The 130323-nt window shown below is 44.9% G+C and overlaps 11 protein-coding genes across 24 annotated transcripts; 5 read left to right on the top strand and 6 right to left on the bottom strand.

The window, feature by feature from the left end:
• Positions 1-33646: 33646 nt before the first annotated feature.
• Positions 33647-34663, bottom strand: hamp (hepcidin antimicrobial peptide). The gene is made up of 3 exons (XM_040164697.2): positions 34390-34663; positions 34212-34292; positions 33647-34080 (listed from the first exon to the last, which is right to left on the bottom strand). Exons 1-3 carry the CDS (start codon positions 34474-34476, stop codon positions 33973-33975), a joined length of 276 nt encoding a protein of 91 aa, XP_040020631.1. The 5' UTR covers positions 34477-34663; the 3' UTR covers positions 33647-33972.
• Positions 34664-39349: 4686 nt separating this feature from the next.
• On the bottom strand, positions 39350-49441 carry usf2l (upstream transcription factor 2, c-fos interacting-like). 5 transcript variants are annotated; one of them, XM_078094740.1, is made up of 12 exons: positions 48994-49177; positions 48500-48540; positions 48201-48307; positions 47443-47482; positions 46780-46845; positions 45952-46105; positions 45622-45709; positions 44185-44223; positions 42489-42547; positions 42083-42177; positions 41867-41995; positions 39350-41047 (listed from the first exon to the last, which is right to left on the bottom strand). In XM_078094740.1, exons 4-12 carry the CDS (start codon positions 47467-47469, stop codon positions 40958-40960), a joined length of 747 nt encoding a protein of 248 aa, XP_077950866.1. In that variant the 5' UTR covers positions 47470-47482; positions 48201-48307; positions 48500-48540; positions 48994-49177; the 3' UTR covers positions 39350-40957. The 5 variants fall into 5 exon arrangements, with proteins under 5 accessions (XP_077950866.1, XP_040020627.1, XP_040020628.1 ...); XM_040164693.2 differs by lacking the exon at positions 47443-47482 and having other exon boundaries at positions 48994-49441; XM_040164694.2 differs by lacking the exons at positions 44185-44223; positions 47443-47482 and having other exon boundaries at positions 48994-49441.
• Positions 49442-50396: 955 nt separating this feature from the next.
• On the top strand, positions 50397-55157 carry etfb (electron transfer flavoprotein subunit beta). Its single transcript, XM_040164696.2, has 7 exons — positions 50397-50803; positions 51873-52031; positions 52433-52591; positions 52801-52863; positions 53355-53513; positions 53601-53816; positions 54598-55157. The coding sequence occupies exons 1-6, from the start codon at positions 50750-50752 to the stop codon at positions 53769-53771; spliced, it is 765 nt and encodes a 254-aa protein (XP_040020630.1). The 5' UTR covers positions 50397-50749; the 3' UTR covers positions 53772-53816; positions 54598-55157.
• A 594-nt stretch (positions 55158-55751) lies between these two features.
• vsig10l (V-set and immunoglobulin domain containing 10 like) lies at positions 55752-59782 on the top strand. Its single transcript, XM_040164692.2, has 10 exons — positions 55752-55999; positions 56235-56564; positions 56823-57065; positions 57164-57442; positions 58236-58328; positions 58657-58881; positions 58972-59091; positions 59178-59218; positions 59365-59451; positions 59539-59782. The coding sequence occupies exons 1-10, from the start codon at positions 55927-55929 to the stop codon at positions 59611-59613; spliced, it is 1566 nt and encodes a 521-aa protein (XP_040020626.2). The 5' UTR covers positions 55752-55926; the 3' UTR covers positions 59614-59782.
• A 2606-nt stretch (positions 59783-62388) lies between these two features.
• Positions 62389-65043, top strand: lim2.5 (lens intrinsic membrane protein 2.5). The gene is made up of 5 exons (XM_040164139.2): positions 62389-62642; positions 63393-63604; positions 64149-64298; positions 64541-64675; positions 64887-65043. The coding sequence occupies exons 2-5, from the start codon at positions 63427-63429 to the stop codon at positions 64946-64948; spliced, it is 525 nt and encodes a 174-aa protein (XP_040020073.1). The 5' UTR covers positions 62389-62642; positions 63393-63426; the 3' UTR covers positions 64949-65043.
• Positions 65044-66101: 1058 nt separating this feature from the next.
• Positions 66102-78549, bottom strand: LOC120810612 (sialic acid-binding Ig-like lectin 14). Of its 6 annotated transcripts, none has more exons than XM_078094731.1 (9): positions 78461-78549; positions 77109-77181; positions 76424-76780; positions 75974-76276; positions 69751-70014; positions 69242-69556; positions 68264-68342; positions 68009-68105; positions 66102-67922 (listed from the first exon to the last, which is right to left on the bottom strand). In XM_078094731.1, exons 2-9 carry the CDS (start codon positions 77152-77154, stop codon positions 67602-67604), a joined length of 1782 nt encoding a protein of 593 aa, XP_077950857.1. In that variant the 5' UTR covers positions 77155-77181; positions 78461-78549; the 3' UTR covers positions 66102-67601. The 6 variants fall into 6 exon arrangements, with proteins under 6 accessions (XP_077950857.1, XP_077950855.1, XP_077950856.1 ...); XM_078094729.1 differs by lacking the exons at positions 75974-76276; positions 76424-76780; positions 77109-77181; positions 78461-78549 and adding exons at positions 70662-70967; positions 71115-71468; positions 71797-71869; positions 73150-73234 and having other exon boundaries at positions 68009-68126; XM_078094730.1 differs by lacking the exons at positions 75974-76276; positions 76424-76780; positions 77109-77181; positions 78461-78549 and adding exons at positions 70662-70967; positions 71115-71468; positions 71797-71869; positions 73150-73234.
• A 7767-nt stretch (positions 78550-86316) lies between these two features.
• On the bottom strand, positions 86317-93088 carry LOC120810613 (uncharacterized). 2 transcript variants are annotated; one of them, XM_078094737.1, is made up of 7 exons: positions 92969-93088; positions 90277-90349; positions 88964-89950; positions 88455-88769; positions 87487-87565; positions 87230-87326; positions 86317-87143 (listed from the first exon to the last, which is right to left on the bottom strand). In XM_078094737.1, exons 5-7 carry the CDS (start codon positions 87555-87557, stop codon positions 86823-86825), a joined length of 489 nt encoding a protein of 162 aa, XP_077950863.1. In that variant the 5' UTR covers positions 87558-87565; positions 88455-88769; positions 88964-89950; positions 90277-90349; positions 92969-93088; the 3' UTR covers positions 86317-86822. The 2 variants fall into 2 exon arrangements, with proteins under 2 accessions (XP_077950863.1, XP_077950862.1); XM_078094736.1 differs by lacking the exons at positions 88455-88769; positions 88964-89950; positions 90277-90349; positions 92969-93088 and having other exon boundaries at positions 87487-87722.
• A 4228-nt stretch (positions 93089-97316) lies between these two features.
• LOC120810399 (myelin-associated glycoprotein-like) lies at positions 97317-104332 on the bottom strand. 2 transcript variants are annotated; one of them, XM_078094727.1, is made up of 10 exons: positions 104253-104332; positions 101786-101858; positions 101052-101405; positions 100599-100904; positions 99800-100063; positions 99429-99692; positions 98920-99234; positions 98085-98163; positions 97833-97929; positions 97317-97746 (listed from the first exon to the last, which is right to left on the bottom strand). In XM_078094727.1, the coding sequence occupies exons 2-10, from the start codon at positions 101829-101831 to the stop codon at positions 97426-97428; spliced, it is 2046 nt and encodes a 681-aa protein (XP_077950853.1). In that variant the 5' UTR covers positions 101832-101858; positions 104253-104332; the 3' UTR covers positions 97317-97425. The 2 variants fall into 2 exon arrangements, with proteins under 2 accessions (XP_077950853.1, XP_077950854.1); XM_078094728.1 differs by lacking the exons at positions 99429-99692; positions 99800-100063.
• A 235-nt stretch (positions 104333-104567) lies between these two features.
• LOC120810615 (sialic acid-binding Ig-like lectin 14) lies at positions 104568-110695 on the bottom strand. 2 transcript variants are annotated; one of them, XM_078094735.1, is made up of 9 exons: positions 110581-110695; positions 108979-109051; positions 108380-108727; positions 107944-108249; positions 107655-107744; positions 106554-106868; positions 106276-106354; positions 105548-105650; positions 104568-105461 (listed from the first exon to the last, which is right to left on the bottom strand). In XM_078094735.1, exons 2-9 carry the CDS (start codon positions 109022-109024, stop codon positions 105093-105095), a joined length of 1656 nt encoding a protein of 551 aa, XP_077950861.1. In that variant the 5' UTR covers positions 109025-109051; positions 110581-110695; the 3' UTR covers positions 104568-105092. The 2 variants fall into 2 exon arrangements, with proteins under 2 accessions (XP_077950861.1, XP_040021256.2); XM_040165322.2 differs by lacking the exon at positions 107655-107744.
• Positions 110696-112781: 2086 nt separating this feature from the next.
• On the top strand, positions 112782-116423 carry LOC120810923 (sialic acid-binding Ig-like lectin 5). Of its 2 annotated transcripts, none has more exons than XM_040165935.2 (8): positions 112782-112885; positions 113527-113925; positions 114274-114585; positions 114668-114931; positions 115178-115447; positions 115598-115700; positions 115789-115954; positions 116054-116423. In XM_040165935.2, the coding sequence occupies exons 1-8, from the start codon at positions 112843-112845 to the stop codon at positions 116207-116209; spliced, it is 1713 nt and encodes a 570-aa protein (XP_040021869.2). In that variant the 5' UTR covers positions 112782-112842; the 3' UTR covers positions 116210-116423. The 2 variants fall into 2 exon arrangements, with proteins under 2 accessions (XP_040021869.2, XP_040021870.2); XM_040165936.2 differs by having other exon boundaries at positions 112802-112885; positions 113530-113925.
• Positions 116424-117208: 785 nt separating this feature from the next.
• On the top strand, positions 117209-128537 carry xrcc1 (X-ray repair complementing defective repair in Chinese hamster cells 1). The gene is made up of 17 exons (XM_040165934.2): positions 117209-117706; positions 117802-117894; positions 118523-118630; positions 118735-118893; positions 119378-119455; positions 119860-119983; positions 120202-120317; positions 121004-121166; positions 121250-121472; positions 122288-122404; positions 124973-125054; positions 125141-125231; positions 126319-126367; positions 126752-126876; positions 127076-127166; positions 127238-127313; positions 127664-128537. The coding sequence occupies exons 1-17, from the start codon at positions 117656-117658 to the stop codon at positions 127769-127771; spliced, it is 1854 nt and encodes a 617-aa protein (XP_040021868.2). The 5' UTR covers positions 117209-117655; the 3' UTR covers positions 127772-128537.
• Positions 128538-130323: the final 1786 nt, after the last annotated feature.

Raw genomic sequence — 130323 nt, 5'->3', positions numbered from 1 at the left:
GATGAACCATGAACCCAACCACGTCTTCACCTCAGCCTCTTACAGGAACTCTGATCGAGCTGCGGGATGTTATAGAGGTCGGACGTGATTCTCCTAAAATCTCAAATACTTCTCAATCATAATATCAGACACTTTCAGCCTGAGGAGCACAGACCTGTGAGCTAATGGACACAGTCCTTAAGGCACGTGAGGAGACTTCCTTTGCTTCCATGAAGATACAGAAAAAAAAAACTTTTTTGCGTTGTTTTTATCTGTTTTGTCCAAGACGTGAAGGTGAGTGTTGCTAAAACCTTCCTAAAAAAACTATAAAGCATCCAGAAGCGTTCAGAGAGGCATGCTGAGAGAGGTTTGTTGGGCAAATTAATTAATCGTTATCTTGAGGCTTTTATAAATATTTATGGAGAATTTAGTTTAACACTATATAGCAGAATAAAACAAATGGTTACTGGAGGTCAGGGGAAGGAAAAAAGCTTGTGTAGCCTTAATTAACTTTAAACTCCAATGGGCCAAGCTCAATCCACAGAAAAGATTCATGAAGGAAGTTGAATTAAGTATTCATTGGTTATAATTTCTTTCTCTCTAAACGTGACCAAATTTTACCAGAAATATACCCCAAAGTTTTCCCCCAATGTTGTGCCAAAGATGCTTTGTGTGGAATCCTTTTCCAAAATTCCTGTGGCTAGTTACTAAACTAAAATAAATATGTATTTTACCATTGGAGCTGTGGAATTGGATATGAGCAAGTTATTATCTCTTCATATCTTCTGGCTGCTCAGTTTAGGGTAATCTTGGCTGTTAAGTTGGCTGTGATGTTCTCCAATGTTCATTGATTTATTATATTCAATTATATTTGGGATCTAAAAGAATTATTGTCTCAGATCTCATCCCTCAAGGCAATGCTGCAAAGAGGAACATGAACAATTGTATTAATCCTGCATCCATGTGCAGGATTAACATGAGCATCCAGCTGGACTTGAGAGCTCCAAGAGACTTGGAAGACCCTCAGAGACTCACTGAGACTCATAACGAATCACAGCTTCCAGCTTCCGGCAGGAGTAAGACACTGCTATAGAAGTAAACAATTCAATGATGAGGATGGTGATTTAACAGACAGCGTATGTTTAAGGTTAAACGTGTCTTTGCTTCTTCAGTTGTTACTAAAGGGAGAGAGTGCTGAGGGTACCTCTTTAAACATGAGGCAGCACAATGATCTTCTTTAGTCTGGCAAAACTAAAATGGTGCAGTAGTACGAGTGGACGTTCGGCTTCTCCCAGGCCCTCCTCCTCACGGAGAAGTGCTTTTCTGGAGAGGAAGACCTCATCTTCTTTGACTAATTAGAGAAGTCATCTCGGCCCTCTGACCTTTTGTCAATCTTCTGTTTTCACCGGCAGTCTTTAATTTATTTTTGAGGGGAATGTTCTCATAGCGGCGGCGGGAGGTTGTGATAACTGCGTTTTGACTTAATAATCCCGTCCTAATAATCTATCCTGCAAAAACGCTACACTCATGATCTGCATTTCTCATCTCCTCGGTGACTGACTGTTTTCATGGAGGCCGCCTGGTACTGAGATAAGAAGCTGTCATGGTGCAGTTATAGCATCGTTGAATCATTCTTTAATTCCCTGGGCTTCTTTGGGCACGAGGGGAAGTCTCGGAGCTGTGGTAATCGGGGTCGCTTGATGCCTGATGGGGTCACGATGCAGAGTGTGATTGACTGTCCACGAAGCCACTGAGTGCATCATAACTTATCGGGGGGGGGGGGGTCGTTTGAGGTACAGCAACTTAGCCACACTTTGCCGCGAGCTATTTAGTAATCCTGCAAGATACATTGTGCCGTACTGTGAGCAGATGTTTGTCTTTACGAGCTCATAATCGGGACTCTGAGGTCTTCGCACAAGCTTTCCGTCTGCGAAATCATCCATTGGAAAATATCCCTTTTGGTTTCTAAAGCACCTAGTGGTTTATTTCTGATCTCGATTATGAGCTGCTCTCTGTCCCCAGAGTCCAAACTAAATGAGGAGAAGCGGCGTTCAGGTTCTGCACAGCGTGGAACTACAGCAAACATGTCGGCTGCATCTCTCACTGCTTTGAATCACTTTGTCTACTGAAAAAATGTCTATTTTAAACATGTTTTCTTCTATTTTTGTTGTTTTTATTACTCCACAATAATCGGCTGAGTGTTTCTTTTGTCCCTTGCCTCGATGCTTTAAATAAAGAACTTTCTATCGCCTTGTTGCCAAAATATGCTATTTAAGTAAACTCTGGCAGCTTATTCACATATCACCCAAAGTCAGAGTCACTGAAACGCCCGGAGCTGAGATGACATGTCATTTCACACCCAATTAATATAGAAAAGAGCAGACTGGTGCTCTGATGTCAGCTGTTGGCATTTTGACGGTAAGGACAAACACGGAAGGACACTGGAATCGTGTTTCAGGAGCGCCGCAGTTTATGCAAACACGTCGGACTTGGAATGCGTCTGCGAGGGGAAACATGCCCCTGAAGTGTCTGCGGTTGGGACGAGACGCCCCCCGCCAGCCTGTTTGGTATGCTAATGTATGGAGATGCGGGCGGGGGCACTCCCCCTCTCCCCCCCCCCTGCTCCGTCGTCACGCCCCACTCATTAATTGGCATGGAAGTGACTGGGTTGTAATCATTGTCCCCCAGAGAACCTCAGTGAGGAGGAGATTGGGACGGAGCGAAAGCGAACCAGAGCCTTTGGTCTCTAAGGGCTCGTCCTCTGAGCTAAGTTATCCCTCCAGATGCGAGGAAGACCGGGAGGAAAATATCAGGAGGTGAGAGAAAGGGAGAGGCTGGAGAGGAAATTGTGATATAAGCTCCATGTGCTCCCAGAGAAATGGAGGAGTGCGGACGGAGGGGAGGATTGGATTGGAGATTCATGTAGGGGATTACGGATGGAGATTGATAGCTGGATCAGTGGGCCAAGGGGCAGGGAGATGGAGCTCAGGATGTTTGAGTGACACGAAGCTGATGAGAAGGAGAAATAAGGGAGTAGTGGGTCAGGGGAAGATGACAGAGGTCGATTGACATTAAAGCTCGACCTGTTGTACTTAAATTGGTTCATATCCACCGTGAGCGTTCTAAACTGACTGAAAAAAAAGCAATTGAGGAAAATTGATTTATCGACCGTGACATATTAATTTGCCTCATTTCCACTGCTGATTCAACCCTTGCTGTTGTTATTCTTGCATCCACTTTAGGCAAACACTTGTTTTTCACCCCGTAAATGCTGCCGTTGCAACTCGCAGGCTTGTAAAAGTACCTTCAAATTGAGGAGCTGCGTGTGAATCTGAGAAGGAGATGACAAACGCAGCCTGGCAAGATGTGGTGGAAGCGGAGAGATGAGAAATTAGAAAAATGGAAAAGGTGAAGATTTCTTCCTCTCGGTCCAAAGCTGTTAATTACCAAACAACAAGTGTGTGGGTGAGGTGCATGTGTGGGCATACGCAGGCATACGAGAACATGCATGGACACGTTTTCCCAAAAGCAGACTACGGAGAGCAGCAAATGGATAGAACACCTTTTAAGAAGAGAATGCAGTGCGGCCTTGGAGCTCGCTCTCTCGCTCTGTTATCTTTTATGGCTTTCAAAATGCAACTGCCACTTTCCATTCCCTTTTTCATTCGCTACTCCATCAAACCGTTTCCATCACTGCTCTCAGACTTCGTAGATGCAGGTCACTTACCTGAGTTCTTGAAATGCAACGATACGGGGGGGTGGGGGGGGGAAGAAAAGCCCATCAATGTCATAAGCTTATTAGAGTAGGCTCATCGGCCGGCGCCTCAGCAGGCGGGCCGCTGGTCACGAGGCCATCAGGCCTTTGCTGCTGAGCGCTGCGGTTTCGGCAATAACTGCTGCGTCTCACTATACATGCGTCCCCTGCTAATTAAAAACTCCCTAATGACAGTACTTCAGGAGCAATCCTAGTTCCATTTATCATCTTGATATCTCATGGATCTCGAAACGAATGGAATGAATTGCGCACTGGCTGGTGGTACAAAAAAAAAAAAAGAATGCGTTTCATTATAATCAAGAGTTTTTTTTAAACTCATTTGCAACCCCAACTGTTGCACTTAAGCAGCGACTCATTAATCAATGATGCGTTTGAGGGGGGTTATTGAGCTCTGACTCACAAAGCGGCAGCCGAAGTCGGATCGGTCCGGTCAGAATCCTTGCAGGAGGGAACCTGCAACACTTTGCTCCGAGTCTCAATTGGTAGTCTTGCAGGCAACAGAAAGGTGGCATTGATGAATAACTGGTACCTGGAGGTAGATATCTATCACGGCAAAGCATGCCAAGTGCCACGGTTCTTAAGCTCTGAGCATGTCTGCTTATGACTGGCTCACACATCATCTTAGCCACTCCCGAGCTCACTAATGGATTCTCTGCCCCTGTCGTCCGTCTCTCTCCGTCTCCTTTGTCCTTTTTTCTTTTTCTTCCTTTAACCACACTGAAAGCGAATCACTCCTTATCTCTACCTTTCTTTGATTTTTTTGTTCCCCAGTTGTTGTCTCCCTCCTCTTTTTCTTTTAAAACTTCCATCTCTGTCCCTCCATTACGACGGCGTTCGCTATTTAGCAGGACTTTTGTCCGTCCCCCCCCCCCTTGTCCCCCGTCTCCCTGGCTTGATTCAGTGGTAATGAGTGCGGCTTAAGGTGCGGCCGGCCTGAGGTGAGCGGGAGACGGACATGGAGGTTAATGAGGATAGCAACCTCGCTTTTTAGCCCTGAGGCGTAAAAAGAGAGTAAATGTAGGAGAGAGAGAGAGACAAGAGACGCGCCGACAGACAGAACGTTTACAGTCATGAGTCTACTGTGACTTCCAGTCCACGAAAGAAAAAAAAAATCAATAGCTGTTTTATAGAAACTCTCCAAGATTCAGAACCAATAAATAAACCAGCTGTTATTAAAATCAACTGTCATCTATTATTGAAAAAAGGATTCATAATTTCAGTATGATAAACTACTTAACCAAGAGGGATCCTCAAGAAAGATTCCATTAATTGCATCGCCAAGGTTCCTGCGGATATGAAAATTAAAAATCAAACAAGGACATGCAGTGAAATACGCAAAGATACGGTTGAGCAGCTCTGCCGAGAGGAGGCGGGTGAGTGATGCTCCTTCTCTTCCATCCAAACAACCACTGGGGACACCTTTTTTTACCGTGAGTTGGAAAGTAGGAGCAGATGAATGAAAAAAATATTAATAGTAGAATCAACAAATGATGGGCTTCAGATCTCAAATATGAAATCGGCCTAATTACAGTTCAGAAGAATTTAGCATTCAAAAGTAAAGTTAGTAAAAAACACGCATTGGTACGCTGTGCAGCTTACGTGACGACACTTTAAATGCACAGAAGGTGTTGACGTGATCATGTCCCTTTGTGACTTGCAGTCATAAGTAACATCTCACCCCCCCCTCACACCTGCCCTCATCATTGTTTTCTTTGTTTCACTCTCAAATCAATCTTTCTCATTTCGTCCAGAATTGATTTCGCCACCTTTTTATCGTCGACGCAATCTGCCCTCACAGCCTCATCCAGTTCTATCCGGCTGCATCTTTCGCTCTTTTTCCTCCTCCTCCTCCTCTATCTCCCTCCCCATCTCTCCCGCTGCGCATCCCACGCTGAGTCATTACAAATGGGGGCTCCTTTGCTCTGCACTCTCCCTTTGTAACCTCTGCAGAGTTGTGGAACAATGTCTTGATTGGTTGTGTCTGGCATTGCTAAGCATTCTGTGCTGCAGACTTGGTGCCGTGCATAATATATTATACTGCCAGCCAGCAGTGCATCATCACCACCACTGATACTACTCGGAAGGTGGATAACCAATCAATCAGGGTGTTTCGGTTGAAGTATAATAATAAAGCCTTTTCATCACCGACATATTTCTTGGCAACACATCCATCTGAAAACATCTGAATACCTCGTATTTTGCCAGCTGCGGTGATGTAATTACATCTCTTAACCACATATGTTTGTAGAAGACAGGGACCCTCGCTGCTTAATTAACATTTGCACAGAAGGCCCACATACTACAGATTGTAATTTTAGTTATACAAACACAGAGCTGCTCTAGCGGCAGGATAATCACATTTGTCGACCGGGCAATGCCAAAGAGACGCGGCCGCGGGGACGAGTGGGCATGTAACACGAGTCTTAGTGCTCCGAGGTGCAAGGAGATTTGTTCCTGTACAGCTGTGAAAATATGATGATTATACGCAGGGCAACAGTTTTTGAGAAAGATCCCTTCACTGTTTTATCCAGACATTTATACTCATTACTGTTTTTTCCCACTTCCGTTTAATTCATTTAATAATGTTACAATATTAATAATTTCCACATTGGAAATGTATCAGTCCAGATGTAATTGAGCTTGCGTTTGTAGCAATAAATAAAGAACATGGTTGAGTCAGCTGACATTTAACCTTCAATTCTCAACAGCTGAAGTGAACATTGGTCTGATATGTGTTGTTGTCCCCTCTCCCTCCCCCTCCCTCCCCCTCCCTCCCTCCACCCCCGTGGTAGTTCCTGGAGACAGGAGCACATTTTGCCGCGATGACAGAAACACAGAATCACAAGGTGAAAGTAATACAAGCTGTCGAGGCTGGTAAAAATGTCTCGTGGCTCGGTTTAATCCGACCAAGGAGATGAAGTCTGCCTCCGGAAGACGCTTGTAGTCCTGAAACTACAGCCTGTAAACATCCACTGCATGATGAATAAGACTTTGACACAATACGCGTGCACTCACCGCGCCGTTGTGTTACAAACAACCCTACAAGCCCGGGAGGGGACTCGCATATCGATCCCTCATCTTAACCCTCAAACCGAAACAGGCAATCTGATTAAAAAAACACAAATGAGTGGTTTGATAGGCAGCTTTTGGATTGACGGCCAGAGATACAAAAACGTAGAGCAGAAAACATGCAGTCAGCTGTGAGTTTGGTTCAATCAGACACATACTGGTAGATTTATCCATTTCCCCCTGTTGCTCAGCGACATCCGCTCTCCAAATGCAGTAGTATAGACCTTATAATCAATCTGTGCCACAATATAATCTCGCCGAAGACTTTTCTCTGCTGTGTCTGTAATGCTTGAAGAGAACAGAAGTGAAGGAAATGAGGGAAGGAATTGAGAGGTGAGGGAAGATCCAGAGAGAGTTTCAGAAATTCAATCATTTTTGTGCACAGTTGAAGTGTTAAGGCTTTCAACGCGATGGCGATAAGTCTTCAGCGCATTAAATGTATCCAAAAACACATTCTGCGCTCCTCGGATTCAACCCGACACCTTTTTTGAAAATTGATTATTTTCTGGCAACCCGAGTCGCTAAATGGAATGTTCAATTAACTGTTTGATTCTTTATGGAGCTGCTCCCCCTTAAACCCGTTGGCCACGGTCCATCAGCACTCATTCGAAACAGTCGCATCACGCCGCCAATGTCACGGGATGATTCCAGGTAAAACCCTTAATCAAAGAAGAGCCACCATCGACATCGCCGTGTGAGTATTACGCGTCGCACCATAATGAATGTATTGATCGTGGACACCGACAATCTCCCCGGCGGGTTTTTGTCACAGTTCCGCCCATTCCCCTTCCGCTTTACCCATGATTAATCCTCTAACATACCCCCCTTGTTTTGCACGTTAATCGAACCTTTCCCCCCCCCCCCCCCGAGCCCCGAGGGGCCGCTTGTCAATATACTTTCAAATCGAACTCCCCGGTGCCGATGCGGGACCCGCGCTGGCTCTATCGGAGCGCCGATCGATGACTTATCAGCTCGTCCGTCCCCGTTGCTCTGCATCTCAATCACTCAGATGATATCGTCTCTCTCTCCCTCCAGCTTCTCCTTCCATCTCTTTTGACCTCCGTCAGAATGTCTCTGCTGGATACAGAACACAACAGAATTCAGTCAAATTCCAGGTCGTTCTTTTGCAAACTGTACGTCGGTACTGGGGGGGGGTGTCCAGGCCTTTGTCTGGTTTTATGATAGAGTCGTCGTGACGGGGCAGCAGCTGCTGCTGGAGCGTAGTTCACTGACATTTATGAAGCAAACAGATTCGCCACTCAGTGTGAATCTCATTATCATACATTTGCCAGTTTGCATCACCTTTTGGATTATCTGTTTTGGCATTAGGACCGTGTCGGTTTTGGCCCAGTGGAAAACAAGGGGCTCCATGGAGAAAAAAATCTATACACTGTATATAAGAATGATGGAGGTGCTGATACGTTTTTGATTGACACCATTTTTCATTGAAAGACGAAAACGCACAATACATTACTACGTCCTTCACTTCCACCATCTCACTCCGTTGTCCCCTGGACCTCCGGTCATCGGGGGAACAGAGGACTGACTGACCCGCTGTGGGCTCATTCGTTTCTAAAAATGGTCCACAAATAACTAGTTCCACTGGTTGTATTTTGTTGTAAAGTCATTTTCTTCAACAGCTGCGCGACTTCGCCGTCACCATCTTGGATTAAGGCCATCGGCTTCTTGCCTTTTTGCACCCGGGGAACACATGTAAGCAGACACACGCTGCGGCAGAACCTGTTAGTCACAGTGAACCTAAATCTCACTCTCCTTTATGGTCTATTTTACTGTCTGTTTTAGTGCTTGAGGAAGACTTCAAACTAGCAATTCAAGCCGTAAACCACTTTTTACTATGTTTACTGAGGTAATAAATCAAGGGGGAAGTAATATAATCTTCTCAGACTACGATCTGACTGCGTTTCGCTGGCCGGTCAGCTGGTCAAATCTTTTGTTAATAATTGCACAGCAATATGGGAAATTGATGATCATGGTAAATGTGTCACTGGCAGCGTTTAGATCAAATCGCCAGAAGGCCTAATTAGAGTCTCACTGATTAACGAGCACGACTCTGAGCTTTGTTGACCAAAGTTATCGGAAATGGAAGGACATCATCTTCAGCTGCAAGTAAATAGACATAAATTCCACTGGCAGGTATTTGCAGCAGCAGGACTGTGTTCAGAAGATATAATCCAAAGAAATAATTAAAAGTGCATGTTCATTGTAATAGAATCACACATCATGGCGCCTTTATGATGCTACATTGTTACATTAGGCCGTTGCTCCACCAGCTTGGTTAGTTGACATTTTCCGTGATATTTCTTGACAACAACACAAGGATAATAGCAACAAGACCAATATGAAGAGCGATGCTTTGACACACTATGTGGTACTCGGTTATTTCTTGTTTTTACATACATCGTCTTCAAGGAGGAAAATCTACCTTGTTGTTACTCTTTCCCCGCCTGTTTTGCACAATTTTCATATTCATGGGCCAACGTGTGTTTTATGTATATATTCAGCCGACTGCGGTGCACATGAAAGTCAAATGTCCAGTATCCTGGGAAAACCAACGAAGGTGCACGGAGGGACAAGCGACACATGTGCCTGCCCAAGCAAAACAGAGGGTGAAACCTGGCCAGAGTCATTACAGCAATTATTCGCTTCACCCCGACTAAACTAGTGAACATAGATACATTAATTAGACAAATAGCCCCAACAGCGAAGAAACACGGGCTGACTGAATACGTGTCAAGTGGAATCTATCGTCCTCCTTTATTCATTTATTTTGTCAGTGCTTTCAAGTGACCGCTGGGATTCACGGGCTGATTCTTTGTGAAATGTGCTGCGCTTTGATCTACATCAAATGCGAGCTAAACTCAGGGAGGGAGAAACGAACGACGTCCAGCGGCACGGAGACACGTGCGTACGTCACCAGAGGCGTGCCGGGGCAGCTCATCGCGGCCGCTGCGTTTCATACGAAAAAAAGGGCCGCTAGCTTCTTCCTGCTGCTGGACTCGGTGGTTGATTTATGGCCGAGTTTCTGGAGAAAACTCCTGGTGCATAAGCAACTGTGCAGAGTGCTGATCAATGCAAACCGGTGTGTGTGTGTGTGTGTGTGTGTGTGTGTGTGTGTGTGTGAATGGACGCAGTGACCTTTGGAAAACTCCTCTCTGAGAAAGTGGAGCGCTCAAAGATCTTATTCTATGTCCTCCTTTCTTTTCTTCTTCTTTTTTAAACATACAGTGGCTTCAGAAAAAAGCCTCGACACAGCAGAAACGCTCCGCCGCCTCGTTCAAGTGACTGAATAATGGCGGCGAATCACACTTCTCCGGGACCTTCTCTTGACTCCTGTCTTTGACGCCCCACAGGACGTGGACGCCCTCAGAACGCTGCTCAGAGTTTGACTCTGTGGCCAAGAGAGGAAGGTGGAAAGTGTGTGACGGCCCTCAGACGCAAGCGCTTAACGCTGACTGAGAAAAGGACAAAGCTCTGCATCAAGATACGTTCTTTTGAAAAGGTGGCGGGTTTTGCACAATGCTTTGCTGATTGCAGTGTGACATACATCTGACTCAAAGGGTTACAGCCGCCTATTCTCAGTTCGCATCATTGATGTCAGTCGAAGTCAATGGAAAGAGTTTCCATGACGTCAGGATTTGTTGAGTTTGAATATTGTCCGTAATGTCCAACGAACTCCTTTGTTGCACCTGTTTTCCTCCTGATGATAGATTAAAAAACACATGTTTTCTCTGTGAGCCCTCAGATGGAAGTATTTATCTTTTTATCCTCTTTTTCATATGTACCTCATTACTACTCATCGGCGTGTGTGACCAATGGAATTCCTCACAACTGAGGTGAGATGCCTTCACTCCCTTCCAGCGTCTGCCCGGTTTCTGGAGGACGGTCAGAGACCTGAAGCGACAACTGTGGTGGGAATGAGCGGATAACGTCCTTGAGAGAAGTCAAACGTATCCTACGCTTGTTTGTGATGAAGTATTTATTAGATGGATTGTTCTTTCTGACGCCTTTTCCTTGTGCACAGAGAAGATTTGAATACGCATCGGAGAGGTCCGCATTGTGCGATCAGCGGGACGGCCGTGTAAGCAGTGGCTGGAAGAATGCACACTCCGCCCGCCTCCTGCTGTAGCCGCAGTTGAGCAAAGGGATGGATGGCGAACACTGAATCCACAGTGAATTTTGTTTCAACATAGGAAAAAGGTCAAAGTTCATGAGAGAGATTAATAAACCCCCCCCCCCCCTGCCCCCCCCTCCTCCAGCAGCAGGTGTCGGATGCTGAGTCTGCTTAAGAAGGACCAACAGTGCTCCTTTTCCCACAGTTCAAATGGACTCTGAGAGCGAGTGGTGTAATTCCAGCTGCAGGCACCACCGCCGGGTCCAGAAGCTTATAGCTGCTGGTTCCTCCGCCCTAGTGGGGTGCTTCTCCCTGCTACGCCCGGTTCACCGGTGATGCTGTGTTCTGTTCATGCACCCTTGGTGCGCTCACAGATGGCTAGTGGGGGTAATCCAGTGTTCCCCCCTTTATTTTCTTTGTGGCTGGTAATCATGTTAAAACAAAATGGGTTATATCCTGAACACTTAATGAAACAAAAGCAAATGTAACTTTGTAAATATCGATTGCAATCACTGAACTATCTGGCTAAATCCAAACTTCATTTAACTTCATTTTCATTTCCACACAATGCAATATAGGGGGGCAAAGAGGTGTGGTAGTTGGCGCTGTCGCCTCACAGCAAGAAGGCCCTGCGGGTTCTAAGGTCAGGGTTAGTTGGTGCCTTTGAATTACCTCATGTTACCTGGGACTGACTTAATGTGACAACACTGCTGCGGCTCAGCAGGACATTCCATTTTAAGGCAAGACGGTGAAACTGTTGTTTGGAAATACTTGTTGTGAGAGCGTTTTCTCAGCCTCGGGCCTCGGTAAGTGTGCGCCTCCCTTGATAGCGGTTTATCGCTTAATATCTGCACTCTGGCAGCTGACTCACTCTGCAGCGGGGCTGCCAACTTTCCCTCAGATGCACTTTTAACACGCTCCTCAGACAGACAAGACAAAGCGTCTTAAAACACTGCCGTCAAGTTACCAGTTAACCACCGCTTTATTTTTGGATATATGTCTATTTATGATGTTAAGTGACGCTGTGAAACATGAATTAATATCAATATACCAGGGTCATCAGTGGTTGGAAGCCAAGTAGCAGCGTTTGAGAGCAACAATGTAGGAGCCACTGTCGTGATATTTTTTGTCTTCAAATTCGTTGCAATAAGTACACTAGTATGGAATATACTCATTTCTTAACAACGTTGTAATGTAATTGTATTAAAAGCAATAATTTCCGGTTGACTTTCGAGCACCGAGGACGTTAAGGAACTGCTCCAAGCATAAGCTGTTTAATATTACTATATTGTAATGAAATATCTGAAAGCAGGACATGCACATCCACAGAGGGACAGAGCTCTGGTGAAGTTGGGAAGCCAAGCGAGTCATCTTGGAATAAGCGCTCGGCTCGTCTAGCGTTTGGCAGACAGATATTTCATTAGATCCCAGGGCAGCTCAAAAAATGACAATTCAGGTGTCCCATATTAACACCTGGTGAGGAATATTTCACCGTGATCTCGTCTTAAAAATGAGTAAAAGTGACCTGATAGACCATTGTGCCTACTCCCCTAAATGTCACACCCTGTGAGCGATACTTCCCCCGCTCCATGACATCCTGAGCCCCGAGGCAAAAGGGAAGCAAGGAAGTTAAATGAAAGGAAAAAAATGGGCAGACGGAGGCGAGAGGCTGAGGCCTGTAGTTGGAACAAAATGTCTCTGAGCGCGGTGATGGAGGTGAGGAGAGGTCTTTAGTTTTGTAAAGTCCTGGGAGACGTGTTAAGTAGTTTATTTGATGGACCGAACTCCCTCAGGAGCCACACGCAGTGGTTAAAACCTGACTTATTGCACCATATTAAGCAACAAATGTACCTCTCTATGCATGTCACACTCGCGTTGACCCGGGAATTCTTTTTTCTACCTTATTGCCGAGCCGTGTCCTTATTTCACCTTGATTACAAAAGGAAGAGAGGGAGTATCGCGGGTTGCACGTCCCTCGGCTACTGTTCACTGTGCTGCTGGATAATAAACTGGAACTCAAGAGGTTATTAAGTGTTATGGGCTGGAAAGAATGTGCGTCATGTGGGGATCCAGCTTTGCAGCTCGTCACCAAAGGAGAAAAAGAAAGGATGGACAATGAAAACACTGCTTGCACGGATTGAGTGATAAGATCCGTAGCTTTCTGCTCTGGTGTGTGAATGTTTTGCTGTGATGTCTGCAGGTTCGCTCTTCTTCTTATCAGCCGGCTTCATTTCTCCACCTGATCACAGAATAATGCATGTGGTGACGAGTTTTGTAACCTCTAGAGAAAGTTGTTGCTTATGGGGTGGAAAGAAATAAAAACGTATACATATTCTTATTGTAATGAGCCAACCCACTACAATCCACCAGGACCAAATCAGGCAAAAATAATCTTGTATACACAGTATTGACAAATTATACCAAACTTTCTATTTCCAAAAGCAAACGATTTTATCCGTCTCACTTTTCTTTTGAATGTATTTCTTGACATTGTTCAACAGCAACCAAATCTTTAGCAAAGCCACATAAACCCAACCCAGTTTAAAGGTATGCAGTAACTATTAATTTCAAGTTAATATTATCAAAATAATATGCCAGCACCAGCTGTCCATCTCACTCTCTTTTTTGCTCTGATTTTGGTCTCCACCGACTCCTGAGGGAAATCCCTCGTAATTTCACTTCCACTCGTCACTCGTTATTTTGTTAATCGCACATTTAGTCGGGCCGCATTAGGCAGAAGAGAGGACATTCAATGATTTAATGCGTATTTACAGCTGAACAGTGTCTCTTGAAACCCTTGAAACACTCTCTTTTTTCCCACTCCTCTGTCCGGGTGCTGAGTTCCAGCTCTGGATCATCAATTATTCCAGTCTACCTACTGTAAGCCAGCACAGCGCTGCTGCTCCTGCCAGGTTTCCTGCCCTCTGCTCTGTCCTCCTCATCCTCCCCTGCAGAGCACCTACACACATGCACGCATACACCACCACACGCGCACACATGGTGACAGATGACACTGAAGGCGGGGGGTCTCTGCCAGTCTCGCCCCTCTAGCTTGGCATATGCCAGCCTCTGCACCGGTGCAGCCGGAGCACCTGCCCGGCCCTCTGTTAATGGCCCCCGGGCAGACAGGCATCCGGCCCCCGGAGTGCTTTGCACTAAACTGTTTGACTTTCCCTCAGTGTCCCAGGGCTGTCCATTTAAGGGATTCAGTCTGCAGCCTCCGTCTTTGTCTCTGTCTGTCTGAGCGCATTTAGGGGAAGCATGGAAGACACGTCCATTGATACAGCCCGCTAGCGCAGCGCGGCGCCGGCCGTCCGGCTATTCTGTCACACGTCGGCGCTTCCTCTCTGCTCGCTACGGCACTAAAGTGCACGGGCTCAATAAAGTGCATAAAGTCTCAGGCTTGGACCAAAGTGAGATTTTCTCTGTGTTATAGACAAAGGAACGTGCTAAAGGAAGAAGGGGATGTTTGCTCGTGGGCTGTTGTGCATGTACTTCCATCCAGTCTGTTCAATGTCAACAAAAGCTGCAAAGGACATTTTTCCATCACTGGCGGGCAGAAATTAGACTCCTAAACAACCCTGCAGGAAGAAACTGTAACGTATCAATTCATCACCGGGCTGACGTGTTAGCAAACATTGCTCGCACACGGAGAAGAGCGGAGCAACATGGGCATTCAGTCCGAGCTCTCCTGCTTCCGTTTGGAGAAGTTTAATATTCACTGGCGCTTTCAACCCAATTTTGCCCGCCAACTCTTGAGAAAAACATCTGGCCCCTCTCCGGCTTCCTGGATGTTCGACTGTGTTCACCAGCCACTCGGTTACTTTGGCTCTCGACCATTTGATGCCGGGCAGGAGGCCTAATCAGTTTGTGTGTGGATGAGAGCTGAGGGCCGCTGCCCACAGTTTCATGCGCAGGGGAAGCTTGAGAGCACGATGTGCCTGAACAATGTGGACCGGCGAAGCAAAACAAGGGAGCTGAAAGGGGCTGTAACCAACCCAGGGTGCAGATGTAAGCGACTACCTGAGGGATCAGAGGCACAGGGAGTCCATTGTTTTAATGTGAATATCAAGAGTATAGCTTGACTGACCTTTCAACATTCACACCTCGTGCGCTGAATATTTAGAATTTGCCATTAATGTTCATTTTCAAAACCCTCCTTTAGATGACGGAGGAAGAGATTAAAGCAATTGTCACAACTCACTTTGTATGCCGAGTGAAATTAGTCCCTTGTTTGTGGACTTCTTCCCTTGCGATACGTCTTTGTTATATTAAACAAATGTTGTCATTAGGGCTCCTTTGTCACAATTATGTCTTGGTTTGGAACATTTGGTTCTTAGCTCTGCATGACTTCCTGCTCCTCTTTAGTCAGTGCTTGAAACAGGAAATACGAGGAATCAATCAATCCAGGGCTCAAAGCCATAATCAAATTGATCTAAATAGAAATGTAATGACAACGCATGACCAACTCAAGCGACCTGTCCTGGGTGACGTCTTCTAAACAGAGGAACGGACCAACAAAAGAGGAAACTCTTACTTCACTAAAGCAAATCAGCACTTGCCGCAGTGGTTTAACCCAACCAGGAGGTTTTGTAGCGTGTTTCTTTTTGTTTTGTTCCAAAAAAGCGACCTCAATCGGGGGTGGGGGGAATACACGTTGTCCTCCAAACGCCATCCAGGGTAAAGTTCGTTGTGTCTGAATGTAAATATGTGACAGGCCGTGTTGTTATAGTCCCGTAACAGCACAGCTAGGACCACCTGAATCCTTGAATTCCTGCAGAACCACCACTTAAACATTCCTGCAGCGTCCCCGTCCCCCCAAACACACACCCGCACACACACACACACACACACACACACACACACTCTCTCCCGTTGATCCCGGTAAGCTACTATTGGGTTAATGGGCCGCGTCCGTTCCTCCAGCCGGTTCTATAGACCCCCTGACCCAATCGCACATCTCCCCACAACACACTCCACTGGGTCCCCCCCTCCCCCACCCGTGGGTCCATAATTTCATTCCCTTCCCTCCACGGGCCACAAATCTCTCTCTCTCAGTCTTTCGCCATTCCTCCCTGCATGTGTGCACCCTATCTAGCTTGATGTGCGCTCTTCCATGCGCCCGTACACCTGTGGTGTCGATTCCTGAGCCCAGTCTCTGTTTGTATCTCCTCCTCCCGTAGCCGTTCTTCTTTTCCTTCTTTCCTGTTCCTTCGGTCCCCCCCCCCTCCCCCGCCGCCCCCTCTGTTTATCCATCGCCCCTCTGTCCAAATCCCCAGATGTGCTCTATTGGTACGGTGCACAGCTCATCGCCAGCCCATTCCTCATGGTTGAGGTGTGGCACCACATTTGAATGTGATGTAGAATCAGTCATGCAGAAACATTACAGGACATACATATTTATTCTCTGCTCTTCATTGCTGCTTTTCTCCATCTTCATTTGTTCCTCTCCCCCGGATTCTCTCTTTCTCTCCCTGGCTCTTTCTCCCCCATAATGTCTTGTGACTGCTCCTGTTCCAACATGCGCTGGGTTACTTCCAAGCTTGTGCGCACGCGGCGAGGAGAAGGCCCTTGGTTATCAAAGAAAAACACTTCTGAAGGAAACGGATCTGCCATTTCAGAGACCCCCCCAAAAAAAATAAATTAATCCATTTCTGTGGTGCATGCGAGAACAAACAACCACCAACTGATGTGGTTTCAGTGACAGGTAGAAACTTCACATGTAAGCCGATAAAAATAATACAGTGTAGGTAAGAATGCAATTACCTTTTTGACTGTATTATTTTACAGATCTCTAATTATCTCCTCTAATTCCTTGTCGCCTTCAGGACTGCATCGCTCGCAGAGGATCTCAATGAAAGTATAATTTCTGCTCGGAAACAATAAAACAGATTGTGTGTCCTTGATTACGTTTTGGCCACTTGCTTCAATTTATAATCGCTGGGAAAAATGAAAACACTTCATTGCTAAACTAAAATTCAGTATCAAGATAATTTGCTCATCAAGCCAGAAAGCCCACAAACAAAGCAACGTGAACAATTAGAGCAGAGACCCACTAGCGAAAGGCTTTGTGTGGCCGGTGTAATTGGAATGCCTATATACTTTATCTAGCTCTCTTTGTGTTAAAGCAATTGACATTTTTTTTCTTTTTTACGACGCTGTTCTTCGATCCTATCTGTTGTACTTTGACAATGTTAAATCCTCACGCTCAATTATTACATTCACAACTTTTGACAAGCGTTCTTAATTAATTCCCCCGACCTTTTCGTGACCTTGACTTCCACGCGCGCGTCACCTCTCGGGCCTCTCCCGTATCTGCTCGACACCGCGTGCCAAGTCACCACTGGGTCCTGAGTGACAGGTGAGCCCGCTACCTGGTAGAAAAAGAAAAATACATAAATGTATAAAACCGGCGTCGCAGCGAGCTGCTTCCCTGATATCGCCCCGGAGCGGACGCGCATCAATCACCGCGCCGCTCTGCGTCAGCCGCTCCCGTCCTGTAAAGTTCTCTGCAGGATCACTGCGCCTCCTGCAAATGAATCAGTGGAGCGACGAATCCCGCAGGACGATGGCGCTCCCGGTCGGACCGGAAGTTGCGCTCTGAGGAGGCTCGACGACGCCACTTAAGTCTGATGCAATGTGGAGAACGTGGCTCAGGACGAATGGCGTCTGTGGTGGGTGGGGTTTTTGTTTTTGGAGTGACACTTCATTCCACCGCGTCGGGCGCGGATGCGTGAGCGTGAAAACGGACGTCGCTCCACGCGCGCGTGACGGCGAGCGCGTCTGTAACAAGGAGCTTTCTCGCTCCGACGCGTCCACGTGTCCCCCCGGGCGTTTCTCCCCTGCCTGTCTCTCGTTTACACGACTGCTGCCTCTAACCTCGCCCCCCACCCCTCACCCACCCACCACCCACCACCCTGCACGTCTGTGCTAATTGGAGTGTTTGATCTCCCCTCCCTCCCCGCAGAGAGACACGCGCGTTGCCCACGTGATCAAAGACTGAGGGAGAAGCGCGAGTCGCAGACTGACAGCGTGGAGATTGAACTAGAGGGTGAGGAGGGGAGAGGGGGGAGAGGGAGGTGGGGGTGGGGGGGGGCAGAGGTGAGGGACAGAATGAGTCGATGTGGTGAAGGCCGACGGGATGAGATGAGGAATGTGCACGTTACAAATCGAGGGTCATGACCGAGGAAGCTAAGCTTTCATTTAAAGTCGAGTAAATGACGTCATTTAGAAAGAGCGTCTGTGTCCTGTTGCATTTTGTTTAATTTTTTCAAACCGCAGTAGCAGCGAAAAAGAAGGGACAACGGCGGCATTCGCAGGCCAAGCTCTCAGTCGAACACATTTTGGTAAAGAAAGCGGTGTTGTTTTTCGTTACCCTTATCGGGCACAAAATTGATTTTTCTGAGCTATACTTACTCAGCCGCAGCCAGTAAGAGATGATCTAGTGGCATTCGTACAGCGCACTCATGAGGCTCACACAAGCACGCTGGCACTGAGAAAACCCACACACACCCCAACCCGTGGGTGTGGAGAGAGTAGCAGCGATAGCCGAGAGCGGGTTCATCGCAATCCACCAAAAACGAACGTCAGGCGTCAGAGGAAAACAGACGTCACCGCACATTCTGCATCTTGTATTTGTTTCTAGAAGAAGACGACAGAAATATCTCCCACGCCTCTCATCGCTGATCACGTCCGGAGCCTTTTGTTTCAGAGGCGTAAAGCTATGACGTAAAGCTTTGGCCTATTCCTTCATCCCCAGATGTACGTCCTCATGGCTAACATGCCAGTCCTAAAACAGCTGATCACACAGGTAAGACCGAACATAGCCTCAGTTAGGAAGGGCCTCATATGCCACCGTTCAATTTCATGGGTGAACGTTGTGTTGTACCTGACACAGGCTCTTTTATTTGCTCTTTTTTTACTATATGTTTTCTTAACCATGAGTTGTACACAAAAAGAAAAACATATTAAATATTGACAAGAAGAGGAGGAGTTGAACACAGGGATATATGAAGTGAGGCTTTGGGAAACAGAATTCAATATGCTGCTCCTTGGACCAGTCCTTTCCTTTGATAAACATTAAATCTATAATTGCAATCACCATCCAGCCGCTTGGTCCTACAAAAAGATTGCTTTCGCTTTGCACTGTGAAATGCCTCAACTGAAGAAGAAGATCCTGGCGGCGGCAATTATGATTCTCTCAAAATGTATTTGGCAAAACAAATAAGAAGAACATCATTTATTGCAGACAGAGCGGCACCGAGCACGCGGCGCATCGTGCTGAGGCGTCTACCGGTTGCTCACAGATGAACCGTCATCACAAAGAATCAGAAGTGCGCACGTGGGACAAACAAGCCCCCTGAGATCTCTCCTCACGCCATCGACTTCCAGTTAGTCGGGTCAAAGCGGGACGTTTTCCCTTGATCTCATTCCACATTGAAAACACACAGGACGCGCAGAGGGCGCCAGAAGACCTGCTCACACCCAGGTCATGCACATGGCTGACATCCGCCCCCCCCACCTCCCACGCTCCCTCTCTCACACACGTATTTCACCCTCTCTCCTTCACCCTTCACCACGACTGCGTGGCGTGCTGACCTTGGAGCGGCGAGGACGGATCAGACACAGGCGAGGCTTGGAGAAGGAGCCCGCAAATCCATCTCGTGTCGGCCAGCGCCGGCTCGGGGGGAAAAAACAATCCCCCAGCGAGGGAGAGAGCGCGCGAGCATCGCCGGCAACCGAGTGGCACGATCCGTCAAATCACCCCGGCTCTGTGGACTGAGGCCCCGGCCACGTCTGCACACACAGACACACACACACACACACACAGGTGTGCGACGACTCCTCAGCAACTTGGGATCAGGATCTTCTCCGTGGCATTTATTTCTTTGGGCGGTGATGCTCCTCTGTGGATTCCTCTACGCCTCCTGGTCTCATGGCAGCGTCCCTCTACCTCTTGTTTATGGCGTCTTCCTTCTTCGCACTACACACTTGTAAATGTCATAACGTGTTAGGGGGGGCTTGGGGGGGGGGGGGATGGGGCTTCACTTCTCATTTCACTTATTTTTCCCAGCTGACCCCGTCATCTTCTGCTCATTTTCTCACCGTGGAACGAGCCATCGCAATCAGGGCAATTGTAGACTTCTTTTTTTTCCCCCGTCCTCACCATCATCCCTCTTTTTTTCCTCCCCCCTCATTCTACTGGCGTGTCCCCCTTTCTGCGTTATTTGCTTCTTTAAAAAAACAGAAAACCTGCCCCTCGTCAGATCCACCGCTGTGTTTTTTTTCTTCTTTTTACATGGTAATCAGTTTGCAAATCAGCGCGGTGTCAGGCAGTGTTGGCAAGTTGTTTGGATCACTCTGCTTTAATCTGCGAGACGGCAGAAGCGTTGCAGACTGCAGAGCGCGATCGTCTGGAGTGGATTTATGTTTCTAGGGAGGCTGAGGAAAAAAAAAAAAAGACACATTCAATTTTAGAAATATGGTGCTCTGCAAAATCCCCCCGCAGGATCGACACTATAAAGAAGCACGGAGTCAGAACGCTGCTGTCGACGAGTCGACGATGAACCATCTGTCAAAGGGGACCGGTTGGATCCATTTACTGGTGACCCACTCGGTCAAAAAGGAAATGTTGTCGAGTTCGATGAGTGTTGGTGCTCTGCATTGAAATTCAACATGGTCAAGTTTGAAATCATGAATACAGATTGTATTATTCTGTTGCTGCTTGGACCAAACAGTCAATGGTAAATCACCAGTGGCCACTACAGGCCAAAGAAAACAGCTAAAGGTCATAACAGTTTACAAGCCTAGAAGTCAATACTTTATCAGTCCCGGTAGAATAAAGGAGAGCGTAAAACTGAAGGAGTACAAGGTGGGTTTTTATACAAGTTCACCCCAGGGACTTTATCTTCCCGCGTTGTTTTAAGAGAAGAGGGGAAAATGGAAAGGTTTCTCTCAATGGAGTTTTTTTTTTACTGCCGGAACCAATAAATACACACATAAAAAAAATTATTCTCAGCATGATAAACATACATGAATAACTTTAATGAATGATACCATATTATATCATTAAATAGCTGCTATTTTAAACATCCAGTAGCTCAGAGCAATTGATAATAGGTCCCTGGACGCGCCCCGTCTCCGCAAGAGCAAAACGTAATTCCTGTGAGAGACACACAACACGATGTAGTTTTGAGTATCCCTGTGATCGACGAAAAATAAATACTTCTTCTTTTTCTCCATGTTCCGTTTTTACTGCGCATAATGTAGGCGGGACTTTCAGGTGGTCGCCGTGGCCACGCCAATGCGAACTACCATGACATAATGCGGTAGACAACAGACTCGTTGACTTGTTCTATTCGCAACCAAGTCGAGGAACATCTGCAAGTTAGTAAATCGAATGGCGTGATTTACGTAAATGTATAAGGTAATGTTATAAATAGATGTTATAGATCAGGGCTCCAACGTGACCTCTGGTTCATTCGCTGGTTCCGCCTCTCGGCCCGGGAGTCGTGCAGGATGCGAAATGCGCGATGCTGGATGGGCACTTGGAGGAGGAGAGGTGTGATGGCAGTGGATTAACACGGTGGACCGACTATAGCCGGGATTGGCACGGTTCCCCAGACAGCTGGACGTATCCGCACTCCCCCCCCCCCACCCCCCCATGCCTAAACTCTTTTCCTCGCCGTTTATTTTGTCACACAGGGGCGAGCACAGATGGGATGTTTTTCGAGGGGAAGTCACATGTGAGGGCCGAGGGGATCCCCCGCCCCCCAAGCTGTGCCCCAACGGTGGGCGTTTTGGCTCCGTGCATGCCATCGCCTTGGAAATGCCCGGGCGAGAGCGACAGAGGACAGCACACGCTGCGCACCCTCAGGGGACCAGGAGAAGGCAGATCTAGAATGGATGTTTGGGGAACAAAGTCTGGGTTTGCAGATTTACGCTCTGTAGAGCTGAATCAGCAGTATGGGAAATGTGGTGCGCGCGTGTGTGTGCGAGTGTGTGTGTGTGTGTCTCATAAATAACTCTTTTTCAAGTCAAGGTCTTCTGGCGATTTCTGCCCAGGGGAGACCGGAGGAACCCGGAGGGGGCCTTTGCCCCCCCCCCGTGTGGAATTTGCATGATCGATTTTTGATGAGAACCTTCCCTTCAGGACAAGACAGCTGTTCTAACAAGTTTATCGATGATTGTAATAGCCACCAAAGTGCCGACTCATCTCACAGACACGTAATGCACAGAACAAAGCTTGGATTAGAGGAAACACAAACACCTTTTTTGAAATCCCTCCAAGGGGACATGAAAAACATATAATTCCATGCTGTTATCATTAACGCGTTGCTTTCAAGAGGTACTTAGAAAATCCCTCTAAGGCCTCCTCTTAGGGAATCAGTACAGAATTACATAAGAGGGTGTGAGGCATTTGGAGGAGTATATGCCTATGACAAAACAACACTGCAAAGAAGCCAGGCGAAGGTTTACTTAATTATGGCTGATTTTCCTCCAGGAGCAGCAGGAAATGCACTTTAGTCCTTGCCCTTAATGCTGCGGTCCGGAGCCTCCTCAGAGCACCACATGAGTCACGAAAATATTCAGCTCGCCGCAAATGAGCTCTCGCACTATTTACTCAAATATTTTCATGCATTTACTTCTTGTCTTCTCTTTCAGACAAAATCGTTTCCAATTCCCCATTTCAGAGATTCCCGATTTACGTTTGTTTTTTCTAACTTCAATTTCAAATCAATTGCATTTTTCACAAAAAGCAAATGGCTTCTGGGAGTTTGTGTAACAGGGAGGGCGGCAGGAACAATGAGGATTGCCCTGAGAGAGAACCTTGCCGGCCGTGGTGGGAGGGAAAAGGGAGGAGGAAGCCCACAGCTCATTTTTAAGTCCAAGTTACTTGTGCATCGGAAACTGGGCAGCAGAAGACACCTCTGCCTTCAGGTGCGATCGCGTCAGCATGGATACGTAGCTCTCCTGGGACTTCAGAGGGCCTGCTAATATCCGTACCCACCGGACCCCCACACGTGACCTTACAAATCACCAGCCCCACAGCGCTCCGCTCGCCAGGCCTCCGTCGCGCATGTACACAGAGGCGGCTAATCGGAACCATCCATTATACGAGGGCAGGCTTGTTTCAGGCCACCGGCCATTCATGGTGATGGATGTGGATGAAGGCTCGGAAGGGGGGGGGGGGGTACAGAGAAAGACCTGTAGAGGGTATTATATTATACACTAAATGCACTGATGCATGATCTCAAAGCGCCATTCGTTCCGTGTATCAGTTTGCGACATAAATGCAGGACTAATGTCGACCGCCTCACTCTGCACACGCTCTCACAGTCTAACAATATGCTTCGCCCCCCCGCCCCCCGCCACGTACGACTCTTTAAGTCCGCACGATAGAGGATTAAGATGCACCAACTCGCACACCTCGTTATCTTATTATTGCATTTTTTAAAGAGATCTCTCACACTAATCTGACCCAGTTACATTTATGCAGAGACACTAAACGACATCCACTCTGGTGTCTCAGCGCTCACTGACCTGTAAGTGATGGAACGTGTGTGAAAGCCTGAGTGACTTGTCCACGCTGTATGATGTCGTTGCACGGTTGCATCGACTGGAGGCACGTAGGGGAGCGTGGTGTGAGCCAGTAAAACAATGACAAGCCCTATCTGCCCGCCCCAGTGTGGCTCCTTCCCAAGTCTGGCATATTAAACTGAGCCCTGAGATAAAGCAGCTTCTTGCACAGTTCAGCCATGGGGAGGGAGGGGGGGGGGACGCTCCCACTCTCCTTAAGTATTCCAGGGCGTTGCTGCATATATTGTTTGATACAATCAACGTGGACCGCGGGGGTATTGCACAGCGCTCAAACACACAGCCCTCCCAAGGGTAATTTAAGTCTGAGTAACACTGACACGATTTATGCAGAATTCAACACGCGGCCGTGTGCCATGTTGTTTGCGAGGGGGCACAATTTTCCACAGGTTTCGGAAAGTAGGGAGGTATAAAAAATTAAAAAAAGGACAGCGTACGATGTAAGAGTGTACAGTATGCACATGGCGATGTGCGTATACGTACGTAGGCAGAGAGCGTTGAAGGTCGGAACTCGAAGCGTGCGTCGCCGTATACCGACGAAGGTGGAAAGTGGGAGCACACGCAGGTTTGCCAATGCGCTCACGTATACAGTTCCACACGTTGGTTGGGACTCACAACGCCTTTGAAAATGGAGAAAAAAAAAAGATCCACATGTCTGAACCAAGATATGACTTTACATACTAATGGGACTGCCAGAGTGTTTCCAAAACATTGGACTTATTCCCCCGCTCAGTTTGGCATACATGCACTTGGGAGATGAGGTAGAGCCTCTTTATAACCTATTCCAGTAGCTTTGTTGAGTGTTTGACACCAAGGGGACCGGAAGATTTGATAGGTAATGTAAATCATGGAATGTGCCTCGGTGGGAGGGAGGGAGGGGGGAGGGAGGGGGGTGGTGTGGGTGGTGTGGCGCGAAGCGATTCTATCGGGAACCAAATCCTTCCAAATGCGGCTTTGAATAAGAATGAAATAGATAAAGCTCGGAGGAGCCATCACAGGGGCTGTAATATTAGACAAACAGGAGATTTGCAGTAGCGTTTTCTGAAATATCACAAGACATTATCAGTTCCTCCGGGCTAATCTCTGGCTCGGGCCTGAACTTGGAGGACAGCGTACTTGCTTTTCCTCAGCCCCAGCTAGCGTGGTGGCTGCGCAGTGCATGGGTGGAGTGACAGGGTTGGTTTTAGGCGACTGCACGTCTTATCAGTGTTGAGAGGTGGGGTCCGACAGAGAGGGTTTGGGGGGGGGGCAGCGTTAGCAGACGTTGAATCTGCCGTCAGCTTTCCGTGTCTGTCCGGAGGTTAATCCCATGAAATATCTGGGGAGAGCTTCCCGCTCGATGAATCACGAGTCATGCTTTGTCACCTTGCTTTACAGCCAACGCTGATTTCCTACAAATGCCTCACAACACAACACCTAGGTCATTGTGGTGACCTAATTGTTTATTTCTCCATCCAAACACCCTGTAACCCTCATGAAGTTAGGGCTACTGATGCCAGTAGTAGTAGCAGTTATTGCCTCTGGGGGGCGCGCTTGCGTTCCGCTCAAGGGAGAAATCCCTTCTTTTTATCCTTCCAGGAGACGTGAAGGAAAGAAGCTCCCGGATTTCGCTACGAAATAATATAAAACATTCAAAATATTAGCATAGCTTACATTTAATTACACTAATAAGACTGTTTTCCAACTAGACATCCAGACAGCCAGTTGAGAGTGTCATTTAATAATCGCGTAATGGAAACTCCGGTGAGTGAACACAGTTAGCTAGTCACTGTTAGCATTACTAGCATCATGCTAGAGAACCTGGGAGAGAAATAATACTGTTTTTAGGTTATTATTTGAAACGTTATGTCTTTGGAACCAATCGGAGTAGCAACAGAGTGGTTGTCTGTGCAGCCTGTTACCATAGTTAACACCGTGTTTCATTTTATAGATGGAAAGAGTCACTGTATCGTGGAGCTAACATCGAGCCTAAAGGCTGATGGTTATAGGGTGCGTTATTTACGGTTCAGCCACGCAGCTTACGTTAAGTAGCGGATGGCAATGGTTTGCCATGCAAGTGCATTGCAGCTGCATAGAGTCTAAATAGCCTGAGCATATCTTAAATTAAGTTCAAGTTATACTTTAAGCTATTCTCATGTTAAGTATGGTGATATGAAATAGTGATGAGCTATCACATATTAATGGAAAAAGATAAATCCGTTTTGAATTGTACATTATTATTAAGTGAAGTTGCAATGTTGGTTTTGCGTATCAAGAAGTCGTCAGACCCCAGTCCTGCCGTCAGGTAGACGGTGGTAAGGTAGTTCAGAGAGACAGTTTACATAAAGACCCGGACCAGAACGGAACTTTCAAGCACACACTATTCACGGACTGAACGGATTATATCCTGGGACTTGTATATATATCTACGCTGGAAAGACTTGAGTTCTTTCACAAGAAGCATACAATTTCCCAACCATCTACTCTTCTTTTCTTCATTTCACACTGTTTTATATTGTGATTGTTCGCCTGACCAATTGTGAAGCAATAAACTGGTCATTCGTTGAACTTGATCTTTGTTTTAAACCTACCTCTCCTTCAAATCTAGGTAGATATTTAGTGCTTTTTCCTAATACTCGTCCACAGACAAGTGCTACACATCCGTTTTGATTTAATACAGTATTGTGATAGAATGAGCCATTCTGGATCCGTTATGTCAATTAAACCCCAACGAGAAACCAAAAAGAGAAAATGTAGCACACTCGAAGGGCGCATCAGTATTCAGTTGCTCTCCACCAGAGGAGACGGGTGGGTGGGTGGTGGTGGGTTGGGTGGAGGAGCTCCTATCACTCCCCTCCGCTAATTAAAACTAACGGCTGCAGGTGGCGCGCGGCGCCGGGCAGGCGAGCGGCCGGGCGGCGTGTTTGTGTTGGTGGTTCGCCTTCATTACCAACACCATCCATTCTCCTTAGCCCACCACAGGATCGACTGGGGCCCCGAACACGCACAATGTGCGAGTCAAGAAAAAAAATAAAAGAGGGGGGGTGATCTAAATGCAAATGGCGCGGTGTGATGCATTACATGGAAGCAGGAAGAAGACCTTTTCTTTCAGCGGAGGTGGTGGAATCTGAATGACGGCCCGCTGGTCAATAGAAGCAGGCTTCTAAATGTCTTCCCACAGCTTGGGTGGGGGGGGGGGCAGTTTCCCAGCAACTATGGACACGATTAACATGCTCTCTCCTCCGCCTTTCAGCAAGATCAATGCAAGGCGGGAAGAGAGGGAGAGAGCAACTGGGTCTATTCCCATCCGTGTCTTTTTAAATCACACCAGGTCTCGGGGGCCATTCGGTCATCCCGGCATTCCTCTGACACACACACACACGCACACACACACACGCACAGTTTAGGGTGCTTTTAGCCAAAGGCAGCGCTGCACGGATCCATAATTATGACAAATGGTTACCTTCATGATACAGCCGCCAAAATCAAAAGTGTAGAATACAACTGAATTGATTCCGGAAAAGGGATTTGACTAGAATGAAGTTTGGAGCGTATGCTCAGCTTTCAGTTTTTCACTGAATCCCCACTGACCTGTTTGATCCCATCCAGCAAAAATATAAAAATAAAAACGTTTAGATTTTTGTACACATTAACTGTCTAAGGATCTTTTCAAAAGTGTGTCACTCTGTGTGATCTAGAAAGAAAGAGAGAGGGGTTGTAGTGTCAAAATAGAGAGTTTATTTTTGGAACCATAAGCAACATTAGAGGGGGAAGTAGACAATTTTAGCAGCTGTAGTAGCAATAAAAAGGTAACCAAACTCTACAGTTCTATTTTACTCTAAATGTAATCACAATTCACCGAACGAACATCGTGCCGTGTTGAAGAGGGCGTTAGACTAGCGACCAGAACCCGCCTGAATGTACCGCGAAAGGGTCGGATGCGCTGAGTATGTTCACCAAATTAGGGCCAGAAGAAGGTCGCAACCTTTCCGGGCAGGACTCTTGTGCGCCGTCCTTTTGGCTGCGACAAAGCTGCAGAGAGCCAGAGGAGAGATTATCTTGCGTGGCGGATTTGACAAGTATCACATGAAAATCCACGTTGTCGGGTCTCAAGTCATAAATTGTGTGTGTGTGTGTGTGTGTGTGTGTGTGTGTGTGTGTGTGTGTGTGTGTGTGTGTGTGTGTGTTAGGTTAACGCAGGTGCTCCAATAGTAGCAGGTGCTTCAGAGCTGTACGAGGTTTCCTCCAAGAGTGAAAAACTGCACTGAATATTTTTTGTGATACAAAAAGGTGTTTTCGCTCTTCTCCCATCTGGCTTTGGCCAGAATTTGATTGACAGATGGCTCAATCCAATCACCTGCCAAGTGTTATTTGAAGTAGCCTGCCCTTTTACAATGACAGCTTCTCAGTTGGTTCTGTGTAATAAACCATCTGGCGTGTCAGGTTAGAGGAGACAGCTCGCACATTTAAAAATGTTTTACAGGTGGCTCAGACGGAACATGGAAGGAAGAAAATAAGACATTCAAAGGCATCAAAATAGCACCAAACTCACTATTTGGCGAGACTTAGCAGGGGCGGCTTTGCATGCTTTTTATTGCATTCACAGCCGCCGCTCTTTGCAGACATTTGACCTCGTCAAGCATGAATGTGATTATTGAAGGCTTTATCCCCATTAGACGTTTCACTTGACAGACATTTTGACTTGTCCCAGCATGACAAGCCAAGGTGAATGAAAGGTATTTTCCATGCAGCATCCCGGTAAACCATGACAGTGAGCCGGCATCTATTATGTTATTAAATAAACCTATGCTTTTTTGTTCTGCTATAAGGCATATTGTCGTGGTTTGTCAGGAACACATCAGGGGGCAGAGGTGGAAACACACTCATTACTCAGGTGGTTGTAATCTGCATAATTAAAATTAATTTCCTCCCAGACTAAACCAATCGACCGTCTCCAAGGAACATATTTTGACTCATCGCGGCAGGAAGTGCACTGACGTAAATAATAGAATGAACAATGTGATCGAGTCCAGCTTTAATTCCAGGTTGGTGCGTGCAGAGTCATCGGCGCTCTCCCTGGGACCCTCGAATAAAGCCGAGCTGTCGTTAACGCCTGTGCTATTTCCAAATGTCTGCGGTGAAAAAGAGGCTTGGAAAGAATCTGGTCAGGGGATGGAGAAGTGTCTCTGCAACCGAGAAGATTAAAATAAAAAGCGTGACGCTTTCTTTTTACTGAATGTGGAGCCCGGGGTTTGTCTCCGCATGATGGATCCTCGTGTTCTCTGTGCAAATGGATGGAAGTGGTGTCTCCACACAGCTTTCCACATGCAGGTCGCTTATACCTCTTTGTTGTTCAATGTTCCTGCCGGGCCCTTCCTGTCCACCTGACACCTTCGGGGGAGTTTCGCCTGACGCCTGATTGGCCACCTGCCTCCGCAGCTGTTTCTCGTTTCGCACATCAGCCCCGGAGTACAAAGAGAGCGAGAGTTCGCCCACGTGTCATTTGCGTTTAGGTTGCAGGTTTATTACTGTCAGCCCCAATGTTACACGAAGCAAAGTGCTCCGTAACCCCTTTGTCTGTTATCAGTTCCCAGCGGCGGCGTCTTCCCCACATTGAATCACGCGCGCAACACCACACTTGATGAGGTAACTTTAATTTGAGTGAATTCCAATAAACAAATTGCCTGAAGTGGGAGCGCTGAGCTATCAAGGATGAGACAACACGGGGATCATTGTGCTAGTTGTGCCCATGGCATTCGTTCTTGTCATTAAAAATTCTCATTGAAGTTGCATTAGCGATGTTGATTTTCTTGTGATGACTCTCTTTCCCCGCTCTGCCGTTTCAGTACGTCGGGCGTTTATCAAGGCCGCGGTCCTGGCTTCGTTACGTTGGATGGACCGTGGCTTGGACCGAGGTCTCGCCCCCCCCTGTTGTTGAGCACTGAGAAGAAGCCCATGATGTGCAGCTGTCTACCACTGGCAGACGCTTTATTTTTAGAACTCGGAATAACTCGGAATAACTCTCGAGGAGAGCGCAGTTCTGCCAGGTTTGAGTAACTCTGAAATAAAAAATGTTTCCCTTTTGAGTCCTTTTTCATTGCACCCGACACTTAAATGAAAGGGCATTTTAAAAGCTTTTTTTCACTTGATGCATTTCCAATAGAAGCTGCAGATGTCTCCAGCGATATAAAAGGGTTATTACTTCCGAATGGGCTCCTCATTTCATGTAATAATCTGCTATTTATTTCATGAGAACAACCTATTTTTTCTTCTCAAGTGCGAGTTAATCAATGCAATAGTGATCCATGGAAGGTTTTTGATGTGTACGAAGCAGATAGAGCTTTTCTGGGAGTTCTGGGTGTTGCGGTTCACATTCACATCACAGTGACGGCCATTTTATCAGCTTAATAGAAAAGGGGGGTATTTACTGTTCATATTTATATGGCTACTGATTGAATGAATCAAATGAGATAAGAAAAATAAATTCACTCTCCACGTTAATCCATCATGTGAAAACAACGAAGGCTGTTGTAAGACGATGATACAGGGTGAAGGATGCCACTTGCAATCTCACGCCGCATCGCAATGCACAGAAGGCATGACATCCACCAAATGATCACCAATCGTTCAGCATGATTATCAGGACGTGATGAGTCGTCCAAACGGACTGATAGCCGATTCCCCCCCATACGTGCTCGTAGGAAGGTGTTTGGGTGCGTGGGCGCTCAACGCAGGCCAATTGGAGACATTTTGGAGGTCCGCTATTTAATGAAATCACGCTGAAAGACGCCAGGAGAAGACGCAGGTGTGTGATGTTGAAGTTTCAACTCAGCACTGCCCCTGCTGGCTGGAGGAGGGATTCTAAATTACATTACAGGTAATTTAGCTGACGCTTTTATCCAAAGCGATGTACATTACATCACATCACATTTTTAACCCATGTCTTTTTTTAAATTTTGGCCCGGGAGCAATTAGGGGTTCTAACTCTAATTCTAGCTCTATAGGTTCTGTGGTTCACACCCTGCAATGGGTGCACGGCCTTCAGCCCCCCAGTCAGGCCGTCACGCTGCAGTGGGGCTATTTGATAGGAAGAATTCTGAAAGAATGAGACTGATTAAAGACGGCTTCTTAGTGTTGGTTTTGAAAAACCAAATTATTTATCTTTTTTTCTTTCTTCTTTTTAGGTTTCATGTCTCACATTGTGTCAGAATAAAAGCGCAACCCAGAAGGCAGAGTAGGGAATGATATTATAAAGTCTAAAAAGAAACCAACTCAAAATACATCCATCGTCTGAATTTTTGTAAATGGTAAACTATATTTTCAATGTACTGCAACAGGGATGCAATTTCTCTGTTGATGCTCATAACATAAAAAGAGTCCACGCTTTAAATGTTCAGTAGAATATCTTCCCCCTTTGCAAGTACAAAATGATTCCAGTTCCCTCTTAGACTTCCCTCTTTTATTAATGGATAACAGGCTGTAAATGGCGTGTGGGAAGGATGCAAACAGTCTGCCGGTGTGATGTTGCATTTAACAAGGCGACGGCACACACACACATTTCCGTACAAAACAACCCCATTTCCAAACACAGTGCATCAGTGGCTCCTTCGGCCGAGCTGTAACATCCCTTAAGTTGAAGGATGGAGATCACACTGAGACGGGAGACCCACGAGGGGCTTAACCATCAGGTCGGAATCTTTTCCACTCATCAGCGAATCTTTGGACCAAAAGCTTTTTTACAGCCATTTTATGTCCTGCTACTACCTCAGTATCCCCCAAAGTAATCTGATAGAAAGGATTTGCTGTTGTTCTCTGGGCTAATAGTCCGATCAGATTATTAAGGGCTGCATTTACACATGGCATTAATTAAAGCAGATTGTAATTACGACGTTCAGATTCAAATGTATCACATTTGTCATGAACATGAATTCTGTGAACTCTTCCCCACCAAAAACGGGCTTCAAGATTAGCAATGCTGTTCATGCCAAATTCTCACCCTTCTTATGCGGGCCTGTGTTATGCATCTTAATAATAGTCATTTCAAACAAGTGCTGCGGTCCTCAGAATGATGTCGACGGCTGGAGAACAATTCAATACAAAATAGGGTGTAGGCTCGGGAATCATGTTCTTCACTATATCGTGTTTTTACCCAAATCATGTGCAGATTTGAAGACTTTCTTGGAGCAAATGGCTCGGAAAATAGTGCATATACATCTGGGTGAAAGTAGCTCTTGCTTCACCTGCACATCACGCGATCCATTTTTTTAAATTTGTTTTGTTAACCCTCCTGTGGAACATATGAAGGCCTGACATGCACAACGCACAAACATCTTGTCTGCTGCTGGGAGGCACGAACAAACAAACAGAAGAATGTGAGTGTCAATCGCACACTGCTATAAGATATTTAGTTTAAAAACACTTCATGTTTACCTCCTTTTGAGTGTCAGTCCCTCAGCCTGAGAGAACTCAGCCTTTCACATTTCTCTCAAGTGTCGCCGTCTGCCTGATATTTTTGGGTGTGAGAAGTCAGAGTTTCTGTATGTGTTGCTCTTTCTTCTCTTTTTATTCCAGAAAGCCCTCCCCCCCCCACCCACACACACACACACACACACACGTACCATGTACACAGCTTAAAACAGCTCCGCCTGCAGCAATTAGCTTATGAAAAGAAAAGCAGGAACGTAAAATAGCCCCAAACACATAATCACAAGTCACATCTTGAGGAATGCAAGTCACATGACAACCTCTTACCGTTAAAGCCGCCGGTTCATGCGAGACGTACACACAGAGGGAATCTAATCTGTTTTTTTGTTGTTGTTTTTTTAAGATTCGCGATGTAACGCGATGTAATTCGTTTCTTTTCTTTCATTGAGGGATCGATTGGGTTTGCCGCGCTTTTCGGCAGCAGATATCACGCTCTCTGAGGTGGAGGAGCGAGAGCTGCACCTCTTTTTTTCCCCGAGTTGGCTGATAATTGTCTCACCAGTAACAGCTGCAATAAGTGGCAGAACAAGCAGAGGGATACCTGTCGATAATGGTAATCTGACGGCTGCAGTGCTGTTGGGATTTTTTACACCACCTGTAATAGATTTGACGCAGATGCTGCTCTCTCGGACCAAACGGGACAAAATGCACGTGGAACTAGATTTTTATTACTTTTGCTTTCCAGCAGTGTCGGTGCCGTGTAACGTTGCAGCTACCAGAGAACACTGTAAATCAAGTTTAGCCGCTTTGTGCAATAAATCCACGTCCAAAGAAGCTCTTCTACTGACGATTCTTCAAATTACTGCTCCCAAAATAAACTGCAGGAAACTAGAACACGAGGGTTTTGAGAGGAACAAACTCATTACACAAAGCTAACGTTTAGAGAACGAACGGGAAGTTATCCAACCGGGGAGAAATTACGACTCCTGGTCATCATTATTCAAATATTTGTATTAAATAAACCTCCATTTAGATTCCCCTGCAGGATCCGACAGTCCTTTCCTGCCTGGTCCTGGATGCGGTTCTCCCGGGTCCAGCAGCATGATCGGATGTCATCCTGGTCCAGAGGCTTTCTAGTGAGCCCCGATGAGACCTACCAACCAAACGATGCCTCGTGTCCCCAGCTGTGGTGACCCCTTGACCTGACTCAAAGCCAACTGTGTCCCTCCCGCAGGGCTCACCGTGAACCCCCCCTCCCCTCCGCTCCCTCCACCTCCCTTTTGTTACCACTTGATGTCTGATCACAGTCTTCCTTTTACCTTTTTACCTCACCGGCGCAGATTCTGTTCTGTAAATCCACCGGTGTGCCGCCATGCTGCAATTAGCATGACATCGCCGCAGCAACCGGACCTGGATGATTCATCTCAACGATCTGCATGGTTTCCTCTGATTTGACGGCACTGATGATAACAGACGGTCGCTGTTCTTCTCGCTGATACTGTTGTTTGATCGTGCGGATTGCTTGTACACATCCGTGTTAAATTGAGACTTTCATAAACCGCTAAAAGTTCCTCATTGCAACTTTAACCTTTAAATTCCGAATCAAACATACAGGTCGTCACGTATAATAGTTAATATATGGCCACGTAGATATGTTACTTTCCCATTAATGACACAAACATCTCAGCAGCTGCTTAAAATGGTCATACTTTATTCAACAGCCTTTTAACTTGTTGGACAGAATTTAAACATCTGGATTATTTCTTCGGAAGACATTTACACATCGCTGACTTAACAAATAGACTCACATGGTGAAAGTATTAAAACATATAAAATAAATAATAAGTACAGCACTGCACTTGTTTTGCACAGCGCTCGTCCACGGATCACACATTTAACATGATACAAAACAGCTTATCTCAGGCGACGCGTAGGAGAAAAAAGGTCAAGAAAAGGTCACGAAAAGGTCAAGAAAAGGTTGTTTCCAAAGATAGGGACATGAATGAATATTCGGTCCTCAGAACTTGCAGCAGTAGCCGCAGCCCTTGTAGGACCTGCAGCACTTGCAGCACCAGCGGCACATGGAGAGGTGGCTCTGCCGCTTCTGCCTGAAGTGATCCGGCATCTGTGAGAAAGACAAAGAGACATGAGCAAACCGTTCCTCTCCGGGGGGGGGGGGGGGGGGGGGGGGACATCCACTTAAATGTGAATTTGCTCACGGTAATTGGCTTAATTCATTCAGTCAATTGAACATACCATCATGGATTCCGTTGACATTTCTTGATACGCCGCAACTGGAGTGTCATTGCTCGCTGCCTCCTCCTGCTCGTGCACCTGCTAATGAAATATGCACATTCGGGAGCCACATTTTAGCATCCTGAGAAAACGTTCACGGCTAATAAGCGCATGTAGTGGGTTAAAGTCAAATCCTTACCCCGGTGAATGGGACAGCAGAGCTCTGCAGAATGCAAATAAAGGCGAGCACGAGTGTCACTGCAACTGCAATGCTGAATGCCTTCATTTTCGCTGGGGGGGGGGGGAGAGGTTTAGTTATTAAATCCTTTTGAAGATTAGAGTCGACGGGTCTTCTTTCTCATGGGTGTCGGACCACTGAGGAGCGCCGCAGTATCTTCAAAGTGTTCGTCTTCAGCTTCAGGTGGGTTCCTTTGGGTTCTTGCCGGCTCCTTTTTAAAGTCCTGCGACTGTCTGATTGTCCACAATGCATTCTGGTATTTATACACGCTTTGCTGTTGCCTCATCGCAACAGGAGGCCCGGCCCATTCCTGGCAGCAGTTAGCTCACTGCGCTGGGGAAGTTTTGACCTCCTCCTCTCTCCCTCCACAGTGCTGCAACACTGGGGTGAGGGAAGGGGGGGGGGGGGGGGGGGGGTACATTGTCCACTCAGGAATATCAAATCAACAATAAAACTATAACATCACTTTCTGCTAACAGAATACATCTTTTTTTTTTCTCGTCAAAGCAAAATGCACTTTGTATTGACGCAGAACTTGAGCTCAAAGCGAGATGGAGCGCCGGAGATCCCTCCAGCAAAGGTCGAGCCCGCGGGGGGGGGGTCAAGGTATCCCGCGGCTTACTGAGCCGCACTCGCTTCGACCCCGGGAAAATCCTTGGCTGAGAGGGAGCCACTTTGGAATATCCACTGCCTCGGTCTAAAGGATGTAATTACAACCTCTCAAATGGAATAATTAGCCCCTCGTTTTCAACACATTCGTTCTTTGGATAATGCACAAGGAACCTGCAGTTGAAACCAAATTAAATCCCTTTGAGAGCGGTCAGAGCGGCAGCCACTCCATGCGAGATGTGTTTCCATATGCATTTGCTAAAGACGAATGTAATGGGATTTATTGAGGTTTATTATGGCGCATTTTACCCCACAACTTATCTGCGTATCATGACTGTGTGAAACAATCAGTTGCAGTAAAGTACATGCCTTCAATAACAGCTGCTTTTGTTCCATTAAAACACAATTAGTACTTTCCCAACACACAGCATGTTAACAATCGTTGATGGGTTCAAAAAAAAAAAAATTCAAACTGTGTGGATTTAATGACAATGTCATAGTAATAATAACCCTGATTGTCAACAACGGGTGGAAAAACCACAACCCTAATAATTGTAGGAATAATTTCACCGCCTAATCCCTGAAGCAGCGATAAAAACCTTAAGATTAATTGGCCTGTCAAAGAGCGAACTATTTCACAACAACATCAGGCTGCAAAAATAAAAAATCAATATGTGTGGAAAAGAAATAACAAAAAGAGGAAAAAATGAAAAAAGGTACAAACTGATAAACGGGAGTGCGAGCAGATAAAATCAGTGGCCATTTGAATTCTCATTACACCTTCAAAGTGTCTCCAAATTGCCCGCCGCCGACTCAATTAGCAGGAACAACATGTGGCGGGACCCCTGCGTCAGTCTGTCTCGTTCACTGATAACCCCGCTGGCCCCCGTGCTTGCTTTGGGTGACCACAACGTCAGTGTCAACAAATACAGCCACGAATGCCTCCACATCTGTTGGAATCCACCCCAGCTCGTCTGGTCAGAGAGAGCGAGCAGGGTGGGACAGTCAGAGGGACCCCCCCCACCCCGCCCCCGCCAAATCTGAATGTGACTCTGGTCGAACACGAATGTGTTATCAGGTTGACTGTGTGAGCGAATGTGAGATGCAGAATGAGGTTAAAGCTTTTTCTTTTTTTGGTTGTGGGTTTTCCCAGAAGTGGTTGTCCCGTGTTGTCCCGTGTTGTCCCGCGTGTCTCCTGTCAGTCACTGAATGCTATCGCTGGGGATCTTCTGGCCAAACAAAGGCCGGCACCAGCGTGGCGGACAGATTCACCTCGGCGGGCGCCGCTCTGCTTTTCCCTCCTGGTCGAGGGCATTGCTCCCGCCGGTCCCTGTTGCATCATCCCTCTCCCCTCTCCTACACCCCCCCCCCCCCCTCCTCTCTGTCCCTGCATGCTTTAATATGGAGCTGCTAGACACCCCACAAGCCCGTCTTACACACAACACCCCCCCCCAATGCAAAACAACCCCCAAAACTAGAAAACAAAGCAACCAGTGTCGGTGTGACACGTGAGCCTGGATTAAGCAAACACGGGAGGTTTTAAACATAAGCAGTGTCCCTCCTGGGCCTTGGGGGGGGGGGGGGGCTCAGCTTTAAGAGCTTCTGCATTCCGAGAATAGTGACTGTGGGGAATTCCCCCCCTCTTGTGCGAGATGTTGGAAGCATGTTGCAAAACACCGCTGGGACTTCCAGCAGTGTCACTCATAATCGCCCTCAAGAATAAGCCGAAATTCCCTGTGGGATAATAATAATAATAATAATAATAATAATAATGGTAAAAAAAATGGTAAGAGGACCGAATGTGTGGTTACTTTTCCTTAAAAAAAAACAATGTAGCCGTTTCACAATGAATCGACTCCAGTATTTTCCTTGGTAAGCGTTCATGGGGCCCGGGGCCCGGTTCAAAGTCTGACAGGCGACCCCTCATTCTTGTCTCGCTCCGCTTTCCCCACTGCCGAAAAAAAAGCACTGAAAAAGTCACAAGGAAGAAAAAACAGTGCCATTTTCTACGATGGAAATAGTGGAAATAATTGATAAAGATGGTAGATAATATTTTTGCTGATGCTCCTTCTTAGCCTCGTGGTCTTGCAGCACAGTGAAGGTTGAGTAAACTAAACTTCCCTAAAAGGTTGTCGGTTCGATCCTTCGCACCAGACAGGTTAAGGATTAAACATCCTGCCAGTCCGATTGTAATGAAGATGAAGTTATCGAAGGCGCCACAAGGCATTTTCTTACGCGATATGAGCCCATTGGACCTTTTGCAACGTCTTAATGCAACGTCACGTGCAAAATCTCATTTTGAGGCTCTGCTCTTAAAAATAATCCAAACCATGACGTCAGAGTGTATTTTCATTTGCTCTGATCTGCTTCACATGACGTTTTACTGCGTGAAAGCGTTGACGTTGGGTCAGAAGCCTTCGATCACTCCCTGTACAAGCCTCACATGGTGCTTTATTAAATAATCACCAGCTGTGACACTTCTGATCGTGGTCAGAAGACTTCAGAAAGGGCGACATGGAAGGACCCTCCTCCTCTGTTGACTTCAGCTGCTCTACGTAAGGTACACAATGAACATAATACATTAGCACATCTCTTTTAGATCCTTGTTTACTGTTGCACAAGGAAATCAAGCATCTGTTGTGCTGAACAGGCCTCACTTGGATTGTGGAGTTTTGCACAAACGGAGGAAACACAAGACCGTAGAAAAACGTAGACCGCTTTTTTTTTTTTTGGATACAATTTAGCAACTGCTTTTCCAACAGAAACTCGCTCTTTGGGTATTTGCTGATGTGACTATTATGAGCGCGACAGATGCTGCGTAGTTATTAGCGCAGGAAGACGAGACAAAGCACGAGCAGCAGTGTATCTTTGATAAAATAACAGCCATATTTCTTTTCTATTTTTTGTTCAGAGGGAAGGAATGAGGACACAATGCAGAGAGCCCGTGTGTGTGTGTGTGTGTGTGTGGGCCAGAAAACACAAAGGTAAGACGAGCGAGACGCAACCCTGAGCCAGAAGGACGCGTCGACCAGTCGGTGGACGGGCCTCGACTATCACGAGGCAGAAGGACTTTCTCAGCAGTCGGCTTGTTCCGACGCTCCTTCGTTACTAAACGGACTCTAACCAGAGCAGCGAGAAGCAACTCCTCCAATTAATACGTTCGTTAATTGTTGGTGAAATATCCACACCGGAGAGGTGAGAAGTGACATGTCACGTTTGATAAGAGAAGGAACCTGCGAGTCCCTCTGGAGCTGTTCGCCAAAGACACACAGAGAGACAGAGACAGACAGACAGAGAGGGACAGAGAGACAGGGAGAGACAGACAGAGACAGACAGACAGAGACAGACAGGCAGAGCAGTATGACCCAATCAGAGAGGTACATGTTATCAGAGATCAGCCACTTCAAACACAGACAGGAACACACTGACGCCTGAATGGCAGCTGACGAGCCTGGAGACCTTTGTTGGAGGGGGGCGGGGGGGCTAGATGTTACAAACAGTTACACACAGCACCGCACAACAGCCATTGAGTCCAGATAGCTAATGGGACCCGTGAGTTATAAGTAGTCTTACTGTTTGGGGCACTTAAGAGATTACCCAACCCCCCCCCCCCCTTTTAAGTGCAGAGCGATGCTCAAAGTCAAACTCAGCCTCAGTGAGGTAGCTTTTATCCCCCATTGATCGTGCTCGACCAAGGCCCCCCCCCCCTCCCCTCATCTCCCCCCTGTGGGCTCTGACTAACTGGTTTCCATTATACCAGTGTGTTGATCAGTGGAAGCACGCGTTATTCCACTAGGACGCCTCGGTGGATGCCGAGCGCTCTCATGGAATACGTCCACAGAGGGTCCAGGAATGCTACAGCTTTATACAGGGGGCGGGGGGGCGGGGGGGGGGGATTTGTGGTTATTATCATATTTCTGTGAGTGAGACCCCCATCGGTCAAGTACACGTGTGGCAGATAATCTCTACAACTGTAGAATATTTGCCTCTATTTTCTCAATCACTTTCATTTCCTTTGGGAAAAGATGACACCTCCAATCAGTATTAGTCAAACTCAATGATCAAGCAGACGATTTTTCATTAATTAACAATAACGGCGTGTTTATAGAGATTTTATAGAGATTTAAAAGGTGCTTTAATGGGCCGTCTACGTACCAACCCTAGTAGACATGTAATGAATATATGTGTTGAATGTGTATCTCATTTCTCTCTAATCCTAATCGATCATCCTGTCAACGATGGACAAAGACGTCAACAACCTGAAGACCCGTCCAAGACCTGCAGAAGGAAAATGAGCCACAACCAAAGTCCATTAAGGTTATTAACTAGTGAAACTTTTATTCACCATTTTACTTAGAAAAGGTGTCTTAAAATCTAACCTGAGAAAAGTGAGGCTGCTACACAAAGGATTGTTTCACTTCATTCTTTTGCCATTCCTCAAAAAAGAAACCACAAAGAAAAACAAAAAAAAATAGCCAAGAGTGACCTTTCTCGTTTGTGAACATCCTTCCTACAAAGTGTTATTCATGTCTTCACATTCGCTCCTCTCACTGGGGGGGGGGGGGGGTTAAAAAAAAAAATACAATTAAAACTAGTGCGACACATGGATCCCTCTGCTTTTGGACCAGGAGTCCCGTTAGATCACTCTCTCTCTACGGGGATCCAACGGTGTGATCTTCTTCTCCCTCAGCGGTCGACTCAGAAGCAAAGCATCACTTGTGTTCATTCACAAAGTCTTCAGCAATAACGTTAATATTGAGGGGGGGTGGGTAGTTATTGGTGACCTCTTTCTCGTCATGGAGGACGAGCCGTGCTTTGCCTAAGAAGCTGGTGAGCGGAGGCTTTGAGTGTGCCCTTCCTCCCCCCCCTCCTCCCTGTGTGCGTCGAGCTGCATTTGAAGTGTTCCGATACCGAAATAGAGCAAACGGCTTGGAATGAACCGCGTGGGGATTATTCGTACGCGGATCGAGACTCCCGACAAATCGCTCGTGAGCGAAAAGAAGTCGGGCGAGAAAAAGCGGCTGTGGACGGTTCCGTCTCCGGCCCACAGAGCACAGAGCGGTACGCCGGGGCCCCCCAGCGGTCTACACGGGGCACCCTCCCAATCTGAGAATGACACCGAATTCGAACCGTTGGATCTTTCTAAGAGTTGTTTTCTGGATGGACAACAATTCCAGCACAGAAGCTTCCGTAGGCAAATACTACGACGTGAACGCATGATTGCCGTTTCTCTCCCCCCCCCCCCCCCCAGAGGTAATGGGCTCGGACGCTGTGGAAGATCTGTATTACAACAGTCTTATTTACACGAACCAGAGTGGAAGCAGGTTGGAAGGTGAGCAGCGTGCGCGCGGCATTCAGATTTCAGTCTGTGGCCTCACAATGTTCTTCTCGCTTTGATGTTTTCTGGCTCAAAGAGCTCCTGCAGTAACCGGCCTCCATCGAGGCTTCTGCCAGCGAGCCGACTAATAAATTAAAAGCAGCTAAGAACAAACATTAACACCAGACAAGACAAACGGAACAAATGGACTTAATGAAAATCCTGATTTCGCAGAAGAAGAAAAAAACAAAAAACAAAAACAAAACCCATCACAGTCCATGAGTGAGGCTGCATAAACGCTGAAGGAGGGCGGAGTCCAGCAGAGGCGCTGCTTCACGGCCCCTGCTGGGGAAGCACAGGTGGTGGTGGGTGGTACCAGGTGGTTGTCTCAGCAGGGCGGGGGGCAGTCAGGCGGGGCGAGGGGGCATTCGGAGAGAGAGGGGGATTCTTCACAAGTCCTTCTCATTTGATTTCTTTTTTGTTAATTATTTGTTTTTGTTCCTCTCTTCCGGGCCGTCTGCCTGGCGTCTGAGTGGTGGTCCCGCCTCCCCCCCACCCCCTCCTGGGTTGTGTGTGTGTGTCGTTATTTTGTGGGTCTCTGCCTCACTGCGGCGGCGTCTCTCCCACCATCTCGATGCCGTGCTGCTGCAGTTGCGCTCGGAGCAAAGCGTTCTCGTTCTTCAGCTCTTCAATCTTAAGAACAAAGACGGGGAAAAGAAATCTCATTATCAACGTCTTCATCTCCGTGACAGCCAAATATAGCTCAGGGTTTACAGACTAAACTTTCCCTCTTCTGTCGGAAGACTCGAGAGCTCTGGCTGTGTGTAATGCTCTCGGGGGTGGGGGGGGAGGGAGGGGGGGGTTGCAGCCCTGATCTAAAGACACCCCCCGTCCACCAACCAAGTGGATTATCCAATCTGGAGGTATGTCATCCCGGCTCCATTTCCCCCCCCGGGCGACTCCCCGACTCCCCCGAGGGCACGAGGAGACGAGTATATTGCAGAGCACTTCTGTCGAGACTTCACAATACTCCGAGTGCAGTTCTCAACCCCCCCACACACACTCCCGCCCCCTGTGAGTGTATTATTCCCACAGTCCCTCAAAGCGCGGATTTCAGGTAACACTATCTGTGCAAACTCTTTGGATCCCTCTTTGTCAGACAGTGACGATAGGCTATGCAGACTGAATTCTCGAGGTGGGAGGGGGAGGTGGGGGGGTGTCTCGGGGAAAATGAAGCTGTATATGGGGCCAGATGAATTTCATGCCTCTGAGACTCTACTGAGAGGATGTTGCCATGCACTCCCAAAGCAAACCCGCCTGCTCAATGCAGCGGCAATCTTCACAGGCGCATGTGCGGCCCGCTGTGACGGCCTTATTATTTGTGGCTTTATTATTTATTTATCTGCAACACCCGACCACCTCAAAAGGAAGACTTCGACGTTATCATTCACGGGCCTTCTTCGCGCAATGCTGGAGTTGTGTCGGCAGGGGGGGGGGGGCAGACACTCCTACCTGCTGCCTGCACAGGTCGTTGTCCACTTGTATCCTCTCCACGTCCTTCACATCCTCCTGCAGCCGCTGGTTGCTTTGCCTCAAGTCGCGGATGTAGTCGCAGGCCTTCGACAGGATGCCCCCTTTGCTCTGGGGAGGACAGAGATGAACGGTGACCCTCATGGAGATGTGAGCAGAACAGTGAGCAGCAGTGGCGCTGCGAGTGAGGGCGCTTACTGCTCCGGTCTTGGTGCTGTCAATGTTGCAGTCTGGTATGATCTTGGAAAGCGTGACGATCCAGTTGTTGATCTTGTCTCTTCTCCGCCTTTCGACTGATGGAACGTTAAATAGAAAAGAGCTTGAAGAATGTGGATTATATCAAAAGACACAGCCGGCATTTCTTGAGTTGAGAGATCAGAGGTAGTCTGGGTACTAGAGAACCACGTTTTCATTTCTTTTGCCTGCCTTTGACGGCTTAACAGCCCCCTCCAGTGGCCAGGTCAGATACATGCGTCATATCTGGTCCTAATAGAATATTTAAACAGGGCTCGGTGATTGTTCTTTCAACAAAAATGCTCTATTTAGGGACTGCATTGTGTTACGCTGATGAAATCAAAAGGCGCAATCGCAGCTAATTACCCACCTTCATTGTGTTGCGCTCTCCTCCTTTCATCTCTCGGCGTTCGCGGCCCGTCCATTTTCCTGCAGACAGAGAGGAAATAAAACACTTTTCTATCTCCCATCTCGGGCTGCCCTGCAATCAGGCACAGGTCCAAACTAATCCCACAAATGCACCTAATCCTGTTCCTCCTGAAAACTATTCTTCACGGTTATCTTTTAAATTCAAGCCTATTGTAATCACAGCCACTGTGCAACTCGGTGGGAATACTGAGAGAGGCACAGACGTGCAAGGCCACGAATGCAGCCCTGATGTGCTGGGAAGCTGGGATCTTATTCTTATTGCTGTCCTCCTCCCAGGTGTGGCCTGAAGGGAGCTCACTGCTTTATTATGCTGTAAAATTACAAGACTGAAAGAAGAAAGAAGGAAAAAAGAACCAGATGCTGTCTATTTGAGTGTGAGCTTACGGATAATGACTGTCTCCTGTCTGCGTCCTCCCTTAGGTACTGTGTTAATTAAGTCTCATCCATCCACCCACCTCAGCACCAAAAAGGCCAATAACACACTCGCACGTAATCACAAGTTGACCCGTCTGTTTGTAATGACTCAACCGAGGTGCGAAACAACAGACTCAGAGGGCAGAAAACGAATATTGCGACTGTTGTTTATTGGCTGCACTTCTGCTCACTTTGCGCTCTAATGTCCCGTGAGGTCACACCTGCTCCTCGTGTGTCCCTCCTCGACCCTTCTTTACCCTGCGTGGTCACCCAGCGGCACGACTCCACTGCTGATATCTCTGTTTGACAAAGTTCAGGCTCGCTTGTATCTCAACGCATCTTAATGGGATTTCAGCTGTAGAATGGATTGCAGAACAGTACGCTTAGGCAGAGTAAAGAAGAAAAAGAAAAGAAGAAAAAAAATGGGGACGACTGTGTGAATCACTAAATGTGTAGGCCCGGGGGTACGTCAGTCCCCCCCGCCCACCCACAACTTATAGAGGCACACCTCATCAGAGAGCTCCCGAGAATTATTGATGCCGCAGAAATCCAGAAAAATGAGCAGTGCACCATCCCGCTGGCGGGGGGCTTCCTGCGTGCAATTTAAATAAGGGATGCAGACGGGGACGACATTCTTCTCACACATCGCCGTGGAAGGAGGAATGAAAGCGGTACTCCGTCTGCGCTGGGCTGTTAAACCAGTCAGTTAGATGGACTTTGAGTGCAGCCTGTGCTTGATATTAATCATTCATATTCTCTCCCACATTTAGAGATTGAAGGTTGATTGCTTTCGTACAAACAATTACTTAGAACAGATACGGGGAGATTGACAAAACCCAGCACTAACTACTACTCCTACCATGACGTACTAACAGAGTGCTGAAGGACGGCGTCCCAAAACCCAGAAATGAGTTGGCATGTTCATAGTTTTGGTCAGGTGGCTGAAATAAAGCCCTTGTTGTTTTTTCCTTCATATAAAACGTCCGTCGGTGGCCCTCAGGTTGGCCTGACTAAAAACAAAGCGGTTGCTAACAAGTGGCTAAATAACACTGCGATACGTCGTCACCTCCCTCCCTCCCATGACCTGTTTTAAGTCCTCATGGAGAACAAGGAGCTACCACCAATGGATCCAGAGCAGGGACATGGGAGGGAGGGAGGTGGGGGGGCTTTTTGATTTGCTGTGAAATAATAAAAGGTGTGAGAAATGTGGAAGCTGTCCTCACCAGTTTAAACCTTCTTGCTGCAGCAGCTCGTTTTCATCTCTGCGGATAGGGTGGGACATTTTCATTCATTTTACTCACATGTCAACGACAACGTCACTGTTCATTACTTTACACCGAAATGTCAACTCCGAGGCACAAATCAGAGACTATTCATGAGTGGGGAAAAGAAAGAGAAAAACAAACACATTGTAGATCGGTATTGGGAGATGAAAAAAATAAAAATAAAAATTTCACTTTGCATTTCGGCACGTGGCGACGCGGAGCTCGCCGGTTATTCTACCGGAAAGCGCAGAGATCTACAGCTCCTCGTAATGCGGCCGACAACAAACAAGCCCACATCTTCTTCTTGAAAATCACAGAAGCACGGCGCTCTACTCCAAGCTGACACTTAACAACTGAAAGGCGGTTAGGAGAGTCTGTCTTCTGTTCGCGTGTCCTTTTCATGAATCGGAAAGAGGTAAAGAACGGAAGCTTAATCCGCCACGTGGAACCAGCGTGTCCTAAAACGGCGATCTGCCTAAAGGACCAGAATACAGTTCCTCGTGTCGAAGGTTGACTACAAGGAGGTGGAGGTCAATTTGATTACGGGTCATGTGCTTAGGTTTGAGTGACCATACGAGCAGTTTGCTGTGTTTTTGCCACATAAGAAGCCACGGTCACGTTAGAATTAGCATCCGTAGCAGATCACAATGATCACTCCCGAGGAACATGCTGATTATCTTAACAATAGCAATCACCAGCGTGTAGCTAACAGTTGCAGAGAGGGAGACTATTTTGAGGAGTGATTGTAATGATGCAAGTTGTCAAATTTAGGAATAAACATTAAAAAGAAATTTGAAGAGGGAGGGGAAAAAAAGCCAGAATGCGCTAAAAAGAAAATGACGTAAATAATATACGATTGCATTTCATGGCGTATAAACTGAGGGTAAAAGTAGTTTGAATGGTTTATGTTCATATTACTGTGTGAAAGACCTGATCCTTCTTTTTCCTGCATCAGCATTTACTCGTGGGAATCCAGCATGCTTTGTTCACTCAGTATGCGTTGATGTTGACATATATATATTTATATTTATATATGCCAGATGGGCTTTCTTCTCTGTGAAGCTTGTGGGGATTTGTGCTGAAGCGTTAACAAACACAAATGCCTGCCATTCTTGCAATGAATGGTTAAAACCGGAAGAAAAAAAAAAAACACATCCAATGTAAAAGGCTGAAAACGAGACATTTAAAAAGCAATTTGTCCCCGTGTTCAACTCCAACAAAAGGTCCCCCTTCGAGGCAGATCGCAGCGTGTCGGCTGAAGGGGGGAACCGGCCGACAGGAGGTGGCACTTTTGCTGAAGATGACAACGGTGTTCTACAAGAAGCGTTTGTTTTCACAGAAAAAGCCACGCGTCAAACGCCAGCGCCGTCTCCTCCCGGCAGAGCTCATACTCACGCGGGGTACGGTTGAGAGCGAGGAGCGATGGTCCGCTGCGGGCCCGTCTGAATGACGTCGGGGGGGGTCATCATCACGTAGAACTGACCTGTCGGAGGCAGGAGGTCATCGGGTCAGCGCGGCGGAGGGAAAACAGAGAGAGTGCGAGAGTGTCGCCCCCACAAAAGGTCACCGAGACGAGTAACAAGCACTTATTCAATTAGTTTTAGATGACCACGCCGATGATAAACTGTTACAAACCAGCTACAACAGAGACTGTGTAATAGAGGCATCATCTTCAGTGAAGCCGTAGTAAGCTTCGACCCAAATGAAGTGCGAGGCCGGACTCACCCCCTGCCTGCGTGAGTGTGGGGTCCGCGGCGGCCTGAACAGACACGGTCCCGTCGCTCACCGCGGCAGCGGGGAAGTAAGCGAAGCGCGTCTCCCCTCCCACCGCGTCGCCCGCCGGGCTTCCTCCATTGCTGAAAGGGTTTTGGATCACTGCCTGTGACGGATAAGAGACAGACAGAGGGGAGGCTTGAACGGGCGGCAATGGAGCGGTCGCAGCAGGCAAACGCACACCTCATTCTCTGTCACGCTCCGTCCGAGACCCCACCAACCAAGACAACAGAAGTAAATAAAAGATACAGGGTTGTTAGTGGAGAAAATGGCGAGATCAAGAATCGGTTTACTGCAAATGAAAACAAATTTGATCTGTTCTCGCAAAGGGTAATTGGATGCTTTTAGCCCAAAACATGCTGTGAATTTGGCTATTAACAATGCCCCCGCGCCACTTCATTTTCAATCCCCTCGAGCAGCTTTGTGTCGGGCACACGTCCCACTCAAGACACATTCGCTGTTTGTACTGCTTTCTACAACGGTACGTCTCATTTGTGTGTTTGGACATGGCGTGTCTACAGAGACGTTGAATTAATTGTTGGTTTTAATATTTAAATCACGGAGACTGTTGAAAGGATGAAAGCCGAAACATCGCCAGCCTTCTCCTTAAAGGCGATGTCATTACTTGAAGACCAAACGCCTGGAGGAGGAGGACTTTAAAGCAGTCCATCTCCTTAGTGGGTTCTCTTCCATCAATGAGAAATAGGGGCATTGATGGAAGAGAACTCAGGCCACAGCCTGAGGAGCCCCCGTGAAGGCGGCGGTAGAGAGGACACTCACTGCTGCTCCCCCGTCATCCCGCCCTTCGAGCTGCTGGTCGGTCACCTGGACAACGCGGTACGTCACCTGCCAGGTGGAGAGAGGAACAAGAGAAGATGTGAGGAGCGCAAACCAGAGGCGGCAGGTTGTTCATGTGGTGTCCAAGGGTCCCTAGGACAGGCGTAGCGGGTCGCAATCTAAAGCTAACCTGACGTGATGATTTGTTTAGCACGTCCATCACTTTAGTTCAGTCTAGTATCTGACGCTATGCTCCAATCCAGGCACCTTCTGAGGCGTGAGCACATTGTATCGCTCTCCATTTGCTTATGCTTCAGAATGTGCCTGATTTGAATCTGTATTTGTAACCCTCCGTCATGTGACCCTCCGGCTGACTGACATGTGACAGCGTTCCCCGTGCCAATCCCAGACCGGGCTGCAATCACATGATCGCTCACACTGGTCTTAATTACGCCAAATGAGCCACGTGGATCCCTGACTTCCTCCCGGTGAGGAGGAAAAGACTTAGATAATCACGCCTTTTTACTTTTTCCCCGACCAGTTAATTTGCATCATCACTGTCCCATTGTCCATCACTGATTGAGTAAATAGCCCTTATGGGGACAGCAAGGAGCCACTCTCTGTTTACCACCCAATCATGAGACCAGAAAAAGAAAACCCACATACTCCGTCAGCCGACTCACAGCCTGCCATCCTCCTGACTCGTCTTTGGAATAAGGCGCCGAGCGTCCGAAAAACAAAACAAATGACGACACTTGTGAGAGCGAGTCCAGTTTCTCTCACTGTGAGGTGACGGCGCTTCCTCCGAAACGCCGCATATGACGGACCATGAATTACAGAGCGTACATGCAGTACATGTGTGGGGTGTGAGGGGGGCGGCGATATCACATCATCTGCCACTGTGACGTACACATGCAACCAACCCCATTCAACCCCATCCATCAATACGTAACGTGAAGCTCTGTCAGTTGCTAATTACATTTCTGCAGCAGGCTGACTTGGGAGCAATAAGCCATGAGTACAGTGGCACTACGTACTTTTACTCCAGCATTGCACGCATGTGAAAATTGAGGGTTAGGGTCAGTTGATTTTATCAAATCATTTGGAATAATGTTCTAGGACAATTTTGAAGAATGAAAAAAATATTTTCACGTCAACTTGGAGAATCACATGCCCCTCAAAACTGCACCCTGGATCATATTGTACATCTGCGTATTGTACTTTTGCAACACTTTCACTGTTAGTTAGTATTTACTGCCGATTTAGGTTATTAATCCAAATCCTATGATATGTAGAATTTAAGACACTCAGGCCTTAAAGGCAGTCCACATCAGCTCCATCTTTACCAGCTGCAGCACCGGTGATGCTAACACATTAATGCATCACTACCCCCCCCCCCCCTTGTCACCCCTTAACCCACTCACCTGCCCCCCCTCGGTGCGGAACTGATATTGTATGTTGTGGTCGGCGAACGCTGCAGCCTGCTGCACGCCGGCTATGGTGACGGCCGTCTGCTCCTCTCCTGTCCCGTCTGAGGAGGAGGAAGAGGACACACGGGAGGGGATTAACGGGCCGTGCGTGCGCCGCGTGTTTGTGTCTCCATTAAGTGTGAGAGATCACGGCGGTTTATCGGCAGGTGACGTTTTCTGCCTCGCGGGTGTCTGTGGTGCGAATCACTTATTTTATTAACTTGACTGACAGCTCGGTGGACGTAAAGTCTTACCTTCAGACACCTGGACAACTTCGTCTTCTTGCTTTTCTTGGCTGCGAACCAGAGTGACAATAAACGTTATTTTAACATAATTGTATTGGATTTAACGTTGAAACCAACAGAGTGAATTCCCCCTCAACTTCAAGCGTGCAGCCCGGCTGACGTTACGGGAGCTCGCGCGGCTTATTACGCGGTCGTTTGTGAATAAACACCAACGGTTAGCATCGGCTAACCTAACGTTAGCTATTGTATTATTAGCTCGTCGTTATCCTGCGTTTCTTCCTGTTGGGTTCATCTGGTGTACAACTCGGCTGACCGGCTAGCGAAGCCGCCCCGCTTCTATTTCACAAGTCAAACTGTTCACTTCGGCTCAAGCGCGTGCGGACAAAGAGCGTTTTTAAAGTTAACCCGGGCCCTTCGTTGGCGCACTAACGGAAGCTATCCCGGTTAGCATGCCGCGGCTAGCTGCTCCCCTCAGCCATCTTTTTGGCCGATTCTCGTGTTACCTTGCGCTGTCCAGACTCCGTTCGAGCATATCCATCAGGGTCAGAGTAAAAAAAAATGATATACAGTGTCACGGACGAGAGATGGAAGTGGTGATCACGGGAACAAACACTCGGGTCATGTGAGGGGGGGAGAGAGAGGGAGAGGGAGAGACGGCCCAGGACACGTGAGGCGCGGCTCGGTGTCGGAGTCAAAATGGAGGCCGCCTCCGCCGCTGCCGGCTTGTTGTGACCCGAGCTGCGTCAAATCAAACACACCATTTATTCCGCTGTCGATATGTGTGGACATTGAGAGAAAGTGGGACGCTGCTGGGAGAGATGGTTAATGCGCAGATTATTTTGCTAAATTTTGTTCGACGGATTGAAAACCGCACTAACACAAGAATTCAAAATGAACCTTTAGTTTTCACGCTGTGACGCAAATGCACGTTATTATTATTATTGATCCCCGGCAAATAAGGACGGCTCGCGCATAATTTCCATTCTGCTCATTTTATTGTTGTAGTATTTGTTTTAGTCTTTGATTCTCATTGCAGGTTAAATTGACCCATCTTTTCCGCCAAATAAACAAAGCAAACCGTCTCAATTATGAGATGTCTCAAAATTAATTAGATAATATTTTGAAACTATAACATCTCAAAATAATGACTTGTTTGTCTCTAAATAAGTAGTCATCTTAAAATAGATATAGACTGATGAAGAGTCCAAATATTGAAAATGTTTCTCAATATTTTGAGATCAGGTTTGAGAAGCTTTCTCATTCATTTGAAATACAAAGCCTAAGCCATTATCTTGAGGATCTTTCTCCTTAAAATGAAGGAAACTCTTTTATTACAATGACAGAAATGGCTTTCAATACTTTCACAAATTTGTCTTTTACGTTTACATTTGCTTCTGAAGTTGAGAATGTAGAAGACCTTTAGCAGTGATTTTCAAAATGATTTTGACCCAGGCCATTTTACTTTTTCTTTACTTTACCACAACAATAAACACTAACTTCACCCTTACTACTATCCAACTAAAGCAAATACAGTCCAATTGACAAGACAGAAGGTTAAAATGTCAAATTTTTATGAAATGATAGAATGGCAGAGAAGATGAATAAAAAGCAACTGCATAAAGGGATTGACTGTGACATGTGTTATGTTGACATGTTTGTTATTAATAATTATGTAATTGAATAATTGTCAGAAATTGACAAGATTAATATATATATATATATATATATATATATATATATATATATATATATATATATATATATTAGTCATACTTATTAGCAATATATCACGTTAACTTCACCTCATTAAGTCACTTGATCGTTTGCCGTGAACTTTGCCACACATAAAGCGGAACGTTTCTCCGTTGTCCTCTGTTTACGAGAAAGATATGAAGAGCACCACATTATTCACAGGTGATCTGTCGTTAATCTTGCAGTTTAAACAACTGAACAGTTTACTTTGGCCATTAAATTGATCAGATGGGTTTTCCAAAACTCTTAAATAACTCGTAACTGACTAAAAACGACACTTGTTTATTGAATTTAACAACGGCTTGAAGCGAGTGTTGGCCAATCAGTATTGAGATTATTCGCTATAGTCTGCTCTCATTGGCTGGAACGGGAGGCGGTCTCCTCAGCTTCCTCATCGGGAGTCACTCTGAAATAAGGCCGACCTCTCCTCCTTGGGTGAAGGTTCAATGCGGTGACACCTTTTCGTTAGCTGACTGTGGCAACGCGTAGTTAAACCTCCCAGCGACGATGTCTGGCCGTGTCCTCGTTGGAGTTAAGCGAGTCATTGACTACGCCGTTAAGGTAAATATCCTCTCGCTGTTCCAACTGACGTACCCCCTTTTTTTTGCAAGAGTATTTGTCCCGGTCTCCCTCACTTGACTTTCTGGGTTATGCTAGCTAACGTTAGCCTGCGGGCACCAGCTGGCTCGGGCTCAGGCGCTGAAGAGCAAAACTACCTGTTTGCGTATTTACTAGATCAAGTCAGTCTGCAGCTAAACCGACCTGTCACCCGACGTGCTGCAGTGCGATTAATCATTTACAATACGTTAGCAATGTAACGTTAATGCTCGATCGGTTAATTAACAGTTGTAAGGCTGAGGATCTCAAGTTATGCAACTTAACATCTGTCTGGCTGAAACAAATGTAACCTGTCCTCTATATAATCAGCTTTTCCTTCATCTGAAGTAAGCCAGTTTCTCCCTGGCAGTCAATTTATGTGATTTGAAATATTCCTTAGCGAGCTTACAGTGTCCCATGGACAGCAGGAGTCAATGTTTGCAGCTGTTTCATGTGACCGCAAGAAGGCTCCTGCTCCAGCTGCCCGCAGCTGGATCTGTGCAGGGTCAGTGGTCAATATTGACCCCCTGAAGTTTAATCATAATCTAGCATAAACGCCATAAAATACGTCAGTAAAAGTTTTTAGTCCATGTAAATCAGCCCATGTCAGATTGAGCCCTCAAACTCAGCATATCATTTGTGATGTCACAGCGTCTCCATGATCAAAGCCAGTTCCAAAAATCTTTATTTTAGGTTTTACTGCTTTGGTAAAGAGGGGACTTGCTACTGAGTTGTCACCTCAAGCACATCAAATGCCCTTGGCATTAATTGGAATGAGAGTCATTACTCATCAATATCTGCCATTTTAGAATGAAATGCCTCCATGCGTCTGAACACCAGAGTCTGTCAATCAATCAGCATATCCAAAAATAAATGTTTAGCGAGCTGCGCACCGTCTCTTTTTAGAACAGGTGTCACTAGATGTCCTGCCTTTTTTTTCAATCTCCAGACATGTTTGTCATCTAGAACCACCCATCACCCCCTCTTGTAGTGACTCCGTCTTGTTGTCTTCCTCCCAACTCCTCTTCCTCAGATTCGTGTGAAGCCGGACAACAGCGGCGTGGTGACGGATGGCGTTAAGCACTCGATGAACCCCTTCTGTGAGATCGCGGTGGAGGAGGCGGTCAAGCTGAAGGAGAAGAAGTTCATCAAGGAGGTTGTGGCTGTCAGCTGCGGGCCACAGCAAGCGCAGGTGAAGGGGGAGAGGAAGAGGAAGGAGGAGGGGGCGACATCCTGGAAGCTTGCAGGGTCACATTTTGCATGCTTTTTGAAATTAGTTCTTTTAGTTGTTTGATAGCTAAACTGTTTGTCCTCTTTTTATGTTTTTTTTGTCTAATGTGTTTTGATGGCCGACTTTAACATTTTAAATATGTAACGACAATAGTTACAACACCTAGTGGCATTGAAATTGTTGGTTATTTAGAGCAAACTTCAGAAGCAAGCCAATGTGAGAAAAACGTATTATCAGATATGTATTAGAATGTAATTATAATTTATATTGATCTGGAGATATGTTGCATATAACTTTGAGTTGCTACCATATAGTGGTAATTTAATTTACAGAAGTTCTTTTTAACCCATCCTCCCTCTCAGGAGACCATCCGTACAGCCCTCGCCATGGGAGCAGATCGTGGCATTCATGTGGAAGTGACTGGGAAAGACTATGACACACTGGGACCTCTGCAGGTCTCCAAGATATTTGCTGCGCTGGCCAAGAAGGAGGATGCTCAACTCCTCATCCTCGGCAAACAGGTTGGAAATCAAGATTCATGTCACTCTTTAAATCCGCTGTCTGTGATAAACTCAACTTGTTAACTGACCAATGATAACTTTTTTGATCAATGTTTCTCTTGCTCTTCTAAGTCAATGAAAGAATCACTCAAAATGTAATTTGGTTCACTGTAATTGTTGTGCATGTGTCATAAAGAAGCTTAAACCTGAGACTTGTGTTGCGTCCGTAGGCCATCGATGATGACTGCAATCAGACCGGCCAGATGACAGCCGCCTTGCTGGACTGGCCTCAGGTACGCTGCGGCTTAAGCAAACTATATTCCTGACGGGACTTGGCCCACCTGTCTCAATTGATGTTAGGTTCTCAAAATGGCTCAACTGATTACAGAGAATTAGATAACCCAGTTTCTATTTTTCCCTTCTGCCTCCACAAAGGTCAGATGAGTGACGTTGACACCGCAGTGGTGAAATCATGCTGTGCCTCTGCGCTTATCAAAGTTAGCAGAGACTAGTTTGAGTCAGTGCGAGCTGCAGGGGTCAAATGCTGTGGTGAAGATCCACTAGCCGGCCACTAGGTGGAGCACTTTGTTGACGTGTAATCTCATAGTGAGGATAATGTACATCATGTTCCATTGTGGGGGGGTTTTTCTGTTGGTTTTTTTAAATTAGTTTTGCCATCGCATTTTTGCCCACATACAATTGCATCAGGACGGTTTTCCCGGTTTTTGTTTGTTTGTGGATTACATTTTTTGAATTAGCATTGTATCTTTTATTATCATCGCAGGGTACTTTTGCATCAGAGGTTTCATTGGAAGGAGACAAGATTAAAGTGGTGAGAGAAATTGATGGCGGCCTGGAAACCATTAAGATCAACACACCAGCGGTGCTCACAGCAGACCTTCGACTCAACACCCCCAGATACGCCACCCTGCCTAATATCATGGTAGGTTTAAAAAGCCACTGAGCCCGGTTATGCAAATCTGTAATAAGTGTTTGCCTTTTGATCTGTACTTCACCCGTGTACTTTCAGAAAGCCAAGAAGAAGAAGATCGCTCAAGTGAAGCCTGCCGACTTGGGGGTGGATATCACATCCCGGTTGGAGGTGTTGAGAGTGGACGAGCCCCCACAGAGGCTGGCGGGGGTGACGGTGGAGACGGTCGATGACCTAGTGGCCAAACTGAAGGAGTCGGGGACGATATAGAGTCTTTAGGAACGAGAGTAGGGGAGCAAACAACACTGCAGAAGGGTACTTACACCTTATTCATCCTATTTTCAAATGATTGAAAACAAATGTTTATGAAATAACGTGTCTTTCCTCTTTTCTTTCAGTACATTTTTTTTTTTCTATCACTGTATGTCGCAAAGTAGAAGCTAAATGAGAAACTAGATAATTATAACCAATTTAATCTATCATTTGATGGGTCCTCTGGTTATCAATATATTTAATATGTATTTTCCCTCAATTGACTAATTGATTTAATCAACTCACAAAAGTCACAGCTCTAATGTCAGCCTATTGTACTATTGTATTTACTCTTATCAGATTATGGTGTACACTATTGTCACAATTTAACATTAAAGGACCAATGTAGGGAAATTAAGTTCTGGACCCGAGCTGTTGCTTAGCAATACAATTCCCTAGAAATGTTCTGAGTCTCTGCATGTCAGATAGTTGTTTTCTGCCACATCAATGCTTCGACTGTCTGTCATAAATGGCTCCATTCAAGTTTTTGGGTGCAAACTATTAGTGAGAAAAATGCTGAATACAACGGCCAATACTTCAATCTTCATAAAGAAAATTCAATTTCCAGCCAGCGTATACATGCAGCCAGGGAACCATTTGTGAATTATCTTCCTTCAATATTAATGTTGCTTTTTTAGATTCACCATCGGCAACCATTGTTGGGGGGGGAAGAAGCAAAAAGTGAATGAAATTACGGAGAGGATGTTGTTATCTAGTGGTCACGGAAACGAAGGCAATTAAATAATTGTCTGTTTCATATCTCTGTTCTCTTCTCTCCCTGCAGGACCTTCTCATGAACAACGGCACTGTGTTGCACAAGCGCAGCCGGAGGCCTTGCTTATGTTCTTCTAACCCTTCTGCCCTTGACAGCGACTCCCGAGGACACGCGTGGAGGTACCGAGACACACCGTCCTGCGGCGGAGATTCCCCGAAAGGATCACCTCGTCTTTTGTGTCCATTGTAACTCTCATTCATTCACGGGTTAATAATTTGACTTTAGCCGAGCCGCCTTTGTGCAACAATCGAGACCCAAGCCAGTTTGTTTCACCCTGTGCGATACCAGGACGATGCAGCTCAATAACGGTCGGTTTTCACCTGGTGCATGTGTAAATGGTTTATGTAGATATAGACCCAAACAAGTTGAGATGACTGTATCGATCAAGATTAGTGATGTGCGGTGATTTGTATAGTTTGTGTAAATGGAAGCGGGTTGCAGGACTCTGCAGACAGTGTCTCTTGGTACAAGCGGGAGGGGAATGATCCAACTTTTACCGTAAGCGCCTCAATTCTGTGTGTATCCTACAGAACATGACAATAAAGCAGCCAGTCTTTTTAATATCTCAAGAATGTGTTTTTGCTTTTGTTTGACATGTTAACGACTCTTAACAGGCAACGTGTGCGTGTGCGTGTGCGTGTGTGTGTGCGTGTGTGTGTGTGTGTGTCGTATTGTCAATGACACATTGCTTCAACAGGTTGTGTTGAATCAAGCAGCCATACCCAAAAGAAGCTTTTAAATGAAGTTACACTTCGGCAAACCTAATTTTGTCCAATACAAAAATGCTGCACTAACTCAATTTCATAAAGATCAGAATGCTCCACTTAGTAGCGCTGTTTATTCATGTGTAGTATTCTGTGTAACTCCGATATCGAGCACATGGTAACTGAACTGGCAAAGAGGGTCAAGGTCTTGTTTACAGTCTCCGCTTACTGTTCCTCCAGAAGGGCCGAGGTGAAGGTACCAGCAATGTGGGCTCCAGCACACACATACACAGCCTTTACTATATGAACGAGACTTCAATGTACGTACGTGCGCTAATCAAAGTAAAACCACGGGCCTTGGGTTCAACGGAACCACCCGACTATTAAATAATAGTTCTACCACAGCGCGTAACTCTGCGCTGCTGTGGAGAATCGTCTGAGGGGGCGTGGCCTCGCCAGCACAATCAAGGCTTTGATTCGGCACAGGTGAGCCTCGCGCGCACTGCTGACAGGAGCACACGGATCCGGTCACTGCTGCACGAGACACCGAGGACGTCGCTTCGCTTGGTTTTATTTCTTTGATTTTAAACTTATCGACTGAAAAGAGTCTCTAGTGAATTGTTTTTTTAATGAAATGTCTTATTCAGATGAATTTGGGCCGATAAGCGCGTTTTTTCTGGCTGTTTTACTTCGCTTCACTTTTCGAGGTAACGTTTTAAAACACTTTGCCCCTTCACCACAAACAGGGGGAAATTGGTGCCTTTCGTTAATATTGTTGATTTCTGTGTGGCACCCACGTTGAATTACTTCTATTATACTGTGCTTGTGTAAAGGACACGTTGCATGTCTCCTCAACCGCCGGCATGTACCAAATCTGTACCACGGACTTGAGATAACCGAGATGAACGTTTCTTCGCACAACGTCACCGACCTCCCTTGCAGGTGCATCCTGCCAACTCGTGGTTTCCCCCGCTGGTCCCACGCTGCAGACCGCTTTGGTCGGCCACAATGTGACCCTGGCTGTGTCCTTCGCCGGTGCCCCCGACCCAGTGGTTATCTGGTCCATGGCAGACGTACCTGTGGTCACATGGGTCATTAACTCCGCTGACCCCCCTGTCATAGCCGAGGCCAGCAGGAATGTGCTGAGGATTGATGCAAATGGCTCCCTCAGCTTTATAAACGTGCCACTTGGATATACCAGTAACTACACCATTGAAATGACAAAGTCTGGACTGGGGAAATCCTCCATTACTTTCACTCTGAAAGTCTTCGGTGAGTACTCCGATTTATGTCTCGTGACATTAGGATAAAATTGCACACGAAAGCTCCCAAATGTCCTCAGTTAGTCGACTGTCCTCAATAATAATGGTGCAAATCACAATTGGACGCATGCAACACGTCTCCTGGAACATTTTCAAATATTCTTCTCAATTTGTTCCAGAATAGTTCCTAAATATAACAATTTTGAATTTACACAAGGGATGCATGATTGGTTTTATTTGACGTCTGAATCCTTTTCTCTCTGGGCAGCGAGGCCGGCGGGTGACTCGACGTGCTCGCTGCAGTCGGTGAACAGCGTGGACCTGCAGTACTACTGTCAGTGGCCCGGGGGAACCCCACCAGCTCGCCTTTCTTTCCCAGCACTAAACTCTTCCCGCAGTGGAGAAGGAAACCTGAGCCTGATCTTCCCAGCCTCGCCTGACCTCGACGGGAAAATGGTCACGTGCCTGGCTGACCACCCCGTCGAATTGAGTAACTGCAGCATCACCGCAGGTACGTTCTGGCCTTTTCACAGATCATCAAGCCGACAACCTGTAGTCCTCCCACGGACTTTAGTAGCCGGCGCCAAACCAGAACCGTGTCCTTCTCAGGGGGGCCCAGCATGTTCCTGCCAGCTGTCAGGACCACGGTGGACCCTGATGGCAAAATATTGGTGACCATCGACTGCGTCAGTGAGGCCTCGCCTCCGGCTTTGGTCTCATGGTCCAAGGGCAGCGACAGCATCGTCGGCACGGCAACGCACCAAATCAGCAGGGACACCACAGAGCTTCAGATCCGCGATTACGACGTCAGCAACTTCCTCCTCCAGAACTACGCGTGTACCTGCCGCAACCCACTGGGCAGCCAGAGGAGGGAAATCCAGCTGAGAGGTGCAGTACTGCTGTTATGTGATATGTAACACAAAAGTGGTGAAAAACAACCAGATGCTCAAGCACCAAGTTTTTTTTTTTTTTAAATAGAGGCACTACGTATGTGTCCACTAAGTAAAAGATTAAAGATAACCTAAGGTCTCCCATTTCAATACCAGGATAAACTACCGTACTCTTAACTACATTAATTTAGCCCCACATGAACCAGCTAAGATGTTAATGTCTGAGTTTCTACTGATTCATACTACAGAAAAGGGCTGCAATGAATATTTTAGTAGATTCACAGAAAATGTAACTATTCTCTAAACTAAAAATAAACTAGAATGGCAGAGATATTCCCTTGTTTAAATTATTAGTGTGATAGTGTTTTACACATGTTTTGACTTATTGACTTAAACAAGAATACGTAGCAATTTGAAAATGTCACTTTAGGCTTTTCATAAATACTTTAAAAAGACCAAACTTTGAGTAGATGAATAGTGAGAGAGAATGAAAGTAGTTGCAACCTCACTTTTCTACACTTACTTTGTAAGTCATGTAATATCATGTAATACTTCAAGTTATGTCCAGTGGTATTGATGGTTACAGACTAGCAGTGACTTTGTTGCTCAATACCACAATGATTAAGTTTCCTTCAACTTCTAGGCTTACCAGAGCAAAAGAAACAACAGGCCTTTAGATGAAGAGCCAAGTAAAACCTAACATTGCTCTTTCCCTTTTGAAACAAAGCCCCCCAGTATCTGTGCCCCCCCGTCCCTGAGCAACCTCCAGCTCACAATCCCTGTCTTTCCAGGACCGTTGATCTCAGATTCCCGATTATTCACCAATCACAATGGAACCATCGTCACGTTGACCTGGGAGGTCCCGCCCACCTCCATCGTCACAGGTGAAGCAGATCTTCTTAAAGATCACACACAAACCCAACCTTCTTGTTTTGAATTAGTGCAGCTCCGCAGGCCGGCAGTGAAAACAGAAACAGAAACATGGAGGATGGGGGTGTAAATATTGTGTGAGAGCCTCTAGCCGAGCAGTGCTGTGTTTTGGAAAAAAAATTGTGTGTCCGTTTTATTCTTGATGTTCGAGATAAAAGCTGGTCCGCATCAAACTGGCCTTTAAGACTGAGTGAGATCCTGCCATGTGGAAACCCCATACGCTTTAATGAAAACTTCAATGTGGGTTCAAACAGAACTGCATGTGCTTTTATATTTGTAAAGGGTTTGACGTCCAAATGAAAGGACCAAACAGCCTGAGCAGGAATCGAAGCGGTAACCAAACCAGAGGCAGCTCAGACTGGTTCCACACCATCCAGCAGAAGCCCGGCCACGCCAGGAGTGCAGACATCTTTTTCCTCGATCCCAAGCTGACGTACGGGTTTCGGATCATCCCCAAAGCTCGCGGGACCGCGGGACCGCCGTCTGAGGCCCAAACAGCTGGTCCAGGTATGACCGATTGTTTTAGATTGTGTACGCTTTTTGTTGTTGTTTTTTTGCTAAATGGAGCTACGGAAGTAAGATCCTGGTGACATTTAGGTGAAGGGCTGAGTGGATCCGCCATCGCAGGACTCGCAGCTGGAATCCCCTGCGGCCTTCTCCTCCTGGTCCTGCTGGGGGGCTTCATCTACTTGTGCGTCTACTTGCACAAGAAAAAAAGTATGTGGCTGCTTAGCAAACGGAATCCCGACCGAGCCTTTAGACGAGGGGACGTGTTGACATTCTGTAATTTCTGTTTTTTGTAGGTCGGCAGACGAGATATCCGAAGCCCAGAGCAGTTGAGAAGGTATTTGCTGATTGTCGTGGTGGAGAATAAAATACACACCATACTTTGCATATCGTGCATGAGATTCAGCATGTATTCATCCATGAACGTGGGGCCAGGTGAACCCTGCGTTTCGTGGGTTTTAGTGACCTTCTTGTCGTCCACAGGCAGTGACGGCTCCGGCAGAACTTACTCCTCATAACCTGCTGACGGGGGGGCTGAGGTCTCCTCCTGATTACAACCGTTTGCAGCAGGTCCTCTTTCTAATACAACACGTCAGAGTGGGATGTTGTTTCTTTTGCAGGTTTACAGTATTTTATTTGCCGTGTTTTCTTTCTCAGACCCCCTCCGAGAGATCGGCGGCTCTGCCAGCTTTTGTCCCTGCCCCCCCCGTCAGGACCGCTACAATTGTCTAAGCTCTGCACATTCACTGTGGTGTATATAATGCTGTACTTTTAAGTGTTTTATTGCAGTCTATGATAGTCCTCTGTATATGTATTTTAAACAAATTGGATTGAGTCAAATGTTTTTCGGGTCAGATTTTGTAACTTTATTTATAATAAATATAATAATTTATAATCCAAAGTTCAAACCACGCCTCAAGTTATTTAGCTAAGGAGACCAACAAGCTCAAATGTTTCCTTTAGGGTTAATCAGATCAAAAGTTTGTTCCATGTGGCCAAATTGTGCCTTCTCCATAGATTCAAAAGCTATAGACCGAAAGAATCATTTCGGGGTGTACTCAATCCCCTCGTTCAAATATTTTTACTGGGGCTTTTATTCAGTTATTAACCAGAGGATACATTTTCAGCCAAGTGTTGAGAAACGACTCCTCTGGTGTTTCTTTACGGGAACAGAAGCTGAAGCAGAGGCCCGTGGAGGGTTAACCGATAAGATCAGGGGTCTGTTTTGAGAACCGGGTTTAGTGGAAACTCAAGAGTTGGTTAACCCTGAGATGAGGGGAAACTCTGGCTTGTCTGCTTCACAAAGGGAGGTAACTAAAGCTCCGGGTCCGTCTCCATGGTAACTGAGCCTGTGAACATCACCTGGTCAGGAGCAGGTTTAGAGTTTCTTTCAGTCTCCTCCCTCTGACAGCAGCCCAGCCAATCACACACACATATGATCAAATGGTGTCTATGAACAAAATGTTAAATACTAAAGTGTTTTCTTGGACATGGCACGTCCTTCTCTGGACGATCCTGTTGATGAAGCAGTTTTACTTCGCAGGGTGTTGAACACGTGAGAGAATATTGAGGCCCCGATTTATGAGGGGCCGTTTAGGACTTAACTAATAAATACTCTTGCACATCTCACTGGTGTGTGTGAGTGAAATCTCACTGGCATGCGGAAGCATCTCAGTCACACTGGAAAGCGGAAGCAAAGAGGGCGGGTTTTGAACAGCGAAAAGCGGCAATCTTACGTCCTTCCTTAATATGCTTGTAAATCCGGACTCGCCCGTCTTTATATAGGTCCAAGGTTATTAATACTACCATATTTAAGTGACAATCTAATTTTAGGACTTTTTCAGACTAGAAGTTAGTTTAAGCAACATTTCTGCGGTCGTCACCTCAGATGTTTCTATTGTGATGATTCTCATGCACGTGTCTGCGCAGCAGATGGTGCTGCAGTGCGACAGACGTCCCGTCCCACTAGCATTAGGGGCTATTAGTAAAAAGGACCTTTCTAGCACTTATGTGTATCCAATATGCTGCAGTCACTGTTTTTTATTTAACTAATACTAATAAGTTGCATAATGGTAAAGTCTCAATTCAACCCATCAAAAACTCAGAAACACAGGACTGGTAAAAGGATCATACCTCCTCGTCCCGTAATCAAATACCGTGGACATCGGACAACATCAACAAACCTGCCACCCAAAACTAATTGTTACTGTGCATATCGGGAAAAGAAATCTCCTTTTTCACATGGTGATAGTTTAAGCATGGCAGTTTTTTAGCGGCCCAAACCGCACGCTCTGCACCTTCCACATTTCCGCTGCTGTGTGTGAGACATTGCACAAGTCTGCATCCTTTCCCACGGCACCCATTGGTCACGTCTTGCCATCGCATTCTGTTGTTTTCCTCTTTTAGTTCAGATGCCTTTTAGTTTATCTCTCCAGACAAGAGAATGGTTCACTGATGGTAATACTGAGACTTCAGATGGAACATGAACGGTGGATTCTTCATATCTCTGAATTCTATGAGCGCACACATCTTCATGTTCACTATCTGACAGCACAATGAAAACACTCAGTCAACGCCGTGGGTACAGTGTGAGAACTGCCTATTCTATGTCAGAGTGTGTTTCCTCTTTTGAATACAGATCTAAAAGATTGTACTCGACATGCTGATACCACATGGTTGGGTTTGACCCTTTTGGCAGCATTTCATCAGACATCACATGCACAAATCGGTGTCTAAAATCCTGTTACACCTTAATAAAACATGTCTGAACAACACATTGCATTCCCAAATCCCGATCGGTCATGAATGCTGATTCTCTTTTAATCAGCGTAGAAGGTCCCGGGGCCCGCAGTGACGCGTTCATTACGACGACGACACTAATGTAAAATGTTCCCCAGTTGCCTTCTGCGAGCTACTAACCCCATGAGTAAGCCCGGTTGGTCCTGAGGGTGAATGCAGACTAAACAGCACAATACCTGTGTGCGGTGGTCAGAGGTCCAACAGGGCAGAATCCCCTGAATATTAACGCCGACCATGTGACATGCAATTAGCCTCGCTTGAACCACTTAAATACCCCCCCCCCCATCCCCCTTTGTGACTGTTTTGACATGGTGTTGTCAAGCCGAGTAAATGATGTCGATGCGTGCCAAACTAATACGAGTAATGCTAATACTTTAGGTAATGTAGGTGTTAATTCTCTAAGTTGTTTTTGGTTTATGTTTGAAGTATTGGACTCAACAGCCCAACTTCAGTACATATTCAGAGGGCGCAGGTGAAGCGCTCACAGTGTGTCTGTGCCTGTGTGTGTGCGCGCCCATGACAAACACCCCAGCGACCCTGAAAGGAAGTGTGCGCTTCAGCATGTTCCATTGACCACGGCAGTACTGCCAGCCTCTGCACATCCACGGTTCCAGAACGCCGAGTAGAACAACAGACATGGAGCGGCCTCCCATCCAAGACCCTCCCCCATCTCCATCTAACGCCATCACCCCCTCCCCTCCCCGCCCCCCCTTCTCCCCTACGTAAGCCCAGTGTAAAAGCGTCACGTGGATTTTGTCCCGGCAGCTGAAGTGCATTTGTTCTGTTTTGATTGTTTTTAAAGGATTCTGCCTCCATCAACAGAAAAGTGGAGGGGATAACTTTTTGGAATTCAGCCTGGGGCTTCCTCTTTGACGTCGCGCTCACTCCCGGCCTGCACTCTCCCTCTTTCCCCCGAGGAAAGGCTGATACTTGAGTGGGTTGATTTATCCTGAGGAATTCAGGTAAGATGATGCCGTTCTGCGGATTGCTGATGTCACTTTGATGGTGCGAATAAGGAGCTAATGTCATAAAGTTGAATGCATGTCATGGAACGCTATGACCGACCTCACTGGCTTCACTGTGAGGTTCTGCATTCGTTTGAGTTGGATTGGTTGTTTCCTTCAAAGTATGGAGCATCACAAAATCCCAAGAATTATTTTTACAAACGTCCCGATGCTTTCCCCGTGGGGGTTTTAGATTTATCTGGCTCTTATCACGTGTGATAAATGGTGCTCGGACCCTCCACCTTGTTCCCAGATGTTTGTAATGAACTGCTGTGTCACATCACTGTGTTTGGATTAACAGTCTGGGCAGCAGCTACGTGCATGTAGCACAGGGGGTGTTGTATTGTCTACATAAGGTGTGAGGTGTTGGACTCATTCACTCTGAAATGCATTGCTTTATGTTTGCTTCTAGTGTTATTGTTCTCTTCATTATTCAATTCACTGTCATCGGAGGAACAGTGAGTTGACTGTGGTGTTCTTGGATATTTTCTGATTTATGTGGTTGGACCACAAAAATCCTCATATTTTGGCTCAAAGAAAAACCTCCATTTACACCTGTGGCCAGTTATTTTGTGGCACACACTCCTTTGGGCCCATTCCCATCGCCTGGATCCATCACCCACTGAATACACATCAAAACCAAAAGCTACAAGGTCCTTTATAGAATGACCATATTCACTGCCATGTTCTCATTTATTTTCTGCACAGCACTTAAGCCTTGAACGCTGTCACAGTGTCACTCATGATGCACAGCTTCATGGGAGGGGGCCTCTTTTGTGCCATCGTGGGGAACATCCTGTTGGTGGTGTCCACAGCCACAGACTACTGGATGCAGTACCGCCTGTCCAGCAGCTTTGCCCACCAGGGCCTGTGGAGGTACTGCATGTCGGGCAAATGTTACATGCAGACTGACAGCATTGGTGAGTATGAAATATCACCTAAATATTCCCCTGAGGCCCAGCAACTCTCCCCTTAGTCTAGGTTTACTCATCTGAATATAACGATTATGTGAAATTACCATACATTTTTGAGGCTTGGATTTTGCATTAATAGCGGAGAAAATATAATATAGTTGCAATATAGAGATGTTCTCTCTGGACCATAATTACCTGTAAATAAGATGTTTGCGTTATACCTTAGAATGAGCCGTTCATATATCTGCATACGAATAGGGTTTTCTTCATAAAGCCGGCCGCCAAGTTTCTTTCATGGCTAAGAACAGACAGCCACCAAATCCCCTTCACTACTCAGCTGAATGAAATGTAATGCAACCACTGAGCCTCTAACAAGAGTCCACAGCCACGCTGTACTTCTGCACAGTGGTGTTTTGAGCTGAATGCTAATGTTGGGACGACGTTGGGATTTGGGTGCTTGTCCAGACGGAAATAAGCTGTAAGGTGTATTTTAATGCACATACATGTAGATTTATAACCTTTTCCATTCCTTCTTTGTACCCCTCCTCAGCCTACTGGAACGCCACACGTGCTTTCATGATCCTCTCTGCCATGTCGTGCTTTGCTGGCATCATCGCAGGAATCCTCTCCTTCGCCCACTTCTCGGCCTTTGAGAGGTTCAACCGCTCTTTTGCTGCTGGGATCATGTTCTTTGTTTCAAGTGAGTCCTGCATACGGCACATTCACATTCACCATTCTGCTCTAATGTCCCATTCATTTTCTCTTTTTACATCACACCTGCCATAGATGATCTTTTGCATTAGGCGGATTTTTATACTGTGTAATTATCAGCCAAATGTTAGTAGCTTTACAGCAGGTCCACTCTGTGACTTCCAACTGAGATGATCTTTACTGGCACGGATGTTTGCTTTAATGTATGTCACTATCTGCCTGTCCCGCCAGCCCTCTTTGTTCTGCTTGCTATGGCCATTTACACTGGAGTGACTGTGAACTTCCTGGGCAAGCGCTTCGGGGACTGGCGCTTCTCTTGGTCCTACATTCTAGGCTGGGTGGCACTGCTGATGACCTTCTTTGCAGGTTTGTTAATAAAAGAGAGCAGCAGATGTCTTCCTGCTAGTAACCAAAGACGAGTTATGAGTATGTGAATATTACACACAGTTAGCGCCAACCAGGAAAAGAAGTTAATAATGAAGATTCTCAAATCATCAATTCAATGCTGTCAAGGGAACATTTTTTTGTAGAAATCACCTCTGTGTTAAGTGCTACCTGACCTGTTTTGTTTTTGCAGGTATATTCTACATGTGTGCCTACAGGATGCACGAGTGCAGAAGAGTGGCTGGCCCACGTTAAAGTAAACAGGAGATAATGTTAAAAAAGAAAATCCATTCCCTGTCCAAAATTGAGAATTTATTGTAAAATAATAAAATTTGGATTTTACAAATGCACCAAACATGTCTTACATTTTTTTTATTTTTTATTATTTAACCTTTATTTAACCATGTAAAAGTCCCATTGGGATCGAGATCTCATTTTCAAGGGCGACCTGGCCAAGAAGGCAGCAGCACACATCGTTAAAAATCAGCCATAAAATACACATGACATGAGTAAAACCACAATACAAGGACGTTCTGGAGTACAGGTCCACGCGACCAGTGCAAGAATGACAGGAGTAAGGCAAGGAGAAGCTTCGTTGTCAAACGGTTCGTAAGTGAACCGGCCGTCGCCTCCAGCTGAACTCAGTGAGTCGTATTTAATAAAAAACGTCCATAAAAGCGAAGTTTTACAAGAGACAACACGGGGGAGACCTGAGCAGTTCAGGTGACTAAATAGACATTACACATTTAGGGCCGTTAAAATGGGTTTTAAACACCGTTGGTTAACGGGAGAAAACAAAACAAACAAACAGACGTGTGTGCGGCTATAAAAGTTCTGAGGTATCAGGGGACAGAATCTTATAATATAAATACAGTAGGCCCTGGGTATAAGTTTGTTAAAAATGGAGGGATCACAGCAGTGCCATTAATGAATATTTCATTAACGAGTAAAATCATGATTTCAAAATCTGAAAGTGATAAAAACAAGTCAAAATTCTAATTAAAAAAGGGTTGCTTTTGAATGAAAATACATGTGTTGGTTAGTAAGCTAGGATGACTAATTAGTTTACCGTTTGCTCCCGCGGTCCACCGCACATGCATGGTGACCCAACGTTATGTTTTTTCCAATGGCAGCCAATCTACCAGCACTGCCTTGGCGATCAACCTATTGGGCACCCCTGGTCTAACCCCTCAATCACGTACTCCAATTACATCTTAACACTCAGATGAACGTCACTCTGACTCCAGGTGAAAGCTCACCGTGACCTCACAACCTGGTCTCTGCAGATTTGGTCCAAACACACACACAGAAAACAGAGACTTCAAATTCACTGTGACCCATCAAAAAAAAAACTGTTTCAATTTTACCCAAAAATATAGTACCGGAAAAAAATGGACATTCAATGGACTTTGTTATTTTATTTTAGAGGCAGTGTATCTCAAGAAAGAACTCAATAAAGGGAAAGAACGTGTGGAAGAGGAACGATCCGTCAATGCTCTCCTCAAAATTAAATTGACCATGGGGCAGGAAAAAAATAACATTGTTAAAGAACTAAAGATCGAGTTAGATCAACAAGATGAGCCCTCCCTTGAGAAGGAATTGTGCAAGGAGAGGGAGAGGTGCAAAAAGCTGGTGGCCTATCAGCAGCGTTTCAAGGTGGAGCTGCTGAAATGCGCAGAGTTGATCTCTCACCCAGTAGAGTTCAAAAGAAGTGTGATCGATCTGAAAATAAAATTCACCGACAATAACGACCTCATGGTGCTGAAAGGGATGGAATCTGAGAGGAAAGTTATCCGTATTTTGCAAAATAAGGACAAGAAACTCGTCGATGTAAAGTCCCGCCAGGTGCTGGTTGAGAGGAGACGGTTTTATAAGAAATGTGGGGAAATCAGCGACAACACCAAGGCACTGAATGAGCAGACTGCTTTGATACGGAAACTTCAGGAACAGATCAAAGAGACAAAGCAGGACGGAATGACACATAGAAAGCAAGAACAGATCAAAGAGACCCATGGACCAGATCCTAAGTTGCCAAAAACGCCATTGGCAAAGGTGAAAGGGTGGTTCACGAGGAAGGGTGCGGCACGCAACAAAGTTTACCCATCAGCTTCAAAGGAAACCACAACCAGTAAACCCACGCGCTTGGATGAAGATGACACACCTAGTGCACCTTTCTGTCCAGATTCCCCGGCAACATCCAAAGAGCCATGCCGGGGAATTGTCATACATGTGATTCCTGCTGTGAAATCTAACCGGCCCATGACCCATTAACATCCTTGACATCGGCGCCGTTTGGCTCAATGCAGTGATTGTATGAGGCCATTTGTGGTTGATGGTGTTCCAACTGTTTATGTAACGTCTGGCTCACTGGACACTTCCCATCGCTTGTTGTACAGGTTGAGAATCCAGAAACCAGGGAAAGCTTTTAGAGATGTGTTTAAATACAAAGTTAAAGATTGGTGGAAAGGTTCAGCTTGGATTTATAGATACATGACACGGTCCTATAGACTGTTATTTATGTAAAAAAAAACAAAAATACATGTTTACTAATGCGCTCACTTTGTGCTCCAATAGCTACTGCCAATTCAGTTTCAACAACAAAATAAATGTAAACAATAATACAATCAACAAAACATGTCACACTACTAAAGTAAAATACTTGTAAATACAGCATCTCATCGTATTGAGCATTAGCGCAGTAGAAAATGTGAAAACTGCTCATCATTGATGTTATTATTGTTAATATGCACTTTAACTTGATCAAAATATCTTAGCAGGCCAATAAACTCAAAAACAAAGGAACATAATGCCTTTAATCTGAATGTCCATAGCTGACAAACAAGAAAACACCCATTTAACAGAGGAAGGAAATACTTTGAAAACTTCACACAGCATTTAGATCTGTGGTCTACTTATGCATCCCTCTCTTGTCTTTGAATTTAACCTGAGCATATTCACTTCCCACCTCTTTCTTTACATTCCTGGGCCCCACGTTGCCATAGAGACCTTCCATCTCCAGTGCGCTGCTCACAAAGCCTCTGAGCGTTCCTCCCGCCGTGCACATCTCCTCCTCCAGATACGAGCCACCCGGCTGGAGACTCTCCTCCGAGGCCTCGGCCCTCTTCTCCTGGCTCCTGGTCCTCCAGTTCACAGTCGAGTAAACCACATCTTTGCCCTCCTCACTGGTCTTCTCTGATCCTCCGCTGGCTCCTTCTGCGTTGTTTGGTAACTATACAATTACAGAGAAAACATCAGTGCCAAACGTGCTCTGCTGATCCGGTCCAACTGAAGTAGAACAGCGTCCTGGGAGGGTACCTCCTGTCCCTCTCCACCTAGAAGAGGGCCTGCAGTCACCGTGCTGGTGTCCCCGGTGCACTGACTCCTCAGGCGGTCATGGTGGGTCTTCTGAGCCCTGGAAAGTACAGTCCAACGTCTGTCTCACAATCACATGTGTGTATGTGAGTCGTCTGTTTTGTTTATTACAGAGGAAGCTGCAATAAAATAGTCTCACAGGAGAGGATGTAAACTTTAGTGTTGACTGTTATGTGTCACATGTTGATGTCACCTTACCTGATCACAAACAGCAGAGCACATACTAGTACAAGTAGAGCGACGACCACACTGATGAAAACTGTCAACATCACTCGGTCTGAAACGTGAGGACAATGAAAGATCATCTTTTGTTCTGGTGAAACCTCAGAGATGCTGTCAAAAAATTCAGCTTAAACAGACTCTAAAGCAGCGATTCCCTGGTGGGCCGCGAAGGTACTGCAGGTGGGCCGCGAAGGTCTTTTACAATAAATAAATAAAGTTCTATAATTTTCAATTTTTAAAAGTTTGAAATTAATATAAAAACATTTATGATGCAGCACATTAGTTATGTGAAACATTAGTTGATGAAGCACAAACATTTTAAATGGACAGATTAATAAAACAATAAGGCTCTCGCTCGAAAACGGCTGCTCTTGTCCGCCTGTCGTTGTTAACAAACGGGGCGGCCTCTTGTTGTATTAAAGTAAATATACCGCATTTTCCGCACTCCAAGGCGCACTTACAAGGCTTTAATTTCCTCAAAAAACGACAGTGCCTTATAATTCGGAGCGCCTTATATATATATATATATATATGGATCTATTGGTTAATCGGTTGCTCCATACTGGTTGTACACGGCGTTCAAGGCGCTCTGCCAAACATGCCAAAGCTCGGTCTACGACGCGAGATGCTCTTGTGTGTCTCTTGTTGTGTTGAGAGTCTGGTACCCGTGTCTCTGCATGAAATGTACTTTTGTTACTAAGAACTGCGTTCTTCCCCAATAAGTCACATTGGGGTGTTTAAGGAAGTCTACATGGGCCACTGATGGTAAAGTTAAGCCAAAAAAGAGAAGTATCACCAGCATTAATGTTTTTCTATAACGCTCTGGGCCTCACCTCCTAACTAAAGCACTGAAGTGTTCCATCTAACAGCCTGTATAGTATTTCTGAAAATAAAAAAAAATCCAACGACCACCTAATACACTTCTCTCAAGTTGTCAGTGCACATGATACAGACCTGGACTCTGAGCAGACTTCTGAGGCTCTGAGCTGCCGACACAAAACCGCTGAGTAGCAGATCCCCGAGAGTTCACGCTGCGGCAGAGCAGCGAGGAAAGACCCGCCTCCTGCTGTCTATTCACCGTGATGATGCTCCGCGTGGTCGTGTCATTTAGACGCTCGCTGCTTACTGAAAGCTCCTCGGAGTGATTGACAGGTGACCCGTTCAGATACCAGCGTACAGTGGGAGGAGGATTTCCCAGAGTCCAGCAGGAGCAGTTGAGCTGGTCTCCAGCTGTGATGCAGTCGGATGAGAGCAGGATCTGTGCTGCATCTGTACAATATATAAAATACAGTTAGACTCCAGTAATACAGCTTAGCTTAGTTTTACCTGTGACTCAATTTGCTTAAATAATAAATAAGGAGATGAATAGTTTCTTTTATTAAACTGCAGATTTACCAAAAATAGATTTCAATCAATTTACTGAAATAAAGCTTTATATCAAGTGAAAGAAGTGTGATCCTCACATTGAACGTCTATGTGTGTGTTGTTGGATCGTCCAACTCCAACATCATTCTGAGCCGTGCAGAGAAAAGGACTGTCTTCTTTAGAGGCTTTAATGGTGAGAACACGTCCCGTCCCAATAAAAGTCTCCTGTTCTCCATCCGCTCTGTACCAGGTGTAGTTCTTCACTGCTGGGTTAGCAGTACTACTGCATGTCAGAGTCACATTGCTGTCCTCTAGTACTGGACCAGAGGGACAGACTGACACTGTGGTGACTTTGGGGGAATCTGGAGAATTAAATTATTTGTATATTTTCTAGATGTCATATTGTATTGAAAACACGGCAGATTATGTAGAGAGAGAAAAGGAGAGAGAACACACTTCATCGTTTCAAAAAACCTCAATTTAAAGCTACTTAATTTCTTTCACAATCCAGTGTTGATAGTGGATAACATTTAAATCGAGGGGTCTGTTTCGTAAAATGACAATTTTGACCCTTAACCCGGAACTGCAACTAAGAATAATTTGTGTCATAATTTATTTTTTATAGTGAGCTAATTAATGGTTTACTAAAATCTACCAATGCTGAAAAATCCCCCAAAAAAATATTCTAAAAGTAAGAGAGGCTTCTCCAAACAGCCTGTTGTCCTCCAAACAGATGAAACACTAAACACATTCAATTTATAAGAGTGAAAAAAAGACTAAAGCAAGCGAATCCTTAAATGTGACACAATTACATCTTTTTTACCTTTAATCTCATTTAATCATTGATACATTTTAAAATAGTTTACTACTATTTTTCTTTCACATGACCAAAGGATTAATAAACTAATTATTTCAGCCCTGAATTTGAATCAAGTGAAGAAAGTTAAGCAATGAGATCATTTTAATTAAAATATCTATGAAAACAATTAATGATGATGAATGAACTCACATGAAACATCAGCTGTTAAAGTAGCAGCTGACTCAGCGCTTCCATTCTGTTTGTGGTAGGAGGCCTCACAGGAGATTGTCTCTCCATGATGCTTGTGAGAGGCAGTGAAGGTCACATCAGAGGTCAGGACTTTGGTTTTGTCCTTATTCTCTCGCAGTGTCTCCACAATGTCCCCCAGGCCTTTGGTCCATGTCACAGTTGGAGGATGAGACAGACATGGAGCTGGAGCAGAGCACCTCAAACTCACTGAGGCTCCCTCCTCCACCTTCAGAGCTGACGGAGTCAGAGTCGGTCTGGGAGAAACATCTGGTGAGAAGGTCCATTTGAACGTCACTAAAGCGTCACTTCTACATTTTGTTCACTATTTGCCAAATTAAATGAATGCAAAACAAGTTAAAGGAATCTGTGTAAGATAAATGAATGAGAGAAATGTAAACAAACCGACTTTAATACCTTTGACTGAAAGAAGAACTCTTTGTGCAGCAAATTCATATTTTAGACCGTCACATTCCAACCTGAAGAAATAACTATTGCTGCCAGCAGGTTGAATGTTGTTCAGGGTTGTGGTGCAGTTTTTTTTTGTCAAGTCTCCTGTCAGTTCTCCTTTATTTAAAAGTGTTTGTGGATCTTTGCTGTTAAACACAACAACATTTTCCCAATCAAGTTTCCATTGTGCTCTACATGTGTCATCTAGGCTTGATTCATATTTATCTTCTATCTCAAAGGAGCAGGGGATGGTCACACAGGATCCTCTAAGAACCTCTATTGTCTGCGGCACAATTGCGTTAAACTCTTTACTCTGAGCACCTGAAACACAAGAAACAAATCAGGAATAAGTTTAAAGTCACGATTAATATTTACCGCTTGGTTACCTCACTAAAATCTAACCAATATACCTCATTCTTATAACAATCCAAAATAACAACTCTAAAGATTCTGTGTTAATTTCTAAGGACATTTTTAAGAAAATGTATTAAAAAAGCAGCAGAACACTTTAGCAGCTCACTGTGTCCTTCTATTGCTGCAGCATATATTACACATACTGTTGTACTGTGGTGTGAATTCTTCACTAACATTGTGTACATTGTGTATTTTTAATACTGAATGATCCAGATGTGAATGCAGAGCAGCTCACCTTGCAGCAGAGAACCAATGAGAAGGAGAGTCAGAGCTGCAGCCATCTTTGTGAGTCAGGAGAGGCAGAAACTCTGGAGATTACACATGAAACAAGCCACATGTTTAGAGCATTTAGAGGTTATTAAAGGTGTTTAAAGTAGGGTTTATTCATGAGGCTCTAATGAATAAAACAGTTGCAGAGGTTCTGTTGGAGAAATGTTTTGCTGAGTCTATATTTTATTATGATATTATTAATATGAAGGCTCAGAAGAAGTGATTCTGGGCTTCTGAACCACTGAAACTCAGCTGAATCCCTCCAAAATTAGACATCTCACACACAATTGAACAATTAAGTTAAACATTACTAATAAAAACATTATATATTATATTGTGGCATCACAAGTCCTGGAATGGTGCTGGGCGTTACTTCCCCTTTAAGGTGCAGCAGCCAGCTTACAAGATGGCTGCTGCGGAGGAAACTACAGCTCCCAGAAGGCCTCAGGAAGGACTCACACAGGTGGAGGTGTTTAGGCCCCTGATTAAGGCTGAACTTAAGGACGGGAGAGGCCGAAGGAAAGGAGGAATGTACGAGGAGGAACCAGACTGGAAGGATTCAAACTAGAAGGAACTCGCGGCAAAGACTACGCCTGGTTTAATTATTTAGAATGATTAAGAGCTTGTTATCTCCTTCGGGACGCTTTGGGTTTTTCGTGTTGTTTGGATATTTGTTTTTGCTAGAAACAACATACATGGGTTGGTTGTGCTACGAGGGAATAAAGCTTTTTTTGCCTTCATTTGCAACTCTGGCGTTTCTGGTCAACTCGCATGCACTGCTCCACCCTGCTGTAAGGGCCACCGGTCACCTTACTAATATATATATATATATTTGTTTTTTTACTTTCATGAAACTTGGTGATGAAGATATTCAACAAAACTGAAATTATTTAGTATTTATATTTATTGTGTGAGAAAAACAAATAATTGTTTGTGTTACTTCATAATATTCAGTCTGTCACTGAAACCACACGCTGCTTTTTCAACACGCCATGGAAGGTTAAGTGATGATATGGACAAACAGGAAGATGAATGCTAGAAGTCACACCGACAAAGACAGATTGTCCTTTAATTTGTCTTCAAATATACTTAATAAGCCATTGTTTTAGGCCAATCTACTCAAGAGTAACAATGTCCAAAGCCACAATCAAACGGCTTAAAGGTTGTAAAATGTTCCACCTATTCACATGTTTCTTTTTATTCCTTTTAAATTGTTCATTGTTTTAAGGTTAAATAAGGTTTACGTAGTAAGTGTTTGTCATTTTTTAAAATCAGTTTTGATGATTTTTAATTGTCATAAAAAGATCTGATGACTTACATTTGTTTTCGTCCTTCGAACAGATCGATGAAAGATGTGCAGAGAAATGCAGTTCCTTAAAAGATGTGTTGCTTTTTCAAACAATGACAAGACGTGTAAATGAGGAAGTCACTAAAGCCACATGTGTGGGAGTTTGAAATAAACTGCACTCATTTATAAGAGTATACTCACACAGTCCCACATGCTTCTTGGTTAAAGCTATTTTTAACATCACACATCTTTATTCCAAATATTCAGTCGTTTTCCCTCAATGTAACTAAATGTTTACATTTCCAACTTGGTAAAGTTATTTTTTGCAAATGATAAAGACACAACAAAAACCTTTAAATAGCCTTTATTGATTAAGCAATAAGCACAGTTATTAGAAAACACTGACACTTTTGAGCTTTATACTGAAGTCTCACTGATTAGAAAGATTCGTTTTTACAATCTACAAAGTGAGCAAGAAATCTGGATTAATAAAATGATAACATGGATTCACTCAACTTTCCTGTGATAATTAACAAATAACATGAAAAAACTGTAAAAAGCTCCTGCAACCACGTAAATTATTAAATGGGTTAAAAAGGGTCAAAGCACATTCTTCATCATTCAAATCAATTCATCACTGAAGTCTCATTTGATTTCATGCAACACGTATCAAATGCATGTAAAGGAAGTAAAGCTGCATCCATGTGAACATCAGTGACACAAAGTGAAACATAATACAGCACTGTTAATCATTGTCACGTATGATGGACAAAGAGTCATAAATCATTTCATAATGTGGAAGAGTCCAACTCAACAGTGAGAGACGAGTTCACTCAATCCATTCGTCTGCTGTGTTGATGACATACATGGTTCCTATGTACTGTACCTTTAAGAGACAAAATACACCTTTAAATACAACGCAGCACGATACAAAAGTCGCAAAAACAACAAAAACTACAAAAAAACAAAAACAACACTGACTGAAAAGTGACCACAAAGTAAACTGAATGCCTCTTTGATCCAGTTTCAGTAGTAATTTAAAAATATAGTCTCACAAAGGAGGTGTGTTTAGTAACAGTTGTGTATTTTGGCATTCATTTGTGTGTCTGCTCATTTCACTCTGCTCACCTTTTCAAAATATTTAAATGACTTTGTATAGTTTACAAATGCTGGTGAAATACTGATTTAATAACACTCATATCACGTCGTTATTTGGTGGTTATTAAGATCAGTGGAAGTTGAGTCATCTTGAAGTTTGAGCAATGACGTCATACTCTGGAGATTTGTCTCTGTGATCCAATGACATGTAGGTTTGGTCCACTTCTTCTGGCTTCACGTTCCTCCTGGATTTCCTTTGAGCACAACAGATAAAAAGACCCAAATGTTAATAATATATATATATATATATATATGTACAATGGATGTGTTCCACCAACAGAGCTTTCATTACAGAATAAGAATCCAGTGGAAGAACATACCAAAGGAACACGATGCAGACTGAGAAAAGGAGGTTCACACTGAGAGAAACACCAGCAACAGCAGAGAGAAGAACTCCACTGGATGATCCACAATCCAGACCTGTCATCAGAAATGGAACAATACTCCACATAATCCCTCTTCAAGTGTTACATTCACACTACAGTGGTCCAGTGGCTGTGTATCAGCCTCAAATCACCAGCATTAACCTAAAGTGTTGCACCACAAAGTAAAAACCTGTTCCTAATACACTTCCCTTAAGTGCACATGATACTGTACAATATATAAAATACAGTTAGACTCCAGTAATTCAGCTTAGCTTAGTTTTTCCTGTGACTTAACTTGCTTAAATAATAAATAAGGAGATGAATAGTTTATTTTATTAAACTGCAGATTTACCAATAATGGATTTCAATCAATTTACTGAAATAAAGCTTTACATCAAGTAAAAGAAGTGTGATCCTCACATTGAACGTCTATGTGTGTGTTGTTGGATTGTCCAACTCCAACATCATTGTGAGCCTTGCAGAGAAAAGGACTGTCTTCTTTAGAGGCTTTAATGGTGAGAACACGTCCCGTCCCAATAAAAGTCTCCTGTTCTCCATCCGCTCTGTACCAGGTGTAGTTCTTCACTGCTGGGTTAGCAGTACTACTGCATGTCAGAGTCACACTACTGTCCTCTAGTACTGGACCAGAGGGACGGACTGACACTGTGGTGACTTTAGGGGAATCTGGAGAATTAAATTATTTGTAAATTTTCTAGATGTAATATTGTATTGAAAACACGGCAGATTATGTAGAGAAAGAAAAGGAGAGAGAACACACTTCATCGTTTCAAAAAACCTCAATTTAAAGCTACTTAATTTCTTTCACAATCCAGTGTTGATAGTGGATAACATTTAAATCGAGGGGTCTGTTTCGTAAAATGAAAATTTTGACCCTTAACCCGGAACTGCAACTCAAAATAATTTGTGTCATAATTTATTTTTTATAGTGAGCTAATTAATAGTTTACTAAAATCTACCAATGCTGAAAAATACCCAAAAAAATATTCTAAAGGTAAGAGAGGCTTCTCCAAACAGCCTGTTGTCCTCCAAACAGATGAAACACTAAACTCATTCAATTTATAAGAGTGAAAAAAAGAGACTAAATCAGCAAATCCTTAAGTGTAACACAATTACATATTTTTTACCTTTAATCTCATTTAATCATTGATACATTTTAAAATAGTTTACTGCTATTATTCTTTCACATGACCAAAGGATTAATAAACTAATTATTTCAGCCCTGAATTTGAATCAAGTGAAGAAAGTTAAGCAATGAGATCATTTTAATTAAAATATCTGTGAAAACTATAAATGATGATGAATTAACTCACATGAAACATCAGCTGTTAAAGACGCTGACTCAGCTCTTCCATCCTGTTTGGGGTAGGAGGCCTCACAGGAGATTGTCTCTCCATGATGCTTGTGAGAGGCAGTGAAGGTCACAACAGAGGTCAGGACTTTGGTTCTGTCCTCATTCTCCTGCAGTGTCTCCACAATGTCCCCCAGGCCTTTGGTCCATGTCACAGTTGGAGGATGAGACAGACATGGAGCTGGAGCAGAGCACCTCAAACTCACTGAGGCTCCCTCCTCCACCTTCAGAGCTGACGGAGTCAGAGTCGGTCTGGGAGGAACATCTGGTGAGAAGGTCCATTTGAACATCACTAAAGCGTCACTTCTACATTTTGTTCACTATTTGCCAAATTAAATGAATGCAAAACAAGTTAAAGGAATCTGTGTAAGATAAATGAATGAGTGAAATGTAAACAAACCGACTTTAATACCTTTGACTGAAAGAAGAACTCTTTGTGCAGAAAAAACATATTTTAGATCGTTGTCACATTCCAACCTGAAGAAATAACTATTGCTGCCAGCAGGTTGAATGTTGTTCAGGGTTGTGGTGCAGTTATTTTTTGTCAAGTCTCCTGTCAGTTCTCCATTATTTAAAAGTGTTTGTGGATCTTTGCTGTTAAACACAACAACATTTTCCCAATCAAGTTTCCATATTGCTCTACATGTGTCATCTAGGCTTGATTCATATTTATCTTCTATCTCAAAGGAGCAGGGGATGGTCACACAGGATCCTCTAAGAACCTCTATAGTCTGCGGCACAATTGCGTTAAACTCTTTACTCGGAGCACCTGAAACACAAGAAACAAATCAGGAATAAGTTTAAAGTCACGATTAATATTTACCGCTTGGTTACCTCACAAAAATCTTACCAATATACCTCATTCTTATAACAAACCAAAATAACAACTCTAAAGATTCTGTGTTCATTTCTAAGGACATTTTTAAGAAAATGTATTAAAAAAGCAGCAGAACACTTTAGCAGCTCACTGTGTCCTTCTATTGCTGCAGCATATATTACACATACTGTTGTACTGTGGTGTGAATTCTTCACTAACATTGTGTACATTGTGAATTTTTGATACTCAATGATCCATATGTGAATGCAGTGCAGCTCACCTTGCAGCAGAGAACCAATGAGAAGGAGAGTCAGAGCTGCAGCCATCTTTGTGAGTCAGGAGAGGCAGAAACTCTGGAGATTACACATGAAACAAGCCACATGTTTAGAGCATTTAGAGGTTATTAAAGGTGTTTAAAGTAGGGTTTATTCATGAGGCTCTAATGAATAAAACAGTTGCAGAGGTTCTGTTGGAGAAATGTTTTGCTGAGTCTATAATTTATTATGATATTATTAATATGAAGGCTCAGAAGAAGTGATTCTGGGCTTCTGAACCACTGAAACTCAGTTAAATCCCTCCAAATTAGACATCACACACACAATTGAACAATTAAGTTAAACATTACTAATAAAAACATTATATATTATATTGTGGCATCACAAGTGCTGGAATGGTGCTGGGTGTTACTTCCCCTTTGAGGGGCAGCAGCCAACTTACAAGATGGCTGCTGCGGAGGAAACTACAGCTCCCAGAAGGCCTCAGGAAGGACTCACACAGGTGGAGGTGTTTAGGCCCCTGATTAAGGCTGAACTTAAGGACGGGAGCGGCCGAAGGAAAGGAGGAATGTACGAGGAGGAACCAGACTGGAAGGATTCAAACTAGAAGGAACTCGCGGCAAAGACTACGCCTGGTTTAATTATTTAGAATGATTAAGAGCTTGTTATCTCCTTCGGGACGCTTTGGGTTTTTCGTGTTGTTTGGATATTTGTTTTTGCTGGAAACAACATACATGGGTTGGTTGTGGTACGAGAGAATAAAGCTTTTTTTTTGCCTTCATTTGCAACTCTGGCGTTTCTGGTCAACTCGCATGCACTGCTCCACCCTGCTGTAAGGGCCACCGGTCACCTTACTAATATATATATATATATTTGTTTTTTTACTTTCATGAAACTTGGTGATGAAGATATTCAACAAAACTGAAATGATTTAGTAGTTATATTTATTGTGTGAGAAAAACCAATAATTGTTCGTGTTGCTTCGTAATATTCAGTCTGTCACTGAAACCACACGCTGCTTTATCAACACGCCATGGAAGGTTAAATGATGAAATGGACAAACAGGAAGATGAATGCTAGAAGCCACACCGACAAAGACAGATTGTCCTTTAATTTGTCTTCAAATATACTTAATAAGCCATTGTTTTAGGCCAATCTACTCAAGAGTAACAATGTCCAAAACCACAATCAAACGGCTTAAAGGTTGTAAAATGTTCCACCTATTCACATTTTTCTTTTTATTCCTTTTAAATTGTTCATTGTTTTAAAGTTTAACTAAGGTTTACGTAGTAAGTGTTTTTCATTTGAAATCGGTTTTGATCATTTTTAATTGTCATAAAAAGATCTGATGACTTACATTTGTTTTCGTCCTTCGAACAGATCGATGAAAGATGTGCAGAGAAATGCAGTTCCTTAAAAGATGTGTTGCTTTTTCAAACAACGACAAGACGTGTAAATGAGGAAGTCACTAAAGCCACATGTGTGGGAGTTTGAAATAAACTGATCTAATTTATAAGAGTATATTCACACAGTCCCACATGCTTCTTGGTTAAAGCTATTTTTAACATCACACATCTTTATTCCAAATATTCAGTCGTTTTGCCTCAATGTAACTAAATGTTTACATTTCCAACTTGGTAAAGTTATTTTTTGCAAATGATGAAGACACAACAAAAACATTTAAATAGCCTTTAATGATTAAGCAATAAGCACAGTTATTAGAAAACACTGACACTTTTAAGCTTTATACTGAAGTCTCACTGATTAGAAAGATTAGTTTTTACAATCTACAAACTGAGCAATAAATCTGGATTAATAAAATGATGACATGGATTCACTCAACTTTCCTGTGATGATTAACAAATAACATGAAAAAACTGTAAAAAGCTCCTGCAACCACGTAAATTATTAAATGGGTTAAAAAGGGTCAAAGCACATTCTTCCTCAGTCTAATCAATTCAACACTGAAGTCTCATTTGATTTCATGCAACACGTATCAAATGCATGTAAAGGAAGTAAAGCTGCATCCATGTGAACATCAGTGACACAAAGTGAAACATAATACAGCACTGTTAATCATTGTCACGTATGATGGACAAAGAGTCATAAATCATTTCATAATGTGGAAGAGTCCAACTCAACAGTGAGAGACGAGTTCACTCAATCCATTCGTCTGCTGTGTTGACGACATACATGGTTCCTATGTACTGTACCTTTAAGAGACAAAATACATCTTTAAATACAACGCAGCACGATACAAAAGTCGCAAAAACACCAACAACTACAAAAAAACAAAAACGCCGACTGAAAAGTGACCACAAAGTGAACTGAATGCCTCTTTGATCCAGTTTCAGTAGTAATTTAACAATATAGTCCCACAAAGGAGGTGTGTTTAGTAATAGTTATTAAAATGACATTCTATAGTTTACAGAATGCTGATTTAATAACACTTATATCATTAATCACACGTTTGTATCAGGATAAGAACAACTTTTATTAATCTTGGTCATGGAGATATTCAACGAAACACAGATGAGGAGCTGCTGGCCCTCTGGCTCCGGTCTCCACCTCTCAGTGTTAGGGACCCGGTTTTATCAACAGTTTTTCCCCCCAGTCTGTGCTTTTGTTTTTGCTTGTTTTGTTTCTTTCACCTATAGTTTCCACCTGTGTGTTCCGCCTCCGGCCCCACCCCTCTCCCACGTGCCCAGCTGTGGCTCATTCCGGGGATCACTGGTGACGAGTATAAAGGCCCCTGCTTTCAGAGGCTCGTCGTCAGTCCGTCCCAGTACCCAGGCTGGTCTCAGGTGCCGTAGATACTAAGATTCAGCAGCTAGACCAGTTATTTATGTTTTTGTTTTTTTTTGGTGTCAGACCCACGGAGTACCTCGGAGTGCACGTAACCTGCCTTTTTCAAGTTGGACTGTGAGTATGGTGTCGGGCCTCGGGTTTCCACACCAGACCCTGCTTGAGCCACCCCAGACCGCCAGACGTCGGTGGAGTTTCCCTCCCGACTCCAGTTGAGTCAGAGGAGCGCTTTCAGTTTCCCGTATTCCCCTTGTTTGTTTTTTGTGAGAAAATAAAACTAATTCTGGCTGAAAATCCAAGACTGCCGTGCGTGTGCTTTTGGGCCCACCAAATTCACTTCACCCCCCACCCTAACAGAACGGACTGACCAGCAATGGACCCAGCCGCCGCAGCAGCATCCCCTCCAGAGGAACCCCTTCGGAGGGCGATTTCCAGCCATGGCACCCTTCTCGGGCAACACCAGCAGGTGCTGCAAGAGCTACGGGACTCCCAACATACCCTCGGGGCTCAGATAACCGAGATGGCCAGCATGATGCAGAGCCTGGTGCTCCACCGTTCACCCCCCCCCCCAGAGACTGTTCCTGTGGACTTGTCCAGCATCCGTGAGTCTTTTGTCCCCTCACCAGTGCCTTTTGATGGAGCGTCTGGAGAGTGCAGAGGATTCCTGCTACAGTGTGGATTTGTTTTTAACCAGCAACCCCCGCACTTTTTCTTCGGACAATGCAAGGGTGGCCTATACTGTGGGGTTGCTGCGCGGCAAGGCACTGGTTTTTGGCTGAAGCATGGCTCAGCAGATGCAATGCAGACCGGGTCACCTACCTGTTCTTCATAGAGGAGTTCAAGAGGGTGTTCAACCACCCGGTTTACGCTAGGGATGTGGTTCAGCGCCTGCTCAGTCTTCGCCAGGGGACGACCAGCGCCGCAGAGTATGCTGTGGATTTCCAGATCCTGGCCACTGAGTCCGGTTGGGGCGAGGAGGCGCTAAAGGGGATTTACCGCAACAGTCTTTCGGAGCTGTTGAAGGACGAGCTTGCGGTCCGAGAGATGCCAGAGTCATTAGAGGAGCTTCTCACTCTCCATCAACATGGACAACCGTATCCGGGAGCGCCGTCGGGAGAGGAACTACTGGCCCCCCACCACTGCTCGGCAGTCGACTTCAGTCTCCAGTTTTCCGTCGACGAGCCCGTTCCAACGATACAGTTCTGCACGTCGCCCCTCTCCCGCCCCAGGACCTCCTGCATTGGAGCCAGAGGAGCCAATGCAGCTGGGCCAGGCCCATCTCTCCCCAGAGGAGAGAGAGCGGCGTTTTCGCTCCGGAGGCTGCCTTTACTGTGGGCAGTTAGGACATCGTATGGCCGTCTGCCCTGTTCGGCCAAAAGAGAGAGCTCGCCGGTAAGAGTGGGGGTGCTGGCGAGCGTTTCAGAGAGTCCCTCATGCCAAGCCTCAATCTGTGTTTCCTGTCACCCTGTATCTTTCATCTGGTCCAGTGCACCTGCCCGCACTTATTGACTCCGGGGCTGAACAGAATTTTTTGGACACAACTTTTATTAAGCAGAAAGGCATCCCAGTGGAGGCATTAGAACGAGCTCAGCTGGTGAGGGCACTGGATGGCAGTTCTCTGGCTGAGATAACACACCGGACTCTACCCATCTCTCTAATCGTGTCTGGGAATCATCGTCAGGAGACACAGTTCTATGTTTTCCCTTCCCCCCCCAAATACCGCTGGTCCTGGGCCTCCCCTGGCTCAGGGATCATAATCCACAGATTGATTGGGCGAGGAGCAGGATCACAGGCTGGAGTTCCACTTGCCACTCCCGCTGCCTCCGGTCTGCAGTTCCCCATCAGGTTCTTCCCTCAGGCAGACCTGACACTGGCCCTAGCCTCTCGGCGGTGCCCAAGGAATACAGGGACCTAGCAGAGGTATTTAGCGTGGAGCGGGCGGTTTCACTTCCTCCTCATCGCCCTTATGATTGTGCTATTGACTTGCTTCCGGGAGCCCCACTACCTACAAGCCGGCTATATAATCTCTCCCGTCCTGAGCGCGAATCCATGGAGAAATATATTAGACTCTGTTGCCGCAGGGAACATACGTCCCTCATCTTCCCCTGTGGGAGTGGGTTTCTTCTTCGTCTCCAAGAAGGACAAGACCCTCCGTCCCTGCATTGATTCCCGAGGTTTGAATCAGATTACTATCAAAAATAAATATCCATTACCACTTATCTCCTCTGTTTTTGGGTCCCTAGCTGAAGCAAAGATCTTCACGAAACTGGACCTCCGCAATGCGTATCATCTGGTGCGCATCAGAGAGGGGGACGAATGGAAGACTGCCTTTAACACACCGTTGGGACACTTTTAAGTACCTGGTGATGCCGTTTGGATTAACTAATGCCCCTGCAGTTTTTCAGGCACTGGTTAATGATGTGCTACGTGACTTCCTAAACCGATTTGTGTTTGTGTACATTGATGACATTCTCATCTTCTCTCCGAATCCCCAGGAGCACATTAACCATGTCCGCCAGGTTCTGCAGCGACTGCTGGAGAATCAGCTATTCGTTAAAGCTGAGAAGTGTGAATTCCACGTCTCCTCCGTGCAGTTCCTTGGCGTTTTCATTGAGGAGGGGCAAGTGAGAAAGAACCCTGAAAAGGTGAAGGCGGTAACTGAATGGCCAGTACCCGCCTCACGAAAGAAGCTGCAGCAGTTCCTGGGATTTGCTAATTTCTATTGCCGATTCATCCGGGACTACAGCCGAATAGCAGCACCACTGTCTCAACTCACTTCCTCTAAGATAACTTTTTCATGGACCCCAGAGGCAGAGAAGGCATTTTGTGCCCTCAAGGAACGCTTTGCTTCGGCCCCAATCCTGGTTCACCCCGACGAGACCCGCCAGTTTGTCGTCGAGGTTGACGCTTCTGACACCGGCGTTGGAGCTGTACTATCCCAGCGGTCGGCGTCCGACTCTAAACTCTATCCGTGTGCTTTCTTCTCCCGCAGACTTTCCCCGGCGGAGAGGAACTATGACGTGGGCAACCGTGAACTGTTGGCAGTCAAGTTGGCCTTGGAGGAGTGGAGGCACTGGTTGGAGGGAGCGATGGTCCCTTTTGTGGTATGGACCGACCACCGGAATTTGGAATATATCCACACGGCCCGACGTCTCAACTCACACCAGGCCCGCTGGGCTTTGTTTTTTGCCCGTTTTAATTTCACACTCACCTATCGACCTGGACACAAGAACACCAAGCCGGACGCCCTCTCCCGTCAGTTTGCCCCTGAGGGCGACTCAAGTCCTGACACCATCCTTCTCGCCTCGTGCATTCTCGGAGCTGTTACCTGGGAAATAGAGAGTGGTACACGAAGCCCAGAACGCCCAACCTGACCCAGGAGGGGGTCCACCGAATTGCCTGTTTGTTCCTGCGCCCGTCCGTTCCCAGGTCCTGAGGTGGGCCCATGAGTCCCGCCTCTCTGGTCATCCCGGCATCCGTCGGACTATACATTGGCTTCGCCGCAAGTTTTGGTGGCCATCCCTTGAGGAGGACGCCCGTGCTTATGTGCTGGCCTGCACTACCTGTGCCCGCAACAAGGCATCACACCGACCCCCGATGGGATTGCTGCGACCACTCCCTGTGCCCCAACGTCCGTGGTCACACGTTGCATTGGACTTTGTGACCGGTTTCCCTCCATCAGACGGCAACACAGTCATTCTGACAGTGATGGACCGTTTTTCGAAGGCGGCTCACTTCCTACCCCTGCCCAAGCTTCCATCAGCCCGTGAGACCGCAGATTTACTGGTTCAGCATGTCGTTCGGCTCCATGGCATCCCTGCGGACATAGTTTCTGACGGTGGCCCGCAGTTCTCGTCCCAGCTTTGGAAGGCGTTCTGTCACATCCTCGGGATTCCACCCCCAAACTAATGGCCAGACTGAAAGGCTGAACCAGGAGCTCGAGGCCATCCTCAGGTGTGTGATCTCTAACAATCCCTCCTCGTGGAGCCGTCACCGCCCATGGGTCGAGTACGCCCACAATTCCCATACGTCAACGGCCACTGGACTGTCCCCATTTGAGGCCTCCTTGGGTTATCAGCCTCCCCTGTTCCCCAGCCAGGAAGTTGAGGTTGCTGTGCCATCGGTCCTGAGCAATGCCCGTCGTTGTAGGCGGATCTGGAAAGCTACTCGGACCGCTTTGCTTCGCATGGTGGAGCAGAACAGGAGGGTGGCAAACAGACGACGCGCCCCCGCCCCTGCCTACCGCATCGGCCAGTCTGTTTGGCTTTCGTCCAGGGACATCCCCCTACGCACAGTCTAGGAAGCTCTCTCCGAGATATATCGGCCCCTTCCCGATAATCTCCATCATCAACCCAGTCTCTGTGAAATTGCAATTGCCGCGATCCTTGAGGATTCACCCAGTATTCCATGTCTCCCTCCTTAAACCAGTTGTCTCCAGCCCCCTCAACCCTCCCCCGCGACCCTGTGTGCAGGATAAGCGGTTTGACAATGGATGGATGGAGTCTGTGCTTTTGTTTTTGCTTGTTTTGTTTCTTCCACCTAATAGTTTCCTCCTGTGTGTTCCGGCCCCACCCCTCTCCCACGTGCCCAGCTGTGGCTCATTCCGGGGATCACTGGTGAAGAGTATAAAGGCCCCTGCTTTCAGAGGCTCGTCGTCAGTCCGTCCCAGTACCCAGGCTGGTCTCAGGTGCCGTAGATACTAAGATTCAGCAGCTAGACCAGTTATTTATGTTTTTTTTTTTTTTTTTTTGGTGTCAGACCCACGGAGTACCTCGGAGTGCACGTAACCTGCCTTTTTCAAGTTGGACTGTGAGTATGATGTCGGGCCTCGGGTTTCCACACCAGACCCTGCTTGAGCCACCCCAGACCGCCAGACGTCGGTGGAGTTTCCCTCCCGACTCCAGTTGAGTCAGAGGAGCGCTTTCAGTTTCCCGTATTCCCCTTGTTTGTTTTTTGTGAGAAAATAAAACTAATTCTGGCTGAAAATCCAAGACTACCGTGCGTGTGCTTTTGGGCCCACCAAATTCACTTCACCCCCCCACCCTAACACTCAGGCCGCCTGGAGGGGCCCTTCCAGCACAGACTGGGTGGTCCGTCTGATCCCACTGAGCATAGATGTTCCCCGTCCAGTCCAGCTGGTCCTGAAGTCTCCAGTAGAGACCTGGCTAAATGTGCACCAGTTCCCCGCCCCTTCTTTTTACCACATATGTCACGGTGTGGTTCACTTCCTGTCTTTTTTCGTAGTTTTCTGCCACTCGTATCCCCGGGTAACTTCACTTCCTGCCTTGTCCTGTCATCCCCTGTGATCGTCTAATCGTTTCCACCTGTGTCCAATCACCTGCACCTCCCTTGTGTATTTAAGCCGCGTGTCACTTGTCGCGTCATTGTCTATCGCCGTGGATGTTCGTAGTTCCTGCCTGCTGTTTTTCCCCTGTTTCCTGTGTGTTTTTGCCGTTGTGAGTATTAAAGTCTTCTTTTGTTACTCAACTCTGCATTTGAGTCCTGCCTTCTCCCCACATCCCTGACAACATAATGCGAGGTCATCGCCCAACAAAGCAGATGGAGGAAGAAATAACCATGAAGTAACACTCGGTGGAAGCATGGACTCACACGTGCGAGCAATCTTATTAACTTAATGTGTGATAACAACCAATGGATATGATCAGACATTGGCTACCTGGTATTAGACTACGTAAATGATATAACTTGGACAAAATTATATTTAAAACGTATTAATTACATATCAAAGTTTGACATCACTCCCACTAAGAGTTTGTCAATCTTTTTTTTTTTTTTTTATCAATTCATTCAGTCTTTTGTGTCATCGTTTAACCCACAGACACCACTGCTGTTTATACAACACATTTCAAATTCAACCTTCCTTTTCCTTGAAAGAAAATATCTTTTATTTATTTTTTTATCCAACCTATTATGTAAAAAAAAAAAAAATTTGGAAGAGGTGACTTTTCCCTTTATATCCCTTAGAGCACATGTTTGGAAAATTTCAAGTCAAATGGGCATCAAGGGGAAAAACTGGGTTAATGTGGTATTTTGCAGAGACATTTATTTATACCCAATTGTGGGACCCCAATACGCATATCAAATTAAAAACATCAAAATGATAAAGAAATTGAAGTTGACATCACACAAAAATCCGAACGGCCTACTTCGGTACAGTTTTGAGCATTTTTAGTTTCCTTGTGTTACATATTCCTACCAAGTTTCACACCTGTAGGTCAAACGTAGCTCTGGTGCTGCTTGAATGAATATCTGTAGAGGGCGCTAATGAGCCATTTATAAGTTCCATGTTGATCATGTTTAGTACATCAAAAGAACAAAAAACATTGTTTACTGGATACTAGAACATTTCAACACTTGTTGTACAGGTTCAGAGGCCAGAAACAAGGGAAAGCTTTGAGAGATGTGTTTAAATACAAAGTTAAAGATTGATGGAAGCGTTCAGCTTGGAATTATACGTACATGACACGGTTCTATAGACTGTCACTTATGTAAAGAACAAAAATACATATTTACAATTGCACTCGCTTTGTGCTCAAATAGCTAGAGCCAATTCAGTTTGAACAACAAAATAAATGTAAGCAAGAAAACAATAAACCAAACATGTCACACTACTAAATAGATGTGAAATGGCAACATTATATGAGTAAATACAGCATCTCATCGTATTGAGCATTAGCACAGTAGAAAATGTGAAAACTGCTCATCATTGATGTTATTACCATTGTTATTATGCACTTTAACTTGATCAAAATATCTTAGCAGACCAATAAACTCAAAAACAAAGGAACATAATGCCTTTAATCTGAATGTCCATAGCTGACAAACAAGAAAACACCCATTTAACAGAGGAAGGAAATACTTTGAAAACTTCACACAGCATTTAGATCTGTGGTCTACTTATGCATCCCTCTCTTGTCTTTGAATTTAACCTGAACATATTCACTTCCCACCTCTTTCTTTACATTCCTGGGCCCCACGTTGCCATAGAGACCTTCCATCTCCAGTGCGCTGCTCACAAAGCCTCTGAGCGTTCCTCCCGCCGTGCACATCTCCTCCTTCAGGAACGAACCACCCGGCTGGGGACTCTGCTCCGAGGCCTCGGCCCTCTTCTTCTGGCTCCTGGTCCTCTGGTTCACAGTCGAGTAAACCACATCTTTGCCCTCCTCACTGGTCTTCTCTGATCCTCCGCTGGCTCCTTCTGCGTTGTTTGGTAACTATACAATTACAGAGAAAACATCAGTGCCAAACGTGCTCTGCTGATCCGGTCCAACTGAAGTAGAACAGCGTCCTGGGAGGGTACCTCCTGTCCCTCTCCACCTAGAAGAGGGCCTGCAGTCACCGTGCTGGTGTCCCCGGTGCACTGACTCCTCGGGCGATCATTGTGGGTCTTCTGAGCCCTGGAAAGTACAGTCCAACGTTTGTCTCACAATCACATGTGTGTATGTGAGTCGTCTCTGATTTGTTTATTACAGAGGAAGCTGCAATAAAATAGTCTCACAGGAGAGGATGTAAACTTTAGTGTTGACTGTTATGTGTTACATGTTGATGTCACCTTACCTGATCACAAACAGCAGAGCACATACTAGTACAAGTAGAGCGACGACCACACTGATGAAAACTGTCAACATCACTCGGTCTGAAACGTGAGGACAATGAAAGATCATCGTTTGTTCTGGTGAAACCTCAGAGATGCTGTCAAAAAATTCAGCTTAAACAGACTCTAAAGCAGCGATTCCCTGGTGGGCCGCGAAGGTACTGCAGGTGGGCCGCGAGAGGTCATTTACAATAAATAAATAAAGTTCTATAATTTTCAATTTTTAAAAGTTTGAAATTAATATAAAAACATTTATGATGCAGCACATTAGTTATGTGAAACATTAGTTGATGAAGCACAAACATTTTAAATGGACAGATTAATAAAACAATAAGGCTCTCGCTCGAAAACGGCTGCTCTTGTCCGCCTGTCGTTGTTAACAAACGGGGCGGCCTCTTGTTGTATTAAAGTAAATATACCGCATTTTCCGCACTCCAAGGCGCACTTACAAGGCTTTAATTTCCTCAAAAAACGACAGTGCCTTATAATTCGGAGCGCCTTATATATATGGATCAATTGGTTAATCGGTTGCTCCATACTGGTTGTACACGGCGTTCAAGGCGCTCTGCCAAACATGCCAAAGCTCGGTCTACGATGGCGAGATGCTCGTGTGTGTCTCTAGTTGTGTTGAGAGTCTGGTACCCGTGTCTCTGCATGAAGTGTACTTTTGTTACTAAGAACTGCGTTGTTACCCAATAAGTCACATTGGGGTGTTTAAGGAAGTCTACATGGGCCACTGATGGTAAAGTTAAGCCAAAAAAGAGAAGTATCACCAGCATTAATGTTTTTCTGTAACGCTCTGGGCCTCACCTCCTAACTAAAGCACTGAAGTGTTCCATCTAACAGCCTGTATAGTATTTCTGTAAATAAAAACAAATCCAACGACCACCTAATACACTTCTCTCAAGTTGTCAGTGCACATGATACAGACCTGGACTCTGAGCAGACTTCTGAGGCTCTGAGCTGCCGACACAAAACCGCTGAGTAGCAGATCCCCGAGAGTTCACGCTGCGGCAGAGCAGCGAGGAAAGACCCGCCTCCTGCTGTCTATTCACCGTGATGATGCTCCGCGTGGTCGTGTCATTTAGACGCTCGCTGCTTACTGAAAGCTCCTCGGAGTGATTGACAGGTGACCCGTTCAGATACCAGCGTACAGTGGGAGGAGGATTTCCCAGAGTCCAGCAGGAGCAGTTGAGCTGGTCTCCAGCTGTGATGCAGTCGGATGAGAGCAGGATCTGTGCTGCATCTGTACAATATATAAAATACATTTAGACTCCAGTAATTCAGCTTAGCTTAGTTTTACCTGTGACTTAACTTGCTTAAATAATAAATAAGGAGATGAATAGTTTATTTTATTAAACTGCAAATTGACCAAAAATGGATTTCAATCAATTTACTGAAATAAAGCTTTATATCAAGTAAAAGAAGTGTGATCCTCACATTGAACGTCTATGTGTGTGTTGTTGGATCGTCCAACTCCAACATCATTGTGAGCCTTGCAGAGAAAAGGACTGTCTTCTTTCGAGGCTTTAATGGTGAGAACACGTCCCGTCCCAATAAATGTCTCCTGTTCTCCATCCGCTCTGTACCAGGTGTAGTTCTTCACTGCTGGGTTAGCAGTACTACTGCATGTCAGAGTCACACTACTGTCCTCTAGTACTAGACCAGAGGGACAGACTGACACTGTGGTGACTTTGGGGGAATCTGGAGAATTAAATTATTTGTAAATTTTCTAGATGTAATATTGTATTGAAAACACGGCAGATTATGTAGAGAGAGAAAAGGAGAGAGAACACACTTCATCGTTTCAAAAAACCTCAATTTAAATCTACTTAATTTCTTTCACAATCCAGTGTTGATAGTGGATAGCATTTAAATCGAGGGGTCTGTTTCGTAAAATGACAATTTTGACCCTTAACCCGGAACTGCAACTAAGAATAATTTGTGTCATAATTAATTTTTTATAGTGAGCTAATTAATGGTTTACTAAAATCTACCAATGCTGAAAAATACCAAAAAAAAATATTCTAAAAGTAAGAGATAAGAGGTAAGAGAGAGAAAATGTAAACAAACCGACTGAAAGAAGAACTCTTTTTGCAGAAAAATCATATTTTAGACCGTTGTCACATTCCAACCTGAAGAAATAACTATTGCTGCCAGCAGGTTGAATGTTGTTCAGGGTTGTGGTGCAGTTTTTTTTTGTCAAGTCTCCTGTCAGTTCTCCTTTATTTAAAAGTGTTTGTGGATCTTTGCTGTTAAACACAACAACATTTTCCCAACCATGTTTCCATATTGCTCTACATGTGTCATCTAGGTTTGATTCATATTTATCTTCTATCTCAAAGGAGCAGGGGATGGTCACACAGGATCCTCTAAGAACCTCTATAGTCTGCGGCACAATTGCGTTAAACTCTTTACTCTGAGCACCTGAAACAAAAGAAACAAATCAGGAATAAGTTTAAAGTCACGATTAATATTTACCGCTTGGTTACCTCACTAAAATCTTACCAATATACCTCATTCTTATAACAATCCAAAATAACAACTCTAAAGATTCTGTGTTCATTTCTAAGGACATTTTTAAGAAAATGTATTAAAAAAGCAGCAGAACACTTTAGCAGCTCACTGTGTCCTTCTATTGCTGCAGCATATATTACACATACTGTTGTACTGTGGTGTGAATTCTTCACTAACAATGTACATTCTGTATTTTTAATACTCAATGATCCAGATGTGAATGCAGAGCAGCTCACCTTGCAGCAGAGAACCAATGAGAAGGAGAGTCAGAGCTGCAGCCATCTTTGTGAGTCAGGAGAGGCAGAAACTCTGGAGATTACACATGAAACAAGCCACATGTTTAGAGCATTTAGACACACAACCAGGGCTGTAGTGGAGGGTAAATGCACGTATGCACCTCCTCTAGAATCCTAGAATTTTGGAAATAGCGTTTACGCACGTCTAAGTGGCGTTTACGCACCTCAAAGTTCCCTGCGCCTTGGATTCTTCCGTTGGAATAATCCAAAATAAACTTGGTGTAATTTTAAAACAGCTAAGACTACGTTTCCTATTGATGTACATATAAACGCCGTAGTCTGAATCATTTTCATCTGCGCTGTATTACGGTCTGGGACCACCCAATCAGTGCCTTGCGGCTGCAGCAGCGACACCAATCAGGATCCAGGAGGTGTGTAACACATACACGTTGTGGATCAGCCCAGTGGTCCCCAACAATATTTCGCGGACCGGTCGAGAAGGTCTGACGGGGGGGGGGGTGTAGTAGTCGTTGCGGGCGGAACATTTATGATGACATAGGTAGTACATGAGTGTTCCTTTAACTTATGTTGTCAGTGTAATTGACAGGCTGCTTAACTGATTATGTTTGTTGTTCAAACTAAGAAGTTTTCAATTCTCTAATTAATTAATTAACCCCTGGGTGGGGGTGGGGTGGGGGGGTGTAGATAGAGGGAGGGAGGGTGAGGAAGGGAGGGGTGGTGAGGAAGAGATAGAGGGAGAGAGAGAGAGGAGGAGAAATAGACAGACAGACAGACTGTCTATGAGTGAGTAGAGGTCAGGGTGGAGGAGGGGGGGGGGGGGGGGCGAGTGTCTTTATCATATTGGTCTGTTGACAGAAAGCATAGCTGCGTCATGTGACTCCACTAATGAGGTCATAAGAGCAGCTGTGAGTCACAGACAGAGATACTGCAGCGTGTGTGCTGCGAGTAACCACGGCAACGGCGCACCTAGTCATTAACGAGCTGCTGCAGAGAGAGGGGCAGAGACAGCGAGTTACACAGAATCCACACCTCAAACAAGTGTTCACCTGCGCAAAACTATAACAGCTATCTAAAAAATACGACGTTTTACGAGACCCAAGACTCTACCGAACGCATGGATGTGGTTATGTCTGTCCGGTAATAAATGCGGCTCCTGTCGCAGTTTACAAAACGTGTACCTTCTGGATTTTTTAAGAAATATGTCGCCAGATTTGTATTGGAGCCTATGGGGCTTTTGGCAGAGGTTGTGTAACTGTTGGTCTCCTTAAACCAAAACTGAAGAACTCTGGGATTCCATGAACACATTAATCCAATCAGCACAACTATGCCCTCATTCATCTGAAGAAATGAAGCCTCAAGAGTGTATACTTTGGCTGCAAGGACAGAAGTTCCATATTTTTTTAACCAGATTCTGGCGCTGCCCCACACTCTAGCCCCTTCAGGTCTCACTCTAGCAGACGCAATACACACTCATGTAAAAGTCAGAAACGGAGCGAAGAACTAGTGAAACATAATCAGTGATTATGAAAAAAGTATAATAGATATCAACCAGCAGTTTTTTTCATAAAATCATCAGTCTGTAGCTGAAAGATTGGCGAAGCTGAAGAATCTGTAAGTTGAATAAGTTTAAGAGGATTTGAAAAACGGTCTCCATTGGAAAACCATGTTAAAATATTAATGATTATTGATTTATATAAATTCAAGCTTAAGAGCTAGAAAGCTGAAATAGCCCCCTTCTCCCGAAAGAGCTGAATATTTTAATGGTTTTAATAGCTGAAAGTGTGAAGGAGTTCAAAGGTGCGGCGGAAGAAATAGAATAATAAGATGTTGGAATAAAAATTCAAAGAACAATAGTTGGAATGTTTAATGCATTCCAACAAAAATATGTTAAAAAGACGGAAAAGGGCGGGAAACAATTACTAAAGCACGGAAAGGGTTACGTTTTATTAGTTTAGTTTTTTGACATTGGCACAAGGTTAGTATATGTTCAAGTTTGTAAAATATTTTTTTCAATTTTTTTTTTTTTTTTGCTAATGCTAATCAGTGTTCATATTTATTTTTCTCTAGTTCTAATGGTGCGTTCACACCAAAAGCGAAGCAAATTATTCGCACGAGTAGATCCCATGTAAAGTCAATGCACAGGTCACGAATGAGGCAAATTCTAACGAGCCAAGCGAATAAATCGCTCTTTCTCATCACCGCCGTCCTGCTGCCACACTTTATTAAACTGTTAGAGACACACAGAGACTGAACGCCTGTAAGTTAGTTTGTGTGTAACCGAGAGACGCACCGATCCGACACAACAGGTCATCCGACCGGCTGCTGGTCCGACTGAAGCCGCGGTCATCCAGACGCACTTCCTGGAGGAGTCGGTGAAATTCAAGCGGTGTGCGGATGATGACGTCATTAACCCGAACACAACACCGTTTTCGGTTCCGACGTTTGTGTAATTCGCACAACAAATAAAGAGCAGGAATAGTGGTTATTTATTGCCACGGTGGATAGCGTAAATGATTATAACTGTCATTACGGAGACAAGTAACGGAGATAAGCCACGCCCCCTTCATGGCACGAATGAAGCGAAAAAAGGGACACGAAATGAGGCGAAATAACCTGCTTTAAAATCAGTTTTGCGGATTTTAATTTGTCGTAAAAAGATCTGATGACCTACCTTGTTTTGGTCATTCAAGCAGATCGATGGAAGCTGTGCAGAGAAATGAAGTTCCTTAAAAGCTGTGCTCCTCTTTTTAAGACATCGGTGAGATCTGAAAATGAGGAAGTCACTAAAGCCACATGTGTGGAAGAATTAAATGAACTTATTTATAAAAGTATATTCACACAGTCCCACTTGTGTCTTAGTTGAAGCTATTGCTTTAACATCACACATCTTTAATCCAAATATTCAGTCGTTTGGACTCAATGAAACTAAATGTTTGCATTTGTAACTTGGTGAAGTTTATTTTTGCAAATGAGAATAAAGAGACAACTATGAGCCTTAATTGATTAAGCAATATGCCGTGTGTGTCTCTTGATATGTTGAGTCGGGTACCCGTGTCGCTGCATGAAGTGTACTTTTGTTACTAAGAACTGCGTTGTTACCCAATAAGTCACATTGGGGTGTTAAGTCTACATGGGCCACTGATGGTAAAGTTAAGCCAAAAAAGAGAAGTATCACCAGCATTAATGTTTTTCTATAACAGCAGCTCAGAGTATTCGGCCTTTGGAGACCCTGAATGGAGTTCTGCATGGGGCTCCAGTAGGGGACCCCATAGTCCTACTGGGAGACTTCAATGCGCACGTGGGCGACGATGGAGATAACTGGAGAGGTGTCATTGGGAGGAATGGCCTCCCTGATCTGAACCCGAGCGGGTGTTTGTTACTGGGCTTCTGTGCCAGTCACGGATTGTCCATAACAAACATGTTCGAGCATAAGGATGTTCATAAGTGTACGTGGTACCAGAGCACCCTGGGCCCAAGATCAATGATCGATTTTGTAATCGTATCGTCTGATCTGAGGCCGCATGTTCTAGACACTTGGGTAAAGAGAGGGGCAGAGCTGTCAACTGATCACCATCTGGTTGTGAGCTGGGTCAGAGGATGGGGGAAGACTCGGGACAGACCCGGTAAACCCAAGCGTGTAGTGAGGGTGAACTGGGAACGTCCGGAGGAGGCCCCGGTCCAAAAGATTTTCAACTCACACCTCCGGCGGAGCTTCTCTCACATTCCTGTGGAGGTAGGGGACATTGAACCAGAGTGGTGTATGTTCAAAACCTCCATTGCTGAAGCCGTGGCAGTGAGTTGTGGCCTCAAGGTCTTAGGTGCATCAAGGGGCGGTAACCCTCGAACCCCGTGGTGGACACCGGTGGTCAGGGAAGCCGTCCGACTGAAGAAGGAGGCCTTCCGGGTTATGATATCCGGTGGGACTCCAGAGGCAGTTGCAGTGTACCGACAGGCTCGAAGGGCAGCAGCCTCTGCCGTGATGGAGGCAAAGCAGCGAGTATGGGAGGACTTCGGGATAACTATGGAGAAGGACTTTCAGTCGGCACCAAAGTGCTTCTGGAAGACCATCCGGCACCTAAGGAGGGGGAAACGGGGAACCATCCAAGCTGTGTACAGTAAGGATGGGACCATCTTGACCGCAACTGAAGAGGTTATCGGGCGGTGGAAGGAACATTTTGAGAAACTCCTGAATCCAACTACTACGCCCTCTTTGGTAGAGGAGGGATCATCGTCAATTGGCCTGGTGGAGGTCACTGAGGTAGTCAAACAACTCCGCAGTGGCAAAGCCCCGAGGATTGATGAGATCCGTCCAGACGATGCTAAAAGCAATCGGTGTTGGGGGGTTGTCTTGGATGACACGCCTCTTCAACATTGTGTGGAAGTCTGGGACAGTGCCAAAAGAGTGTGTGCAAATTACAGGGGTATGACACTACTCAGCCTCCCGGGTAAAGTCTACTCTAAGGTGCTGGAAAGGAGGGTTCGGCCGATAGTCGAACCAAGGATTGAAGAGGAACAATGCGGTTTTCGTCCTGGTCGTGGAACAACGGACCAGCTCTTCACTCTTTCCAGGATCATAGAGGGGGCTTGGGAGTATGCTCATCCAGTCTACATGTGTTTTGTGGACTTGGAGAAGGCGTATGACCGGGTCCCCCGAGAGAAACTGTGGGAGGTGCTGCGGGAGTACGGGGTGAGGTGGTCCTTGCTTGGGGCAATCCAATCCTTGTACGCCCAAAGCGAGAGCTGTGTTCGGGTGCTAGGCAGTAAGTCGAAGGCGTTTCCGGTGGGGGTTGGCCTTCGTCAGGTCTGCGCCTTGTCACCAATTGTCACCAATCTTGTTTGTGGTTTTCATGGACAGGATATCGAGGCGTAGTCGGGGGGGAGGAGGGTCTACAGTTCGGGGGGCTGCGGATCTCATCGCTGCTTTTTGCAGATGATGTGGTCCTGATTGCATCATCCGTCTGTGACCTCCAACTCTCACTGGAGCGTCGAGTGGGAAGCGGGCGGGATGAGGATTAGCACCTCTAAATCTGAGGCCATGGTTCTTAGCAGGAAACCGATGGATTGCCTACTCCAGGTAGGGAATGTGTCCTTACCCCAAGTGAAGGAGTTCAAGTACCTCGGGGTCTTGTTCACGAGTGAGGGGAAGATGGAGTGTGAGTTTGGCCGGAGAATCGGAGCAGCGGGGGCAGTATTGCACTCACTTTACCACACCGTTGTGACGAAAAGAGAGCTGAGCCGGAAGGCAAAGCTCTCGATCTACCAGTCAATCTTCGATTCTACCCTCACCTATGGTCATGAAGGATGGGTCATGACCGAAAGAACTAGGTTACAGGTACAAGCGGCCGAAATGGGTTTCCTCAGGAGAGTGGCTGGCGTCTCCCTTAGGGATAGGGTGAGAAGCTCAGGCATTCGCGAGGAGCTCGGAGTAGAGCCGCTGCTCTTTTGCGTCGAAAGGAGCCAGTTGAGGTGGTTTGGGCATCTGGTGAGGATGCCCCCTAGGCGCCTCCCTAGGGAGGTGTTCCAGGCACGAACAGCTGGGAAGAGGCCCCGGGGAAGATCCAGGACTAGGTGGAGAGATTATATCTCTGCACTGGCCTGGGAACGCCTTGGGATCCCCCAGTCAGAGCTGGTAGATGTGGCCCGGGAAAGGGAAGTTTGGGGTCCCCTGCTGGAGCTGTTGCCCCCGCGACCCGACCCCGGATAAGCGGTTGAAAATGGATGGATGGATTTCAAATTCAACCTTTCTTTTCCTTGAAAAAAAATCTTTTTTTTTATCCGACCTATTATGTAAAAAAAACATTTGGAAGAGGTGACTCTTCCAAATGTCAAAACTGGGTTTGCACATTTCATAAAAGGTGAAAACACAAATCATCATTACAATATTTAGGGAACGGTTTCCCAACAAAATGCCATCTGGGCTTTACATGAATGTGTCCAAAATGTGGAAAAATGTTATAAAACATATTGACTTTTGTCTAAATTAAACCCAACGGGTTCTACCATAATGGGCTCTTAAGGACAAACTTTTATCAGACTACAAATCATATGACTACTGGTGTGTGTGTCTTACCAGATTAAGCCACACCCCTTGCAAAGTTCCTTGTTCCATATCCTCTAAAAACAATGAGATATAAACAAGCTTTATATGATTTCTGATCGCACTGATCTAATTATCAACAGAAAGATCTGCAAATATCGGAATCAGCGTTTAGGAGGAGCTGGCAAAAGTGTGTTTTTTACAAAATTTGAAAATGTTGGAAAATCTAAGTAGCCGCATTGAAATGCCATGATTGACTTTTTTTGTAGAGCATGACCAAGAGCACATGTTTGGAAAATGTCAAGTCAAATGGGCATCAAGGGCAAAAACTGGGTTAATGTGGTATTTTGCAGAGACATTTCTTTATACCCAATTGCGGTACCCCAATACGCATATCAAATTAAAAAACATCAAAATGATAAAGAAATTGAAGTTGACATCACAGAAAAATCCGAACGGCCTACTTCCGGTACAGTTTTGAGCATTTTCAGTTTCCTTGTGTTACATATTCCTACCAAGTTTCACACCTGTTGGTCAAACGTAGCTCTGGTGCTGCTTGAATTAATATCTGTAGAGGGCGCTAATGAGCCATTTACAAGTTACATGTTGAGCATGTTTAGTACCTCAAAAGAACAAAAAACATTGTTGTTTACTGGATACTAGAACATTTCAACACTTGTTGTACAGGTTCAGAGGCCAGAAACAAAGGAAAGCTTTGAGAGATGTGTTTAAATACGAAGTTAAAGATTGATGGAAGCGTTCAGCTTGGAATTATACGTACATGACACGGTTCTATAGACTGTCACTTATGTAAAGAACAAAAATACATATTTACAATTGCACTCGCTTTGTGCTCAAATAGCTACAGCCAATTCAGTTTGAAAAACAAAATAAATGTATGTCATTGATGTTATTACCATTGCTATTATGCACTTTAACTTGATGAAATTATCTTAGGAGACCAATAAACTCAAAAACAAAGGAACATAATACCTTTAATCTGAATGTCCATAGCTGACAAACAAGAAAACACCCATTTAACAGAGGAAGGAAATACTTTGAAAACTTCACACAGCATTTAGATCTGTGGTCTACTTATGCATCCCTCTCTTGTCTTTGAATTTAACCTGAGCATATTCACTTCCCACCTCTTTCTTTACATTCCTGGGCCCCACGTTGCCATAGAGACCTTCCATCTCCAGTGCGCTGCTCACAAAGCCTCTGAGCGTTCCTCCCGCCGTGCACATCTCCTCCTCCAGGAACGAGCCACCCGGCTGGGGACTCTCCTCCGAGGCCTCGGCCCTCTTCTTCTGGCTCCTGGTCCTCTGGTTCACAGTCGAGTAAACCACATCTTTGCCCTCATCACTGGTCTTCTCTGAGCCTCCGCTGGCTCCTTCTGCGTTGTTTGGTAACTATACAATTACAGAGAAAACATCAGTGCCAAACGTGCTCTGCTGATCCGGTCCAACTGAAGTAGAACAGCGTCCTGGGAGGGTACCTCCTGTCCCTCTCCACCTAGAAGAGGGCCTGCAGTCACCGTGCTGGTGTCCCCGGTGCACTGACTCCTCAGGCGGTCATGGTGGGTCTTCTGAGCCCTGGAAAGTACAGTACAACGTTTGTCTCACAATCACATGTGTGTATGTGAGTCGTCTGTTTTGTTTATTACAGAGGAAGCTGCAATAAAATCTCACAGGAGAGGATGTAAACTTTAGTGTTGACTGTTATGTGTTACATGTTGATGTCACCTTACCTGATCACAAACAGCAGAGCACATATTAGTACAAGTAGAGCGACGACCACACTGATGAAAACTGTCAACATCACTCGGTCTAAACGTGAGGACAATGAAAGATCATCGTTTGTTCTGGTGAAACCTCAGAGATGCCGTCAAAAAATTCAGTTTAAACAGACTCTAAAGTAAACAGCTTTTACCATTTTACCATTAAATATTTGTAGATATTATTTAGAATCAATTGCGTAAATTTAAAAGTTATACAAAGACCGTAGGGCGTATTTTAACATCTCAACAGTCACATCAGATGTTTCCAGACACCCCCGCCCAACCTCACTAATGTCAAATGTGTGAAAGTTGTGAAATAACATTAAGTTAAAAAAAAGAATTTTTTTCTAGTAAGTCTCTGTCACAGTCTTTGTTTGTCCTGTGTTTTATTTTATTTTCTAGTTTCCTGTATCTTGTGTCCCTGCGTTAACCTCACTTCCTGCCCTGGTGTTTCACCTGCACCTTCCCAGTGTGTTTAAACCGTGGGTGTCTCTTGTTGTGTTGAGAGTCTGGTACGAGTGTCTCTGCATGAAGTGTACTTTTGTTACTAAGAACTGCGTTGTTACCCAATAAGACACATTGGGGTGTTTAAGGAAGTCTACATGGGCCACTGATGGTAAAGTTAGGCCAAAAAAGAGAAGTATCACCAGCATTAATGTTTTTCTATAACGCTCTGGGCCTCACCTCCTAACTGAAGCACTGAAGTGTTCCATCTAACAGCCTGTATAGTATTTCTGAAAATAAAAACAAATCCAACGACCACCTAATACACTTCTCTCAAGTTGTCAGTGCACATGATACAGACCTGGACTCTGAGCAGATTTCTGAGGCTCTGAGCTGCCGACACAAAACCGCTGAGTAGCAGATCCCCGAGAGTTCACGCTGCGGCAGAGCAGCGAGGAAAGACCCGCCTCCTGCTGTCTATTCACCGTGATGATGCTCCGCGTGGTCGTGTCATTTAGACGCTCGCTGCTTACTGAAAGCTCCTCTGAGTGATTGACAGGTGACCCGTTCAGATACCAGCGTACAGTGGGAGGAGGATTTCCCAGAGTCCAGCAGGAACAGTTGAGCTGGTCTCCAGCTGTGATGCAGTCGGATGAGAGCAGGATCTGTGCTGCATCTGTACAATATATAAAATACAGTTAGACTCCAGTAATTTAGCTTAGCTTAGTTTTACCTGTGACTCAACTTGCTTAAATAATAAATAAGGAGATGAATAGTTTATTTTATTAAACTGCAGATTTACCATAAATAGATTTCAATTAATTTACTGAAATAAAGCTTTATATCAAGTGAAAGAAGTGTGATCCTCACATTGAACGTCTATGTGTGTGTTGTTGGATCGTCCAACTCCAACATCATTCTGGGCCGTGCAGAGAAAAGGACTGTCTTCTTTAGAGGCTTTAATGGTGAGAACACGTCCCGTCCCAATAAAAGTCTCCTGTTCTCCATCCGCTCTGTACCAGGTGTACTTCTTCACTGCTGGGTTAGCAGTACTACTGCATGTCAGAGTTACACTACTGTCCTCTAGTACTGGACCAGAGGGACGGACTGACACTGTGGTGACTTTGGGGGAATCTGAGGAATCAGTAATGAAACACAATCAATTAATATGTAAAACTATCTATTCAATCAGTGTATCGGGGTCCAGAGGATATACAGTATCTTTCAAACGTGATCCTCACATTGAACGTCTATGTGTGTGTTGTTGGATCGTCCAACTCCAACATCATTCTGAGCCGTGCAGAGAAAAGGACTGTCTTCTTTAGAGGCTTTAATGGTGAGAACACGTCCCGTCCCAATAAAAGTCTCCTGTTCTCCATCCGCTCTGTACCAGGTGTACTTCTTCACTGCTGGGTTAGCAGTACTACTGCATGTCAGAGTTACACTACTGTCCTCTAGTACTGGACCAGAGGGACGGACTGACACTGTGGTGACTTTGGGGAAATCTGAAGAATTAAACATTTGTATATTTTCTAGATGTAATATTGTATTGAAAACACGGCAGATTATGTAGAGAGGAAAAAAGAAAGAGAACACACTTCATTGTTTCAAAAAACCTCAATTTAAAGCTACTTAATTTCTTTCACAATCCAGTGTTGATAGTGGATAACATTTAAACCGAGGGTTCTGTTTCGTAAAAGGACAATTTTGACCTTTAACCCGGAACTGCAACTAAGAATAATTTGCGATATCGTTCATCTTTCATTTACTTTCATAAACAAGCCAGTAATGGTTGAAACAGTGAAAAAAAGAGACTAAAGCAGCAAAAGTGAGATACAAGAGCATCTTTTCACCTTTAATCTCATTTAATCATTATTACCTTCTAAAAACAGTTCACAACTATTATTCTTTCTTATTACTAATGGATTAATAAACTAATTATTTCAGTTCTGACTATGAATCAAGTCAAGAACGTTAATCAATGAGATCATTTTAATTAAAATATCTATGAAAACTATAAATGAGGATGAATGAACTCACATGAAACATCAGCTGTTAAAGTAGCAGCTGACTCAGCGCTTCCATCCTGTTTGTGGTAGGAGGCCTCACAGGAGATTGTCTCTCCATGATGCTTGTGAGAGGCAGTGAAGGTCACATCAGAGGTCAGGACTTTGGTTCTGTCCTCATTCTCCTGCAGTGTCTCCACACTGTCCCCCAGGCCTTTGGTCCATGTCACAGTTGGAGGATGAGACAGACATGGAGCTGGAGCAGAGCACCTCAAACTCACTGAGGCTCCCTCCTCCACCTTCAGAGCTGACGGAGTCAGAGTCGGTCTGGGAGGAACATCTGGTGAGAAGGTCCATTTGAACGTCACTAAAGCGTCACTTCTACATTTTGTTCACTATTTGCCAAATTAAATGAATGCAAAACAGGTTAATGGAATCTGTGTAAGATAAATGATTGAGTGAAATGTAAACAAACAGACTTTAATACCTTTGACTGAAAGAAGAACTCTTTGTGCAGCAAAATCATATTTTAGACCGTTGTCACATTCCAACCTGAAGAAATAACTATAGTTGCCAGCAGGTTGAATGTTGTTCAGGGTTGTGGTGCAGTTTTTTTTGGTCAAGTCTCCTGTCAGTTCTCCTTTATTTAAACTTGTTTGTGGATCTTTGCTGTTAAACACAACTTTTTCCCAACCAAGTTTCCATTGTGCTCTACATGTGTCATTTAGGTTTGATTCATATTGATCTTCTATCTCAAAGGAGCAGGGGATGGTCACACAGGATCCTGTAAGAACCTCTATAGTCTGCGGCACAAATGCGTTAAACTCTTTACTCTGAGCACCTGAAACACAAGAAACAAATCATGAATGAGAACAGTTGAATAAAACTTTTTAAAGTCACGATCAATATTTACTGCTTGGTTACCTCACTAAAATCTTAACAAAATACCTCATTATCATCACAATCTAAAATAACGACTAAGGATTCTGTGTTAATTTCTAAGGATTTATTCATCCATCCATCCATCCATCCATTGTCAAACCGATTTATTCAAAGAATATTTATTTAAAAAGCAGCAGAAAACTTTAGCAGCTCACTGTGTCCTATTGCTGCAGCATATATTACACATACTGTTGTACTGTGGTGTGAATTCTTCACTAACAGTGTACATTGTGTATTTTTAATACTCAATGATCCAGATGTGAATGCAGTGCAGCTCACCGTGCAGCAGAGAACCAATGAGAAGGAGAGTCAGAGCTGCAGCCATCTTTGTGAGTCAGGAGAGGCAGAAACTCTGGAGATTACACATGAAACAAGCCACATGTTTAGAGCATTTAGAGGTTATTAAAGGTGTTTAACGTAGGGTTTATTCATGAGGCTCTAATGAATAAAACAGTTGCAGAGATTCTGTTGGAGAAATGTTTTGCCGAGTCTATAATTTATTATGATATTATTAATATGAAGGCTCAGAAGAAGTTATTCTGGGGTTCTGAACCACTGAAACTCAGTTAAATCCCTTCAAATTAGACATCACACACACAATTGAAGTTAAACATTACTAATGAAACATATTTTACGTATATACAGTGCATCCGGAAAGTATTCACAGCACTTCTTTTTCCACATTTTGTCACAGCCTTATTGAAAAAATGGATTAAATTAATTATTTTCCTCAACATTCTACATACAACAACCCATAATGACAAAGTGAAAACTGTTTTGCAAATTTGCTAAAAATAAAGAACGAAAACATAACATGTACATAAGTATTCACAGCCTTTGTTCAATACTTTGTTGAAGCACCTTTGGCAGCAACTACAGCCTCAGGTCTTCTTGGTTATGATTCCACAAGCGTGGCACACCTATTTCTGGGCAGTTTCTCCCATTCTTCTTTGCAGAACCTCTCAATTTCCATCAGGTTGGATGGGGAGCGTTTGTGCACAGCCATTTTCAGATCTCTCCAGAGATGTTCAATCGGGTTCAAGTCAGAGCTCTGGCTGGGCCACTCAAGTACATTCAGAGTTGTGCCGAAGCCACTCCTTTGTTATCTTGGCTGTGTGCTTCGGGTCGTTGTCCTATTGGAAGATGAACCGTCGCCCCAGTCTGAGGTCCAGAGCGCTTTGGAGCATGTTTTCATAGAGGATGTCTCTGTACATTGCAGCATTCATCTTTCCCTCAATCCTGACTAGTCTCCCAGTTCCTCCCGCTGAAAAACATCCCCACAGCATGATGCTGCCACCACCATGCTTCACTGTAGGGATGGTATTGGCCAGGTGATGAGCAGTGCCTGGTTTCCTCCAGACATGACGCTTGGCATTCAGGCCAAAGAGTTCAATCTTTGTTTCATCACACCAGAGAATTTTGTTTCTCATGGTCTGAGAGTCCTCCAGGCGGGCTGTCATGTGCTTTTTAGTGAGGAGTGGCTTCCGTCTGGCCACTCTACCAAACAGGCCTGATTTGTGGAGTGCTGCAGAGATGGTTGTCCTTCTGGAAGGTTCTCCTCTCTTCATAGAACAACGCTGGAGCTCTGTCAGAGTGACCATGGGGTTCCTGGTCACCTCCCTGACTAAGGCCCTTCTCCCCCGATCGCTCAGTCTGGCTGGGTGGCCAACTCTAGGAAGAGTCCTGGTGGTTCCAAACTTCATCCATTTTCGGATGATGGAGGCCACTGTGCTCATTGGGACTTTCAATGCTGCAGAAATCTTTCTGTACCCTTCGCCAGATCTGTGCCTCGATACAATTCTGTCTCTGAGGTCTACAGATAATTCCTTGGACTTCATGGCTTGGTTTATGCTCTGATATGCACTATTAACTGTGATACCTTATATAGACAGGTGTGTGCCTTTCTCAATCATGTCCGATCAACTGCATTTAGCACAGGTGGACTCCAATCAAGTTGTAGAAACATCTCAAGGATGATCAGTGCAAACATGATGCATCTGAGCTACATTTTGAGTGTCATGGCAAAGGCTGTGAATACTTATGTACATGTTATGTTTTCGTTCTTTATTTGTAACAGATTTGCAAAAATTTGCAAAAAAAAAACAGTTTTCACTTTGTCATTATGGGTTGTTGTGTGTAGAATGTTGAGGAAAATAATGAATTTAATCCATTTTGCAATAAGGCTGTAACAACAATTAACAAAATGTGGAAAAGAGAAGCGCTGTGAATACTTTCCGGATGCACTGTATATATATATATTCATAAATATATTTGAACTTTTATGAAACTTGGTGATGAAGGTATTCAAAATAACTGAAATGATTTAGTAGTTATATTCATTGTGTGAGAAAAACAAATCATTGTTTGTGTTGCTTCGTAATATTCAGTCTGTCACTGAAACCACACGCTACTTTTTAGCACGCCATGGAAGGTGAAATGATGAAATGCAAAAACAGGAATATGAATGCTAAAAGCTACAACGACAAAGACACAGTGTCCCTTCATTTTGTCTTCAAATACATTTAATAAGTAATTGTTTTACTCAAGAGTGACGATGTCCAAAACCACAATCAAATAACGGCTCAAAAGTTGTAAAATTTTACCCTTCTTCACAATTTTATTTCTATTCCTTTGAAATTGTTCATCGTTCTAAAGTTGATTAATGTCTACGTTCTACATATTTTGTCGTTTATTTGAAATCAGTTTTGATGATTTTTAATTGTCATAAAAAGATCTGATGACTTACATTTGTTTTCGTCCTTCGAGCAGATCGATGGCAGATGTGCAGAGAAATGAAGATCCTTAAAAGTTGTGCTTATTTTTAAAACAACGTAGAGATCTGAAAATGAGGAAGTCACTAAAGCTGCATGTGTGGGAGGATGAAATAAACGTATTTATAAAAGTATTTTCACACAGTCCCACATGCTTCTTGGTTAAAGCTATTTTTTACATCACACATCTTTTATCCAAATATTCAGTCGTTTGGCCTCAATGAAACAAAATGTTTATATTTCCAACTTGGTGAAGTTGTTTTTTGCAAATGATAAAGACACAACAAAAACCTATAATTAGCCTTTATTGATTAAGCAATATGCACAGTTATTATAAGACATTGACATATTTAAGTTTTATACTGAAGTCTCACTGATTAGAAGGATTAGTTGTTGTTTACAATCTACAAACTGCAATAATTAAGCAATAAGGTACTAGAGGCTGTACTGTACCGTGTACTGTACTGTTGCATTTGGTCAAAGTGCGTTGACGTAACTTACACAAATACAGTTTGCCTAAAATTGACTTTGGATTAATTTGGTAGCTGAAAGTGTTGAATTGTTAGACGGGATCCAGTTTTCTCTTTTTCATTGTTTTTTCTGTTGTAAAACATTGTAATGGTTCTGTTGTTTAAAAATAACAGAACCCAATACAATGGCTTGATGAAGGAAGGTGTCAAGTATGTAAAACAACATATTTGACATACTTGAGAACACGTAAGGGACAAAACACTGACGATACAACGCGAACGTGATTCATAATCCTTACCAAAGATCCATGGAAGAAAACATTTCGATGGATAATAATTGACTCTCTACAAATTAACCTGGGCATATTCAGTGTTGATCGTCTTCGTGGCAACATTCCTCATCCCAATCTTGTCATACAAACTCCCCAATTCCGACGCGTTGACCACGTGACCTCTGGCCGCGCCTCCCTCCATGCGCCTCTCCTCCTCCAGGTAGGAGCAAGGAGACGGACTCCGGCCCCCGGAGCGCTCCCCCTCCTTTATCTGGCTCTTGCTCTTGAAAGTGACGCTCGAGTAGAGCACGTCGCTGCCGTCCTCATCCGGCTTCTCCTCTGGGCTTCTACGGGCAACCTGCTGATCTCCTACACGAGTATTTGGCATATTTGGCGTCAGGTTGGTGTTGGCATAGATAGCCTCCTCCGCTGTTACAGATAGCTGTAATATACATTTGTTGTTAAACTGTCAGTACCACAGATATTATGTTTGATTATTGTCATCTGAAATAGAGAAACAGTTCGTACCTCAATGAGCTTTTCACCTGCGAGGCCTTGGCTCGCCACAGCGGAGCTGGTGTCACCGGTGTACTGACTCTCTCCAGAGTTAAGGCCCCTGGTCCTGTGAGCTCTAGAAAATAGGGCATTTTTGATATGAAAACATTTTTTACAATTTTTACATTAGATATGGACCTGCTTGTTAATTAGTTGACAGAATGGAAGTACTGAACAGGTTGTATTAGGAGAAAATGTAGCACTGGCCACATACAGCTGCTGATTATCATCTATGAACACTCAGATCTTCAGAAACATGAGACCTTGATAGACATGTGGTAACTTCAGTATTTAAAAGACTAAACCACTCTTGATAATCATAGTTATCATTTATTTAGTGCAACGTGACAGGACATCAGCGGGTTATCCTTCTTCTATCTAGTATCTAACAACTACTATGCCTAATGACCGTGAAGGTCAACTAACCCTCTTGTGGTGTGGAGTGGTAATGCAGGTAAATATCACAACATAAATATCAGGATACCACAGACAACAACCTGTTAAAACAGACAATTTGCATCAGTAAAGAGAAATATGCTTATGCATCCTCAACATCCTAATTTAAAATACTTTATAATTAATTATATTCTGAATACAAAGAAACCTTAAGTGTTGCACATTTATTGACTGGAGTCACTGGCTGGAGAGACAGTAAACAGTCAACACAAATACTAAAGCTGAATTAACAAACAGCCACTGACCCGATAGCAAACAGGAGAGCGCACATCAGCGCTGCCGTAAGAGCAACAACCGTGACGATGAATGTCAGCGTAAATCGACCTGTACAATCGGTTTGAGAGAAAACCGAAGAGCACGAAGGTTAAACAGACGCATTAAAATAACATCTTCCATGATAACATTTGGATTCTCATGAAGATTCATTCATGTGCTGTTCTGGGGGAGGAGGGGTATAAAAAAAGGTCAGTTATAAAATGCTATGTTCTGAGGAATCACATCATGTATGATGACAAAGACAGACCTGGACTTCCCGCGGTGGTTTGAGGCTCTGAGCTGCCGACGCAAAACCGCTGAGTAGCAGATCCCCGAGAGTTCACGCTGCGGCAGAGCAGCGAGGAAAGACCCGCCTCCTGCTGTCTATTCACCGTGATGATGCTCCGCGTGGTCGTGTCATTTAGACGCGCGCTGCTTACTGAAAGCTCCTCGGAGTGATTGACAGGTGACCCGTTCAGATACCAGCGTACAGTGGGAGGAGGATTTCCCAGAGTCCAGCAGGAGCAGTTGAGCTGGTCTCCAGCTGTGATGCAGTCGGATGAGAGCAGGATCTGTGCTGCATCTGTGATGAATATAAGATACGGTCAAGACTTAAGTAGTAGTAAAGTAAAGTCAAGGAAGGATTGGTTTTGTTAATATAAGTCAATATGTTTTGCTGTAACATTTGAAGGAATTGGATGTAAAAAACGGACTATAATTGAACTGTCATCCAATTTTTTCTAAATGTCTTTTTATTTTTAAAGCAATAGTTGGCGAGAAGGTGGTTTGATCTTAAAATGTGACATGTTTGTGTTTTTTGTTTAGTGTCTAAATTTTACAAATGAAAAAGCTCAGCTCTGATTTAAAAAAAAAAAGTTTGACTTTCTGACTTTCTCAATTACTTTTACAATAAATCAGTAAATTGTTTAGTAAAATGGGGGATCACTAAAAAATCAGAATTTGCGAAAGATTGAGGAGGCGTCACCAAATAACACTCAATTTAAAACAATATAAAAGAGACCAAAGCATCGCGTCCTTTAATCTGAGACCAAGGAACATTTCTACCCCCAATAGCATTAATACCTTTTAAAAATAGTTTACAACTATTATTCTTTCACATTACTAATATATTAATAAACTACATTTGTATCAAGTCAAGAATGTTAAGCGATGAGATCATTTTAATTAAAATATTGTGATGTCACGAGAGGCTGGGTCTGGGAAGGGAGGTACGTTCACCAAAGATGGCTGTAACTGCTATTGCTCCATCTGCCGGTGGAGTTAGGAACCCCACTCCGAGCATCCCCCTCACACCTGAAACCCATCAGGGTATGACGACCTGAAGGCCTTTATAGGGTGGGGGACACACCATTGAGGGAAAAGAGAGAGACGAGCTGCAGGTTGGGCCCGATGCAGAAGACCAGGACCAATGCAGGAGGATTCCTGGAGACCGGAGGGACTGAGAAGATGAGGCATTATTTAAGTTTTACTGGCGAAGATTGACCGAAGCTTAAGTTACACGTTTTTGAACGTGAACCTTTGTTTACATTTTGAACCTGGTGTCCTCACACTACTTGAACCACCCCGGTGAGAGCGGCCCTGCCTCTCACGACATCACAATATCTATGAAAACAATTAATGAGGATGAATGAACTCACATGAAACATCAGCTGTTAAAGTAGCAGCTGACTCAGCGCTTCCATCCTGTTTGTGGTAGGAGGCCTCACAGGAGATTGTCTCTCCATGATGCTTGTGAGAGGCAGTGAAGGTCACAACAGAGGTCAGGACTTTGGTTCTGTCCTTATTCTCCTGCAGTGTCTCCACAATGTCCCCCAGGCCTTTGGTCCATGTCACAGTTGGAGGATGAGACAGACATGGAGCTGGAGCAGAGCACCTCAAACTCACTGAGGCTCCCTCCTCCACCTTCAGAGCTGACGGAGTCAGAGTCGGTCTGGGAGGAACATCTGGTGAGAAGGTCCATTTGAACGTCACTAAAGCGTCACTTCTACATTTTGTTCACTATTTGCCAAATTAAATGAATGCAAAACAAGTTAAACAAATCTCTAATGAGTGAAATGTTAATAAACACATTACCTGTGACTGAAATTGTAATTGTTTGTTTAAAACTATATTTTAGTTTGTTGTCACATTCCAACCTGAAGCCATATTCATTGCTGCCAGCAGGCTGAATGTTGTTCAGGGTTGTGGTGCAGGTTTTTTTTGTCAAGTCTCCTGTCAGTTCTCCATTATTTAAACGTGTTTGTGGATCTTTGCTGTCAAACACAAGAGTGTCATCGTTGAACCATTGTGCTCTACATGTGTCATCTAGGTTTGATTCATGTTTATCTTCTATCTCAAAGGAGCAGGGGATGGTCACACAGGATCCTCTAAGAACCTCTATAGTCTGCAGCACAAATGCCTTAAACCTTTTACTCTGAGCACCTGAAACACAAGAAACAAATCAGGAATAAGAACAGTTGAATAATAGTTTACAGTTTTTACTTTCGTTACCTCGCTCAAATTCTTAGACTATTTAAAATAAAGTCACTACTTTGTTCGCACAATGTTTTTGTGTCTCAACAAAAAAATATTCAGGCATCAGATTACATTTTTGAGAAAAAGGCAGCAGAACACTTTCATAATCCAACATTTTTAATACTCAATGATCCAGATGTGAATGCAGAGCAGCTCACCTTGCAGCAGAGAACCAATGAGAAGGAGAGTCAGAGCTGCAGCCATCTTTGTGAGTCAGGAGAGGCAGAAACTCTGGAGATTACACATGAAACAAGCCACATGTTTAGAGCATTTAGAGGTTATTAAAGGTGTTTAAGTAGGGTTTATTCATGAGGCTCTAATGAATAAAACAGTTGCAGAGGTTTTGTCGGAGAAATTCTTTGCTGAGTCTATTTATTTATGATATTATCAATATGAAGGTTCATAAAAAGTGTTTCTGGGCTTCTGAATCACTGAAACATTAATATTTCAGTTGTTTTATAGATAGATATTTTTGAAACCTGGTGATGAAGGTATTCAATAAAACTGAAACGATTTAGTAGTTATATTTATTGTGTGAGAAAAACAAATAATGGTTTATGTTGTTTCGTAATATTCAGTCCGTCACTGAAACCACACGCTGCTTTTTCAACTCGCCATGGAAGGTGAAATGATGAAATGAATGATGAACAACAAGCCACATGTTCACTGCATTTCACCCTTAAGTAATCATTCCAGAGTAGGGTGCATTAAAAAAGCTACCATTGAATGCAGCATTTGCTGGGGTTATTCATGTCTATAATTCCTTTAGATTTTTTTAATAAGGGTCAGAATAAGCGATAATTCAGAGCCTTTGGATTTTGATATAAATAAAGAATAATTTCTTTCCATTTTCAGCCATAGTTGCAAATTGCATAAACAAGTTCAATGCAGTTCCCCGAAGGAAATTATCAAGTGTAACAAAATACACCTAAAGCCTTTGGATAAAATATCAATTTATGAACAAAAATAATATTTCAGGGGACCTTTACATTCTACTCTGAATAAATGTGTTTCGCTGTGAGAAGTCGCAGGTGTTTTGTGCTGTTTATGGATTCCTGCTGTTGAACACAAGTTTAATTGTAGCACTTAAATTGTACTTATAATGGCATTTATAAATGAATCCCATCGCACCTTCCAGCAGGCTGGAAATTAGAAGGAATTGCAGAGGCAAATATCACGTGACCTTTTGTTGCTAAATATCTTTTTTTCTCCATTATGATTACACAGATTGATGAAAATAAAGGGAATAAGTGATTTATTTCCATACTTTAAAAGCTATGATTTGTAAAAACCCAATTAGAACAATTACAACGTGGTACTTTAGAAAATGAGGATTGCAGATTTGACCTTTTTTAAGGTAAAGAGTGTTTTTTGTTTGGGAAACAGTGAAGAAACGCTAAATTACAAAACAAACATTTCACAACATGGTAATGACAATCATCAAAAAGAAAAAGGGAAGTTAGATGTCTAAAACATGTAGTGACAAAAAATTGTATTTACTCATTTTTTGTTTAAATATAGATTTTTAATTTACTAGTAAGCAGCTTCAAACAATATTAAGAAAACCATGATTGAATTCCCTTCTAAAATGGAATTTTCTCTAAGCCATCCTCCCTGCATCTTTTATTCTCTTTTAAAAATAAGCAATTTTATGATGTTTGAATTAACGCAGAGCAAACCAAACTTACACCTATCAAAAATCCTGCTATTTCGATCTCATGCTTTGACTGTTACGTATTATTGAAGTTATGAGCACTTACGTTTTTACCGGACCTGCTTCACAGACAGATGTCCGCGGTGAAGTCGAGTCCTCTAGAAGTGATGTGGATTTTGTAGAGTTTGTATGTATTTTCAAAAGGAGGAAGTTGCACTACTGTAAGATGTTGGCTGGTTCCAACTTTGAGCAACTTATGTGATGAGGTCAAAAGGTCTCCCAACAGTAGTGTTCTTTGGTTATGAGGACAACACAGAGTTCAAAAGTCTTCATTTTATTGCTGATGAAGAGAAAAAGAGAAAATTAGGGTAATCTTTAACATTCCATTTAGTTGACCTCTGTTGGTTTCTTCTTTTTATTGATTCATTCATTCACCTCCTCATTGTTTGACACATTTCAAATTCAACCTTTCTCTTTCCTTAAAAATATATGTTTTTATTTTTATCCAACCTATTATGTAAAAAAACATTTTGAAATGGGTTTGCACGATTGATAAAGATACTTCTATAAAGATAAACATACTTCTGTTACACATGCAGTTAAACTGACTTTTCCTTCAAATCAGTCTACGGTAAAAGATTGCAACCAGTATTATTCACACTTGCTTTAACTTTTCAACCCCACCTTTCTATTGAAATTCAAACAGACTTATACCAGATTATTAAAGCAACCTCACCTTCAGCTTTCGCGGGTGCGAGTGGCTTGCTGATGTCCCTGCAGTGTCTCTCCACCCAGACTTGCAGAAACTTTAGGGCAGCTCTCCTCAGCCGCGCACGCCATCTGCAGAGCCATGGCCACGGCGTTGGAAGGCGTCCTCTCCGGCAGGGACAGGTAGTCGGCAGAGGACAGCACCTCGGCATCACGCAGCCAACGCAGCAAGGGCGCCGGGTGGTCAACAGTCCACTTCAGCAGCACGTCCCTCTGGGACCCCAACAACTGCTGAGCCGAGTCCACGTCTCAAACACACTTTAAGTATGAAAAGTAGATTTCAGACAAGAAATCTCTGCAAATACTCATACATACATGCTTACCTTAGAGAATCATTTTATTTATAGCTCATGCTCACGATCCCTCTCGTGTGGTTTTACCATTACAGGCGGGAGTGTTTGCATGAGAGCTTCTGTGCTCCTTCTCAAGGTGCAAGGAGGCGGAGTGTGACGACTTGCCGGAGGCGGCAATACAGCCTTCCAAAGGATCCATGGTTGAATCAGGAATCAGGAATCAGGAAACATTTATTAGCCAAAATATGTCAAACATACAAGGAATTTGTCTTGGCGGTTAGTGCGCGACAGTAGACAGACAAGACCACAGTACACAAGTAATAAAATAAAATAAAGTGAAAGTGTTCTGATTAGTCGCTCCTGTCTGATCTCCCAGAAATGTGCCAATCCCCCTTTCGAGTGACTTGGAGGTGGCACACGAGGTGGAGAAAATGATCAAACTGCATGTATTTTTACTACATGGTGGGAATCTGAATTGTGGGGGAAAAAACACTGACTAAGGCTTAATATTATATATATATATATAAATAATTTATAATATTTTTGAACATGCATGGATCAGCATTCTAAACAGTCTCTTGCTAAAGTACAAAAAGTTCTACAAGACATTTCTGTCTCTTCTTGAAGGTTATTCTTTTGTTTTAGTTTAGTTTATTTAATTTTAATTTAATAATTTAATATTTTTTTATCTTATTATGTTGTATATAATATGTATATAATGTGTATCTTTTAATTCTATTTTCTTCTTTCTTCCTCTTATCCAACTGCAATGACTGTAATGTACTTATTGAGAAGTGAACAGCGATAAATAAGTGTAAGACAGACAAGTTCATCGTTAACCATTTCTTTTGGACTTGCAATGGAACTTGTATGGCTTTCCCTCCTATCACACCGTCAGTATAAAAGGAAACAGAAAAGAAGGCGCTTAGTTGGAGACTTTGAGTCACTCTCAAAGCGTGAGCGTGACTCAGCCGCCGTCATGTGCCGTCGCCACTGACACTTGCTGAGGTCTTTCTTTCCGAACTGTTCTTACATCCACCATGAGCATGTGAAGCGGTCAGATTTAGCTATAGCATTTTAATACATTTATAAAATACTGTTTAGGTAAACATGGAAACATTATTTTACATTTTAAAAATAATTATTTCACTGTTTTTCACCAATCACCACGTCAAAGGAGGTGAGTGGAGGCATCCGAATGAAGCCATAGTACAAGCAGCACATGACGCAACACTCACCCAACTTCCCCTCTTCGCTCCCTCGTCCGTCCTCTCCTCTGTCTGTGCTGATAGAGCTGGGCTGCAGTCATGCATGTGGACACTGTCTTTTTAGTGTGGCCTCTGATATTTGGTAAGTAATTTAAACCTGCAACATGTATCCTCTTATTTTTTAGATGTCTTCCGATTTATATAAAGATATTGTTCGTTACTTATGTGTTCTGAAATCATGCCCTGTTATTATCATAAGTATTAATGAAAACGATGTATGTCTCCTGCAGAAAATGGAATCACTGCATTAGATTCACAGATGGGGATACTTGAATTTTCTTTTTGTGTTAATTTTATTATTTTCCTGAAGTTGATGGAAAAACTTTTGCAAACGTTTCCCAAAATAATGAAGATAATATTTTTATTAAAGAATGAACTACATGGTAGACTTCCTAGAGCCAGACGTGCAGTTACCCTCTTCCCTTTTCTAATTATAGATCTGTTGCAAAACAATTCGGGGTCATTTTATGCATTAGCACTGCAGGAGAAGACAGCATAACCTCGCGTTAGCTCAAATGTATCATTTGTGCTGAGCTTTCCAAGAGATATCATGGAAATTAATTCAGCGAGACCTGTGAGAGCTTTGTAGCTTCCAGCGCACATGTTTTAATCAGCCATGCACTCTTTGGTGGCCAAGTTAACAAACCAGCGGTCTCTGATGATATACAGCATGGTGACTTTAGATCCTGCGTATTGATCATTCCAGTCCTTTCTCCACCACAGCAGCACGCTTGTGGAGGACGGTCCACGCCGTCTCTCCTGTGCCCTCAGTCCCCGACCGCGTCCAAGCCCTGGTGGGCTCCTGCGTGGTGATTCCCTGCTCGTTCCCTGCCCCAGCCCCCCTCAGGGGGAGGACGGAGAGGGTGGACGTCCGGTTGAGGTTCCGAGGCGGTGGGCCCTTTTTCCCTCTCCGCAGCACCGCCTTCAACAGCGAGGACAGAGATCAAGTGAGCCGGGACTTCCAAGGCCGGGCGTCCCTCTTTGGGAGAATCCAGGATGGAGACTGCTCGGTGAAGGTGGAGAAGATCAGCCGGGACGACTCGCGGGTGTTTGAGATCACTCTGAAGAAAGGGGATGACTTACTCTGGGGGAGGCCAAAGCGCTTCAATCTGGACGTTTTGGGTGAGTGGTGGACTCACTGTGGTGCCTTCTGGTCCTCCCAGTGGTTCTTTTGGATATCAGATACAAGCCAGAACTAGGATGGATGATGTAAATGCTGTATTTAGATGCTTAATTACACACACTGGACGACACATGACTAACTGTGTGTGTCAGTGGATATTTTGTTCCCTTCAGGTGAAGTCACAGCAATAAATATGTTTAAAAATACAAATGGATTAGATGGATTAGGCGGAAATACCAATCGTATTTTAGTACCTTAAATACACATTTACACAGTCCCTGCATCTACATTCATTCTGAGCAAAAAGAGTGAAAAAGTGAATAACGGAGATTTCCCCCCGCTGTCAGACACCCCCGAGGCTCCCGTCATCAGCGGCGTGTCGTCGGCCACGGAGGGCCAGCTGGTCAGCCTGAACTGCTCCGTCAGCTACCACTGCCCCCCGAGACCCCCTGTCCTGCAGTGGAGCTGGGAGAGAGGAGCCCAGCCGAACAGCACCGAGCCCGGGGAGGCGCAGACCCTCCACCCCGAGCCCCACAGGCCCATGCTGCTGGCCCCTCTGTCCTTCACCGTGTCCCACCAGGTGAAACCCAGGCTCAGGTGTGAAGTCCGCTTCCCGGGAGCAAAAGCCGTGTCCGTTTCCAGGGAGCTGCATGTGACATGTGAGCAGCTGTGACAAGGACATTTGATTTTTCTTTGCTGGGTTTAATTTCTTTCAACTTCTTCTTTTCTCGTGTTCTGTAGTTTCACCGAAAGACGTGGTGGTCCAAGTCCAGTCCTTGGTGGTGAGGGAGGGGGGGAGCGCCTTGTTGGTCTGCTCCTGTAAAGCTGACCCCCCGGTGACAGAGTACCGCTGGTCCTACAGCCAACGCGGCCGCACCGTGCACGTCCACCAGCGCACGCACACGGTCCGGCTGTTCAACGTGACCCGGGACATGAGGGTCCGCTGCACTGCCCAGAACGCGATCGGTCGGGCAGAGTCTCGGCCCACTCCGCTGAACGTACAATGTAATCCTTTCTCCGTTAGGCCCGCCTGCCATGGCCGTACGTTTGGTCTATTCGAACGCACGGACCAACGTGCACGAAAACCAAGCTGACAATGAATCATCATCCTTTTGTTGTCCTTCTGTTTTGTCCTTTTGTTTGTTTCACCTCTGACTGGTCGGGTGTGGTCAGACTTGCACCTGTACAGTATCACATTATTATGCATTTTCCAGGTTGTCTTTTAAGGGCAATATTTTGACATTTGCACAGACAAACCGGCCATCCTGCGGCTCTCCGCCTGCGTGCTGGAAGATCTGGAAGTGCTTTGTCGCTGCTCAGTCGACTCCAACCCCGAACCGGCGGTGACCTGGAGCGTGAACGGCACCGTTCCCCCTCTGGGCTACAACGTGTCGGTGACGTCTGAGCCCGACGCGCTGACCGCCACTCTGAGAGGCCGCATGGACCGACCTCAGGCCGTGGTCTGCTTCGCGCTCAACGCGCTGGGGAACGACTCCCTGGTGTTGCTCCGGGGAGGAGGAGGTGAGTTCAAAGCCCGGCTTCCCCGTGCTGACACAACGACAGCGGCTCTGACTCTGACAAAGTGATGGTTCCGACACATGGCGGGGAGGGGAAATAGTGTTGTATCGTTCTTTCACGTCATCCATCGCTGCTCTCTTTGTCCAATAACAGAGATGTTCCCATTGTTGTGGTCGGTGATACCCGCCGTGTCCATTTGCCTGGTCGTATTCCTTCTGTCGCTTCTTTTCTACTGCGGCCGAAGGAGGGCGGTAAAGTACGTGAGACACACCGGCCATTCAAAGGCTGACATGCGTTGGTCACACTTGCTCTTTGGGTCTAAGCGCTTGTTGTGCTCCTCTCAGACATGGCCTGAGCAGACGTCCAGCCGTGTACCCTGAGGGAATGGGGATTTATCAGGACCAGATGCCGCTCTACATTAACTGCACAGAAGTGACTCATATCTACACCAACGGCAGCTACCAACTCGTATACCAGAACTGTACACCTATCTTTGTCCACAACAAGCAGGTAGGTGCCATGGCATTCGCATACATCTCTAAATATCCTAAATTTGTAATGTCTTCTTTGTAATTCTGGATTAGCAACATCTGCTCATTTCTTCCCCAGATCCGTCCAATAGGCAGGAGAGGTGGGGAAAGGAGGAGAGCAGGAGAGGACGGAGGATTAGACAGACGAGTGGGGTTGGGAGTGGGAGGCACGAGGGAGGTGCAGAGTACCTCTGGGGCTGAAGCAGAGACCGCAATCTACCTGGAAATCCTCTGAGCTCACTGTGGAGAAGACCCACGATTCAATGGATACATTAAACTCCCGTTTGACGTCAGATTAATGCTCACTGATGGTAATATTTCGCACATCCCTTGTGTGATCTACTGGTGGTCTTTCCCTTTCCTAGTCTCCATATTGAACAATGTATGCCTCTTTGAATGTTTGCCTGCCTACGTGCTTTTTTTAAATAAAATCTGTTCTTTCAACTTTCTTTATTGTAGAGCGTAATTACAATAATAATAATAATATTTTGTTGGGTCACGGTGATTTTTGACCTTTGACCTCTAAATTCCGAAGCCGTTCTCGTTTGTGCGCGTGTTTGTACCAAATCTACAGAGACTGAGTCGTGAGCTCACAGTGACCTTTGCACCTGGAGTCACCCCCCCCGACGTAGGGATGATGATGTGCCATATCTGGTGTAGAGATCTCTACTTTTGCATTGTTCATTCTGTACATCTGAACATCCATCGTACTCTGTCCATTCCAGGAAAGGAATCCTCATATTTTACTCTTCCTGAGGTGCCTTTTTTCTTCCGATTAAAGGATTTTACTGATTTTTCTGGAGTTTTTCCTGGGCAGATGTAAGGGTCAAATTTCAGAGGATGTTGCAGATTGTAAAGCGCTGTAAATCAAATTTTAATCTGTAGTTTGGGACTGTACAAAATAAATGTAAAATCAAAGCTTCATATGTTAATGCTGCATTCTCTCTACTGACCACCGGGGGGAGACTCCTCTGGGTAAATGGAAGCCCATAAGGAAATGACTACAGCCTTGATTTATGTTCTCAGTAAATGTTTTCTTCAATACAGCATGGTGTTCATTTAGTAAATTATATAATAATATGTAAAAATCTATATATTTAATGAGAAGGCGTGTCCAAACGTTTGACTGGTTCTGTATGTATGTTTTTACATATATAACATACATGGGTGCTATACGCACTCTGAGCCGTTGGTGGCGATAGAACTGTGACTCCGCTGCAATTAAACTGCAGAAGAAGAACGCAAAGCTTTCTCATTGGCTGGAAACGAGAATACGCGTCATAGCACCACACGGGCTTTTGGTGGGAATATGAGTTCGCTTCCATTCACATTTGACTTAACAATAAAAGCATTAATGTATGTCTTGTTGTATTAAACGTAAAGACAAAATAAGTGGCTGTGCTTCGTACACGTAATAATTGAGCGGGTCAACAGCTGTTGAGGTGCGTTAAAATCCTCAAGCCATTCAGGGAAAGTTCACTCTGCCTATTGTTTGCTAGCATGCTAACACGTTAGCCGACGTGGTAGTAGAGTCAATCCACGTTAGTTTTGTACGCTACCTTTACAGCCACTAAAGAACACTCTATGTGTAATTAGTTGCCGACGACATCGGTCAGTGTCACTACAAGCTGTCGATTCAGCCAGATAGTTAATCTGTAACCTGCTCAGGAGCAACAACAACATGCCAGAAATCCGACTCAAACACGTCGTGTCTTGCAGCACCGAGGACACTGTAAGTTCTCTTCTCCCTGGCATCTTGATAGCAAGCTTTGTAGATGCATAATGTGAGCTTCAACTCCACTCACTTCTTGTCGTAATGCACAACAGACACACAAAGCGGACAACCTGCTGAGCTCTGACACCTACAGAAAGTGGAAAGCAGCGAGACCCGGCGAGAAGCAGATATCGGTCATCCTGCAGGTAATCTGAGGTCTTTTCATCCCGATCAAACGCTGGCGCTTCAATCTATATTACTGGGGGCCAAAGACTTCTCTGTATGCATCCAATCCCCCGCACGTTTTTTGTCATGCTGTGAAGTCGAGTGTGTAAAGTGTGAGCACATTTGCAAGAATACAACACGTTGAAAATGTTGACTTCAGCCTCCACTCCTCCTTTGTTGACGTATTTCAGTCCTTTTGAAGATACTGCATGTCCTTCAAGTTAAAACCTTCTGCAACTTGCGATGAACATTCACCTATGAATCCATTTATTTCGTTTTTCTTAACTACAGAATCTCTCCAAACGGTTGTCTTCATCATTATTTCAAGTATTAGTAGGAATTAGCCTGTTTATTGAATCTTATTAAAAATGCTGCAACTACAAAGCTTTTAACTAGGTCTGAGTTCTCCTCCTGCCTGAAGGATCAATGGTTCAGTTACACACTTTATGCTAAAAGTAAATTGAAGTACGTGTAGTTCGATCTTTAAGGATCAGTGGGTCTATTCGCACATATGGATGGGTGTATTTCCTTGGCATGATCATGTTATTAAGCTTCTTTTGTTTACTCATAGCCGCGTTGTCAACTTGTCGTGCTTCGCTCTTCTCACAGCTGGAGAAGGAGGAGCAGGTGCACAGCATCGATATTGGAAATGAAGGGTCGGCGTTCATCGAGGTGCTGGTGGGGAATTCTTCAGCCGTCAGAGACCAGGACTATGAGGTACGTTCTTGCAAACCACGGTCAACGTATTTCACCTCCTGACTATTGTAATTTCCCTGCTGCTGTGTTTTGATGTTTTTCACTTTGATGCCGCCGTGGTCCAGGTTCTGTTGGTCACATCTTCCTTCATGTCCCCCACGGAGAGCCGCAACGGCACCAACATGAACCGAGTGCGTTTCTTCGGGCCGACGCAGCTGCAGAAGAGTCCCGCACAGGAAAAGTGGGACCGAGTGAAAATCGTGTGTAGCCAGCCGTACAGCAAGGTGAGGGCCCACCATTGGAATTACAGATACAGGACAAACTAGAGTCCAAAATGCAACCATTCAGTTGTACTCTCACAGCCTAAGAACCAAAATAAAGCTTACTTCCTTGACAAGAGAGGTAATCAGAGCCCATGTGTGTCTTTGAGGTTACGTCAGCTACGTGGAATCGTCTTTCCAACTTCCCCGTTTGAACTGAAGGGGGAGTAACAGACTTTAAATGTAGACTTTTATTAGGTGAAAGGGGGACGTTGCAGGGAATCTAAAAACTAGCTTCTCTTCAATAGTGAGTTTGTCTTACTGTGACCCTTTTTGTGGTATTTTGAAAGAATAGTATCAAAGTTAGTTTAGTTTAAAATAATAATACATTTATTTTGTTCAAAGGTGGATGTCATCCCAAGCATTCACCCTATTCCTCTGCTAATGCGCATGTATTCATTGTTTTTTGTGCGATTATGACAGATGAATGTGTGTGTGTCCTCTGCAGAACATCGCCTATGGACTGGCCTTTGTGAAGTTCCATTCACCGCCTGACAAAAACGATCCTCCTGCGACAGCCTCCCCGGTGAGTCCTGCTCCCAAAACGCCACGTTTTTTGCCCGAAACCATGATGATAATATACAATTACAGTTTTTAGTACTTACACAAAAACAATGCTTTTCCACAACATTATAATTAACTTGCATAACGTTATCATGAGGCAAAAGCTTTGCTTCTATGATGATGAATCATTGCTGGATATAAAACACATGTAAACCAGATTATCTGACCACACATTGATGACATGTCTCGATCCCCAGTCCTTTTTAAATAAGGTTTTTGGTAATTAACTACTAATTACAAGGAGAATCCTTCGTTATGCAAATAACAGTTGTTCATTTGTGATTAGAGATCAAAGGGAAAATTGACCCAAATGAGTCCCTCCGCCTTCTCATTGGTATAAATGTTCTCCTTCTCCCGTCCTGACAGAAACTCACTAAGTTGGGGCAGTTCAGGGTGAAGGAGGAGTCTCCCTCCGTCAGTCCCAGCCTTCAGCCGGGAAGTCTCTTCTTCAGTCGCGACACTGCGACCAAGTCCAGTACTCCACTCAAAGGTAAATCCATCCATTCAAACTTAACCACTGCTGAAGACCAATAAAACACTTTGATGGCCTTGTAACTATAAATTGCTATAATAGTACGAAAGAAAGAGAGCACTGCTTTGGTTCATTTAACGCTATTTGAGTGTGAGAGGAGGCGAGAGGGACGGTTTCAAAGGCATTCCTTGTTGTCGAGCTACTTTGTTCCCTCAGCAGCACCTTTCTGCCTTCAGTGTCTCCTCAGAGCGAGAGGTTGAGCTACGCTGCTGCCGCGCTGCAGGCGGGGGCCGGGTACCACTCCTCGGCGCAAGGTCCCTCCTCCAGTTCCTCCAGCTCCGCCTCGCCTCAGGTACTGAACAACATCCTCGTCTCTCTGTCAACGACTGAGTCGACTTAAAACGGTTTGGTTTTCTTCACACTGGCGTCCCAGTTTCTGACGAGAGATTTGTCTTTTTAAATAATAGTCTGTAACTTTAGGATGAAGGAAAATTCTGAAATATTAATCAGCTTAGCATTTTGGCCTTCAATAAGAAGTAAGGTTTCAGAAACCCAAGGAGGTGTAAAAAAAAAAAAAAAAGTATTTCCACATTACAGTGTAAAAATCGACTCTGTTCTTGATTTTTACAGAAGATGTCTTGCCTAATGTGTTTTTCAAAAGCCTTTTCTTATTTGGTCAAATCCAATTTATAGAGCAAAATAGTGTTCTTTGAAATTGCCCGGTTTGGATATAAATGCATCAGTATAATTGTGCCTAAGCCCACTCACTCCTGCCAAATCAGCTCCAATGTCACTCTGACCTTGGAACAGGGAAAAAAAAAACAGAAAGACCTAGAGCTGCACAAACGTTGTATATGCATCGGTAAGTAGCATAAAAGATACTCCAGTAATTACACTTCTGTCTACAATTTTCTAGCGTTATTAATTTCCCATAAAAAAACGGGATGTTCAAATCTGTTGGATCGTTGTTTTTGCATTCTGAAGGGACTTTTAGTGTCAGATTGCTCACCGCGTCCCGTACTCCTTGTTTCCCCGTAGCCACCAACAAAAAGGAAATTTGAGTTTGGCAAAGAGCGGCAGTCCCCCTCCGGCCTCCCGCCCTCGAAGAAAACGAGCCCGGCCGGCTCGCCCGAGGTCAAAGCCGTGACCTCCAAACCCAAGCCGAGCCCGGCCGGCACGCCGAGCCCCGGCGCCCCCAAAGGTGACACACCCACGCCCGGATCTCATCAGGCGGACCGCTCTTCCACCTCCTTTTTTAAAAACTTTTGCGCATCCTCTCTGCAGCTTCGCCGGCGTCGAAGTCTGCCGACAAGAAGCGGGAGAGCCGACCCAAACCCGAACCCCAGAAAGCCGGCGGGCCGCAGGTCCCGCTCAAGCGGATAATGGAGGGGGTGGTGTTTGTCCTCAGCGGCTTCCAGAACCCTTTCCGGGGGGAGCTGAGGGAAAAGGCTCTGGAAATGGGGGGTAAATATCGACCCGACTGGACCCCCGACGCCACGCACCTCATGTGAGTATCCGGCAGGAGGGAGCTGGATGTCCTCGCTTCCCCGTCTCCGAATCCACGAGTCACTCTTTCCCCTGCGGCCAGCGCTTAGTGTTGCAACACATTGCACCACGGCGTTTACACAGAGACTCCACGGGCCTCTTTTGTTGTCCTTACTAATAGTTCAAAGAACATTTCAGCTTGTTTGAAGTACCTGCAGCAGTGCCGTACGCTGGCATCTCAAAGACGGCGTAATTCACCGTCTCTGCCAGTTCTCGGATGAAAGTATAACACAAAATGAGGTTTCTGCATTGCCAAGACATCAAATAAAGTTGTTGCTGCAGGCAACTCAAAAAGTTGAAGTCTTAAGAAGGACTGAGCCTCCTGGGAGGCGAACAAAAGACAAAAATGAGGAGCTATGGCAACAGTGCACGCTGTGAAACTGTGATATTGGCAAGTGGTAAGAAATGTAATGAAATGAGATTCATTCATGAGATTTTTGACATGTTTCTTTGCAGAATGTCTGAGGAAACATGTCATTGCCGGATGTGGATACACAATCAAATGTTCTTTATTGACATTATTTATTCAGACGTTCAACATTGATGGTCTCTTAATAGCTCCAGAGATGTTCTCTCGGGAGGTTTTTATCTGCAGTAGATTATTTATCATTACACAGATTGCCTGGTGAAAAGCCCTGTTAGCGCTCTGTCTTTCATTTTGATTGCTCCTTGATCTCTGCTGTCAAAGCAGAGTATTACCCTGTCAGATTCTCTCCATTGCCGTAACTGTGTGTGTGTCTGTCTGTGTGTGTGTGTGTGTTGGCCCACTAACTGCAGCTGTGCCTTCGCTAACACCCCCAAGTACAGCCAGGTGAAGTCCGCGGGGGGCATCATCGTACGGAAGGAATGGGTGATGGACTGCCACAAGAGGAAACAGAAGCTCCCCTGCAAACGGTAAGAGGGAGGATTTTATGTGTTAATTCATTTTATAAAAGGAGTGAAAGCGCACTGAAGCCTGTATCAGAGACCGCCGAACAGCTGGAACAGCTGGTTGGGATTCCGTTTTTTGTCGCTTAGCCACGTGTGTGTGTGTGTGTGTGTACACAACCACATGGTGACAATCTGTGCACAGCACTCCCGCTGGTTGAGGCGCCCAAACCGTCCCTGCAGCGACGGCCGCTCGCTAGGAGCGGTGCGACCTTGAGCAGCTGATGCTGATGCCTGCTGATGCTGATACTGATGCCTGCTGCGAGCGCGGATCCCAGCAGGCCGCGTCCAGCAGCTCGCTAATTAGGGGCCTGGTTTACACGGGGAGCTGCAGCAGCTCATGAGTCGGCACTGAATAATGTAGAGCAGAGTACTCGTCTCGCGCTGGTCTGGATGTGTCGGAGGAGTTGCACTGTGTGCAACCACGTGCCGAGTTGCAGCTTTTGTCCGTCTCGGTTGATTGAACGCGTTCGTGTTGTGTGCTGCTGATTGGACGAAAAAAACGGACTGTTTAGTTTTTCTATTTGTCATTTCATAGAGAAAACAAATGAAATAAGTAATTGACGGATGAATCGCTGACAAACTCGTGGTCCCTCGCCTCTTAGTCAATTCGTGATGGCGTTAAACATCCCTCCCGCCTAGCACCCCCTCCCGCACTCTCGTTGCTGGAATAATCCATTCCCCTGCCCAGCAGCGCTATTGTGCAGTGCGTGTGTGGAGTGTGCAGCTTTGATGATGTGTCTTTTATTTAAAGGCTGCATCTGCTATGGGTGATTAAAGGGACCACTTACTTTGATGAAGACGAGTGGCCAAACAAATACGCGCACTCTCAAACTGTCGAGTGAGTGAGTGAGTGAGTGAGTGAGTGTGTGTGTGTGTGTGTGTGTGTGTGTGTGTGTGTGTGTGTAAAAATATATATATATATGTGTATATATATTTATATTAAAGGAAACTATTGAATCAGCCAAGAACCCCATGGATCCGTCTCCACAGTTCTTATCCAGTCAGTAAGAATCCAGATACAAAGAAAGAAGAGCAGGAGGCACTCGAGCAGCTTTACAACATCCCGTGACAATAGGGCTGAATAATTAAACCCATTTCTCATTAAAACTCAGGCTCTGTTGCAACAATTGGGGAAAAATAGTTTCCCCTGTGCGAGCCACTATATCAGCCTGATCACTAAATCAAGGTGATTCTAAACCTAATTGCCCAGAAAAGAAACAAGTAGAAGCGTCGGGCTGCAACTAACGAGGCTTTTCCGTTATCGATCGGTGTGGCGCCTTCACGTGTCTTCTTTAAACAATAATATATCCAATTTACAGCAGTTTGAAACAAAGAATGTTTGACACCTTTTCCACAAGCGAGATAGAAAAAGAACCGGTGCCTGAACCGCCGCTCCCACAGTGTCCCTTTTCATTTTCCAATTCCCCTCGAGTGTTCTGAAGCGAGTCTCAGTGGGTCAGTCAGATGTCAGCTGCGTGGGCAGATATAATTCCCCTCCTGCGGTAGAGTTTGGACTCTCTGCTCTCAACACTTGGGAAGTGATGGGGGGGGGGGGGGGGTGCGTTTGGTGAAGGGGTGTTCCTAGAAATGTCACATCCTCATTGAACCTCTCTCTCTCTCTCTCTCATTGTGGAACATTTGGCGTTCTCTTTCTCCCGACGCTCTCTTAACCTTTTTTTGACGATCTTTACAGACGCCTTCATCGTCTGCTCACAGCAGACTCTCTTCATCCTTCAGGGATTTTATCTTCTGCGACTACTTGATCTCTTAATTACCTGCTGCGGGGGTCGGGGTTACGCTGTGCTTTTACTTCTTGTTATTGGTCTCTTCCACCAAACATTTGAATTACATTTTGATAGAAAGGGCCGCCGTGGGCAACGCAACAAGGGATATGTTCTTGGTTCTTGACCTAATAAATGTGTCCATTGCAAATAAAAACGCAGGCACGTGATTCCATGATTATCTGCCTCCAAAAAAACAACCAAGCCCTTTTAGAATGTCTTCATCACATCTCCAGTGGTGATCTACTTAACAATATATGCAAATGCAAAACCGATTAGTGCTGATGAAATCTGTCTCCGAACAGAAAGCATTTATCGCAGGCCCTGAATTTACTCAAAACATTTTCAATGTCTTTATCCGCTGCCACGTTATTACATATACGTTTGTGTGTAAGACATAAAAGAAATGCAGGTGTGCTACCGAGTAATTTCTACACACGTTCGATATCGCTTCCAATTCGAACCCGGTGTCATATTCAGCCGTCTTTTACTAATTTTGAAATGCAAAAATATACATATTTGCATTACTTTGCATATGAATGTTAACGTGGGGCGCAGAAGTCACAACGTGGGTTCGGGTCGGCCAGGAGGGAAGTGCGGTAGATTAGAGTAGTAACCCTAGAAAGTATTTAGAATACAGACGTTGGTGGTAATATTCCCTTTGAACCTTTTGGTTCCACTGTCGCGTCCTGTCGCCTGCGGCTTTCGATCATCCTGACGCTCTTTGTCTGCCTCGCTCTTTGTCTTCAAGGTATCTGATGGACGGAGCCGAGTCGAGCTCCGAGAGCGAGATGGAAGTGGACGAGCAGAGTGACGAGGAAGTCAAAGCAAAGGTGGATTGTTTTTTTTCTTTTTACTTTTAAGTGAGCCTATTCGAGTTGATCTAAAGAGTAATCTTTCTTTATCCATGTCCTTGCAGACTCCACAGAGACAGGTGACCCCCAAGAAGGCCCCGGAGAGGAAGACCGAGGAGGACGAGTACGCCGGCTCCACAGACGTGGAGGAAACAGGTTTGAGTCCAAAGTATTTTAAAAGAAACGTTCACTGAAAAAAGCTTATTTGAATGAATCCACACTTCTCTTCAGTCCCTTTGCGTATTGCAGAAACTATTCGGATAAAAAGGGGAAGCCAGATAGCGGAGACGTGTCTCTGTGACTTGCAAAGACCTTTTCATTGATTTGTAGCTGAATTGAATCTGCAGAGGCGGACAGATGGGAGTAAGGACAGGGGAGGAAGGTCTATTGTGAAGCTGAAGTGGAGGAAAACGAAAAATGACAGGCAGGATCAAAGAGGGCACTTAGAGGCTGGATGAAGTTTGAGAATAAATTAACTAAAAAGAACAAACTCACAACTCTAGTTGTTTCCTTTAGATCCACCAGGAAGTTCAGATTGGCTTCATCTCAAACTGAATGTTCTAACATTCCTTCTTTTGTTTGATTTAATTCCCCTTTCATTTGCATTTGGAAATCTTTGTCTGTGTATATATAAAAAATGTGTTATATTTTTCTAAAGTTGTTTCGCTTTAGGCCATAAAAACGTAACGGGTGATGGATGGGTGATGGGGGGGCGGCGACATGCAATCTCTGTGAAGGGACTTGTGCATGATTCTCATTTCTATGTTAATGCGAAGCCACAAGTAAAGTGCCGGTGAGCATCAGTGAGGCTACGAACACATAGCGGACAGACGGTGTTTTAATTAGAGCCGCCCCCCCCCCAATCCCCCTTCCCAGCAGGACGTCGGCTCTTTATCTGCTAATGAGTGTGGGTCACAGATATGTGGATTCATCCGGCATTTTCACTCTGAAAATTATTCAGTTGTAATATCAGCGATATTGAGCTGCTTCAGAAACATTGCAGAGAACAGATAAAGCGCATTTAATGATTTTTCCTGATTTGTAGTAGTAACTTGATTTAAGATTACGGCCAGCTTTTGGTATTTTAAGACACAAGGCCACGTGTTTGGCAGCGAGCCGGCATCGTCAACAACAAGCATCCTAAACTGCCCACACGCGTCCTTTCTTGCAAGGCCTTTTTATTTTTGCCCGCCAGTTTTTTTTTTTTTTTACCACATTGACCAATAACTGTGTTCTGTCACAGGAGCCGGCGATGACGAGTCGGCCGTGGACACGGAGGACGAGCTGCAGAGGTAAACGAGACGAATCGCTTCATTCCCCATAATATATTCATGAATCACTTTGTTCCTCCTCTGCTCTCTTGTTGCCAAGCTACTAAAAAGTAGATTACAGGCTGCCGCCTCCGCGGGGTTTTTAGGCTCGGGGCGGCTCAGGGGTCATAGCGGGCAGCCAGATCCTGTCTGTGTCTCGGAGGGTCCCGGACCCCCGGCTTGCACCCTAGAGGCCAGCCGGCCGGCACCGCGGCCTCCATCGGCCTCCCAAAGAGGCTCTGACCGATATTAGAAGAAACGCTCCGACGAGACATCAAAAGACAGCGAGGTCACTTCTTCTTCTCCTGTGGTGGGCAAACATTGAGTGATGGACGTGGCGTGTCCCTTCTGTCCCCCCTGCGGCAGGGTGGAGAATAAGAGCAGGCAGAAGAAAGCAGCCGAGGGGAAGCAGGAGGACCCGTACGGAGGGTCGACGGATGAAAACACCGACGCGGAGGCCGAGGAGGATCATCCCATCCCCGAGCTACCAGGTCCGCCTCCCCCTTTGTCCTTGTCTCTTTTGTCTGGAGACGTCCTCCCTTACCTGTCGGACCCCGACAGGAAGTAATAGGATGGCCTCCTGCCTCTCGGGAGCTTCACACAGTGTTGCCGTGTTTTCTTTCCTGTTTCCAATCTGTGATTACTCCCTTTTGTCTGCTCAGCACTTCCACTCTGTCACTTTCATTCCAGACTTCCTGAGCGGAAAGCACTTTTTCCTCTACGGTAAATTCCCCAACAACGAGCGGCGCCTGCTGCTGCGATACATCGTTGCCTTTAACGGGTGAGGAAGCACGTGCATCATCTCTGGTTGGTGCACAGGCGTCTGGGTTCTAGTCTTTGTCTTTTCTGCAGGCTGATTGAGGACTACATGACAGAGAAGGTGCAGTTCGTGGTGACCAGCGAAGGGTGGCACGACTCCTTCGAAGACGTCAGTTGAGTCTTTGCTTCTTTTTCTGTGTGGCGACAAAGTGGAAAATCTCTTTTTAGAAAGCCACAAAGGGGGAGAGTGGGTGAATTGTTAGGAAACCTAGGTAGCTGCTTTGCGAGGTATAATCATTTCGGGTTTTTGGCTTTCAAAAAAAATGTTTCTAATTTTCTTTTCAAGGTGAAAATATTCATATTCTTTCTACTGTGAAATTGTGGATCAGATCAGATATAAAACAAGATAATCCTTTGTAGTTCCACAAAGACTTTCTAAGCTTTCCTATCATTGCAACGAGATAACTTCATGGCCTCTCTGCCCTGACTCCACCCCCCCCCCCTCCCCCCCTCCCTCAGGCGCTGATGGAGAACGGCAATCTGAACTTCGTTAAGCCAGCATGGATTTACTCAATCAACGAACGACAAAAGATTCTGCCGTATCAACCCTACTCGGTGGTCCCCTGAACTAAAGGCCGTCCGCGCACACCAAGACCAATGGGCAACGCCGCGGAGACGCTGATTTTCTTTTTTCAGACCCTCCGCTTCACTCTCATAAAAAGCAATAAAATGTTCTTTAATGCCTTTCGGCGGACTTTAAAACCGGCCATTTGTAAAATGTTTTCAGTGCTCAGGGCTTTTTCAACCCACGGGGGAAACGTCTTTTTTAAACAGCGCCTGCTGCGTTAAATGTTAGCACACGGTTAGCATTAATTATTATTGTTAGCGCTAGTGATGAAGCCCTCACTCTGGTTTCCTGTGCTGCGTCCGCTGCTGTCGCTCACCTTGGCTTCCTCAAGGCTGCGTCCGCATCGCCAGGCGCCGACTGCCGTGAGCAGGCAGACCATTAGGAGACCAGCTCAACGTCAGGGGGGAAAAGGGCCATTTTCATTTTTACAGGCCACCAAATGCAGAAATCGGGACAATTGAATCCGATTGAAAATGAATGAATTCTGTTTTTCTTATTTTACTTTTTTATTATATGTCACTAGTTGGGAAAGCAATGGCTTTCCATGAGCCTGAGTTTGTTGTTTGTTTGGTTTTTATTCATGTTTGATTAATTAATAATAAAAGAAATGGCTGAACACATGTCAGCGGTTTTTATGTTCTGGCCCCTGAAGACGCTTCATTCATCTTAAACGTCTTTTTGTTCTTGTGCAACTTAATTATTTTGTCTGAAACAGAAAAAAACCCTAACTTTTTCAATTAAAGGTTGTCAATTTTATTCATCAAACTGTGTCGTCCTCTTCATCCTCTTCCTCGTTTACAGCGACGAAAGGGGCACTCTCTTCCCTTTCATTCCAGCTCCCATCTCCTTTCTCTATTTTACTTCTCTAGTCAGGCGCCACCGGGTCTTCTGCTCTTCAGTCAAGGGGGATTAGAAAACTGGGAGGAGAGATGGAAAGGGTTGGAATGAGGGCCCGTTGGCCCCAAGGAGAGATGCGTGTGCGTGTGTGTGTGTGTGTGTGTGTGTGTGTGTGTACACAAACCACAGCACACACACACGTATGTAGCATGTCAATTATAAATAACTTGTCCATATAAGAAACAATATAGTTTAATGACATCGCCAACATAAACAAATTTAAAAGATGTTTTATTTTTAAAGACAATAATGCCAAATTGTTAAGGTGGGGATGAGCATATAAAATAGGCCTAACAACGCTTAACGAGGGCAAACACGGCCTAATGAGGCCTCGGTTGGATGTGTTTTTAAAGGAATCCATTGATTTCACACAGATAAGTGTAAAGTGCGTTAGTGCAGCTTCTCTATAGCCCCAAACCTGCCGCTGATTGGCTTTTCGTAGGAAGGAGAGTGCGAGGTCAAACCCCTTTACGTGTGGTAGCGGCAGGATTTACAGCAGCTTGAGGGCCGTCGTCCCGAAGCCGAACCGTATTTCATCTAAATGCACATCTGTCATGGTGGCAGAGAGGCCGCTGCGCTGCTTTCAAATCGTCCCATTTGACAAGTCGACTTTGTTCAAACAGCAGGCTTTCCTGTGTAATTCGTGTCACCTTGATCTCCTCCAGTCAGATTGATCCTTTCCTCTTTGCATTTTTATGTCCCCCGTGAATCGTGGCAATGACCTTGGATGACTGCTGAGCCAAACGTTGCTCGGCTCATGATCACCGGGTCCCGGCGTTTGGTGTGTTCAAGGTTTTTTTCTTTATGAGGTGCAAAGTGCAACATGGGACCACTTGCTCCAAAGGAACAGCAACAGCGCACATTCACAATCTTTATTTATGTGTTAGCTACTTACTCTCTCTCACCTTCTCTCCGTGATGTTAGAGGTGGAGACGACACTTAGCAGAGGGTCGCCGGTCAGATACACTCTTTCTGAATGGAAAGGGATGAATAATAATGCAAGAAAATTTTATTTTTCTTCCTTTGAGCCGGTGGGTTTATGTGTTCAGGTTGTTTGTCCGGTTGGTCGTCCTTAACGACGAACCGATTAAATGGTGATGGTCAAAGGACGCTGTGACCTTGCTAAACAAGTGACAAGGGGAGGACCTTTGAGACATCGATGTATACCGAAACCTGTGGAACTAATTCCTTTTTTACTGAAAATGCAGTTTCTCAGTTGGTCATTTAATCTACTGAATGCATATTGTATCCCATTTGAATAAGAATATTTCCAAAGGGGACCGCTAGAATTATATTTCTAAGCTTCTGCTTCTAAAGGGAAATGTCATGCACTGAATATGTGAAGTTGCACTGAATATTAATTTTAGCGTAGTGCTGATGAATAGACTGATCTCAAGCATACCTGAGATTGTTACTGTTGTCCTAATCAGAAGATTTTGAGATATTTTCCACGAGAAAGTTCAGATGTTCCTACAAATTTAAGCGAGAGACCCCTGATCTGCTGACAGGTTGTACAAGGTCTAATTCTGAAAACCTGGATGGGATGCAAAGCCCAGTCTGATTCCAATTTGCTGAAATGAAGAATGAACTGTTATGATGATGGCTTTTGAAAATAAACCAAACTTGAAACAGAATCGTGCACATTAAACATTGT

Source organism: Gasterosteus aculeatus, chromosome 20, assembly GCF_964276395.1.
Source record: "Gasterosteus aculeatus chromosome 20, fGasAcu3.hap1.1, whole genome shotgun sequence".
NCBI classification, from domain to species: Eukaryota; Metazoa; Chordata; class Actinopteri; order Perciformes; family Gasterosteidae; genus Gasterosteus; species Gasterosteus aculeatus.
The sequence above is the reverse complement of the archived record's forward strand: the minus strand, read 5'-3'. Positions and strand labels throughout refer to the sequence as shown.

Excerpts from the sequence above, each read along its gene's own strand:
- LOC120810615 (XM_078094735.1), bottom strand. The coding sequence starts at position 109,024 with ATGGCTGCAGCTCTGACTCTCCTTCTCATTGGTTCTCTGCTGCAAG. Across the intron at positions 107,745-107,943 it reads TTTAACAGCTGATGTTTCAT|TCCCTCCGGTCTCCAGGAAT; the intron begins GTGAGTTCATTC and ends TCATCTTCTCAG. Across the intron at positions 106,869-107,654 it reads CTCTCTCTTTTCCCTCAATG|ATGCAGCACAGATCCTGCTC; the intron begins GTGTGTCCCCCA and ends TATTCATCACAG.
- usf2l (XM_078094738.1), bottom strand. The coding sequence starts at position 49,028 with ATGGATATGCTCGAACGGAGTCTGGACAGCGCAAG. Across the intron at positions 46,106-46,779 it reads GGGATGACGGGGGAGCAGCA|GCAGTGATCCAAAACCCTTT; the intron begins GTGAGTGTCCTC and ends TATCCGTCACAG. Across the intron at positions 45,710-45,951 it reads CACACTCACGCAGGCAGGGG|GTCAGTTCTACGTGATGATG; the intron begins GTGAGTCCGGCC and ends TGCCTCCGACAG.
- lim2.5 (XM_040164139.2), top strand. The coding sequence starts at position 63,427 with ATGATGCACAGCTTCATGGGAGGGGGCCTCTTTTGTGCCATCGTGGGG. Across the intron at positions 63,605-64,148 it reads CATGCAGACTGACAGCATTG|CCTACTGGAACGCCACACGT; the intron begins GTGAGTATGAAA and ends ACCCCTCCTCAG. Across the intron at positions 64,299-64,540 it reads GATCATGTTCTTTGTTTCAA|CCCTCTTTGTTCTGCTTGCT; the intron begins GTGAGTCCTGCA and ends CTGTCCCGCCAG.
- etfb (XM_040164696.2), top strand. The coding sequence starts at position 50,750 with ATGTCTGGCCGTGTCCTCGTTGGAGTTAAGCGAGTCATTGACTACGCC. Across the intron at positions 50,804-51,872 it reads TCATTGACTACGCCGTTAAG|ATTCGTGTGAAGCCGGACAA; the intron begins GTAAATATCCTC and ends CCTCTTCCTCAG. Across the intron at positions 52,864-53,354 it reads CCTTGCTGGACTGGCCTCAG|GGTACTTTTGCATCAGAGGT; the intron begins GTACGCTGCGGC and ends TTATCATCGCAG.
- xrcc1 (XM_040165934.2), top strand. The coding sequence starts at position 117,656 with ATGCCAGAAATCCGACTCAAACACGTCGTGTCTTGCAGCACCGAGGAC. Across the intron at positions 119,984-120,201 it reads GTCCAGTACTCCACTCAAAG|TGTCTCCTCAGAGCGAGAGG; the intron begins GTAAATCCATCC and ends TTCTGCCTTCAG. Across the intron at positions 121,473-122,287 it reads CCCGACGCCACGCACCTCAT|CTGTGCCTTCGCTAACACCC; the intron begins GTGAGTATCCGG and ends CACTAACTGCAG.
- LOC120810923 (XM_040165935.2), top strand. The coding sequence starts at position 112,843 with ATGCATGTGGACACTGTCTTTTTAGTGTGGCCTCTGATATTTG. Across the intron at positions 112,886-113,526 it reads AGTGTGGCCTCTGATATTTG|CAGCACGCTTGTGGAGGACG; the intron begins GTAAGTAATTTA and ends TCTCCACCACAG. Across the intron at positions 114,932-115,177 it reads CACTCCGCTGAACGTACAAT|ACAAACCGGCCATCCTGCGG; the intron begins GTAATCCTTTCT and ends ACATTTGCACAG.
- LOC120810613 (XM_078094736.1), bottom strand. The coding sequence starts at position 87,593 with ATGATCTTTCATTGTCCTCACGTTTCAGACCGAGTGATGTTGACAGTT. Across the intron at positions 87,327-87,486 it reads GCTCTGCTGTTTGTGATCAG|GGCTCAGAAGACCCACAATG; the intron begins GTAAGGTGACAT and ends TGTACTTTCCAG. Across the intron at positions 87,144-87,229 it reads TAGGTGGAGAGGGACAGGAG|TTACCAAACAACGCAGAAGG; the intron begins GTACCCTCCCAG and ends GTAATTGTATAG.
- vsig10l (XM_040164692.2), top strand. The coding sequence starts at position 55,927 with ATGTCTTATTCAGATGAATTTGGGCCGATAAGCGCGTTTTTTCTGGCT. Across the intron at positions 56,565-56,822 it reads TTTCACTCTGAAAGTCTTCG|CGAGGCCGGCGGGTGACTCG; the intron begins GTGAGTACTCCG and ends CTCTCTGGGCAG. Across the intron at positions 59,092-59,177 it reads CTACTTGCACAAGAAAAAAA|GTCGGCAGACGAGATATCCG; the intron begins GTATGTGGCTGC and ends TGTTTTTTGTAG.
- LOC120810612 (XM_078094729.1), bottom strand. The coding sequence starts at position 71,842 with ATGGCTGCAGCTCTGACTCTCCTTCTCATTGGTTCTCTGCTGCAAG. Across the intron at positions 71,469-71,796 it reads CATTGGTTCTCTGCTGCAAG|GTGCTCAGAGTAAAGAGTTT; the intron begins GTGAGCTGCTCT and ends CTTGTGTTTCAG. Across the intron at positions 68,127-68,263 it reads GCTCTGCTGTTTGTGATCAG|ACGTTGGACTGTACTTTCCA; the intron begins GTAAGGTGACAT and ends ATTGTGAGACAG.
- LOC120810399 (XM_078094727.1), bottom strand. The coding sequence starts at position 101,831 with ATGGCTGCAGCTCTGACTCTCCTTCTCATTGGTTCTCTGCTGCACG. Across the intron at positions 100,064-100,598 it reads TTTAACAGCTGATGTTTCAT|ATTTCCCCAAAGTCACCACA; the intron begins GTGAGTTCATTC and ends TTAATTCTTCAG. Across the intron at positions 99,693-99,799 it reads CACACACATAGACGTTCAAT|ATTCCCCCAAAGTCACCACA; the intron begins GTGAGGATCACG and ends CTGATTCCTCAG.
- hamp (XM_040164697.2), bottom strand. The coding sequence starts at position 34,476 with ATGAAGGCATTCAGCATTGCAGTTGCAGTGACACTCGTGCTCGCCTTT. Across the intron at positions 34,293-34,389 it reads CTGCTGTCCCATTCACCGGG|CAGGTGCACGAGCAGGAGGA; the intron begins GTAAGGATTTGA and ends ATATTTCATTAG. Across the intron at positions 34,081-34,211 it reads TGTCAACGGAATCCATGATG|ATGCCGGATCACTTCAGGCA; the intron begins GTATGTTCAATT and ends TCTTTCTCACAG.